Raw genomic sequence first — 121,896 nt, forward strand, 5'->3', positions numbered from 1 at the left:
CACACAAGAGATGTCACGTTAATGGTTAATAATAAACAGTAATGCTGTATCTCAAAAATGTGTAATCATTCTAACTAAACACAAGTTACAACATATTGGCGAAGAGGATACTTGGATGGACGAAAAAGGTGTCTGCTTGATGATGGATGGCGAGTCGGAGTTAAAAGTTCAAGGCTGCGGTAGGACTGTATCATGCTAAGTTGCTAACTAGCTAGCTAATGGACTAATACTGGACCGGGTAGAGGGAGGACAAGTACATAAATAAATAAAAAATGAGTACGATGATTGGCACCCTGTCAGCCTACGAGGCTAAGGAGCAAACGGGGGAAGAGTACTGTGAAATACTCGAGCAGTCTTTTGAAGCAAATGGCATAGATGACGGATATAAGCAGAGCTATCTGTCCTCATCAGCGTAGTGGGGCCAGCCACGTACAAGCTCATGAAAAACCCACTAAGTCCAGAGAAGCCCAGCTCGAAAACGTACGAACAGCTTAAAGAGCAGGGTAACCAAATTGACAGATCTGCTTCAAAATACTTTATAAATGTGGGAGATGTATTGCTGTTGACATGTTAAAATGTGTTGAACCATGTATAGACCTGATTTGCGGAGTTAGACCGTTTTTGGGTATTTTTCCCGTTTTCCTTTCTTGAGTTTATTGGCCGGCTTCCCTGGTGACGTCGCCGTCTTCCTTTCGGTGCCACGCCCCCAGAGTCTGAAACCAGTGGACGCTGCAGATTTTTACACGTTTTTGAAGCTTTGTTTTATATACTAAGCAACATTTTTAATCATACAGAATTGGCTGGGTGGTTACTGATATGTTTTCCTGGGGTATGGGTATCCCAAAACACAGGTTTGAGCTCAGTTACCCGCCACTTTAAGCTTTTGATGCACAATCACTTCAGTCCGAAGCCGAGTGAGATCGTTCAGAGATATACATTTGACTCTCGCTCTCGCCAGCCTACGGAGACCGTAAGCGACTACATGGTCGAGCTACGGCGATTAGCACATGATTACAACTACAGCACGACACTCGAACAGATGCTAAGGGACAGGCTTGTATGCGGGATAAACAACAATCGGATTCAAAGACGCTTGCTAGGTGAAACAGATCTGACGTTCGAGAAAGCATACAAGATGGCTGTGTCTGCAGAAACCGCTAGCAGGAACGCTAAAGACTTGCAAGCTAAAGTAGTAGCATGTAACCGAGTGAAGACTGAGAGCAACACAGTGAGACAGAGACGTACGGAAAACACTTACCAGACACAGAGGGAATGCTACCGATGTCACGAGAAACAGCACAGTACAGCCGAGTGCAAGTTTAAAATGAAAAGTGTCACTGTTGTGGTAAAATAGGGCATATCGCCAACGCGTGTAGCAATCGTGGCAGGGAGGGCGCGCGCGCCAGTGAAAATAAAGCACCCAGAGCGCAGCACAGACCAGAGCACAGAGGCCCGCACCCACACCGTTCACACAACGTGAGAGAGAGAGCAGATGATGGTGATGATGGCTCTGAATCAGAGGAGGCATTCACGTTAGCCTGCATTAAAACAGAAACGGTAATACAGAGTGAAGCCCTTTGAAGTGAATATTGAGGTGAATAAGAAAACCGTGCACTTTGAAATTGATATGGGCTACAGCGTGAGCATAATGAACAAGAGCAAGTTCGAGGAGACGTGGGAAGCAAAACTACGCCCACAAATAAAACAAACCAAACTCAGACTGAAGTCCTACACTGGGGAGAAAATTAGTGTTGTTGGTGTGGCAGAAGTGGAAGTGAACTATGCACGGCAAGTGAAGACATTACCCCTGGTGGTGGTGAAAGGTGCAGGACCTAGTTTACTAGGAAGAGGGTGGCTGGAGGCCATAAAGCTGAAGTGGGATGAAATTAAGCACATGAGAACAGAGCCGCTGACATTACAGGAGTTGCTCATTAAAAATGAGGATGTTTTCAAAACAGAATTGGGCATGCTGAAAGGCATGAAAGCAACTATTCGCGTGTCTGCTGAAGCCTGCCCCAAATTCTATTTTTTGCGCTCTTTCCCATATGCCATGAGGGCCAAGGTGGAAGAAGAGCTAGACAGACTGTTGAAGGAGGGCATAATATCACCAGTTAAGTTCGCTGACTGGGCAGCGCTCATCGTTCCTCTTCTCAAGCAGAATGTTTCGGTCAGGATATGCGGTGACTACAAATTAACAGTAAACAACGCCTCCTCACTAGAGCAATACCCGATTCCCCGTGTCGACGACCTTTTCAACACATTAGAGGGAGGAAAACAGTTCTCCAAACTTGACGTAAGCCATGCCTACAAACAAATTGGGTTGGATGAGGAATCAAAAAGGTACCTAACAGTGAATACACACAGAGGCCTTTTCTCCTACAATAGATTACCATTCGGAGTTTCATCAGCACCTGCAATCTTCCAAAGAATGATGGAGAGCCTGCTGCAGGGCCTCCCCCAGGTAGCTGTGTATTTGGATGACATTCTACTGACTGGGAGAGATGAAGCAGAGCACCTGAGAACGCTGGATGAAGTACTCTGACGACTGAAAGAAGCTGGCCTGCGACTCTACAGAAGTAAGTGTGTGTTCCTACAGGATGAAGTCGAGTACCTAGGTCACAAGGTAGATGCTGAAGGCTTACATCTGGTGGAGAGCAAGGTGAGAGCCATAGTGGAAGCCTCTCTCCAAACACAGTGACTGAGTTGAAAGCTTATTTGGGGTTGTTAAATTATTACAACAAATTCCTGCCTAACTTTGCTACACGCCTAGCCCCATTACACCAGCTGCTGAGAAAAGATGTGCCATGGGACTGGAACAGAGAACAAGAAGAAGTGTTTCAGAGGTCAAAGCTGTTGCTCCAATCAGCTAAAGTTCTAGGTCATTACTCAGCTGACAAAGAATTACTGCTGTCATGTGATGCCTCACTGTATGGAGTTGGAGCCGTGCTATCACACGTGATGGAAGACGGAAGTGAGAAGCCATTGGAGTTCATGTCACGTACGATGACACCTGCGGAGAAATGTTACTCGCAGCTCGACAAAGAAAGGTTGGCGATAATGTTTGGGATTAAGTGGTTTCATAAGTACATCTATGGATGGACATTCACAATCTGCACTGATCACAAGCCATTGATCTCGCTATTTCATGAGAAGAAACCAGTGCCACAGATGGGGTCCCCCAGAGTGCAGAGGTGGGCAGTCCTGCTCAGAGCATATGAGTACAAGATGGTTTATAAGCCAGGTAAAGATTACGCAAATGCAGACGTGTTGAGCAGGCTGCCGCTGCCCCAGACAGAGGAGGAGAATGACACAGATCAAGTGCTCATGCTAGAGGTGATGGACGAACCACCAATCACAATAGCACAAGTGAAGCAGTGGATGGCCAAGGACGAAACACTCTCTCAAGTACATGAATGGTGCCTGAAAGGATGGCCAAGAGAGGTGGACCCGTCATACAGACCATACAGTCAGAGAAGACTGGAATTGAGCGTGAAGGATGGATGTGTGCTGTGAGGCGCGAGAGTTGTCATCCCCACGAGAGGAAGGAAGTCCATACTGAAACAGCTACACTACACGCACCCAGGCATATCAAGAATGAAGGTCCTAGCATGCTCATACGTATGGTGGCTGGGTATGGATATGGAGATTGAACAGGAAGTGCAGTCCTGTCAGTCATGTCAAGAAAACAGGAAGTCTCCAGTTCGTGTGCCATTACACCCGTGGGAGTAGCCTGACACGCCATGGAGCCGACTTTACATCGATTATGCAGGCCCCTTCCAAGGGAAGATGTTCCTTGTCATCGTAGACTCACACTCTAAATGGATAGATGTGTGTCCTACCAGCACAGCAACGAGTCAAGCAACAATCGAAAAGCTCAGACAGTGCTTCAGCACACATGGCTTGCCCCAGATGCTCGTATCCGATAATGGAGCATGTTTCAAAAGTGCGGAGTTCGAGGTGTTCCTCCAACAGAATGGCACACAGCATGTAACATTCGCCCCATTCCACCCAGCATTGAATGGTCTGGCAGAAAGAGCGGTGCAAACCTTTAAAGTAGGAATGAAAAAGATGAAACGAGACACCGTGGAGACATGACTAGCTAGATTCCTGTTTAACTACAGAATCACACAAACAACAACAGGCTTGTCACCAGCTGAAATGCTCATGGCCAGGAGATTACGTTCCACACTGGATTTGCTGCTGCCAGACGTGAAGACGAAGATCTGTCAGAAGCAATTAAAGCAGAAAGAACGATATGACGCACACAGCAAGTGGCGGAGTTTTTCTCCTGGGGATGACGTGTATGTCCGAAACTACAGCCACGGACCAAAGTGGATACCCGCAGTCATTGAGGGAAGCACGGGACCCGTCTCATATACAGTACGGACAGGAAATGGACACACAATGAGACGACATGTCGACCAAATCAGGAAGCGTCACGCAATGACGATCAATGTCACAACCGCGTTTGAGTGGACTACAGAGCCAACCAGTTTACAAGATCCAGGACATGCATCAGAGGCCTTGCCTGAGGACTCTGTTGCCACCACTCCAGTCAGTGAGAGAGTGACCGCTCCTGAAGGAGTTCCTGAACAATCTCCCGCTGACATACTGCCGGATGTGAGAGCAGAGCCTCCATCTGAACTACACCGCTCCAGGAGGGCAAGAAAGGCTCCTGTTCATCTGAAAGACTGTGCCTTAGTAGTGAGATAAAAAACAGAGCAAAAATGTGCTGTGATCTCACTGGAAGGCTGGCAGTCTACCCACCTTCCCAACAGGAAAAAAAAAAGTGAATGTAAAAAAAAAAAGACGTGAATGTTTAATGTTGAAGTATAATATTGTAGAATGTTTGAATTTTGTTTTTGTGACAGTTAAGTGCCTAATAGAGTTAAAATGAATAGAAGTTATGCCATTGCAATATTCTTGAAGAATTGAAGGTTAAAATGGGGTGTCAAAGGTCACCTGGGGGTAGGTTCAGTTTAAGGGGGGGGGCTGTGATATCCTGAGATACTTACCTGCAGTACCACCCCCACTCCACAGGTGGGCGTATGACCCCAAGTGAGGAGCTATATACTTACCTGTTTCCGGTTCTCTTCTCTCTCTCCTGTGAAGACCTGGCACACAAGAGATGTCATGTTAATGGTTAATAATAAACAGTAATGCTGCATCCCAAAAATGTGTAATCATTCTAACTAAAGACAAGTTACAACAATATCTGCTGTAGTAGTGTAGTAGTCTACCACAACTAGAATTGAGTGTTTTGAAGGTAAAGGTCCGAGTAGGTCTACAGCTAAATCTTGCCATGGTCCATTTGGCAATGGCATAGGCCTTCATGGTTTCTGGTGTGTCCGGTCGTGATGTAATTTGACACCCATGACATGTTCTACAGTGTCTTTCTACGGCCCTATCCATGCCTGGCCACCATACTTTGCTTCTCAGATGTTGCTTGGTTCCTACAATCCCTAAATGTCCCTCATGTGCTAGTATAAGTGCTCTCGGCCGTAAGGCATTTGGTAGCACTATATATGTACCTCATAGGATAATATAGCCAATTACACACAGTTCATTAGTTGCATGTGCATATGCCATATATTTTTCAAAATGTGCAGTTTCTATAGCTTTTCTCAACTCAATCAACTCTGGATCAGTCTTTGATGCTTCCTCCACCTCCCTTGTAGTCAGAGCTTTGGGGGTGGCATTCACAGCAACAAATCGCACATATTCATCTGAGCCATGTGTATGCTGTTGTTTCATAGCCGTCTTCCCAACAGTCGTGACAATGAGTCAGCTATGTTTGCTTTTCCCGGCACATGGACAACTTTGAAGTCACAAGGCTGTTAACGCAAGACCCATCTTTTTATGCTGACACAGGGTTTGAATTGTGAGCTATATATTGACTCCAAAGGTTTGTGGTCAGTGACCAGATCGAACTGTCTGCCATACACGTATAGGTGAAGTCTTTCACGGGCCCACACCAGAGCTAGAGCCTCCCTCTCAGTATCTCCTTTCACAATCGCTCAAGCTTCTGCTCACATAGCAAACAGGAACCATCTCCCCCTGCTGGCGTTGTATGAGCACAGCACCTAGTCCCACTTAGCTTGCATCTGCAGTCACTTGTGTTGGAGCATCTTTATCAAAGTATGCTGGAGTTCCAGCTTTCACCAGTCCATCTTTGGGTGCATTGAACGCTCTTCTTTGCTCTGGAAAGAAGGTAAATTTAGTGTCTTTTCTGGTTAGGTGTCTTAACGGCTCTGCCAGAGTTGCAAATTGTGGAATGAATCTGGTGCTATAGAAAACAAGATCTAAAAGGCTTCTCACTTCTGAGGCATTTTCTGGCTCTCTGGCTTCCACTATTGCTCTAACTCTCTCTTCCGTAGGTCCAATGCCTTTGTTTGTCAGCAAAATTCCCATGAAGATCAAGCGATCCATATTTAATTTACATTTTGCGTGATTCAAGGTAAGTCCACTCCTGTAGACGTTTCATGACAGCGTGTAGCTGTTGGTCATGTGTCTTTTGGTCAGGTACATGAACGATGACATCGTCTGAAATGTTTTCAACTCCCTCTATTCCAGCTAGTGCAGAAGCTATTTTGCTCGCTGGCTGAATACACTCTGAAGATCAACCATTTGTATCTACAGAGTCCGTTGTGGACGGCAAATGTTGTAATCTGGCGTGATGATGGTGTCAACTCCAGTTGGTAGTAACCCCATTTAAGATCCAGTTTGCTGAACACCATGGACCCATTCATGCCCTGCAGGATTTCATCTACTGTAGGTATGGGGTATCGTTCTCTGACGATAGCACAGTTTGCTTGACTCATATCAAGACAAAGTCTAATTTCGGAGTTGCCTTTTGGCATGATTACTACTGGATTAACCCAAGGAGCAGGTCCATTACTGTTTCAATTATGTCCATGTCGAACAGTTCTTTTATTTTTTTCTCTACAGGTTCCCTCAGATTAAACGGTATCTGCCTTAAGGGCGGCACTACTGGCTGAATGTCAGGATTGATGTAAAGACTGATTTGCTTGGTTTTTAGTTTTCCCACACCCTGGAACACATCTGGGTACTGTGCCTGTAATGACTGTTTCAGATCTATAACTGCTGCAATATTAGTGCCAATTCTCAATACTCCCAGCTTTACTGCTGTATCCTTTCCCAATAGTGGCTCACCATCTCCTTTGATGACAATGAACTCAACCGTATTCAGTGGAATCTCTGATCTTGGTTTCACATTTGAAAGCTGCCTTTGTTGTTAACGGCTGCTGGTGACATGTATAAGCATAAAATGTTCTCTCTGCCTCTAGGACATAGGAATGGCATTTTATGTGTTCCGACTTCAGTTTCCCCCAGGTTTTCTTATCAATTATATTGCAGGTTGCACCAGAGTCTACAAGTATCTTTAAGGTTACTCCACCCAGGCAAACATCCAGTCTATTTTGCACTCAGTCTTCACTCACCACAAAAGCATAATCTGATTGATTACTGGATGGTTACACTCCATTTAACATTTTAGAATGGATTTCCTTTGCTTTGGGATTTATGTAGAATTTAAGATTTTAGTTTGTAAGATGTGAATGTTACTCACCATACGCATATGCCATATGCATATGGCATATGCCCCACAAGTTGGGTGTGAGATGGAAGAGAAAGGAGAATTCTGGAGTGAGCTGGATGACGTGGTGGACAGGGTACTCAAGAAGGAGAGAGTGGTGATTGGAGCGGACTTCAATGGACATGTTGGTGAAGGGAACAGAGGTGATGAGGAGGTGATGGGTAGGTATGGTGTCAAGGAGAGAAATGTGGAAGGACGGATGGTGGTGGATTTTGCGAATAGGATGGAAATGGCTGTGGTGAATACACATTTCAAGAAGAGGGAGGAACACAGGGTGACGTACAAGAGTGGAGGAAAGTGCACACAGGTGGACTATATCTTATGTAGAAGGCACGATCTGAAAGGGAGTGGAGACAGCAAGGTGGTGACAGGAGAACGTAGCTAGGCAGCATCAGATGGTAGTCTATAGGATGACTTTGGAGACCAAGAAGAGGAAGCGAGTAAAGGCAGAGCCGAAAATCAAAGGGTGGAAGTTAAAGAAGGAAGGCTGTTGTGTGGAGTTCAGGCAGGAGTTAAGACAGGCACTGAATGGTAGTGAAGAGTTGCCAGATGGCTGGGCAAGCACTGCAGAAATGGTGAGGGAGACAGCTAGGAAGGTACTTGATGTGTCATCAGGACAGAGGAAGGAAGACAAGGAGACTTGGTGGTGGAATGAGGAAGTACAGCAAATTACACAGAGGAAGAGGTTGGCAAAGAAGAAGTGGGATAGTCAGAGAGAAGAAGAAAGTAGACAGGAGTACAAGGAGACGCAGCATAAAGCAACGAGAGAGGTGGCAAAGGAAAAGGCGTATGGTGAGTTGTATGAGAGGTTAGACACCAAGGAAGGAGAAAAGGACTTGTACTGATTGGCTAGACAGAGGGACCGAGCTGCAAAGGATGTGCAGCAAGTTATATTATGGCGATAGAGATAGAAATGTATTGACAAGCAAGGAGAGTGTGCTGAGAAGGTGGAAGGAGCACTTTGAGGGGCTGATGAATGAAGAAAATGAGAGAGAGAAGGTTGGATGATGTAGGGATAATGAATCAGGAAGTGTAGTGGATTAGCAAGGAGGAAGTAAGGGCAGCTATGAAGAGAATGAAGAGTGGAAAGGCAGTTGGTCCAGATGACATACCCGTAGAGGCATGGAGGTGTTTAGGAGAGATGACAGTGGGGTTTTTAACTAGATTGTTTAACACAATCTTGGAAAGTGAGATGATGCCTGAGGAGTGGAGAAGAAGCATACTGGTACCGATTTTCAAGAACAAGGGCAATGTGCAGAACTGTAGCAACTACAGAGGTATAAAGTTGATCAGCCACAGCATGAAGATATGGGAAAGAGTAAGAGAAGCTAGGTTAAGAGGAGGGGTGACGACGAGCAGCAGTATGGCTTCATGCCACAAAAGAGCACCACAGATGCCATGTTTGCTTTGAGAATGTTGATGGAGAAGTACAGAGAAGGCCAGAAGGAGTTACATTGTGTCTTTGCGGATTTAGAGAACGCATACGACAGGGTACCGAGAGAGGTGTGGAATTGTATGAGGAACTCGGGAGTTGCAGAGAAGTATGTAGGAGTGGTGCAGGATATGTATGAGGGAAGTGTGACAATGGTGAAGTGTGCGGTGATTACATCAAGGATCGGCTCTGAGCCCTTTTTTGTTTGCAATGGTGATGGAAAGGTTGACGGACAAGATCAGGCAGGAGTCTCTGTGGACGATGATGTTCGCGGATGACACTATGATCTGTAGTGAGAGAAGGGTGCAGGTTGAGGAGAGCCTGGAGAGGTGGAGGTATGCACTGGAGAGAAGAGGAATGAAAGTCAGTAGGAGCACGACGGAATACCTATGTGTGAATGAGAGGGAGGACAGTGGAATGGTCAGGATGCAAGGAGTGGAGGTGATGAAGGCATATGAGTTTAAATACTTGGGATCAACTGTCCAAAGTAATGGTGAGTGCAGTAGAGAGGTGAAGAAGAGAGTGCAGGCAGGGTGGAGCGGGTGGAGAAGAGTGTCAGGAGTGATTTGCGACAGAAGGGTACCAGCAAGAGTTAAAGGGAAGGTTTACAAGATGGTTGTGAGACCAGCTATGTTATATGGTTTGGAGACAGTAGCACTGATGAAAAGACAGGAGGCAGAGCTGGAGGTGGCAGAGTTGAAGATACTAAGATTTTCACTGGGAGTGCCGAAGAAGGAAAGGATTAGGAATGATTATATTAGAGAGACCGCTCAAGTTGGACGGTTTGGAGACAAAGCAAGAGAGGCAAGATTGAGATGGCTTGGACATGTGTGGAGGAGAGATACTGGGTATATTGGGAGAAGGATGCTGAATATGGACCTGCCAGGGAAGAGGAAAAGAGGAAGGCCAAAGAAGAGGTTTATGGATGTGGTGAGGGAAGACATGCAGGTGGCTGGTGTGACAGAGGAAGATGCAGAAGACAGGAAGAAATGGAAACGGATGATCCGCTGTGGCGACCCATAACGGGTGCAGCCGAAAGTAGTAGTAGTAGTAGCAGTACTTCGTAACATGTGAATAGTTCTTTTCGAGTAGACTTGTGAAATTGAGTTAACGTAAGTAGAAAATTGCTCAACTTTTTTGTCACCAAGTTGCGGAGATTTGTCGCCAGGCTACTCCCAATGCCATGTCGCTCAGTGTAGCCCAGAGACCATTGGAAATGAATGATCTCATGCCGCTTTGCCTCTTGTTTTCACTGCCGGTGCATGCTGGGTAACAATGATAGGGGGGCCTCGGTCTGGGCGGGCTTTACACGTAGCACCTCTTTCATTCATTCTCCGTGTGTCAAAATTTTGGGATGACAGGTGTCGCGTTGTGAGATGGCAGAACGAAAGAAAAAGAACGATAAAACACACTTCACCTCTGACACTACACTACACTAAGGCATAATAACAGTGAAAACTATTGGCTTTGTTGCATGTTGCATCATTTGCAACAGTGAGTTTTCTGTTGCTCACGGTGGTTTAAATGATTGCAAAAGACACGTTGAAGTGAGTTAGCCTGCGTCATCAGTCCAGGCCCGCCCACAGAAATGGCCAGGCCCCTGAAAAGGTCTAATGAATGCCCCCCCCCAAAAAAAAATGTTTTACTCATATACGCATGCTCTCTCCTACTCAACAAATACTCAGTAACGGAGGCTACCTAGGCATTGGTGCGCGGGCCCCCCCCCCACACACACCATAGTAGAACTCTTTGACACACCAAGGTAAACACACCTAGGTCAACAAAGATCTGCTACACTTATACCAAAGATTTCTTAATAGAAAATGCAATTTCGTCTCTTACAGCAGCTGTCTGGTATTCACAGGCATTTTAACACCTCACATCACATGCCACATACCAGCCTGCTTCAAGACCTCCCCTATCATCCCTGTCCCCAAAAAAACCGAAGGCCCACAGGACTCTGTGACTACAGACCTTTTTTTTGGGGGGGGGGGTCCCTTTTTCTCCCCAATTGGACATTGTACTTGGCCAATTACCCCACTCTTACCCACATCTGACTTCCCGGCCAATTGTGTCTGTAAGGATGCCCAACCAAGCCGGATTCGGACCAGCGATCCCCATGTCGGTAGGCAACGGAATAGACTGCTATGCTATCCGGATGCTCCCAGTGACCACAGACCTATCGCCCTGACCTCTGTAGCAATGATGTCTTCTGCGCACCTTCTACTATCACACTTTACAACCATCATCAACCCACTCCTGGACCCCGTGCAGTTTGCTTACAGAGCCAGCAGCTCTGTGGACGATGCAGTAAACATGGCGCTCTAATTCGTCCTCCATCACCTGGACTCCCTATGCCAGGATCTTGTGGATTTCATCTCCAACTTCAACACCATCATCCCACAGGACAAGCTCTCCCAACTGCCTGACTCCACCTGCAGGTGGATCACCAACTTTCTATATGACAGGAAGTGACATGTGAAGCTGGGGAAACCCGTCTCTGACTCCCGGTTCATCAACACCAGTTCCCCTCAATGCTGTGTCCTTCCCCCTCTACTCTTCTCCCTGTGTACATGCAGCTGCATTTCCAGTCAAGTCAAGTCAATTTCATTTGTACAGCACAATATCACAAATTAGCCTCAAGGGGCTTTACAGCAATACAACATCCTGTCCTTAGACCCTTGCATCCCATAGGGAACAACCCCCCCCAATAAATAAAAAAAAAATTAATAGGGAGAAAAAATAGGAAGAAACCCCAGGAAGAGCAACAGAGGAGGAGTCTCTCTCCCAAGACGGACAGAAGTGCAATGTATGTGTGTACAGAATATAACACAATTTACAGAAAGAATACAACATTGAATGAGGATAACAGAATTATAATGGAATTGTAAGATGTATGAAGAATATGATGATGAGGATGCCAAGCAGAGTCCAGATGCCACCAGAACAGCCCTGGACATGAGCCACATGACCACCATCACCATGTAGACCTGGCAGGAAGACAGACAACACGTGCACACAGGGGAGACTCACATCACACCATTCACATACACGGGAGAACAGAAAAGAAAAGGCAGTCACACATCAGAGAGAGAGCAGGACATAACATTGAAACAGGATAACAAATTGATATGGCTTTATAAGATGTATAAACAATGTGATGAAGAGGATGCCAAGAATCGTCCAGGTGGCAACCACCATCACAAAGGACACCTGGGAGGAGGACAGACTACACGTGCACACGGGCTCACCAGTCAGTCAAGCTCCTGAAGTTTGCTGATGACACCACCCTCATTGGGCTTCTCTCTGGTGGGGGTGGGTCCGCCTACAGGTGGGAGATGGACCATCTAATGTCCTGGTGCCACCAAAACAACTTGGAGCTCAACGCTCTAAAGACAGTACTTGCCATATTCCCCGTGTTTCTACATGATTACACCTTATTTCACCGGTTCTTGTTTATTTTTATTTTGTCTTGTATATACATTTTGTTATTCTTTTAACTTTTACCTTACTGTTGCTGGTAATTTTTCAATCATGCATCAACATACCAAGTCAATTTACTTGTATGTTCTTAAACTTCTTTCAGCTTGTTCCCTGTTTCTCAGGGGCTGCCACAGCAGACTGTACAGTTTTCATCGGTACCCTGCGAGGGCACGGTACCAATGGCGGCCATTGTTACCCCGGGCCTCAGCCAATCCCGTATGGAGCGTCGATTGATCTGGTATGGTCTTGTCAGTCAGCATAATGATTTGACAAAATTTTACACCGGATACCCTTCCTGACACAACCACTAACCATGTGGAGCCTTGTAGTATGTTCTTAAACTACTTGGCAATAAATATGATCCTGATTCTGATGTTATGTTATGCTATGTTGTATGCTATATTATATTGTTATATGTTATGTTATGTTATGTTATTTTGTGTTGTGATTTGTTGTGTTGAGCTGTGCGGTGCTGTGTTGTGTTGTGCTGTGTTGTGTAGTGCTGTACTGTGCTGTGTTGTATGGTTCTGTGTTGTGCTGAGTTGTGTTGTATTGTGTTGTGCTGTACTGTGTTGTGCTGTGCTTTGCTGTGTTGTGTTGTGTTGTGTAGTGCTGTGCTATGCTGTACTGTACTGTGCTGTGTTGTGTTGTGCTATGTTGTGTTGTACTGTGCTATACTGTGCTGTGTTGTATTTTGTTATGTTATTTGTATTGTGCTGTGTTGTATGTTATGTTAATTGTGTTGTGCTGTTTTGTTGTATGTTATGTTGTGTTGTTCTGTGTTATGTTGTGCTGTTTTGTTGTATGTTATGTTATGTTATGTTATGTTATGTTACGTTATGTTAAGTTAAGTTATGTTATGCTGTTGTGTGTGGTGTTTTACCGTGTTTTGTTGTATGGTATGTTGTGTTGTTCTGTGTTGTGTTGTGTTGTCCTGTGCTGTGTTGCGTTGTGTCTATCTATAATTCAATCGATTGATAGATATTCTCTAACACACACACATCAAACACACACACACACACACACACACACACACACACACACACACACACACACACACGCACAAAGTATATATCAGATATGACCGTGAGTTGGGTTTAGCCATCTAGCCAATTGAATACCATTTTAGAGACATCATGCGAGGCATGTGTTCTTGTGCAGGATGAAAAGGCAGCCAGCTAGAGTTCCCCTCTCTATTTCTGGTCCTGGTACTCCCTGGATCATTGACACAGTTGTTGTTCCCCGCACCCCCCACCCCCACCCCTCCGCGAGGCTGGCCAACAGCACCTGGTCCACTCTAATGATTTATAATTCTGCCCAACTTGCCAAGGCATCAACAACGTGAGGGGCCGAAAGGCACATCTCAAAGGCAAGGAATATTTGTGTACGGGGTATTTTCAAATCAGTACTCTTTAAATTTGTAAGTACTATTTCATATTTATCCCGCCATACCTGCCAACATTAACCACTTACACACACACACATCCACCCCCTCGTTTACCCAAACAAGGGTTGGTATCCAGCTGAGGTGAATCCCAACTCCAAACCCTGTACCATGAACTTAATCATTATGGTTCTTGTTTCCATCATTTAGCTCACAGAGGCCATGGAAAGTGGTGCCGGTGGCATTAAAAGCAAATCCAACCCATGTCATCACTTAACAGTCGGGATTCATGTAAACATCTGACGTCAGGGGAAGAGAACTGTGTGGTGCAGAAGGACAGATCGAAAGAGAGATAGGAAGGGTAAGTATGTATGTATATGTGTGTGTGCGTGTGTGTGTGTGTGTGTTTGTGTGTTTTAGCATGTGTATGTGTGGTTTGGCAGATAGGCATGAGCAGGTGTAGGGGAAACTAGTCTTTATTATTGCTTTGGAGGTCGGCAAAAAAAAATGTTTATCTCAAGATGTTTGAGTTACAGCATGTTGATAGATGAGCACATGGCTACAGGTGACACCATACTGAGGCAGCTATTCCCATTCACTGATGTAAGGGCTCGTTTAAGTATGGTGTCAAGGTTTACAACAGCAAATAGCCAGGGCTGACCCTTAAATACACAAATGACTTGCGGTCCTTGCAATGTAAGGACACTAAGACACGCTCTCACACACACACACACACACACACACACACACACACACACACACACACACACACACACACACACACACACACACGTTTGGTTCTCTATACCTGTGGGGACCCCTCATTGACTACATTCATTCCCTAGCCCTTAACCCTAACCGTAACCATCATAACTACATGCCTAATCTTAACCCTTACCCTAACCTTAACCTAATCCTAATTCTAACCTTAACCTTAAACCCAAGTCCTAACCCTAACATAGACCCTTTTCCTCATGGGGACCCATCAAATGTCCCCACAAGGCAGGTGGCTCCTGGTTTTGCTATCCTAATGGGGCCATTCGGTCCCCGCTGGGATAGAAACACACACACACACACATGCACGGGCTAAAGTTAGCACACTGAGCTCCTCCCTCCAAGAATAAGTGACGAAAACTTGTAACTTAAAACGTGTTGAAGACATACTTCTTTACACAGACACACTAACACCAACTTAAACAGGCTATGACCATGAGCTGTCTTTCGCTATTTGAATAATTGTCCCCCTGCACAACACACACACACACACACACACACACACACACACACACACACACGCACACACACAGAGCTGTGTAGTGAGCTCATGGGGTGTAAATAGGGCAGTGGGAGGGCCAGCGAGGGACAGCTGGTGTATATAGAGCAGATAGCTGCCACTTCGTGCTATAAAGACGGACCACAGCGCAGAAATCAAATCAAGACCAAGAAGGACCGAAACAGTTGCGAGTAAACAAATAGACAAGGGGGCCAAATCACCGGAGAAGAAATTAGGCCTTTACACCAACTCAGTTCTGAGAGTGAAACACCTTACAGAGTTTACCAGAAGAGTTTTTTCATCTTTTCCTGAGATGTCCCAACCCCCAGCCATGACCAGCCTGTTCGGTGGCGACCCTTTCTTCCGCCGTGAGCGTCTGCTGTGGCCCCTGCACGGCGAGGCCCTGTCCGCCCTGCAGCAGGACTTCTTCAGCAGGAGGGCCAAGCTGGCCGACAGCCTGCTGAAAGAGCTCTGTGAAGGACCCCAGCTGTTTGACCTGTGCCAGAGATCACTCCGCTCCCCTTGTGCTAGGTAACTATACAAGGCTGTGCATGTCAGCACTTGGCCAATTGCTTTTTTGAAATGCGAAGAACCTCATGAACCTGGCTTCTGACTCGTAAACTGACATTCAGAGTCACGTTTAGCTGCACCGTCCGTGTAGCTCCAAAAAAAAAAAAAGGCAAAATGTGTGCTCTATCAGCTTCAGTATACTCAAACAAATCAATCTTGTGATGAACATTGTCAGTTGCTTCTGGTGTGTCAGCGTGCTCCTCCGGATTATTGGTTAGCTTAAAACATGATTCAGACAAGCTAAGTTTAGCTCTGCCAAACGGGTGCAAAAGCATCTATTTTACAATGTCAGTGTTGGGCGTCCAATCGGGATATGATGTGACTAATATGCTAGGTCTTTTCTGTCCACAACAAAGTCACACAACAGTTGTGTGTCACATCCCTTAAGCTATGTGCCCTTGTTTATTGTATTGTAAGCATTGTGCACGAAACACTTAAAAATACGTCAAAGGACCTTGAAAACAGGCATTTGTTTTGGATTTAAAAACCCTGGTTGGTCAGCATAATACTGATACCAGCACCACATAGACAGCAGGCCTTTTTGTTTCCGGGAGCGGGTTTCAATCATTGCTTTTGTTTTCACACCTCCAGGATGAGGTCTTTATTTATTATTTATACACACTGATAACAGCTTTGCAGGCTTTCTGTGACAGCCCTCCATCCCCCGTATGCAGGACGACTAAAAAAACGGATTTTGATCCATAATCCATCTGTCTCCTCAGGCTAAGAAGTGGCACAGAGCAACAGATCGAGGTTCCCAGCACGCAGCTGCATAAGGACACCCAGCAGGACCCAGGGAGCAGCGGTGACCTCTTGGTGACCCTGGACGCCCGTGGCTATGCCCCGGAGGATATCACCGTCAAACTGGAGGGTCGGAGACTAGCAGTGGTTGCCGTCAAACATGCCGGATCTGAAGCATCCCAGTCCTCCTCCTCCTCCTCTTGCTCGTCTTCCATGGCCGCCTCATCCTCCTCAAAGATCGGATTTGCCCAGAGGATTGATCTTCCTGCCCACCTGGACCTTTCTGGCCTATCCTGTTCCCTCATGGATGACGGACAGCTTCGTATTGATGTCCCTGCAGCCAAACAGCCAATTAGTGAAGAGCAGCAGGTGCCCATTCGGTTCAGGACCTCACTGGAGTTCCCCATTACCAAGGACAGTACAGAGGAGGCACACACAGACTAATTACACATGAACTATGATGCACGCACACACATACGCGCACACACACACGCACAAAATGCCATACTTAAAGTACCAAAACTGTCTGCCTTTAAATGTTCATGAAGTGTTTTAATAAAATATCCTGTTTTTAAAAACACTGGTGCATCTCAGTACAATTCTGTTTTGTAAATGTAATGACGGACACACATTAATGTGAAGGAATTGGAAAAAGAAAAGCAGCGTTTGCGGCCACATGCTGACTTGAAAATTTCTCAATAACACGTGATGTGCCAAGTGAGGTGTGATGTGCAGTCCTATTTACACACACAAGGTGGTGTTAAGTAGGACACACATGGCGATTTGGGCAGTATGCCTACACTTGTAGTGGCTTGTCTGACCACACGATAGCGCCAACAGGCAGCTTAGACAGCAGGAGATGGACAGGTGGGAGAAATGGGGGGGAGGGAGAGGAGGATGGAGAAGATTCCTAAATGCTAGTGTTACATTTAACTCCTCCCAGACGTCTAAATTAGTCACTCTGAAAGGTCCCACTGACATTTGGCTCCCCGGGGGGGAAGGTATTTACTGGCACAGGTAACAAACTGAATCAGGGGTTTAATGTTTTATGATTCCTACCCTGAGGACATCACCACCATGGAGAGCAGAGAGAAGGAGACAAGAAGAGGAGAGGGGAGAGGAGAAGTGTAGGCTGTTCTCCCAACACCAAGTGATCGTACACACTGTAAAGAGCATGATAACAATAAGAGCCATATGCCAAGGCTGCTGCTGCAGTGGACCAGCTCGGGATTAGCGGGACACAATAAAAACTGCAAGTAGCATGGCAATTTGTGCCATCATTAAGTCATCACACTCAAACAGTTGTTTATAACTAATCGTTCTTCATGCAAACGCACAACCGTACATGCAAACTTCAGTGTCACTGAAGTTTCCTGATAGGATCACTGATACCGTCACTCTATTATTTTATCAAGGGTGACTGATGTGTATATATATAACACTCGCATACATGTGTCTTGTTCTCAACGTCTAAGATTAGACCTTAAATCAACCAACGATTAAATGAATATATATATGTGTGTGTGTGTGTGTGTGTGTGTGTGTGTGTGTGTGTGTGTGTGTGTGTGTGTGTGTGTGGCGGTCAAAACAACAGCGTTCTGGAGACGGACAGAATCAATGTTCCTCAAAGAAAGTTGGAAGTGAATAAAAATGGTGCTAACAATTAGCATTAGAGTCAGACTATCAACAAATAAAAGACGATCTCAGTGCAGTTAGAGTGAATGGCCCTCCAGTCTCTACGTATTCAGCTTGCTACTATGCCATGATGAGATGTGAGACGGCAGTGTCAGCGTTCCTCATATATCTCATCACAACAAAACACTCACTCCGTCTCTCTGTATTTCTCTTTCTTTCTCTCTCTCTCTCCCCCTCAGAGTACTATCTGGGGAATATGTGACTTTACAAACACAAGCACACCAGAGATCTGTGGCCTGGAGGAACACTGAATAGTTGTGTGTTTCTTTGTGCGTAGAGGGGCAGTGGTTCTCAAAGCGGGGTCCATATCCAGGGGGTCCACGAAACAATTTGCTATGAATTTTAAAATTGTTACACATGCATATTTGCAGATGGGGACCATTGTGCAAAGCTCAACGACAAGTTGAGATTTGCACTTCAACAACAGCAACATATACAGTGCTGCTTGAAAGTATGTGAACCCCTTGAGCAGTTTAGATTTTTCTGTTGTTTTACCATGATTTTCTTATTCTATCATCACCAGTTTTTATGTATGAAATGTCAGATATATGTTTATCAGTTGCATGTACTTGTTTAGTGGGACTTGTTTAAGTAGCCCAAAAACTACATGAAACATGGAATTAGTTTATGTGCAAAAGTAAGTGAACCCCCAGCTGCATTGGTTAAGTCAAGCAGGTAACAGACTCGGGTGAAACACATTTGGGTGCTTAATTAATCATTTAAGCAGACCAATGAAATGAGACATCCTTGGGAAAGGGTTTGGCCTGCACTAATTAAAAGAGAGAGGAAACCAACCAAACCACTGTGGTCCCATACAAATCAACAATGCCGAGAGCAAAGGAGATATCCGAGGACATGAAGAAGAGGGTAGTGACAGCCCATCAGTCTGGGGAGGGATATAAGACCATCTCCAAAAGATTCCAGCTCCATCCATCCACTGTAAGACAAATAATTTACAAATGAAGGGCCTTCAACATGACAGCAACTCTGCCTAGAAGTGGACCCCCATCAAAACTATCACCCAGAAGCACCAGAAAAATAATAAATCAGGTAAAGGCCAACCCACACATCACCTCTAGAGAGTTGCACACCTCTCTGGTAGCATCTGGGACAAATGTGCACGCGTCTACAATCAGACGAAAATTGAATAGCCATGACATTCATGGGAGGGTTGCTAGAAGGAAGCCTCTGCTCTCAAAAAAGAACAAAGCTGCCCATTTCAACTTTGCCAGAGAGCACTTGGACAAACCAGAGACCTTCTGGAAGTCCATACTCTGAACAGACGAGTCCAAAATAGAATTATTTGGTCACAATCAAAACCAACATGTTTGGAGAAAAGCCAACACTGCATATGAAGAAAAGAACCTCCTCCCAACAGTGAAGCATGGTGGTGGAAATGTGAAGGTCTGGGGCTGCTTTTCTGCTTCTGGACCTGGACGACTCCATATTATCCAAGGAACCATGAATTCTCCGGCATATCAACACATTCTTGACCAGAATCTCCTGCCATCAGTCAGGGAGTTGAAGCTGGGACAAAAATGGATTATGCAACAAGACAATTACCCAAAGCATTCCAGCAAAACTACAAAGGAATGGGAGAGAGAAAGAGGATTCATACTCTGGATAGGCCCAGTCAAAGTCCGGATCTTAATCTAATTGAAATGTTGTGGCGAGACCTGAAGAAATTGGTACATACCAGATGTCCCTCCAACCTCTCTCAACTGGCTGAGTTCTGCAAGGAGGAGTGGGCAAAAAGCCCCATAAGCAGATGCGAGAGACTGGTTAGTGGTTACAGAAGACGTTTGATTGAAGTAATGGCTGCAAAAGGAGGACCCACAAGCTACTAATACAAAGGTTCACATTCTTTTGCACATGTTAAATTTTCAGTTTTTGTGAAATAAACTACTTTTGTTGAATTAAATAATGAAAATATATCTCTTTTTGTGTGTGTGTCCATTATTTGGAAGATGTGCTTTACAAATTGGGATTTGGATGTATGTGTAATAAGCTTATTTTAATGTTTTTTACAAAAACAGTGACCATGTCTCGAGGGTTCACAAACTTTCAAGCAGCACTGTATATAGGAAATCACAACGAAAAATAGGGAATCACAACGGCAAAACACAAAACACATTAACTCTCAAAACATAGCGCACTGTCCATCTCCTTAAGAAGAATTAAAGTAGTATTTGACTGCTCTGACTGTCGGCAGTTTTGCGCTGGCGGAGCGCAAAGGATTATGGGGATGGTAAACTGTTGTGATTTATGTTGCATTTTGTGTTCAAATGTTCTTTTCATGTTTTGATTATTGTGGTTGTGTTGTTTGTATGGGGGTTCGACTCCAACTAAAGTTGTAAGAGCCAAATTCAGGGTGTCCCTTTGGGTCTATGTTTTGCTCCTCCAATTGGTTAATTGGGTCAAGGTGTTTGCTCCTCCCACTTTATGGGGAACACATAGGTAGGACCTCACCTGTTGTTTGTTAGGTGTTGCTGCACGGAGGGCAAACAGTTTTTTACCACTACTCGCACACTTGTGTAGCGTTAACATGTTCAATGGATTATTGCTGGATTATTATATCATTGCGGTTTCGGATACAATAGAACGGGCAGTGGACGAGAAGGAGCCGGTGACCGGGTCATCATCATCAGGATCATCTTCATCATCGGGGAGGTATGTGTAGCGCGCTACCAACGTTTGGCCATCTGTAGTATGTGCGCACACAATATTGCGTAATTCCGATGCATCGGTCGCGAAGCGGATAAACAAACTTTCGCGGTGTTTGTTGCGAACTGTTGACTGTCACTGTGAGCGTGAGTGGAGGCACGGACAAGCCACTGCTCGCGGACGCAAATGATCGATGACGTTATCAGGCCCAAACGGGTGATTACACTTACCCCCAAAGCCTTGTGTAATAAATTGGACAGATTGCAAAAAGATAGAAAATCAAATCTAACTAAAGCTTGTAATCCTAGACACATGATACAAGGTTTACTGTCAAATGGCAATGTTTCACAGGTGCAACAAGCTTTTGATGAATTTATTGAATGTTGTGACGACATAAGGTGTACACATGATTCTTTAATGTCTTTATTGCCACCAGCAGAACATGAGAAACATGAAGTGTGGTTTCGAGTCAAAATGTTGTTCAATGATGCATTTTTCAGTAAAATAGAATTGTGGTTGAAAAACAAGATACAATATGGTTATGATAAAAATGATCACAATGTTGAAAATCAAGGTGAACTTAACTCTGACAAAGGTGAATTTCATGGTGATGAAAATGAAATTAATCCAGAGGACACTGCGTCCAATATTCGTCCCTCAAACAAAAGTGACACCAACAGGTCAAATACTTCATCAGTAACGAAAGCAGCAGCAGAAAAGGCTGCACTTCTTGCGCGCATGGCAGCCTTAAAGGAGCTGCACAAACTGGAGGAACAGGAGCAACAATTAAAGAGCAAAAAGCAACAGATGGAATTGGAAGCGGAGCTTGGAGTAACTACTGCTAAGCTGAGTGTCTTGGACGCAGGTCGTTCTCGAGTCTCCTCTAATGGCATGAACGCTTATTGTGAAAAGGAAAGGAGGAAAATGAAACCTGCTTACACCCTTGACCCTACGGTCAAGCCATATAGGCCTGTTGCGCAGACCTCGCAGCCACAGGATTGGTCACTGGCACGCCAACCACCAGCAACGGAATGTAGGCCAAAGACACGGGATTGGTCACTGCTACCACCAGCAGTGGATTGTAAGCCAAAGAAAAAAGTCTAGTTTCTAATGAAACAAGCAAGAGGAGCATGCACGTATGCTACTCCTAGTGTGACTGCATGGCCAAATCAAAGCAACAGTCAGTATGTAGATCAACAAACTCAAAATGCACCAGTAGGCCTACCACCTGACAATTCATCGCCATTATGCATAAACAAAATGAAATCACAGCCTCTCTTGTCTACCAGCAGAGGATGTTGTCGCTGCCCACACGAGACATTCCTGTATTTGAAGGAGACCCATTACAGTATCAAGCCTTCATTAGAGCATTTGAGCAACTTGTGGAGGACAAAGCTGGTGAAGCTGATTGTTTGTATTATCTGGAGCAGTTTACCAGAGGACAGCCAAAGGAATTGGTTCAAAGCTGTCAGCACATGGCTCCTGAGCGGGGCTACAGCCAGGCAAAGTGCCTTCTTGAGGAACACTTTCGAAACAAGTACAGAATTGCCACTGCTTATATAGCAAAGGCACTAGCTTGGCCAACAATAAAATCTGAGAATGCCAAAGCCTTGTAGGCTTATGCTTTGTTCTTACAGGGATGTTGCAATGTGATGGGAGAACTTGAGTACATGCAGGAGTTAGATTTGCCAACTAACATGAGGATGGTCATTTCAAAACTTCCATATAAGCTCAGAGAGAGGTGGAGAAATAAAGCTTATGACATAATGGAAAGTTCTCTTGAAAGAGCTCATTTTGAGCACCTGGTCAGGTTCCTGGAGAAGCATGTGAAAATGCTGTCTGACCCCATCTTTGGTGATATTGACGGTGTATCATCATCAAGTGCCGTTTCAAACAAGTTTATTGTACAGCCAACACAGTCAAAATACAAAGGCAGTAGCTTTGCTACTACTGTGACACAGAAGGATTCTGGTGAAGATGAGCCACCAACCAATAGCTCAATGAACCAAGACACGCCATCTTGCCACTGCTGTTCACGCGCTCATCCCCTTGAGAAATGCCAACAATTTAAAGGTAAAAGGCACAAAGATAAAATCAGCCTTTTAAAGCGTTTACTGCAGTCGTGGCTTTGGATGCTTAGGCACTGGACATATAAGCCGCGACTGCAGTAAACGCTTGGTCTGTGCTGTCTGTGAACAGCAACATCCCACTGTGCTTCACATCAACAAGACCAATACGGAGGAATCAGCAGTTGGTGCATCAGCCTCTCCACCATAACCTGCCTCCCCACGAGCAGGTGGAGCATCAGTCTTTCTACCATCAGCTGCAGTTGTGACATCTCCTTCTGGGACATGTGCTCAAACAGGGGACGGAAAATACCGTTGTATTCTTCTTCCATCGTTCAGGTCAAGGCCACAAGGGGAAGTAGAGTTATACGTATGCATTCTTGGATCCAGGAAGCTCGGCCACTTTCTGTTCAGAAGATCTCATGCAGAAATTGAACATGGCAGGAAAAAGAACTAATTTCCTTTTGACAATCATGGGACAGGAGAAGGTTGTTTCTGCTTACTCCTTAGCTGGCCTGGAGGTGTCTGCTTCGAATGAAAATAACTTCTATCCCCTCCCCGAAACACTAACACAGAGGAAGATGCCGGCAACTACGGACAATGGTGTTGTGGCTGCAGATGTGAAAAAGTGGCAAACTCTGTCAAAGATCCCAATTCCCACCGTAAAGGCTAACGTTGACATGTTAATTGGAAGTAACGCTCCCAGGTTATTGGAGCCTTGGGAAACTGTTAACAGCCAAGGAGATGGTCCTTACTCTATAAGGACAGTGTTGGGATGGGTCATCAATGGTCCTCTGAATGGAAGTGGGGATGTCAGCAACCGTAACATGGCACTGCCTTCTGTTGCGGTGAATAGAATTTCAGTTTCTAACTTGGAGGTTATGCTGAAGGATCAGTATGATAACTTCAATGAAGTACCGTCTGAGGAAGAGTGGCCAGCCAGCTATGGCATTGACATCAAGGTTACGTCAGATGATCCGGAGGTAAAGAAGGATGTCTTGGTGAATGTCATTGGTAGTGAGCCATCCAGCGCCACTGATCATCTTCTTACCTACTTCTCAGACTGGAGAAAGCTCAAGGCAGCTGTAGCCTGGTTCCTCATATTGAAAGCCATCTTGTTGGAATGCAGTCGTCGGAGGAAGGCCTTTTGGAGATGGAGTGGAAAGGCAAAAGGCCGTGAGCACACAGAGGACAAAATCCTTGGCACCAAGTGAGATGTCAGAGGCTGAGTTGGCCATTGTTCGTTATTGCCAGAAGCAAATGTTTCAAGACGAGTTTTCCTCTTTGCTGTCTAAGGGAACAGTAAGCCGACAGAGTTCCATCTACAAGCTGGATCCAGTCGTGGAGGATGGGCTCCTGAGAGTCGGGGGAAGATTAAGCAAGGGAGCTATGCCCTCGGAGATTAAACATCCGTTCATCCTCTCTAAGGATCAGTACATTTCCAAGCTCATCCTCAAAGATACTCACCAGTTATTGGATCACAGTGGACGAAGCCACACATTGTCGGCAGTGAGGAGGAAGTTCTGGATTACGTGTGCCAATTCAGCTGTGAGGAGTGTGATCTCAAAATGCGGTTTCTGCAGGCGACATCATGGAAGGTCTGTAGAGCAGAAGATGGCTGGTCTTCCTAAAGAACGAATCGTCCCAGATCTCCCCCCGTTTACTAACGTCGGGGTTGATTACTTTGGACCTCTGGAAGTGAAGAAGGGCAGAACCATCTCCAAGCGGTATGGAGTGATCTTTACTTGCTTGGTCAGTAGAGCAGTCCATTTGAAGGTGGCAAGCTCTTTGGAGACGGACGCTTGCATAAATGCATTGCGTAGGTTCATAAGTAGAAGAGGTCAAGTGGTCCTCATGAAGTCCGACAATGTAACCAACTTCCATGGTGCAGAAAGGGAGCTGAGGGAGGCTCTCTCTGCACTGGATAACGATCGCATCCAAGAAGCTCTTACTTCAGCTGGTATCGAGTGGCAGTTTAATCCACCAGGGGGCTCGCACCATGGCGGGGCATGGGAACGCCTGATTCGTTCAGTAAGACGCATCCTCAGCTCAGTCCTGCACCAGCAAGTGGTGGATGATGACAGGCTCCACACGATCATGTGTGAGGTGGAATCCATTCTTAATGATCGTCCACTCACCAAACTGTCTGATGATCCAAGCGACTTGGAGCCTTTGACACCGAACCATCTGCTCCTGCTGAAGGGCAAGCCAGCCATGCCACCTGGGCTGTTTGACTCATCCGACATGTATGCAAAACGACGTTGGAGGCAGGTGCAATACCTTTCAGATTTATTCTGGAAGCGATGGATCTGGGAATATTTGCCATTGCTACAGGAGAGACAGAAGTGGAATGGAAGGAAAATAAGTATGAAGATTGGGGACGTGGTGGTGATTATGGATCCTGCAGCCCCACGTGGATCCTGGCCTCTTGGCACAGTGCTGAAGGTTTTCCCAGATAAAGGTGGTCTGGTGCATTCTGTCACTCTACAAACCAAAACTAACATTGTAAACCTAAGAACTAAGAACTTATATAATACATCTTTGATTCAGAAATTGATATTTAAGTTAAATCTAAATCTTGGATATGTACTTTTTCAGATTTATTTAATTTAAATGTAGATTCCCATAGCAAATTGCTCAAAGAGGCAAACTGTAAAATGAATATTTAGATTTAACTTAAATATTTAATCTAAAGTCCCAGATTTAAGATTTAATTTTAAATATTTTTTTGAACTTAATATTTATTTTATCATTGAGGTTTAAGATTTAAAAGAAATATTTAAAACGTAATTAAAATTCATTTTAACAGTTAGTCATATAAATATAATTAAATTAATTTGTAACTAAATGTCTATTTTTTATAAAATATTAAGATATAATTTAAATATTCAATATTTGCTAAATATTCATTTCGTAAGACAGATTTAATACTTAAAACAAATATTTAAATGTCTTCTTTCAAGTGTAGCCGGGTGGTAAATCTGTTAAATATGTTAAATGATTTTCCACTTAAATTTAGTATAGTTTAACTGTTAATATATGTAATTGTTACACTGTCAAGCCATGTAAAATGTCATTTGATGTATTTAAATTGTGAAGCAGATTGTGAGTGTATTTTTATAGTTTTGGTTGTCATTGCATGTTTTGACCAGTAAGTGGCAGTGGCGGACTTTTATGTAACTCCGCGCAAGTTATCCAAGTGCATCTTGGGTATTCTTTCTTTTTTTTCTTGTGTGGAGCGCCTGAAGATTGCGGTGTGACGGTGCTCTGACTCCGTAGTAAGTAAGGGTAAATATCTTGTGAAATATACCTGTAACATTATTCCAAACAATATTGTATGTCGGTAACTTGACAAGATGGTTTGATTTAGACGCTACTGGAGTTGATGTTCGGTGATTTTGGGCGCGAGCCGTCGACCGCTGTTCGCCATTGCAGGCATGACAAGGTAATGTTGGCGTGAATAAAGCCACACCATGCCATTGTATTTGGGATGTAAAGGTTTTATATGCATTTTAATTCTGTTTAAAGGTAACTGACAGAGTGAGAAGTTGCGCGATCTTCAGGAAGTTCCACATGTCTTTGTTAAACCCTGTTTAACGTACATAGTCCACTGCCGTATTTTGCACCGTATTTTGTATTTATTATTTCCCTTTTTAAAATCTTTTCTGTTAAACTTGCCACATCTGTGAACATTTATGAGCTGTTTGCTCGAAAGACACAGGAATGTATGCACTCAGTAAAACGATCTGCATTCGAAGGCTCAAACAATAAAATTAAAGCTACAAGAACCCCGGAAGTAATTGTGTCCTGTGTGGTATCTAATTCCACGGGCTACATAAAGGTTAGATTTATAAATTAAATCTTTCCAAAGAAAGGATTCATTTATACTACCAGATTTCTAAATCTGCGAGAGAGAAAAAAGGCCTGTGAAAATGTTCCTTTTCAAGTTTACAAACGGCACCCCATAATAATGACGATCCATCCTTTTTCAGACACCTGTTCTTATCTCTAGCTGCTTTGCCTGGTAATTTTATCATAGATGGGGATTTTAATTTTGCACTCCAATCTGAGATAGACAGATCCACGGAGACAGATAGCTCTCATCGTCGGACAAGAAGAGAATATCTTGATCAGCTAACCTTTTCGTGTTATTCCGGTACTTGTCAGATGTTCTTCAGAACTGATTACTATTTAGTCTCTGCTATTTTAGTATCTACAATTACACGTTGTTGGTATGATACAACAATTTCGGACACTGGTTCGGTTTCACTTATTTTTAACATGCCTAACTCTTTACATTACTGCCCAAGATGGCGTCTTCAGTGATTCTGGCCCAGAATTCATGGAGTTTATTGGGGGGTACAAATTGGTTATTATTTTGCATATAATAAGGACCAGACATCTGCTGCTGTATGGTGGGAAACCTTTCAAGCCTTTTTAAGAGGCCAGATGATAAGCTTCACAAGCTTTAAACAGAAATCTTTGAGATTGGTAATGGAAAAACTTGAAAAAAGAATAAAGGAAACAAACAGATTCTTTCCAGAATCCTCCCCAACAGTTATCTGTAGAACTAAATGAGCTAAGAGCTAAATGTAATGTTCCATCTATGAATAAGGCGGCTAAAAGCTTGATGAAATTGAGGCAATCCGATTATGAGCAGGGTGAAAAAGCTAGCCTGGTGTATTAAACAGCTAGACGCTGAAAGGGCGATAAACTCAATTCAAGCCGATAAGGGTGTGGTGACCATGGATCCCAAAGAAATGAATGAGGCTTTCTTGAGTTCTATCATAATTTGTATAGTTCAGACTATTCAGCCTCAGCTCTGCAAAAACAAGACTACACACCCCTAAACGAAGACACCCTGGCCTCTTTAGAGAGCTCAACCTAAAGGCTGAAGAATTGTCTGTGGCTATACGTAGTATGAAGGGAGAGAAAACCGCTGGACTACATAGGATCCCAATTGAAATATATAAAACTTTACAGATAAAACTAATACCGCTTGTACTTGATGTGTTCCAAGAATCTTTTGATAACGGATCCCTTCCTCCCTCCTTTAATATGGCAGCAGTTACTCTACTGTTGAAAGCAGGAAAAACACCGACCCTTTGTTGATCTTATAGGCCGATCTCGCTTCTTAATAATGATACCAAAATTCTTTGCAAGGTACTAGCTAGAAGACTAGAGGTACTCTTACTAAAAATTGTTCATTCTGACAAGAACGGATTTGTCCAGGGAAGACAAGGCTTTCACAATTTCGAAAAGTGCTACATGAATATAATTATTATTATTTCTTTCATGTTTCCTGTTTTAATTATGGACTTGAATCACTATAGGGCAGATGTCACTTGATTGACAGTACTCGTCGTAATATGTGGACTGTTCCGAGTTGGGCGATCTTCTGGACTGCATGGATGTTCATGTTGCCTGGGATACGGTTGGTGAACTTTTCCATTCCCTTCTTCATGAGTCCTAGAGCTCTGATGACCACTGGTGTTTTTTCGGTCTTCATACCCCACATCCTGTTAATTTCAATCTCCAGGTCTTTGTACGTAGTCAGCTTCTCTGTGACTTTCACTGAGGTGTTACTTTTTCGGATGGTATTGCCATGTCGATGAGCATGCGCCTCTTTTCCTTCCTGTCCTTGATGACGATGTCGGGCTTGTTGGCTTTTATTTCTCTGTCAGTGTGGATGGGCCTGTCCCAAAGGATGATGACGTCATTGTTCTTGTTGACCGTTTTTGGCTGATGTTTGTACCACTTCTCAGTTGTCTGGATCTTGTAACTCCTGCAGATTTTCCAGTGCAGGTATGCTGCCTTGTTGTGCCTGTGTATGTACTCGGTCTTTGTCAGTTTCAGGCAGCCTGAGACAATGTGGTCGATTGTTTCTTCATACATTCCACAGATTCTGCATTTTGGGTCTGTTCCATCTTTTATGATGCAATGGTGATAGAATCTGGTTGCCAGCATCTGGTATGTACAGCGATTATCAGGCCCTGCGTCTCTGTTTTCAGTCCAGTGCTCCTCAGCCATTGGTGTGTCTTTTGTTGGTCCGCGTCTGTGTCTTTGTACTCCCAGGTTTTTTGCAGTTGCTGCTGGCCATGGTGTTTTGCCTTCTGCTTCACTCGTTTGGCGTAGATGGTAGTCGCTTCATTTTCTGTTGGTGGGGTTTCTGGGCCATCAAGCTCTTTCTTGAATTGTGTAGCTTCTTTATTGATAGCATAGATCTAATGTTTTACTACTACATCTGTTTTTGTCAGAAATGCATCCAGCCTGATAGTGGTAGTCTTGAAGGTCATTTCGAGTTGGACGAGGCCTCATCCTCCTGGAGCTCTTGGTAGGTACAGCCTGACGACATCTGCTTTTGGATGGTGCGTCTTCTCCATGGTCAGCATCTTTCTTGTCTTAGGGTCTAGTCTCTTGATGTCGTTCAGTTTCCAATTGATGATGTTGAAGTTGTATGTCAGTACAGGTATCACTAGGGTGATGATAGCTTCAATTCTGTTAGCCGCATTGAGTTCGTTCTTCAGTACCATACACACTCTCCTGTGGTAGTCTTTCTGGATCTTCTCCTTCATGGTTGAGTATTGTATGTCATTTGTATATGCTATCTTGGTCTAGCTCTTTGATTACGGTTTCAGTGTCAAGGTCTAAGTCTGCAGTCTTGGTAAGTCGTCCTTTCTTGAAAGTGGCTTTGACACACTTGTCGATTCCGAATTCCATCTTGATGTTGTCGCTGAAAGTCTTGACGATGGGGAGTAGACCCTTCTTCTGATTGTCATCCTTGGTAAATGTCTTGAGGTTGTCAATGTAGAACAGGTGGGTCAGTTTGCCATTCTGTGATTTGTACCCATAGCTGCTGCTGTTCAGAAGTTTGTTGAGTGGTGCTAGTGCAAGGCAGAAGAGCAGTGTTGATAGTGAGTCCCCTTGAAAGATTCCATTTCTGATATTGATCGGTCTCAATGTTAACAACCCCTCTACATGATGGAGATTCAAAGTGGTCTTCCAGGTTTTCATGCTCTCCGTGATGAATTTGACAGTTATTGGGCAGACTCTGTAGATCCTGAGGCTCTTCTCTGTTCAGGAGTGTGGCATGCTGTCAAATGCCTACCTGTAGTCAATCCATGCTGTCGACAAGTTGTTTTTCTTCGATTTGACCTCTTGCAATATGGCTTTATTGACGAGTAGCTGGTCTTTGCACCCGTAGCTACCTTTCTTACATCCTTTCTGTTCTGCTGATAACAAGTTGTTTTTGTCGAAGAAGGTATAGGTCCTCTCTGTGATGATGAAGGTGACGATCTTGTACAGTATTGGTTGGCAGGTGATGGGTCTGTAATTCTTTGGGTTCTGTGTCTCCTCTGTCTTCGGGAGCAAGTACGTGATTCCCCATCTGAGCCATTTGGGGCATTTCTTTGGATTCTTGATGATGTCATTGTAGGCCCATGCAAGGTCTTTGTGGATGCTGAGCAGGTTCTTGATCCAGAAGTTGGCAATTTTGTCTATCCCTGGTGACTTCCAGTTGTTGGTCTTATTGATGGCAGCAGTGGTCTCAGTGGTGTTGATGTTTGACCATTCTTGGGTCTCTATGTGTTTGTATTGATCACGTTGTTGCTGGATCCATGAATAAGCTTGACAAGTTTTGGGGCACTTGGAACATCTTCTGTAACTTCCTGGAGAATAATATTGAAGTAGATGGATGGAATGTTGAACTGTATTGAACCGATTGCCATTTAGGGCTGTACCCCCCCCCTTTTTCCCCTTTTTCTTCCTTTTTTCTTCCTTTTTTTAACAATGATAATTATTATTTGAATTTATTCATTATTGTTTATTCATCATCATCTATGCTGTATTTCTTTACACATCTACACCTTTTTCCGTGTTATTGTTTTTTCTAAAACAAAATAATTCAATGAAGAAATGTTTAAAAAAACTTGCTTCTGGGTCCTTGGTGGTGTAGCGGTCTAAGCATCGGCTTTGTGTCGATGCAGTTGCCCACTGGGGACTGGCATTCACGCCCCGGTCTCGTCAGATCCGACTATGGCCGGACTCGATGAAGCAGCAATAATTGGCAACGCTGATTTCGGGAGGGGGGTGGAGTCGGTTGTGTTTGTCACATGAACGCGTCTCTGTGTGTGTCGGAAAAAGCAGTGGTTCAGCCTGGATTTGCCTCGTCACGAAAGTGGCGAGGCATCTCCTTTGAGACTGCCGGCCAGAGAGATGCAGTTGGCGAACGCATGCAGCACGAGGGTGGGTGTTTGAACTAAAATAGGGATTGATTGGCCACTAAATTGGGAGAAAAAAGGGAAAAATCAGAAATAAATTTATAAAAAAAAACCCAAAAAACTTGCTTCTTTTAAACGTGTCTTCAGCGTGTGCATACTCATTGTGTTGTTGTGAAACATTGACAGCATATCAAGTATCACCTCATTTCAAAATAATCACAAATGTTGAATCCATGGCCGGATTAACCCACCAGGAGGCCCTGGGACACGCACGCGTCAGATAGGCTATGCAAACAATACTGAACATTGTTAAATGTAAAACTAATGCAAATACCCAACATGGTAGTCGACGCTATGCCAATCTGCATGGGATTTGGATGGCGACTACAAAGTACAACACAATTTTGAATCACAAAACAAACAGAGCAGCTCACAGCATCAATAGAGACTTTGTAGCTTGGGGCCCTGCATCAGTAGAGACTGTAGCTTGGGGACCCGCATCAATAGAAACTTTGTAGCTTGGGGCCCTGCATCAGTAGAGACTGTAGCTTGGGGCCCTGCATCAGTAGAGACTGTAGCTTGGGGCCCCCACATCAATAGAGACTAGTTTGGGCCCTGCATCGCGACGCAGGGTTGGAACAAACGTCTCTTGTAGGGTATGATTGGGGATCCCCAGTGATTAAAGTGGGCCGGAGCTACCCGGATCCCAACACCGGCACTTCCCCTCCTCCCCCAAGTCGAACGGAGCTGAGATCCGGCACTCTGTAGACAGGAGTCATTTCAACTTTTTTGTCACATTAAATTTAAAACAAAAAACATGATGCAGCCAATTCACAAGCATTACAAGATAAATTGCAAATAAAGTCGTTCTTCTATTTTTATACTACTTTACTTTTTCTAAAAGTTTGAATGATATCGCGTCCTCACGTGACCCACACCTGACCTCTGTCTGGCTTCACCAGACTTGACATCAAAAGAGACTGGCTTCACACTCACGGGTCAGGGTCAGTTCACCGCACCAGGCGGACAAGACTCGAGAGAGCGTCAACCTGCTACCTGCACTATTATCTTGGATTGGGGTGCATAAAGAGTGAGTATCTTCAGTGTATTTCCAATAGTATTTCCAATAGTTTTGTCTAGCTCTGCTGTGGTTTTCATTCAAGCAACTAACGTTAGCGAACATAACGTTAGCTAGCTAGCTAACTAGCTATCTTCCACCCGGTAACGTTGCTAGCTAGTTGCTGACGTTGCTGGCTAGTTGTGGCACTTTCAACTAATACAAAAGACTGATTAAAATGCATTTCAATTTTTAAATTGAACATGTAGCCAGTGATTTTTTTGAGCATGTAGTGTGTGTGTGTGTGTGTGTGTGTGTGTGTGTGTGCATGTGCTCGTAGGGTTAATTTCCTGATTTGAGACGCAGTATTGAGGCCGACTATCACTCCCGCACTTTTGCCCACCTCTCTAATACAGAGATCCCCCACTTACCAAATCCCATTTTAACCCCTGGGGATCCCTATTATATGCGAACACAATACCCCTGACCTTTTGGGGCCCCTCATGGTCCAGGGCCCTGGGGCACTCGCCCAGCATGCCCGGTCCATAATCCAGCCTTGGTTGAATCGTTGGTAGTGATCATGTATAGTGAGAGCAAAATGTGGCCTGTCAGATTATGTGACCCTGCCTTTAAAATGCGCTATTTCTGCTGCCCCCCCCCCCAGATGCTAATCCAAATCTTTATCATGCCAAACCCATGTCAAAAATTAACCGTCTCCAACAGAATGCCTAATTTTAACCATTCCTAATTTTATGCCAAAATTTAACCGTACCGATCTGACTGCCATTTTCCGTCTGAAATCATGTTTTAAAAGCATGGTTACATAATCTGACGGATCACAGAATCATTTCGCATTTTGAGCACGAAATATGTCCAAACAGCGACAATCCTTGTCGATATGCGCCAACCTCTTCGTTGTGTTTCCCGATTTGTGGGTTGTGTTTTCTGTTTTGTCGTTGTGGTTTCAGTTTTGCCGTTGCAATTTCAGATTTGTTGTGTTTTTGATTTGTCAATGTTTTTTCTTTTGTTAATTTGATTTGCAATTTGTCTTTGTGTTTTGTCATTGTGATTTCCTTTATGCCATTGTGTTTTTTCAGAACCAGTGTACAGTCCGAATTGTTGTACAGATGTCACAGTGTTGAAGAAATCACGCAGCCCTCAATTAGAGACCATTTTCATTGACTGTAAACCATTTTGTTCACTGTGGGAGATTTCATCATTTATTCTGGCTGGTGTCTATATCCCACCCCAGGCATGTGTTAGTGAGGCGTTACAACACCCGGCTGACCAGATAATGAACATGGAGCACAAATATCCAAACTCCCTTCTCATTATCCTAGGGGATTTTAACAGAGCAAACTTCAGCCATGAACTGCCAAAATACAGACAGCATGTTAAATGTCCTACCAGAGACAAAAACACTCTGGATCATTGCTACACAATATTAAAGGAAGCCTTCGCTTTGTCCCCCATGCAGCCCTTCGGCCTCTCTGGTAACTGTCTAGTTCATCTTCTCCCAACCTACAGGCAGAAACTAAAATCTGCAAAACCTGTGGTTAAAACTGAGGAGATTGACCAATGAATCAAAACTGGCGCTTCAGGCCTGCTTTGAGTGTTTTTGAGTCTGCATCTACAGACCTGGACGAACTTACTGACACTCTGACATCAGCTTCCATGAGGACATGTATGTGCCAACCAAATCTTTCCACACCTTCAATAACAATAAGCTCTGCTTTCCGAGATGGAAGCGGACGATCCACTGTGGCGACCCCTAACGGGAACAGCTGAAGTAGAAGTAGTAGAAGACTGTTTAATGTACATAGTATGTATAAACGTATATTCTTTCATTTCCATCCACCTCATGTAAGTAACCTGCTATATTTATTCCAGCATGTTTGTACTCTACACCATTACCTTCCTGTTTCACCTGTATATAGTCCATCCATCTATTATTCGAACTGCTTATTCTGCTCTCAGGGTCAAGGGGGTGCTGGAGCCTATCCCAGCAGTCACTGGGAGTCGCCCTGGACAGGCCGCCAGGCCATCACATAGGGCCCCCCCACACACACACACACGCACACGCACGCACACTCATACCTAGGGACAATTTCGTAATCTGTATATATCAATTCCTTGTATATATTCCTGAAGATTGTTGTGTTGCTATTCTATGTAAGTGCATTGTGCGCCACTAAACCGCAGACAAATGCCGTGTATGTGTACACATTCTTGGCCAAAATAAAGATTATTCTGATTTGTTGTTTTGATTTCCTATACGCAGTTGCGTTTTTTGATTTGTTGTTGTCTTTTCCTATTTGTCGTTGTGATTTGCACTTCAGGGCAAACGTAATATTGCACGCATTACTCCCACCCAGTGGCAGTAAGTGGTATGAACACAATTCAAATTGATTCTATTCATCACTTACGAAACCGATCTGAAATATTTAGGTTGAAAAGTTGTAGAATACTAATAGTTCTAATGGCATCCAAGAGTACAAATGGTAGTATGCATATGCTTAATTTGTGTTACGATTATGAGGGGGGAGGGGGGGGGGGGTCCTTGGAATATTTTCTCTCCTGTAAGGGGTCCCTGCCCCTAAAATGTTTGAAAACCCCTGGTGTAGGGAGTATAGTACAAAAGATGCCCATGGCATCAGTGTGACAATGTGGACCCCAACCACCGTCACAGCTTGAGGGAAATGACAACACATTTTCCATGGCAACAGGAGGATGTGGAACTCGTACGACAGAGAAGGTCTTAATGATGATGGATTCCACTCGCCTGCCGGGTGGCAAACTTTGTTTCTCCCGGAGTTGGAGCTCCTCCGGGGAAGCGTGCTGTTTACAAAGGGCGGCCCCTGAGCTTCAAACGTACCAAACAATCAGAAATACGCTGTGTGTCTCCGCTTGGTGTGCACTGGGAGATCCTCTGCACGATTACCCTCCATATGTATGTAGTATATCATACAAGCAGCAGGGAGCAAATCCAGGAGAATTCGCGTATAGACACTCACTGCTGTATTCTGCCTGTTTTGCAGAGTACCAAGTCCTTTATAAAGTCAGGAAATGAAACCTGCCATCATGTTCTCTGCTATAGATCATGCAAAGCTTTCTTATGACCATAAAGCTTCTACATTTTTGTTTTAAAAGCTGTTCAGACATAATAATGCCTGTTACAAATAAAAAAATGCATAAAAATTCAGTTAAGCTGCCACACACTTTCAGTCCTTGTGCTGTCAAAAACCTCTTTCAATCTGTTTGAAATGGGCTTAAAACACTATCACTGCCCATGTGCTTTTGTGCCAGTGGTCTCTGAGAACCGCCTGAATGAAGCTTTACCCTCCTGGGCATATACATATATAGCTATCTAACAGATTTATTTAAAGATTCTTCTATGAATAACAAAGATGGAAAATATAATTTGATGATATCTAGATTGTATTACCACTTTTGGTGCATTATGTATATTCTTAAAAAATGAATGATTAATAAAAAGCATTACATATGTTAGATAATTTCATGCTTATGCACAAGACATTATCGTTAAATAGTTATCCACCGTGAAACTTTTCTGGAGTGCTGAACTAATGCTATTGTCGAGGCAGGGATGAAATAAAACAGTATGGTGACCATGCCACCAGAGCGGGCAGTGATGAGGCAGCATGCTGCTTTGCTCAGCGCTGTTTGGTTTTAGTGCTCAGCCCAGACCTGCCTGAAGCTCTGTGACACCTGAAAACCTCATGTCACCACAGCATGCTCAGCACCAGTGAGTGTGTGTGTGTGTGTGTGTGTGTGTGTGTGTGTGTGTGTGTGTGTGTATACATGTATTGGTGTCCGTGTGTGTGTATGTGTGTGTCCGTCTGTTTGTGTACGTGTTTGTGTGTCTGTCTGTATTTGTATACATGTATTTGTGCCTGTGTATGTGTGCATGTGTGTTTCCATCGATGTTTGTGTACATGTATTTGTGTGTGTGCGTGTCCCTGTCTGTTTGTGTACGTGTGTGTGTGTGTGTCTGTCTGTATTTGTATACATGTATTTGTGCCTGTGCGTGTGTGTGCATGTGTGTGTCCATCGATGTTTGTGTACATGTATTTGTGTCCGTGTGTGTGCGTGTGTGTGTCTGTTCATCTGTGTTTGTGTCCGTGTGTGTGTGTGTGTGTGTGTGTGTGCATGTGTGTGTCTGTTCATCTGTGTTTGTGTCCGTGTGTTTGTGTCCGTCTGTTTGTGTACGTGTATTTGTGTCCGTGTGTGTCCGTCTGTGTGTGTGTGTGTGTTTGCATGTGTGTGTTTGTGTAAATATATCTGTGTCCGTGTGTGTGTGTGTACATGTATGAGCCTATGTTGTGTGTGGCTGTCTAGGCAACAACATGAGGAACACGGTCTCCTGCTGGTTGCTTTAAACAGACTGACTTGGAGAATGCAGTGAAAGCTGCGATGCCTCGTTGACTTTAGCTGCTAAATTCACCTCAGCCCGTGTAGGTGGAGGTGGAGGTGTAGGCGAAGGGGCGAATGCAGGTTAAAGAAGGAATGTTAAGGCTGAAACTTGTCTTTGTGAAGGAGATTAGATGATGTCAGGACAGCAGAGTCGCTGCCCATCTTTGGGCGCAGGTTGAAAACTCACCTCTTCAAGAACTACTACCCTGTTACTTGTTCTTAGCACTTATTGTAGTCACTCATTTAACAAAACAAAAAACCTTTCTTGCACTTTTACTTTAGCACTGGTTTTGCTCTTAGATGCTGGTTTGGATGCACTTATGACCTCTGATGACTAGTAGTTCTCCGGATTTCCTACGTTAAATGCACTTATTGTAAGTCGCTTTGGATAAAAGCGTGGGCTAAATGACTGTAATGTGATGTAATGTAAATATTTTCATGTGCCTTTGAGAAGGGTATGATAGTATGTCTGACGGGCACACTGACTAGCCTGTCAAGAACTGCAAAGCTGCTGCTTTCTACATATTCAGTAGTGTGCTGCATAAACCTGGTGGATAATCCACATTCTGTCAGCCGACAGATGTCAGATCAGGCTGTCAGCTGACATCGGTGCCAGAAGAATAAACGAATGCACATCTGGTCGCACCTTTATATGCATAGGATGTGGCAGCCAGCAACCTTACAGAATAGCACTGTTGCAACAAAACAAGGAAATCTGGTTTCTGTAAGTTCAGCAACAAAAACCTGGACGCTAGAGAGTTGGAAGATATATCTATATCGCCAGTGTCTGGTTCCATGCTGGGATGTGGAGAAAGCCCTATATAAGTCCCTGCCTTCATGTCTACCTCGCAGGCTGCTGGCATGACGGAGTAGGGCGTGCTGTGATGGCACACGTTGGGCCGCATGATAAAATTGGATTAGTTTTTTGTACACCCCAGGATATCTGAAAAATCATTACCGATGAGGTGAATCCTTTCACAGCCGCAGTGCATGCATCTGAGAATGGATTTTTTTCTCCCCAGTGGGATAATGGCCCATGCCACAAGGCTACGGTCGTCCAGAAATGGCTCCGAAAACATGACGTCCAGAGCAGTTCAATGCGGCGGCCTACCCAGTGACCAGAGCTCACCCTCACTGAGACGGCACAAGAACTGCCAGCCAACAAGTCACATTTGAGGAAAATATTGGTCATCTGTCTATCGATCTATCTATCTATCCATCCATCTATCTATCCATCTGTCTGTCTGTCCATCCACTGCATCACTCTCTTGATACACTAACACCTTCTCTTCATAATTCTTTGCCTCTCCCCCCCCTCTCTCTGTCTCTCTCTCTCGTCCTCTCTGTCTCTCTCTCTCTTGCCCTTTCTTCCAGGTAAAATGACAATGAGACCAGTCCGCCAGCCACCCTAACGTGTTGGCATCGGTGCCGCTCCACTACCAAATGTCATCGTGTGATTGATGGGCAAAATAAACACCTCATCTCTGGATCTCACCAGAGGGAAGGACTAAATGTTCCCCTACGAAAAAACAAAACAAAAAAACCCCAAAATCTAAATTTTTGCGGCAGAATGGTTGGAGCAGGGCACATGGTAAGATGATCCGTTCCTCATGTAGCTGAGGGGGTAAAATATTGTAACACCACCAGGATTAGGTATTTTTTCCACTTTGTCACATGGGGGGGGGGTCTGTATTTAAAGACACCAAACAGAAAATTGAGGAATACATTTTCTGAGGCAATGTTGGCACTTTGAGTATGATGACACATAGACTCGAACAGCACTCCAATTTGAACTTAAAAAGTTTGAATTGGAGTGCTGTCAGAAAACGTGTGAACAACTATGAAAAACTGTATTAGCTTAGGGCAGCACAGTGGCGCAGTGGTTAGCGCCAGCAAGAAGGTCCTGGGTTCGAGCCCCGAGGTAGTCCAACCATGGAGGTCGTCCCCATATCGTCCTGTGTGGAGTTCGCATGTTTTCCCCGTGTCTGAGTGGGTTTCCTCCAGGTGCTCCGGTTTCTACCCACAGTCCAAAGACATGTAGGTCAGGTGAATCAGCCGTATTAAATTGTCCCTAGGTGTGTGTGTGTGTGTTGGCCCTGTGGTGGCCTGGCGGCTGTCCAGGGTGTCTCCCCGCCTACCACCCAATGACTGCTGGGATAGGCTCCAGCATCCCCGAGAGCTGGATAAGTGGTTTGGATAACGAATGTAATAGCTTATCTTGACCCTGAACTTAACCCTCCACTAACACTAAACTCAATACCTTACGCTGACCCTAAACTCAACCACTGTGCGTCCTGTTTCTACTGCAAGAAAAAAAAAACATTGACTTTTGCGTATGCATTGCAAGACATTTTCAAGTTGTGTTATTTGTGTGCTCTCCCTGAGAAGGTAAATCAGCAGTTCTCACCAGTCACGCTGTTTGCAAGACAAATGTCAAAGAAGACAGACAAAAAAAAGCCATTTGTGGCTGATAATGGGGGTGGGACAGGTTGTCGGACAAGGTGTTTAACTTCAGCATAAAATGGCTTTACTGTGTGTTTGTGATTAATCGTTACCTCACATTTTAAATGCTATCACTGCCAGCAAGCTGTTTCTAGTGTCACTGAGGGACAAATTGAGATCTGCCCCTGATTTCACAAGTCTTATTATGGTAACACACCTTGTGTCCGAGGACAAGCCTTGCAGAAATACAATAGTTCATTCATATATATGTATACCTCCAAATTGAGTTTCAATCCAGCTGGATTTTTGCTGGGCTACGTTTAAAAAAAGCACCTGAACCTTGTATACCAGCCGTTCTCCAGCTTCTCTCTCTCTCTCTCTCTCTCTCTCTCTCTCTCTCTCTCTCTCTCTCTCTCTCTCTCTCTCTCTCTCTCTCTCTCTCTCTCTCTCTCTCTCTCTCTCTCTCTCTCTCTCTCTCCCCCCAGCATCCCGGGGGAGGCTTATACAAGTGTGTGCATTTCATGGCAAAATCAATGTTTTAAATGAGTTTTATTGATCTGAGGGGAGGCTGCCAATCGGGGCAGCCCTCGGCGCTCCTTCTGCCACCTCACGCTTTCCTCCCTCTCTCTCTCTCTCTCTCTCTCTCTCTCTCTCTTTCTTTGTCCTTTTTATTCTTCTGTAGTAACATCATTTTGAACTGCTGAACTTCGGTGGTCCCTTGTGCCTCATCCCTTTCACAAGCAGACCCACGTACGCACGCACATGCATGCACGCACATACAAACACGCGCGCACATGCATGTATTCACATGCACTTACACGCATGCACACACATGCATGTGTAACAGAGGTAAGAATTACATGTTATAAACTTGAAGTCGGCAAAATATATTAAGTTATTGTTCTTTATATATTGAGTTTCTCTTGTACTCCCCATATTCAAACCTGGCATCTTTCACTTAGCGCCCCCTCGTGGTGACGGTTGTGGTCCCGTGCATTACGTAATAACATCTATCCTTTCGTCACACGACGGTGACAGAGATAGTATGTTATTCTGTAGAGCTCACTCCAAATATGGCTGAAAAAAAGTGCTACGAAATTGCTAAAAGTGCACTCCAGTTACGGCAATCGATGTATAAATGTATGCACAACATTTTTCCATACTATTTTTTCTTTAGTGCTTCTTTTGTCAAACTTCACGAAACGTTCGCTCAAGCTAATGAGGTTTGTAATGGCCGCCATTGTTCTCCGCTAGCTAAAATTTAGTATTAACATTTGCTAACTAACATTTTACATTATCATTTACTAGCTAACCTTTAGCATTAACATTTGCTAACTAACATTTAGCATTAATATTTGCTAGCTAACATTTAGCATTAACATTTGCTAGCTAACATTTAACATTAACATTTGCTAGCTAACATTTGTTTACATTTCTTTATGAACAGGGCTGGAGTTGAGCTGACACTACGACCACAACATTGATGTGTTCATTTTGATTTTGCCAGGTATGTTGTTTTGCTGAATATAGATGTTCTACGGTGTACATATAGTTCTATTCATTTCATATTAATACAAAACTAGTTCAGGGAATGCTTTTATGTAAAATTTTTATACTAAGCTATACGACCAGGTTTTATTTTGGTTGAACCAATTGTTATTATTGTATTTCATTTGTGTTTATTACCCATGCAGACACGGGGTGAACATGCAAACTCCACACAGAGGATGACCAGGGACAACCCCCAAGATTGGACTACCCCAAAGACATGCAGGTCAGGTGAATCGGCTGTACTAAATTGTCCCTAGGTGTGTGTGTGTGTGTGTGTGTGTGTGTGTGTGTGTGTGTGTGTGTGGGCCCTGTTATGGCCTGGCGGTCTGTCCAGGGTGTCTCCCCACCTGCCGCCCAGTGACTGCTGGATAGGCTCCAGCATCCCTGTGACCCAGAGAGCAGGATAAGCGGTTTGGATAATGGATGGATGGATGGGTTGATGAATGGATGGATGGATGGATTTATATATCAGCAGTAGAAAAACCCCTTTGTCACACGATGGCAACAGAGTTGGACTGGAGTTGAGCTGACAATATATGACCACAACATCTATCTGCTCATTTTGACTTTGCCAGAATTGAGTTGTGCCAAAAATAAAGGGGCCTGCACCCTGAATTCTGCAGACTGGTGTGGTTTCTACACGGTATAGCCGGAAAAAGGGGGTTACACATGCACACACACATGCATTCACACACACATGCATGCACACAAATGCACGCGCGCGCACACACACATGCCCTCACATCTGGATTTTCTGGCCCCATCTCAGCAGCATTAGGAGACAAAACCCCGACTTAGGAGCACCGATAAAGAAGACGAGTCGCCTGTCTGAGGATGTAATATGTGGGTGGGGGGGGGGGGGTGCAGCCATCACCTTAACACAGGGGCCTTACTGTCCAATAGACCCATAACTCTATAAACACAACACGGGGCATGGAAACTCAAACAACAGGCTACTTTCGGTAATCTCCAGGTTGTAAGATCCCCTAACTCGGTTCACAAGTTCTCCTCTGCCATCACGATATACTCTGAGACCGCATGCAAAAAGTCTTGAACGTATAAATGTCTATCAGTTTCTGCAGGGCGTTATATGCCCCAGTTTCTTTGGTGGCTATCGCGTGATTGTTTTTCACTTTTGACTCTTATCTTTAAAACGCTTGATAATTAGATGTCGAACAATGAGGACCGTGAGTAGGTCATTTCAGAGATTAGCGCCAGGACGGTGATATCATCTCTTCATATCTCTAACAGAGGCGGATAATGGAATGAGCAGCTAAATTAAATTACACAGGAGTTTAATATTGTCACCGCCGAAATGAAGAAGGCCCAGTCATTTGTCTGTGTGACTCAAGCGTATTAATCTTATATTATCTGCAGTTAGATTTGATGAAGGAGTCAAGAAAAAAAACCAAAACAAAAAAAAAACTTCATTTAGCATGAGCTGTGTGTGTGTGTGTGTGTGTGTGTGTGTGTGTGTGTGTGTGTGTGTGTGTGTGTGTGTGTGTGTGTGTATATGTGTAGATGCAGATTCACACACAGGCCAAGACAAATCGATCAGAAGCAGAGATGGGAGTGAGAGAGGGAGAAAGTACAAACGTGTTACAAAACACACACCGGGGTCCATTAGTGTGATGGGTTGTTCTCTGCGCTGATAGGGTGGTTATCAGTGCAGTCGGCCTGTCATGCTGTGCGCTATCTGCAGGGAAATACAGATAGAGGAATCACTGTTAAATAAACACAGGAAGCCCTCTGAGCAGCGGAACAGGAGATGGGCTTTCAAGTTGTGCCTGTATCCAAGTGTGTGTGTGTGTGTGTGTGTGTGTGTGTGTGTGTGTGTGTGTGTGTGTGTGTGTGTGTGTGTGTGTGTGTGTAAATATGTGTAAACACAGAAAAAGACAGGCAGGCGGTTTTTGCATGTGTGCATGTGAGTAAAACCGTGAAACAGTGTGCAAATACTATGTGAAAGAAGAAGAAATTTGTTTGTTGAGCGTATTTGTGTACGAGAGTAAAGTACTATGATGTGTGTGTGTGTGTCTGCATATGTGTGTATGATAGATAGATCAATGGATGGATGGATAGATAGATAGATAGTCTTTATTCTCCTACTCGATGACATGTTTTCACAGCCTGTACATCAACGTTCACCTTCAAACATTAAAATGCAAGTTTATCACTTTGGTGTGTGTGTGTGTGTGTGTGTGTGATAGATTCGCAGCACACTTTAAGAGAAACAAGCAAGTTCAATACGGAACGTTTGACAGTGCAAAGATCCCATATTCAGGGAGAAGGAAGACAAGACCAAGACTAAACACAAGCTGCTGTGTCTGTGCGCATGTGTGTGCGTGCGTGAACGAAAGGGGCCATGCGGATGACACTGACACAGAATGACAGACGGTGACGGTGACAGCAGGGTACATTTTATCAGCCCAGGATAAATGTTTCCTGCCACTCACGCTCTCCGTTTCCATCAGCACTAACCTTTTCCAGGCTAGACTTTGACACAATCTCTCTCTCTCTCTCTCTCTCTCTCTCTCTCTCTCTCTCTCTCTCTCTCTCTCTCTCTCTCTCGCTCTCTGACTCTGTCGCTCTGTCACACACACACACAGGTAAGCACATTAAGAGGAAGAAAAAGCCTACATCTCTCCATCAGCTGGCTGATTGATCCTTTTTTTTTTGGACTGGAGAAGACAGGCAGAGACGGAGTAGGTGATGGAGGGATGGGATGAAAGAGGGAAGAAAGAGAGATGACGGGCGAGATGATGCGCTATCGCGGCTGAGCGAGGGCCGGTAGCTGAGATGTGTCAACGCATCCACGTGTCTGATGGAGAACAGCATCACGGCGCGGAGCTGCTCATCACTTGCGCGCTGCCAGTTGAGCGACACTTTCAACCACGCATCTGTTTTCCCATCCATCCGCAATGGCAGAAGAAGAAACCCAATCTGATGATAATGAGTCGGTTTTTCTTGTCCTAGCTAACCTCTCCTTCACATTTACAGCTTATAAACACGTCCAAGTTTATTTGAGGTGATAAGGAAGTAAAGCAACACCCTGTCTGTCCGTCACGGCGACAGCTTGACTAGCAAGGGCTCGACAGGGTTAATGGGTCAATGATTGCGTTAACAAGGTAACCTCGCTTTATTTAACCACGTGTCCACACGTCGCAAACAAACATTTACAACATTCAAGTGTATGTGTGTTGGTCTTAAACTCAAAAAACAATAACAAGTTCACGTAAAATTGAACCACGCTGCATTCTGTCGAGGGCGGCACGGTGGCGCAGTGGTTAGCGCGGTCGCCTCCCAGCGAAAAGGTCCTCGGTTCGAACCCCAGGGTTGTTCAACCTTGGGGGTCGTCCCGGGTCATCCTCTGTGTGGAGTTTGCATGTTCTCCCCGTGTCTGCGTGGGTTTCCCCCGGAAGCTCCGGTTTCTTCCCACAGTCCAAAGACATGAAGGTCAGGTGAATCAGCCATACTTTAAAAAAAAAAAATGTCCCTAGTTGTCAAGTCAGTGTTATTTGTGTCGGCCCTCTGATGGCCTAGCGGCCTGTCCAGGGTGTCTCCCCGCCTGCCGACCAATGGCTGCTGGGATAGGCTCCAGCATCCCGCGACCTCAATTAGGATAAGCGGCTTGGCTAATTGCTGGATGTTTTTATCTCTCTAATTTCCGGTGCTATACTACTATAAGAATACTGTTCTTTTCTTGTCCAGGGTAATGAACCAGTACCTGTCCACCAATGATGTCTCTACATTAGGGGCCGTTGGGGCCCCCTAACATATATATATTTTCATGTCTAACATTGTTGCCGGTTTATTACATATGACAAAGGTAGTGCATCTTCCTGTAGCTGTTGTGGAAAGGTCAGCACTTCTCCTAGCAGTCTTCATTTGGTGAGCATGGGGCCCATCAGCGTTCGTAGATGCATGAGTGGTAGGACCCTACGCTCTTCTATAAGTGAGTCAAAAATGACGCGTATTAGAATCGGTGTGTTTTTATGCCATTTTTGTCAAATTGGCTAAGAATATTAATTTGCATTATATTTTGGTCCACACAAGAACGATTTCATGTTTGAAATATTTTTATTTTTCAACATTTAGAAAATTTTTTAAAACATTCTGAAAGTTTTAATAATTGAAAAAGAGAATTACAGATAAATTACAGAGAATTAAAATAAATTACACAGAACAGCAATAGAAAAATGTCAACATCCATTTTGTGTGCGTGTGTGTGTGTAACTGTCCAGTCGTTGAAAGTTCCTCTCTGTTTTCTATTTTCTTGCAGGTAAGTGACCGTGTTCGCTGAAGCTTTTGATGCAGTAGTCCCTTTTTTGCCTTCTTGTTTCTTCACTATGCAGGTGTGACACACTACCTGTTTGTGGCTGTGATCATTGTACACAGCCACATCACATTACATTTCCCACACCTATTGTTGACTTTGCGATTTTTGTTACTTGAGCAGATCTGACATCTCTTTCTCATTGGTTGGCCCTGTCTGCTTCTTTCCTGTGGCTGGGTTGTGGCTTTTCTCATCCCCACACCTCTTGTATGATCTTATCAGTGATAAAGAGCTTGCATCTTTTGGTGAGACAGAGGTGGTGAGTCCTGGTGCAGACCCTGGCCGACTTCTCAGGATATTGTGGCTTGATGTTCTGCACTGGGTGGGCGGTAACTCGCTCCAGTAAGGGTCCTTATGACTCATCGTGATTTGGACTTCACTTTCTTCTTTAGAGGACTCACAAGAGGAATTTTCTGTGTCTGATTGATCCTGCTCAGTTAGTGGAGTTGGATTTCCATGTGGACGACCGATATCGCCACCTGGACAATAGTCTGGGTCCTCGTTATCTGAGATTTCAGATTCTGAGTCCAACCCCGTACCTGCCTCTCCATCATCCAGCATCTGTAGGACCATTTCGGCTGTATACCTGGCAGCCATGACACCTTGGATGAGGAAGCATAAAAGGAAGAGAATGTTTTGAATGACAAGCAAACCTATCGATCACCATTTAGCTAGCTAGTGTTAGCTAACTATGAAATAGGCTAATTTGTTGATACATGACACTCTTTCACACAATAGTAATGAATGACACGCACACACACACATATACAGAGAGATACAGTAATGTTAGCTAGCTTAGTTAGCTAGCTAGTGTTAGCTAACAATAAAATAGGCTAATTTGTTGATACATGATAATAGCACACTTTCACACAATAGTCATAAATGACACGCACACACATACACACACACAGTACATACAGTAGTTTGCTAGCTTAGTTAGCTAGCTAGTGTTAGCTAACTATCAAATTGGCTGATTTGTTGAGACATCATAATAACATACTCTTTCACACAATGGTCATGAATGACAAGGACACGCACATGAATGTGCAAGTATGTTGTTGAAATATATCAATTTGATGTGTGTGTGTGTGTGTGTGTTTGTATGCCCTCATGGAGCTTTAGACCTTGTAGACTTTTAAGACTCCAGCTGCCAGTTGAGGAGATGAACACCTGCGCTCATTCACTGATTTTCTTTTTTTTCCCACTCCTCTCTCTGTCTCTCTCGCTTTCTTTCTCCGTTATATACTTACATACACTTCACTTTTACATGAACATTTTCTCCTTTAGCAGCTATTTTATTCCAAAGCGGCTTACAAGACAGTAAGCAATTAGCATATGTTAACCCACATGTGTTAACCCACTGGCATCTTACAGCACTGACTGGTTTCTATCCTAGCCAGCGTGCATCTCATGACAAATGCACTTAGTCTAAGTATGCAATGGGAAGATCCCCGGCAGTGATGTAAAGAACAGGGGCTACAAATTTGCACAATGGCAAATCAGCATCACAGTCGTGCTTTTGGGATTAAGGAAGTCCTAGAAAAGAAACGTGTTTAGGCCTTTCTTGCATGAAGGAAGGAAGTCTGCAGCCCTGATGGAAGAAAGGAGTTTGTTCCAGCACTTTGGGGCAACGTGGGAGATACATCTGGTATAGCAGCCTACCAGAGGTAAAAAGAAGAGGATGCGCAATAGTGCACCCATTCATATGGGTTTGCAAGTAAATTGGGGCAGTTCCACGTATTGCCCAGAAAGCCAACAGCAAGGTTTTGAATTTCATGCGGGCAGAGTAAGTATTTTGCATGCATGATGTATTGTAGCGAATTAGGGGGGCAGCCCGGGAACCGCCACAAGTGGGACGCGAACCCGTATCTCCTGCACCGCGGGCGACAACGTTAACCAGTTGACTAAAGGGTCCGACCCGTTAGCCCTTGGCTAATGTGTCTACTTATTCATGTACGTTACACTATACTGAGTGTGTGTGTGTGTGTGTGTGTGTGTGTGTGTGTGTGTGTGTGTGTGTGTGTTACTCAGGTTACTCACGTCCATGGGGCTGAACAGTAGCATGTGCTGCGATAGGCAGACAGACAAAGAGCCTTCGGGGATATGAGAGATGAGGAGGAAAGGAAGAAGAGCAGAGTTATACAGATGATACTGAGAGAGAGAGCAAGACAGAGAGTAAGTAAGTGAGAGACAGAGTTGTCAACTTTAATCTTCACCCAGATCCACTTGGTCTCCCAAGCCACAGAAACAGACGCACACACACACACACACACAGCTGTGGGTGTGTGTAAATGTGACTTTACTTCTTAAAGAAGGTAAAATTAATCTCAGTACTGGACGAGGCAGGTGAGTATACTTTTCAAGACGGTAAAAAGATTGCCAAAAAAAGTTCCCCATAGAAATGAATGCCATAAATGCTGGTAACCAGCTAGATGTGTCTAGCATCTGCATACCAACTCGTAACCACCCAGCAACCCAGAATATGGGTTGAGCAAGAGCCCAAAAATATGCTGACCCAATTCAAGATTATGGAACAATTTTTTTAAACAAGATTTATTTTCAATTTTCAAACACAAACCAATCAAACAATGGACCCCCCCCCCACCATTCCCACAGACCCATACAACAAACAAGTAGCAACCATGACTTGAATGAACGAAAGAAGGGGAAACCTTAACTATAACAGTAAATAGATAAGCAAAAGGGGGCGGCGCGGTGGAACAGTGGTTAGCGCGGTCGCCTCACAGCAAGAAGGTTCTGGGTTCAAGCCCCGGGGTAGTCCAACCTTGGAGGTCGTCCCGGGTCATCCTCTGTGTGGTGTTTGCATGTTCTCCTTGTGTCTGCGTGGGTTTCCTCCGGGTGCTCCGGTTTCCTCCCACAGTCCACTAAATTGTCTGTGTGTGTGTGTGTGCGTGCATGCGCGCGCGTGCGTGCGCGTCCCCACCCTGTGATGGTGTAGCGGCCTGTCCGGGGTGTCTCCTCACCTGCCGCCCAATGACTGCTGGGCTAGGCTAGGATAATGGATGGATGGAATAAGCAAAAGGGAAAAGGAGAAGAGAAGAGAAAGGGTTGAGAACTAGACTGCAAGGCCACCAACCGAGCATCCAAGTCCTGCACAGTCTAAAAAGAGCTTCCATGTCGAGTGGAATTTGGATACAGATCCTCTGATGGAATATCTGATCTTTTCTCATGTCAGTAATCCATCGTGCGAAGGTAGGGAGGGAAGCCTCCTTCCATTTGAACAGCAAAGATTAGAGAACAATTAATCTGTGCAGGGCAGACGCATCGTCATGTGTCACGTATTGATTAGCTGCCATTTGTAATGGTCCAGTTGCGACTGCTCTGATTAACATGAGAGTTAATTAGACTCACTCAGCATCAAGCTTTCAGCCGATGTCCGCTTGCAGAGAAGGATCTCATTTCAAGCTGATTTAGACATTATGATAGGGATGTGGCAAACTGCTGCTAGTATATCTCCATGTGCATTGTGGTTGGCCACAGAAATGTGAACTTGGCAAACGCACACGCACGCAGGCATATACACAAGTACACACACGTGTACACTTCTTGTCACACATGGCCACGCAAAGACTCAGACATGCACAACCTCCTCGGTCAGTAATGACCACTTTAAAAGGCATTATTTCAGGTAAACGTATTTGAGGAAGGAACCATGGTATGTTGGCTTCCCCAAATAGCTTCTTTGCCCTGTGCCCAGTAGCCACCACGTCTCACCTATACAAACACCACCACCCCCCCCCCCACACACACACACCAACCATGTATGATGGGTTTCTTTGTTTGCTCAGAGAGTAGATGAGCGCCCAAACCAAACAGCAGATAGGCTGTTTGTGCTTGTGTGTGTGTGTGTGTGTGTGTGTGTGTGTGTGTGTGTGTGTGTGTGTGCGTGCGTGCGTGCGTGCGTGCGTGCGTGCGTGCGTGCACGCATGCACAATTGTGTGTATGTGTGTGTGTGTGTGTGTGTGTGTATGAGGCAGTGTACTGCAACGATAGTGGTGCAGAAAGGGGAGAAGTGTTTTTTTCTTGCTTTTAAGAAAAACAAGATAAAGAGGGAGAAATGGATGCATGGTATGAAGGTTAGGGAGGTAGAGAGGGATGGAAGCAATCCTAGATGGATGAATGGATGACTGGCCGGACAGATTGATGAGAGAGGATCCAGAGGTGGGATATACTGTAGCCCTCAGACTGAAGAATGACACGAAGGGCTTCAGGAAGTTTTTTTTTATTAAGAGATGCAGAGGGTAAAACCTCATTCATCAACCCAGAAACCCAACGAATGTTTCCAAGTGATGAAAGGAGGCGATGGATAGCTGCAGGGAGGGGGGGGAGAGGAGATGAGGAGGAGGCTTAACACAATCACTTCTACAGTATTCAGCTTTTTAAGGATAGGAGGTAGGTCAGAAGTTAGTCGGGCTATGACAACCATGTGTTTGCACATATATATGGACATTTGTGTCAGAGAGAGAGCGAGAGAGAGAGAGAGAGAGAGAGAGAGAGAGGGAACGATAGGAGAGTTGGGGTTGGGGGGGGCACATTCAGATGTGCCAATGAGTGACTGCAGGTTTCATAAAAAGCGTGAAAGTAACCACCCAAAGCACTCTGTCGTTCACACACGCGCACGTCGTTTCTAAGAGTGTGAACACTTAATAGCGAACAGTGAAGACCTTGTGACTGGCTGAACAATGGCACATAACTTCCCCCCCAAAGAACCCCCCCTCTCTCTCTGTGTCTGTCTCTGTCTGTCTGTCAAATTGAGACGTTCAAAAGGCTTTATTGGCATCTCTCTCTCTCTCTCTCTCTCTCTCTCTCTCTCTCTCTCTCTCTCTCTCTCTCTCTCTCTCTCTCTCTCTCTCTCTCTCTCTCAATTCAGTTCAAACCAATTCAATTCAAAGGGCTTTATTGGCATGAAAGTTTTAAAACAATGTTGCCAAAGCATCAAAATACAGTTTGGACTGTAGCGTCCCCAGAAGGCAGATGGTTGTACTCTTTTTTACTGATGTTTCATGTGTTTATTTAACAATCAACAACGTAAGAGCTGAGATGAGAAAACAGAAAATACTCTTAGATCTCGTATAAATAATAATATACAATCCAAACATCAACATAGAATTTTCTTTACATTAATGGCTTTTCGTGAACAGTGCAGTAAATTAGGTCAGTTACATAGAAAAATAGCCTACAGTAGAAAAAATACACAATCATATCCCACTGAAAACAAGACAATATGACATACCTTGTTCTCTCTCTCCAACTGGGGGCTAATCAAAATAAGATGCAACTTCTCTTTCCACAATCTACAGAAAAATAAACTTTCAATGAACATGCATGCTGCGCAGAGCAGTACCCAATGTACAGAATGACGTTACCTAGCCAGGCATTAGAAATCAGGTTTACTAGCAAAAAAATCACCACTCTCTAAAGAGTAACGTTTGAGTTATATCCAGCAAAATATAGAACAGGTACAAAACGAAATCAATACCATAAGATTACAGAAAAAAGGCACATTAAATACCTTGTAATCAATCCAGTAATAACGAGGGAAATTCTTCTTACAAGATTCAGAGAAACGTTCACATTTTCATTGAATGACAAAGGATTACTGACAGAATCCCGCCTGATGTCTCTACTTCCGTTTGCGGTTTTCAAAACAAAAGTCCCTCAAATCACAAACAACCAATGACACTAGAGGGTCATTTACATGGATGGTACACAATAACACTAATAATGAACACTAACACGACATTATACCGATCAATAAAGAACAACAACAACAATAATAAAGAAACAGAAGTAAATCAAAAGGTAGAGCATGAGTTGTGAGGAGACTACAGCTGTCATGTGTTGTGCTGCTTGTCTCTTAGGCTGTGACATGACCTGACATATATCTTGCTGCATCTATGGTGCTGACACTATTTTCTCCGAGTACATGTTGCATTTTAGTCTGGTCAGAGAGTGTGTCGAAGTCTTGGAATTTGCATTTAATTTTTGTAAAGAACTTTGTTCTTAAGTCTTCATATGCGCTACATTGTAGCAGGTAGTGTTGCTCTGTCTCCACCTGTCTCTCTGGGCAGAACTGATGCAACCCGTCTTCTCTAGGCAGCCAGGTCTGTCTGTGTCGGCCAGTCTCTATGGCCAAGATAAGCTGTGATCACTGAGTCTGTACATGGTCAAAGTCTTTCTCAGTTTCTGGTCAGTCATGGTGGTCAGATAGTCTGCCATCATGTACTGTCTGTTCAAAGCTAAATAGCATTGAAGTTTGCTTTGAGTTTTTGTGATATATATGTCCAATGGGTAATGTAATTGTGTTTTTCTTTAGCTATAATTTGGTTGGGCCAGATTGTGTGAGAGCTGTCCTGATATACCTTGTGCTGTTGGCTGAGCTCAGCCTCAGGACCAGCTGGTTGAGGGGACTCCTCTCTTTGTTTCCTCTTGGTAATAGAAAGCTTTGTAATGGTAAGAGATATGGGTCACTTGCTTTTAGGTGTTTGTAGAATTTGATTGCTCTTTTTTTGCATCATTGTCAACAGGGGAAATTGGCCTAGTTCTGCTCGGCATCCATTGTTGGGTCTGTTCCTGTGTACTCTGAGAATGCTCTTGCAAATCTCAGTGTGCAGGGTTTCGACTGGGTGTTTGTCCCATTTTTCAAGTCTTGATTTAAAAGAGGACCTCACACTTCACTACTATATAGTAACATTGGTTCAATTAGATTTGAATACTTTGAGCCATATTCTAACAGGTATGTATGTCTATGTTTGAAGACTTTTTTATATAGTAAAGAAACCCCTTGTCTCTGAGATCATTAATAGCGAGATTGAAATTTCCTGTAGGAATAATTATTAGCCCCAAATCTTTGTAGCTGTGTGTGTGTTCTATGTCAGTGGAGCCTAGTAAGAACCTATTTGGGTTTCCCTTACACCTGGGTCATTTCTGGAAGACCATAATTCTAGTCTTTTTCAGATTAACTGTCAGAGCCCAGGTCTGACAGAAGTTTTGCAGATGATCCAGTTGCTGTTGTAATGCCTCCTTAGATGGAGCTAATAATATTAGATCATCTGCAAAAAGTAGGCATTTAATTTCTGTGTCAGAGAGGGTGGGACCAGGGATATCTGATTGTTCTAGTGATTTTGCCAATTCATCAATATAAATGTTAAACAGGGTGGGGCTGAGAGGGCAGCCCTGTTTCACACCTCTACTTTGGGGGAAAATTTTGTTTCCATATTGGCAATTTTCACAGCACATTTATTATTTGTATACATTGTTTTAATTATATCATATATTTTTCCCCTACACCTTTTTCAATTAATTTCAGGAACAGACCATTATGCCAAATTGAGTCAAATGCTTCTCTCTCTCTCTCTCTATCTCTCTCTCTCTCCCCCTCTTCCGGCGTGGGAAGATGGCGGCACGGATTCACGTTTGCGGCGGCCTCACCCAGTACCGTCTGTGCAGTGTCTTTGTCCAAGTCTGCGTCTAATTTTGTCTTCGATTGATGGCTGGGAGAGCTGGCACTGGATTGGCTGGGAGAGCTTGGTCTGCTGAGTCGGGTGGGCCCAGGACCATGGCCCTGCCTGGAGCTGTGCCTGAAGAGTAAGCACCGAGGGCAGTCTGACAGGATGCGGAAGTGGGGCAGGCTAAGCTAACTGCTAGCCAATGCAGACCGGCAGTTCCGATAACACCGAGGGCGGTCTGGCGGCGGCCTCGCCTAGCGCTGACTGTGTTTTTGGTGTCGTCGTGTGGAGTGCAGGGAACTGTGTCGAAGATGTCTAGCTGGGAGAGCTGGCGTTGGATTGGCTGGGGGAGCCTGGTCTGCTCCGTCCGCTGGGCCAGGGACCACAGCCCTGCCTGGAGCTGCGCCCAAGGAGGAAACACCGAGGGCGGTCTGACAGGATGCGGAGGTTGGGGAGGGTAAGCTAACTGCTAGCCCATGCGGACCGGCAGTTCCGACAGTCATCCTGGCGTTCGCTCTTTTGGGCAGTGAATTTCTTTTTTTTTTATATATATGTTGGATATATGTGTTTTTGTAGTTTTTTTGTAATTTGGATGTGTGTGTTCTTGTAGTTTTTTGTGTTGCCCTGCTGTGGGCTGGGGGAAACGATATTTCGTTTCATGTGTGTGCAGGTGCATGGCATGAAATGACAAATAAATGATTCTGATGCTCTCTCTCACTCACTCTCTCTCTGCATCGATCTTGGTTCTATGGTGGGAGTTGAACTCTGTGCATGTTAATGTAAAGGAGTGGCTATGTTTGATGATGTCATTGTTCATTTTTAAAGTTTGTTTCCTCCAAACACGTTTCTGCAGGGCCAGTGCTTGCAGACATGCAGGTTTGGTCCTGGGTCTCTGCTCGGAGATGGTCTCTCTTGTTGCATTTTTGGTGTCAAAATACAATATCTGCGTTTGCAATCCCTTCACTTTATACTGTTAGTTGCTTTGAATCTTGGTGGCCTGGGAAAGTTCCCCCCCCCCTTCTCTCCTCAATTGTACCCGTCCAGTTACCCCACTCATCCTAACCGTCCCGATCTCTGCTCCACCCCCTCTGCCGATCCGGGGAGGGCTGCAGACTACCACATGCCTCCTCCCATACATGTGGAGTCGCCAGCCACTTCTTTTCACCTGACAGTGAGGAGTTTCGCCAGGGGGACATAGGGCGTGGGAGGATCACATTATTCCCCCCAGTTAACCCTCCCCCCTGAACAGGTGCCCCGACCGACCAGAGGAGGCACTGTGTAGCGACAAGGACACATACCCACATCCGGCTTCCCACAGCCAATTGTGTCTGTAGGGGCACAGGAACAATCCGAAGGCAACACTGGGATTCGAAGCAGGATCCCCGTGTTGGTAGGCAACGGAATAGACCACTACACCACCTGGATGCCCCTAGGAAATTAAAGTTTATTCTGCTGGGAGTGTCTCCATAGCCGAATGGTTACAGCTCATACCACGTGACCACATGGTCACAACTGTCGCCGGTTCGATACCAACCGGCGACCTATGTGGCATACCGCTCTCTTTTTCACAATTCCTATCTACCTGTTCACTGTCGCTGTCTAATAAAGGCAACAAAAAAAAAGACCAAAGAAAATAAGTTTGTTCCACCTTTGCATCCATTGAAGGTGTCAGCCTAGTCTAGACTGTAGATGTAAATGATATGGCTTCACTCCATCCGTGGCCAATTAGCCACTTATTATGTCCAAACAATATAGCAATCCTATCCTTTATGTCATTAACCAGATGTATAATTGCATTTAACTGTTTGGATTTCATGCATCAGGGTGGAAATTACGTACGCTGTGTAAGTCTCATAACAACATATCTGTTAATTCTCCTCCTCCTTTTACATTGATACTTGTTGTATCATGTTCAGTATGGTTCTACCCTCGCTAGAGGTGTGTGTGTGTGTGTGTGTGTGTGTGTGTGTGTGTGTGTGTGTGTGTGTGTGTGTGTGTGTGTGTGTGTGTGTGTGTGTGTGTGTGTGTGTGTGTGTGTGTGTGTGTGTGTGTGTGTGCGTGCGTGCGTGCGTGCGTGCGTGCGTGCGTGCGTGTATATGTGTTCCCAAACATATTAAATACTCGGTGCTCTGTCAAGAACTGTCTGACCACATACCTCCATTCCGCAGGATAGATTGGTGGAATGATAAAACGGAGTAAGAGTGTGTGTGTGTGTGTGTGTGTGTGTGCGCGCGTGCGTGTGTGTGTGGTTGGTCAGTTGGTTTGATAGATCTGTCGTTCTCCTTATTACAGAAAGAGTGGTTGACACACACACATGCACACATGTGCTCGTGCACCCACACGCACACATGCGTACAGACATACACACGCAGGATGAGTGATGGATGAGTGATTACTTTCTATATTATAATTTTGGTTTCATATTAAATTTGTCTGGAAAGCTCTCTGATGTATATGTGTGTGAGGGTAATTCATATTTGATGTTTGCTTACTTTTAATCTTTCACCATGCATGACCTTACATCGCTTAGATAGATGCTTAAAGTCCATGTGTAGTAGAACAAAGGTGGTCTTATAAAGTGTCTTCTCCAGGTGCACAAATAAGGGTCTATTGTTAATTGTTGGCTGTGTGGGAGACTCACTGAGTGTAGCAAGTCTGTAGACTCTAAATGGAGAAATGGCCTTGGTGGGATGAGAGCTGGAAGACACGAGATAAGGAAGGGAAGAACAGACAACTGCCCTATAAGAAAGACTGTACTGTATTAATCGGCGCGCATTCAAATGGCTAGGCTTGCATGCGTCTGTTCAGGAACATATATTAAAATCGTGTGACAATACTGTGAGATATTTTTGTCTCGTTCCTCATGTAATGTCAGAGTGGAATTAGATAATTGCCACGACAATGTGCTTTATTTTTAGACTTGTAAATGGGGAAGTTATCCACACTAGCCAAATGTGGAATGGGGGCTAATTCATATGGTGCAAAGAAAACGCTACACAGATAGCAGCAGGATTAATACTGTGTGGAGGGTTAGTGCATTTACAGCAGTATGACCACGGCCTTCTGCGATTGATCACTGAAAAGTTTATCAGTGCCTTGCTTAGTGGCACAACGATACATGGTGAAGTTTTACACTTGTCTCACCCAGGCTTCCACAACATTTTATATGAGTGGAACTGACAAGCTTGCCTCACTTTTTCACTAGTGAACTTAACATTTTGACTTGGGTCACATGCCACATATTGGATATGTATGTCATCTAGGACAGCGTATGAAATTTGCCGAGATCAGAATTTAAAAGATGCGTTTCTCTGTGTTTTATTGTGCTCACACTGTAAAAAAAACAAAAACATTCAGTTTGTGTCAAACAAAATTATGAGTCAGATTGGAGCTGCTTTTCTGAAGGTAGCCTTTGTTTCTTTCCTTTTTCTTTGACATCCCTCAACTCTTTAACTCTACTTTTATAAACTCGTGTCAGCTCCTGTGTGATCTGGGTGTGCAAGTCACCAAGTTAAACTTGACATCAGAAGATCAGGGCAGGGTGGAAAGTTTTATGTATATAGAGAGAGTTTTTTTTCCCTCCCGGAAACCATCAATGGTGTTGATAAAAGTGCTCAACAAATGAGGAGTGGAATATTAAGTTTGATGTAGGAGGGGGGAATAAACCCAGCTACTGAGGATGCACAAGCCAGTGCATTTTTAGTGCCGGTCCCAAGCCCAGATAAATGGGGAGGGTTACGTCAGGAAGGGCATCTGGTGTAAAATCTTTGCCAAATCAAATATGCGGATCATAAATAAGATTTCCATACCGGATCGGTTGAGGCCCGGGTTACCAACCACCGCCACCGGTACTGTTAGCCAGCAGGGTGCCGGTGGAAATTATGCAACTGTTGGGCAAAGGAGGAGAGGGGGAAGGCATGTCTAGAGGCAGCGAGAGAGGAGGAAGGGTAGGAGTGTGGAGGTGAGAGTCGGAACTTTGAATGTTGGCACTATGACTGGTAGAGGGAGAGAGCTGGCTGATATGATGGAAAGAAGAAAGGTAGGCATACTGTGTGTGCAAGAGACCGGGTGGAAGGGGATTAAAGCCAGGAGCATCAGAGGTGGGTTTGAACTCTTCTACCATGGTGCAAATGGGAGGAGAAATGGGGTTAGGGGTAATTCTGAAGAAAGAATATGTCAAGAGTGTGCTGGAGGTGAAGAGAGTGTCAGACAGTGATGAGTATGAAGCTGGAATTCGAAGGTGTATTGATGAGTGTTATCAGTGCATATGCCCCACAAGTTGGGTGTGAGATGTAAGAGAAAGAAGAATTCTGGAATGAGTTGGATGGTGTGGTGGAGAGTGTACCAAGGAGGAGAGAGTGGTGATTGGAGCGGACTTCAATGGGCATGTTGGTGAGGGGAACAGAGGTGATGGGGAGGTAATGGGTAGGTATGGTGTCAAGGAGAGAAATGTGGAAGGACAGATGGTGGTGGATTTGCAAAAAGGATGGAAATGGCTGTGGTGAATACATATTTCAAGAAGAGGAAGGACCACAGGGTGAAATACAAGAGTGGAGGAAAGTGCACACAGGTGGACTATATCTTATGTAGAAGGCGCGATCTGAAAGGGATTGGAGACTGCAAGGCGGTGACAGGGGAGAACGTAGGTAGGCGGCAGCAACGGCTGGTGGTCTGCAGGATGACTTTGGAGACTAAGAAGAGGAAGTGAGTGAAGGCAGAGCCGAAGATCAAATGGTGGAAGTTGGAGAGGGAAGACGGTTGTGTGGAGTTCAGGGAGGAGTTAAGACAGGCACTGGGTGGTAGTGAAGAGTTGCCAGATGGCTGGGCAATCACTGCATAAATGGTGAGGGAGACATCTATGATATCTGATCTAGGATATCTGTGGTTTATCATCAGGACAGAGGAAGGAAGACAAGGAGACTTGGTGGTGGAATGAGGAAGTACAGCAAAGTATACAGAAGAAGAGGTTGGCAAAGAAGAAGTGGGATAGTCAGAGAGATGAAGAAAGTAGACAGGAGTACAAGGAGATGCAGCGTAAAGCGAAGAGAGAGGTGGCAAAGGCAAAGGAAAAGGCGTATGGTGAGTTGTATGAGAGGTTAAACACCAAGGAAGGAGAAAAGGACTTGTACCGATTGGCTAGATGGACGTACCATGCTGGGAAGGATGTGCAGCAAGTTAGGGCGATCAAGGATAGAGATGGAAATGTGCTGACAAGTGAAGAAACTGTATTGAGAAGGTGGAAGGAGGACTTTGAGGAGCTGATAACTGAAGTTGAGAGAGACAGAGAAGGCTGGATGATGTGGGGATAGTGAATCAGGAAGTGCAGTGGATTAGCAAGGAGGAAGTCAGGGCAGCTATGAAGAGGATGAAGAGTGAAAAGGCAGTTGGTCCTGATGAAATATCTGTGGAGACATGGTGATGTTTAGGAGAGATGGCAGTGGAGTTTTTAACTAGATTGTTTAACACAATCTTGGAAAGTGGGGGGATGCCTGAGGAGTGGAGAAGAAGCATACTGGTACCTATTTTTCAAGAACAAGGGTGATGTGCAGAGCTGTAGGAACTACAGAGGTATAGAGTTGATCCGCTACAGCATGAAGCAGGCTGTTCTCATTCCCTGGTCGTAGTAAATCGTACGAAAATTAATGCACTAAAATTCGTATGTAACCCACATAATCGTGAGCCAGGCTGTGATTACGTGACCTAGGCGCTGGCTATCGTGGAAAAAATGGCGGACGTTTCTTTTATTCTCAGTGGAAAATGCATCATTTTAAGATAGTTTGGCCATTAAATTGCGGTTTGATAACATTTCTAGCGAGCAATATGCATTTTACACCATTCATCTTTTAAAACTAAGTAAAATAAAACAAAATTCTGGTCTTAGAACTCTTAATCAATGGGAACCCTAACCCTAATCCGAACCCTAACAAGCGAAGTTGGTAACAAGCTACTCTGCAAAACGTTGATCAGTCAGATTTGTCAAACACTGTTTTTGTTGTTGACAAAATCGACTGGTTTCATGGCAAACTAGCTATTTGAATTCGCAATTTCAACACGTAGCCTTACCTGTAGTGGAGGGAAGCTGTTCTGCCCTGCAGAGGATTGCGCAGGCGCTTTGAATCGCTCGTGTCGTGGGACATTCGTAGGATTTTCCACGAAGAATTGTGCATAACTTTTCGTGCGATATCACACGAACCGTTTCATGAGAATACGTTACATGAAGATATGGGAAAGAGTAATAGAAGCTAGGTTAAGAGGAGAGGTGACGATTAGCGAGCAGCAGTATGGTTTCATGCCACGAAAGAGCACCACAGATGCGATGTTTGCCTTGAGAATGTTGATTGAGAAGTATAGAGAAGGCCAGAAGGAGTTACATTGTTATTGTATTTAGAAATCACGTCAGGACACAGCGCTGTCGCTCGACACAACCTCTACGTTGCATTCTTTATTTAGATTAACACAGCACCACAGGCAGACCCGATCAAACAACCCAGAACCCGCAGGCATCACCAATCGATCCCAGCACAATAGAACAGCACCAAATCAAATGCAGCACTGTCGATGTGTGCAGACGTAACATTCCCCCCCCCCCCCGCCAGGATTTCAAACATGAAAGGTTGACACAAGGTCCTCCAGGTGGCCAGGGCGTAAACGTGTGCGAACAGGTCGCGGGGTGGCCTGAGGCTGGGTAGGCCGAGGTGGGGAGGGAGAAGGCAGGGGAAGCTGAGGCCCAGGAATGTCTGGGGCCCGTGTAGGAGCTGCATGAAGCCCTGGGGCGTCTCGCCATGCTGAGGGAATGGCTAAGGTTGTGTCACCAGCTGTGTGTGGCGGAGCTGACACCTTCCGTAGACGACTGGAGTGCCACTGAGTGCCATCGCTGAGGAGGTAGGTGGCTGGGCCCAGTTGACGGGTGACTTGGAGAGGAGAGGACCAGTATGAAGCCATTTTATTGTCCTGTGGGGCCTGCGGACCCTGACCCAGTCTGACACATTGATGTCTGGCACCCTGGTTCATTTTGACTGGTCAAACCGTTGCTTCATCCGCGTCTGCTGACGAGTGACTGAGGCTCTGACCCCAGAGGGAGGTGCCTGGGGTGTGGAGGGGCGGAGCCTGTCAAGGGGCATGCACAGTTCCCGGCCTAGCATGAGAGGCTGGGGAGATGCCTGTGGTCGAGTGCTGTGTGGTGCGATAGTGCAGCAGAGTGTGACGGATGGCCTGCGTGAAAGAGCACCCTTGGGCCATGTGTGCTCTGAGGCCGTTCTTCAGTGACTGGTGAAAACGTTCAACGCCGCCATTGGCCTGGAGGTGGTAGTACGCAGTGTGTATATGATGGATGCCCTTGCTGTCGAGATAAGCAGTGAACTCAGCAGAGACCAGCTGAGGGCCATTGTCAGTGGTGATGGTCTTTGGGAGGCCCCAGCGAGAGAAGAGAGAGTCCAGGAAGTCGATGATGATCTGTGAGGTCACAGTGCCGGAAGTGGTGAGTTCAGGCCATTTTGAGTGTAGATCGTAGGCGACCACCATGAACATTGGTGGTGGGGAACTCCATGGATCTCACCACAAATGTCCAACTGCAGGTGTTCCCAGGGCTGAGAGGGCCAGGCGAGAGGTTGCAGGTGTGGGGGAGCCTGGTGGCCATTCTTGCCACTCACAAGGCAGGCAGAACAGTCCTTCACCAGAACCTCAATATCTCTGTCTATCCCCGGCCACCACACCAGGTCTCGGCAGCGCTGTTTCAGTTTCACAATGCCCAGGTGGCCTTCATGCGCCATATTCAAAACACGCGCACGGAGGGCAGCAGGGACCACTGTGCTAAACCCACGTGCCACGCAGGTGTCGTTCCAGCAGGAGAGCTCCTGTCTGACTTGGGCGAACGCAGCCAGCCACTCTGGGACCTTGTGAGGCCAGCCGTTCTGGATGTAGGTGCGGAGCTGGGAGAGGACAGGGTCCTGTTCGGAGGCTGCCCTCAGCTTCTGCAGAGAGACAGTGGCCTGAAGGGGTGTGTGTAGCATTTGGACAATGTCCTTTTCCACACAGTCAGTGTCCGTCTGTGGAGCTGGGGTGGAGACAGAGCGAGAAAGCAGGTCGGCGACAATATTGTCTCTGCCTGGGGTGAACTGCAGGCTGAAGTTGTACTGGCGGAAGCGGTCAGACCAGCGGTGCAGCCTCAGGGGTTTGTGGCCTGTCCCAGATGTGGACATTAGCGCTGTCAGGGCCTGGCGATCTGTCCTGAGGGTGAAGGAGCAGCCATAGAGGTAGAGGTGCCACCTTTCACAAGCCTAGATACAGGTTAACGCCTCACGCTCACCCACGGAGTACCGCTGCTCGGTCAGGTTGAGGGCACGGGAGGCGAAGGCGATGGGCTTCTCCACACCGTTCTGGGTTTGAGACAGCACAGCCCCTATCGCTGTGGCTGACGCGTCACAGGTCACAAAGGTGGAGCTGGAGATGTCGAAGTGAGCCAACACTAGTGGTGAAGTCAGTTGAGTCTTGAGATCACGCACAGCGTCACTGCATGCCTATGACCACACCCATGGCTCGTCCTTACGCAGCAGCTGGCGCAGGGGGGCTGTGGTCGCAGAGTACTGGGGAAGAAACCTCAGGTAGTAACTTGTCTACCCAGGAAGGAGGCGACCTGGGCGGCCGAGCTGGGCTCAGGGATGGCCTGAATGGCGTCCACGTTGGATTGAAGTGGAGTTACACCGCTCGCTGACAGCCGGAACCCCACGAACTCGATGGCTGGCACAGAGAGGACACATTTCTCAGCTTTGAGAGTTAGTTTGTGCTTGGACAGGGCTGCGAAGACCATGTTGAGGTGCTTGTCGTGGATTTCACTGGTGGGCCCATGTACCACTATATCGTCCAGATAAATGGCCATGCCCAGTATGCCAGCCAGCACGGAGACCATGATTTTCTGGAAGCAGCTAGGGGCGGAGCTGAGACCGAAAGGCATCCTGGTGTAGCGAAACACTCCTGCATGTGTCACAAAGGCTGTGAGGTTTCGGCTGCTGGGATGGAGGGGCACCTGTAAGTACCCCTGTCTGAGGTCGAGCTTGGAGAACACCTCAGAGCCATAGAACTGAGCAGTGAGTTCTTCTGAGGTGGGCAGTGGATACTTATCAGGGACCACTGCCTTATTTACTGCACGTAGATCGACGCAGACACGCAGGCCCCCCGACTTCTTCTTAGCCACCACGAGGTTTGAGACCCAAGGTGACGCGTCCACCGGTTCAATGATGCCAGCTTCCAGAAGTTGTTGCAGCTCGGCGGAGACCCCATCACGGAGAACCAACGGGATGCGGCGCAGTGGTTGGATGACAGATTTCACAGCAGGGTTGAGGAGAGGTTCATGGGCAAAGGCGGAGAGGCAGCCCAGCCCCATAAACAGCGATGGCCACTTCTGCTGCCACGGCGTGGCAACAGTCAGGATTGCTGCCCCCCTTGTGTCTAAGAGGGAGAACCCCAGAGCGGAGAACAGGTCCAGGCCCATCAGGTTGGCCCCACGGCGTGCCACATGAAAAACTGCATTGGGCACCAGTTTGGTTCCATAGCGGACAGTCACTTTGAGAGAGAGCCAACCAGATCGATTTTGGAGTCACCATACCCACAGAGGACAGCTGAGGGTGCGGACAGTGGCAGTGAACCAAAAAATTGACTGTAGGTATCAACATTCAGGAGAGACACACCTGCACCGGTGTCCAACAGCAGGGCGATGCACACATCATTAATGTTGACTGTGCATGATTTGAATGACACTGGCCCAGAGCTCACCTTGTGAATGATGGCGGTTGAAGACTGGGGGGTGTGGCCCTCTGCCCCAGCCGGGGAAGATCGACAGACGTTGGCAAAGTGATTTTGCTTACCGCAGCTACGGCATGTCTGGCCACGGGCAGGGCAGTTCTGAGCCCTTGAAACATGAGACCGAGATCCACAGTTACCACAGGACTGTTGAGGGCGGGGCCGAGAACGCCGTCGTTGCAGTTGCAAGACGTCCTCAGTGGAGTCGGCGCCCGCCTCGCTCTGGCTGGGTTGCGTCCCGAGGGGCAGCCGTGAGTAGAGGGAGAAGTCGTTGGCAGCTTGACTGGGGGTGGCCACTTGCTGTGTATTTAGCATAGCAGCACACTCAGCTGCTCCCTCAACCTGTAGTGCGATGGTAATTGCTCTGGACAGCAGCAGATCGTCTTTTTCCAGCAGGAGAGTCTCACGCACCTTTGCGTTGTTGGTGTGTTCGATAAGCTGGTCGCGAACCATCTCGTCCTGAAGCGCGCCAAACTTGCATGAGCTAGCTAGCCCTCGCAAATTAGCTACATACTGCCGCACAGACTCACCTGGCAGCTGGTGTCGCTGACGGAATATAAATCGCCGAAGGAGGGCACTCTGTGGAGCAGCGAAATGGGTGCTCATAAGTCCCACAGCTTCGTCAAAGTTTGTGACGTTCCCCAGAGTCCCGAGCACACGATGACCCTCTGCTCCCAAGCAGTGTAGCAACAGAGCCGTCTTCCTAGCCTGGCTCACGCCGTCGAGCCCTGAGGCGATGATGTAATTTTCAAAACTATGTAGTCAGCGAGTCCATGGTACCGGAGGCCAGGTAATGCCAGGAAGGGGGCAGATGGTGGGAGAGAGATATCCGCCATCCTCGTCGCCAATATTGTATTTAGAAATCACGTCAGGACACAGCGCTGTCGCTCGACACAACCTCTACGTTGCATTCTTTATTTAGATTAACACAGCACCACAGGCAGACCCGATCAAACAACCCAGAGCCCGCAGGCATCACCAATCGATCCCAGCACAATAGAACAGCACCAAATCAAATGCAGCACTGTCGATGTGTGCATAAATAACAATTGTGTCTTTGTGGATTTAGAGAAAGCATATGACACATACAACAGGGTGCCGAGAGAGGAGGTGTGGTATTGTATGAGGAAGTCGGGAGTTGCAGAGAAATATGTAGGAGTGGTGCAGGATATGTGTGAGGGAAGTATGACAATGGTGAGGTGTGCGGTTGGAATGACAGATGGGTTCAAGGTGGAGGTGGGATTACATTAAGGATCGGCTCTGAGCCCTTTCTTTTTTGCAATGGTGATGGACAGGTTGACGGACGAGATCAGGCAGGAGTCTCCATGGACTATGATGTTTGCAGATGACATTGTGATCTGTAGCGAGAGTAGGGTGCAGGTTGATGAGAGCCTGGAGAGGTGGAGGACTGGAGGTATCCACTGGACAGAAGAGGAATGGAAGTCAGTAGGAGCAACATGGAATGCCTATGCGTGAATGAGAGCGAGGCTAGTGGAATGGTGAGGATGCAAGGAGTAGAGACGATGAAGGCGTATGAGTTTAAATACTTGGGGTTAACTGCCCAAAGTAACAGGGAGTGCAGAAGAGAAGTGAAGAAGAGAGTCCAGGCAGGGTGGAGTGGGTGGAGAAGAGTGTCAGGGGTGACTTGCGACTAAAGTGTACGAGCAAGTTAAAGGGAAGGTTTACAAAATGGTTGTGAGACCAACTATATGTTATATGGTTTGAAGACAGTGGCACTGACTAAAAGACAGCAGGTGTAGCTGGAGGTGACAGAGTTGAAGATGCTAAGCTTTTCATTGGGAGTGACGAAGAAGGACATGATTAGGAACGATTATATTCGAGAGACAGCTCAGGTTGGACTGTTTGGAGACAAAGCAAGAGGGGCAAGATCGAGATGGTTAGGACATGTGGGTAGGAGAGATGCTTTGTATATTGGGAGAAGGATACTGAATATGGAGCTGCCAGGGAAGAGGAAAAGAGGGAGGCCAAAGAAGTTTATGGATGTGGTGAGGGAGGACATGCAGGTGGCTGGTGTGACAGAGGAAGATGCAGAGGACAGGAAGAAATTGAAACGGATGATCCGCTGTGGCGACCCCTAACGGGAGCGGTCGAAAGTAGTAGTAGTAGTAGTAGTAGTAGTAGTAGTAGTAGTAGTAGTAGATGGAGGGGGGAAAAACTTAACTAAGCAAAAACAACAAAAAAACATCGAAAATATAAATAGGAAGATTCTGAAGGGGGTTCCCTTAAATCATTGGAAGAACACCGAAAGACTTCTACTACTACTACTACTACTACTACTAATACTAATACTAATACTACTAGGAGGATTAGTTCATTCCTCACCGACAAGATGGAACAGGTTCTCATCCAGGCTCTGGTCATCTCCCGGCTGGACTACGGCAACTGGCTCCCAGTAGCTACTCTCATCCAGTTTAAGACTGATGATAGCCTACAGGTCAGTGAAAGCAACAGCTCCTTCCTATCTACAGGCCATGGTCAAGCCCTACACCCCCGCCCGACCACTTCGCTCTGCTGCCTCGGGACGCCTGGTTGCCCCGTCGCTCAGAGGCCCCTGCTGCCGATCGACCCGGTCACGGCTCTTTTCTGTCCTGGTCCCACAGTGGTAGAATGAACTCCCCACTGATGTCAAGACAGCGGAGTCGCTGCCCATCTTTCGGCACAGGTGCAAAACTCACCTCTTCAAGAAGTACCACCCTGTTACTTGCTCTTAGCACTTATTGTATTCACTCATTTAAAAAAAAAACTTTCTTGCGCTTTTACTTTAGCACTGGTTTTGCTCTTATGCTTGTTTAGAGAGAAGATGCACTTATGGCCTCTGATGACTAGTAGTTCTCCTGATTTCCTACGTTAAATGCACTTATTGTAAGTCGCTTTGGCTAAAAGCGTCGGCTAAATGACTGTAATGTAATGTAATGTAATACTACGACGACTACTACTGCTACTACTACTACTACACTACTACTACTACAACTACAACTACTACTGATAATAATAACAATCGGATAATATTAAAAAAAGATAATAAAGTAAACATGTAATAAAAACAGCCTCCTTATCTAGCCATTGCTCATATTCATTAGAATTATTAAAAACCAATCTTCTCTCCCCCTCGCCGTCCGTCCTTTTCATCTTGTCGAGGAAAGCAACACGTTTTTAATACCTATGGGAAGAAAACAATTAAAACCTAATCACATTCTTAATAACAATCCAACGCTGAAGCGAAGAGAGTCCTTCTTTCTTTACTCTTCGCTCTCCAAGTTTAGACTCTATTCTTTACTTTTACTTTTTGGTTTTACACATGCTCTTATTTATTTTCTTCATTCATTTAGTTATTCTTTATTTATTTTCTCTCCTTTCTCTCCCTCGTTCACTGTCTGGTAGTGTCAGCGTCTCGTTCCGCTGGTTGCTTTTCCACCTCTTTTTTGTTTTTGTTTGTTTGTTTCCTCCCAGTTTTTGTTATTTCAATTTCTCTCTTTCATCCCTGCATGTGGCGGAAGAAGAGAGAGGGTGAAATAGTGAAGAAAGAAACGGCAGAAGAGATAATGGGTTATGGGGGGGGGGGTGAGGGGGATGATGTAGACGCTGGTGACGTGTTGGGTCTCGTGAATACATTGTGCGTTTACGGACGCACTAATGTCCCGGTATTTTTCCACGTTTTCATTCCCGGGCACTCCGCATATAGTCCAGCACGTGCAGGAGCGCACACGCACACATGCGCACACACGCTGAGGAGTCTTGCTGAGGTTACGGAAGATAAAGTCTTTTCAAGCGAAGTTGGAACGAGTATTGTGGGTGTATGTTATAGCCCGCAGCTTAGCGTCATCAGCTGAGTGCCACCCAGCCACGGACAGACAATTGGGTTTTTTTGGGGGGGGGGATTGTTTCCTTTTCCCCCCACAATACAGATCCTCAGCCCAGGGTTGGCCATAGACCTTGGTAAAGATTTGGTGCGGTGTTAACTTAGTTATTTATCACACCACACCAGCTTCTTATCATGGCAATAAATTAGGAAGTTCTATAATTCTCTTCTTAAAGTTGGTAATCATATTTCTAACCACACCAAAATAGGGATAGCCTTGCTCCAGAGCGCGGCTAGATAGAGCTGGACAAAAAACAAACAAACAAACAAACAAAAAACATTAATTAGCTCGCTTGGGTGTGAACTGTCGCTTAATAACGCTGCAACGAGCACGGTTATGCTTGCACTACGGCGGCCCTTCAAAGAAATATGTTTATAGACAAGCCCTTGACCTCATTCTTTGTCTGACGTTATGATGTTATAACGTTATAATTGGGAAGCTACTTTCTGCCCCTACTCCATTTCTGCGCGTAGTAACTCACTCAAGGTAATGGTCCTCTTGACGGGGCCAATAACGAGCCCACTCCCCGTGCCTGTGCAGCCGCAGAAAAGATCAATACCTGTGAATGATACCAATCAAGTGATGGTGTTGGTCTGAGCTGCTGAGCAGGCTCTCCAGCAGGCCGTCCAGCCAGTGTGGGAATTACGCTTGTGTGATGCTGTGGACAAACTCTGCGTACACTGTGAAAGCACCGTAGGCCCAGTGTACTAGATGAATACTCTAGGTCAGTTTCAGGGCCCTTCAGGAGCTGAATTCACCACGCAAGGTTAAGAAGTTACTGCTGAAGTCTTCTTCTCTGGGTGTCACAGACTCAACCAAACATCAGCAAATATCATTGGAGAGAGGCGCCCCGTGGGATGCTGCCTGCGACATACCTGCTTTCGATCACCCAGTCCCCAATTTCTACTGTCCTTGAGAGCCACCATGGCTAGAAAAAAAAGACACGCTTTTCTTCTCCTCCTTTGTTATTTCAAACACACCTCTGTAATATAGTTAAAAATGTCATCTGTAAAAAAAAAATCCATTAAATCACAATCAAGACGACTAAGAGCGCAGTGTGCGTCGCGTTGCTCATCATCCTCATCTGACGCATTCGGCATCTCCACCCACCATTGAGCTCACACACACGCACACGTACACACACACACGCACACACACTTACACACGAACGCGCGTACACTACGGACGCGCAATCAAACGCGTCCCCGCCCCTCCTTCCGTTGGAGCGGGCGGCGTCGGCGGACTATATAAAATCGGCAATGTCGGAGGTGAGCAGCAGACACGGAGGAAAGAGTTCTGCAGCAGAGAGCCGATACCCCCTGAAGTGGACCGAGAGGACGAGAGAAACCCTCCGCGAGTCACAAGAGAGAGAGAGAGAGAAAACATCCTCCTGTTGCTCCAACTGCTACTCCCAGCAGCTTTTAACCAAGTCTTCTCAAAGTAAGTACCTCTCACTAACTTCTTTTAACACTGCAAGTCTCTCTCTCTCTCTCTCTCTCTCTCTCTCTCTCTCTCTCTCTCTCTCTCTCTCTCTCTCTCTCTCTCTCTCTCTCTCTTTCTTAATGAAACTTGACTCAAGCCTGTTCGATTATTTTTTCAAGTTCAGCGTTTTGTTCAGTTTCACTGCCCATAGATTCATCATACTGTGGATTTTGAGGGTTTTCTTTGTGTGTGTGCAATAATATCCCGATGGAGAGATGTTCGTATAGTTTTAGGGCGCATGTTCGTCCACTAAGCTCCACCTGAGCCCACATCAGGTCCATGAAGAGACATAGGCTTGTGAAGTATAGGATGAAGCTGAAGAGAGAAGTAACCTGCTTTAAAGTTACGGCCTATGTAGTAAATCCGTTCACTTTTCATAATCTTTCCTCATCATTGTTGCTCATAATTTGATGATAAATGTAAATGCAATAATTGTTTGATCATATATGTACATGGCTGCTATTTGTATGGCCCTGAATCCCAATTCATCTGTCTGGGACTGAAACGGGATTTAGGGACGAATACAAATAAAATGTGACCTGGCCTGACTCGACTAGCCTACATCCTCTGCATCTTTATATTCATTTCTGCATACATAATGCTGGCGCTTTTATCCCGAGTCACAGGCGCATAAAAGTCAGCCCCTATATCACGCATATTAAAAGCTGCTTTCACATATACACGCACGCACACGCACAAGGGCCAAAGATCAGAGGGATGCTAGAAACGAAGAAAAGAATAGGAAAGAGAAAGGAAAAAGGTTTTTGAGCGCGTGTGATGTATAACGGGGTTAAAAGACACGTTGGGTGCTAGCGCAGCTTTAACGCCCTCCTCACTGCTGACCTCGTCCTAACGGGCTTGAGGTAGGATGGCATTTTTGTTTCCAATTTGTCTCGCGCGCCTTTGGTGATAACATGGACGAGAACGTTAAGGGACAAAAAGAGAAAAGAAAGAAGAAAAAAACATCTAAAGGTTGTAGGTTGGACTATTCCCAGATCATTGTTGTTCATTTTCATCAAACAAATAAAACGACCGTCATCTGGTCCAAAGTTTACTCTACTGAAGCGTCATCACTTAACCTGCCGACCAACGAGCTCTGTTCGCACCTCTGCAAGCACTGGAAGAGATACGCTGCAGGAAAAAAAAGTTACCTCGTCTACCAAAAAAATATCCAGCATTACCACTTTTCCCCTAAACTACAGAATAATCTTTTTGTGTGTGTGTATACATAGACAAGCTGGTAAGACAGCATATGTATTACTGCAGCGTATGACACAACCGTAAGGAGTCATTGTGGTCTGCATCATAAGATAATATTTCCACAGCCCCCCTGCGAACGAGGAAAAGTAGCGTCATACTGTATACTAGATGCTTCCTCCGCCGTCCTCGGGCACCAAACAATACGCTGCCAAGTGAGTTGTGACGATAGGTCAATGCACCGGAGCACAACACACACACCCCACGGCCTGACGCCTCAGCCTCCAGGATACATAGCGGCTTTATTAGTTCTTGCACGGCCCCCATATACTACTGACTTGTCAGCTAATTTAGACAGAGTGGACGGACAACAGGTATGTTTCTGGGGGAAATGATGCCGTCTCTCTTTCTCCTGCTGGGCCCCGAGGACAGGTCTGACACACACCAACCCATTTTCACATTGAGCACAGATTGAAAATGGCTCCCTCGTCCACTTCCAAATCTGTTTTTCTTAGTTTGCTTCGTCCCTCCCTTGGCTCACTGAGGTGTCCATTAGCAAACCTAACAGACAAGAACTTTGCCATTTTCTACAACCCGGTATGTTGTCGTCATGTTGAAAGTTTAGGAGAATGATGTTTTCTACCTAAACAGCACAAATCTGCCATTGCGTCATCGCTGAATAACACCAGTTATGTCAGCCTGGGTTCATGGCTGCGTCAGACTGGACCCTCACTGGCGACTCAGGGTCAACATCTCACTTTGTCATTGTAGATGGCCGTGATGCTGAAGCCATGGACGGTGCTGGTGGCGGTAGTGCTGTGCATCTTGGTGTGTTTGGGGACCCTGGCCGACGCGTACCCGCCCAAACCAGAGAACCCCGGTGAAGATGCCCCTCCCGAGGAACTGGCCAAGTACTACACTGCCCTGAGACACTATATCAACCTGATCACCCGGCAGAGGTACGCCTGTTCACACCCATCAGTCTGCTTAATGGATGCATAAAGGCCATGATGTGTGTGTGTGTGTGTGTGTGTGTGTGTGTGTGTGTGTGTGTGTGTGTGTGTGTGTGTGCACGCGTGTGTGTGTGTTTGTGCATTTGGAGGAAAAGAGTGTGCAAATGACCTCACCCACCTGCTTATCTCTCGAGACTACATATCTCTCCTCCCCTTCTTTGAAGACTATCCTCTACCAAATATCTGTCAACAGTTCTTCCTCATTTTTAATTCAAACATGATAAAATCTGCGGCAGCTGAAATTAAATGTTAGCATTTGCTCTTTCACCTCTACCTATTTGCTTTTTTTTTTTTTAGTCCTAGTTTTGTTCGATAGTAGCCTATACAGAGGTCATTGCCATCGGCGCGTTCTTCTTCTCTGGCTCATACTTCTGTCTCCAGATGTGTCTGGCCAAGCGACACGACGCGTGATGCATCCCTTTAGCCCCCGAGCACCAATGGCTCGGTAGATTAGATTACCGGCCACTCTCCTAAACCTGCAGGCCTCCAATTCAACAGGGCCAGAGTAATAAAAGCGGCCCAGATGGACCCATGAAAGAATCCCAAATTCAGTTAGCAGGGTCTGAGGCCTGCTCCCGGGTATGATAGAGTCTCTGATACGATTCAGCGGATGGCATATTTTTATGAGGGCCGCGTCTCATAGCCATGCTCACACAGCAGGGTTACTATTCATGATATTCAAATAGGTCGTTGATATTTAGATATTTGGTTAAAAGAGTCCTCCCGGGCGCTGTGGACAGTCGAGGAGCCCGAGGAGGAGACTTTTGATTTCTTCTGGTAAAGCGGTTATGCTGAGACTTCATGATGAGAAGGATGTCCTGTGTGAAATATAGATTGCGTTGCTTATGGAAATGTGCTGGCTGTGTTGAGTAACATCCACGATATAGCAGGGACACGTGATAAGGTGCGACCTGCACGGCCCTGCATATCTGCACAAAGAGGCAGAGATGGACAGAACTGCAAAGAGACTGATGAAAATGGACAAAGAGTCCAGGTAGCGTAGCGGTCTATTCTGTCGCCTACCAACACGGGGATCCCGGTTCGAATCCCCGTGTTACCTCCGGCTTGGTCGGGTGTCCCTACAGACACAATTGTCTGCGGCTGCGGGTGGGAAGCCGGACGTGGGTGTGTGTCCTGATCGCTGCACTAGCGCCTCCTCTGGTCGATTAGGGCGCCTGTTCGGGGGGGGGGGACTGGGGGGAATAGTGTGATCCTGCCAGGTGCTACGTCCCCCTGGTGAAACTCCTCACTGCTAGGTGAAAAGAAGCGGCTGGCGACTCCACATGTATGGGAGGAGGCATGTGGTAGTCCGCAGCCGTCCCCGGATCAGCAGAGGGGGGAGGGGGGTGGAGCAGCGACCAGGATGGCTCGGAAGAGTGGGGTAATTGGTCGGATACAACTGGGGAGAAAAAGGGAGGGGGGGGCAAAGAGACAAGGGAAGATTGAAGATGATAGACTGATAGAGAGGTGGAGACGAACAGGAAGACGGACTAATGGAGGGAGAGAAGACACGTTAATGTAAGGTAGCGGGAGACGTGGTGCTGAATAAAGAGAGGAAACGGGATACAGCAAGCGAGAGGGAGGTTAGACCGACTGTGTGCCGTTGGGTCAGAATTGTGAAACGTATCGATAAAGACACAGTTTGACGACTGGAGAGACGGTCTGACTGACAGACGGGGAGGGAGAGACAGACGGATACTGACAGAGAATAGACTGGTAAAGGACCAACCAGGGAGAGTGGAAGATAGATGGGTCGAGACAGATTATTACCACAGAGGAAACATTAGACACCCTGGTGCATCAGAGCGTGTGAAAGGTGCGACAAAGCCATTTGATTGCTTTCCTACAGGGCTACACACACACGCACACACGCATACAGACGCACACGCACACACACAGGGGTGTAATGAAGTATTAGATTGGGTATCAGGGTTGTAGTAAGAAATGGAGCAGGTGGCTGATGGGAAGAGGGAGGACCTACAGTTCACACTGTGGGGTTCTTGTAAAGAAGTGCTTCTCTCTCTCTCTCTCTCTCTCTCTCTCTCCCTCTCTCTCTCTCTCTCTCTCTCTCTCTCTCTCTCCCTCTTGCTCACATACCTATAAACTGCTGTTTTGGGGTTCTGTGATTTTACACTGCACTTGAATTCCTGATATCCGCATCAGCAGAATGATGAGACTCATTTTGAATAGGAAACTAACACCATGCAATGGGATGCACGCATGTGTGCGACACGCACGCACACACACACACACACACACACACACACACACACACACACACACACACACACACACACACACACACACACACACACACACACATGCCGTGCGCACACACACACAAACTCTCTCTTACTCATACCATCTGAGTCTATGAAAGAACAGCTTTAGGGGCAGGAGGGGAACAATTGAGTCAGATCATTAGAAACAACCGAGACAGATTAGAGATATTGTTATCTCTAATAACAGCCTACAGACAGAAGGGATACAGACACAGGGTCAATAGACAGACAGATTGGGTGTCCGGGTAGTGTAGCGCTCTGTTCCGTTGCCTACAACATGGGGATCGGCAGTTCGAATCCCCGTGTTACCCCCGGCTTGGTCGGGCGTCCCTACAGACACAATTGTCCGTGTCTGCGGGTGGGAAGCCGGGTGTGGGTATGTGTCCTGGATGCTGCACTACCGCCTCCTCTGGTTGGTCGGGGCGCCTGTTCAGGGGGGAGGGGGAACTGGGGGGAATAGTGTGATACTCCTACGCGCTACGTCCCCCTGGTGAAACTCCTCACTGTCGGGTGAAAAGAAGTGGCTGGCGACTCCACATGTATCAGAGGAGGCATGTGGTAGTCTGCAGCCCTCCCCGGATCAGCAGAGGGGGTGGAGCAGCGACAGGGACGGCTCGGGAGAGTGGGGGTAATTGGCCAAGTACAACTGAGGAGAAAAAATGGGGGGGGGGAGACAGGCTGTTAGACAACAGTCAATTTAACTGAGGATGGACTATAACAGGGGTCCCCAATTACTTTTCATAGCGGGCCACTTTTAGGGTCACTTTTAAAACCACGGGCCACTCAACCTCCAGCAGCATGTTGTTCGTTAGTTTGTTTTGGTGTCGATACGTTGCACGTATTATAATTTAAACAGAGATTTTTCATCTATTTTTCGATATATTACTAGTCTTACTTTTACTAAGAAATTAATTATTTCACATACAGTAGTGGCCAAAAGTTTAGTCCGGGTGCCGAATTTGTAGGTTTTCAATAGAACGATGATTCGTAAGATCCCGATGTTTATTATATTTAATGAAAAGAAACTATCTGAAGCATTTTCGGTAATGCTGATAAGGTCATGTGATGCGCAAGTGAGGGGGGGCTGGACTAGCCCACAAGGGGAAATGCGGGGTGGAATTGATAGTTACAAGGCAGCATTTCTTGTTGGATTGATTGCTGAAATTATGTTTGGAATAGTGTTCCCAAACAAAATGTGTCGAAATACCAGAAGGAAGAAACAATTTTTTATTTCCAAAAAAAAAATTAAAAGGTTTTTTTTTTTGGGTAGGGAAATAAAACAAAAATCTTCCTTCTGGCATTTCTCCAAAAATTCTCGCAGACCATAAATCAACCCGTCACGGGCCGGACATGGCCCGCGGGCCGCCTATTGGGGACCCCTGGACTATAACACACACACACACACACACACACACACACACACACACACACACACGGAAGGGAGACACACGATTGCTTATGGCATGAAACAGGCTTGTACTGTCTCACAGAGAATTTACTTGACTAACTGGATTTTATATATATATATATATATATATATATATATATATATATCCTCCTTATTGAAAATATGATGGGGTAGGTCATTGAATGTGACGATTGATGTGTGGTGTAATAGTGGAATTTCAGAGCTAAGGATCGTCTTTCCCACCTCTTCCTCGCCTCTGCAGGTATGGAAAGCGTTCAGCCCATGAGGATATCATGGCGGAGCTGCTCTTTGGCGGAGACAGCAACAGAGACCAGAGATCAAGGTGGCACACGCAGAAACACACACATACACACACTCACACACACACACACTCACACACACACACACACACACACACACACACACACACACACACACACACACACACACACACACACACACACACACACACGCACACGCAGGAAGAAATCACGTAACTCAGTAAGTGTGACTGAAGGTTTAGCGCCGACATGTCCCCGGCCTGGGAGCAGTCCAATGACCCGCCTGATCCTCAGGATCCGCACAGCTTCGTCATAATTCTCACTTAGCGGCGCTCCCGACCGACAAGTCACTGCAGAGGATGAGTCAGGTGGTAACAGAAACACATGAAAATCAACAATTCCCTGATGCTCACACTTAATAATTCTCCATTGTTTGTTTGATGCCATAGATATGATGACTCCTACGTGTGGTGAATTCATCAAGTCTCCCTTCCGCCACATTTTCTCCGGGTGTCTCCCACAATGCACCTGGAGGGGCCGGCATGTGCCTCTCACCTCTAACCCCGAAGAGCCTGACCACAATCATGACCAGTAACCATGCCTGAACCTGCACACAACCTCTCTCTCTCTCTCTCTCTCTCTCTCTCTCTCTCTCTCTCTGGTTCTCCTTGTAGGCCTTCCTTCTCCCTCATCTGTACCTTCCTTCGTCTCTGTTTTCTGTGGCTCCAGCTCACATCTTCCTCATGACAAGAAAATTGTATATAATTTATTACTGAAATGCAGGTGAATAGTGAATCAGAGCTATTAATCAAGAGGTGGAATCCTGTCTACATGTGTGGGTGTACGTCAGCGTCCTGTCTCAGAATTACACATAATGTTTTAATGTCGGTACTGTAAAGATGAATGTCCCAATACATTAATAAATACTTTTTCTCCGTGATTCAGACGTGTGTTGGATGTCTCAAGCTGCTGTGTGTTGCGTTCTGTTATAAACACTTACGAGCCGCTATGACAGCCATGGTTTGTTTCCTTGTCCAAGATGCCTGACTAGCGCACACACCCAAGCTAATCATGACCACCCCCCCCCCACTTTTGTATAAATGACACGCATGAGTTTGCAATGTTAATATAGGGAGCAAGCAAATAAAACAGTATTGCATTTCCCCCCCCTTTACCACTGGTTATGGAGAGAAATCGAAAAAAAAACTCAACTCTTCATATACCGAGGAAGAGATGTTGCGTTGTTGCCCTATTATCTAATATAAATACCTAACAAGGGACTCATACAGTAGCTGGAAGTACACTAAATACAGGCCAAATAAAGAACTGTGCACACGCCATACATTCATATATCGCGTCCACTTCTCACTGAGCTTGCTAAAGTACTGCAGAAAGTACTACCAGTATGTGTGCCTCTGTGCCTTGTGGATACACCTGCATGACAGGGTAAATGCAGCCACTTAGACATCGATGGCTTGCACCACAGCCCGTTGGACATTTCTGTGTTGGAAGATGAAGTCTCTCTGGGTTGTTGACAAAGCTGATATTTCACTTAGATATGATAATCGTGAAAACAAGTAATTAATAAAGCGGACACATTTCCGAGTATGTGCTTGTGATTGCCATTAAGCACGTCACATTATACAGCAGTTGGCCTCATGCTTACGTTAACAACTGTAGGACTCCCCTTTACCCAGAAGATGTCGCTGTCGTACCAAAGCGGTAGGCGCAGGTGACCGGGTACCTTCCCATAACGATACTGAGCAGTCTTTGAGCTTACCCAACCCAAAATGGAGCCCACCTAAATCCTACGGAGAAGGCCAAAGCCGCAGTTGGCGATGGCTTCGAGTGAAGATGAATGAAGCCTACCAATGAGGCACATATTCATTCTGTCTTTATTCTCTTTTTCTAATTCAGCTCTAATCTTCAATGTATGTTTCTGGCTGGGGTTGGGGTGTGTGTGGGTGGGCAGGTGTTTATTGCATCAAGCATTGGTTGTATGGCAGGGGGACACTCTGGCCAGGTTATCAGGCCTCCATAGGGATCACACACAACACGATCACACACGCCATTCATACCTATGGGCCATGTAGAATCTCCAGTTCCCCCATCATGCATGCTTTTGGACTATCTATCTATCTATCTATCTATCTGTCTATCAATCTATCTATCTATCTATCTATCTATCTATCTATCTATCTATCTATCTATCTATCTATCTGTCTGCCTGTCTGCCTGTCTGTCGAACGGAAGCAGGTTGGTTGCTCCTATTTTAAAGGGTTTTTAATTAAAGTAACGTCACCGCTGTGGCGGTCGGCTGCAGCCTGCACGCTGGGCTCTGCTCCCCTGACTGGCGGGGGTGGTTTTGAAAAGAGGGCATTGGCCCTTTAATTCTGCTCAGCCATTCAGCCCAGCTCGCCGTTGTTTCGATGACGGCGAGCGACGACGACAAGGCGAGCGCGAGACACAACACCGAGAGCGTTTCAGTTGGCAGAAGCCTGACTTACTGTAGAGGTAGGCGAGCGGATACCGATCTTTAATTAACGTGGCCAGAGAATATCTTGTGAAGAAAATATCTTGCGTGGCTTGTTTATTCCCTTCCCATTGACGCTGGTTCATTGTGTAAGGTACAGCGCGCCTCTTTCCACCATGCGTAGGTTGTTGTTATGATGATGGTGCGTGCGTGTGCGCGCGTGTCTGTCTGTCTGCGTGCGTGCGTGCGTGCGTGCGTGTGTTTGTGTGTATTACCTGACATTTTCCACATTGCTATTGTTTTAAATGAACTAAGATTACGCCCATATTCGGTGTAAATTCCACTCTAGGTGTAGCTGCGTTTGGGGTGGTTGTTGGGGGGGGGGGTCATGATTCGTAATTTATTTATTTATAGCCTAACCATTGTGTCTGATTTTGAATACCGCCTGTGTGTGTGTGTGTGTGTGTGTGTGTGTGTGTGTGTGTGTGTGTGTGTGTGTGTGTGTGTGTGTGTGTGTGTGTGTGTGTGTGTGTGTGCGTGTCTAATTGGTGGGAAGGGGGAGAAACGAAGGCATACCCCACCCCCTTTTCATCATTTACTATGAGATTCACTGAAATGTATGATTGGATGGGTGTTAAATGGATTCACTGCATGATCTGTCCCACTAATGCGCTCCCTTGCTAATCGAACATGCGTGCCAAGTGGAGTTTGGCTTGGAAAGTTTCTCTGAATTACGACTTGGGACTTCATTTCACCCCAAGTGTTTCAAGTTCACTCCAAATGACCTGCAACTCCCCAGATTTTAACACAGGTGAACAACACCTACATAGGATGACGGGAAAGGGGATGTCAGCAATAGCAAAAATAATGACGGTAGATATAGTGTATTTTATTTTGTAATATGTCATCAGATGAAAACGTAAAAATTAGCCATGCGTGCTGTTGGGGGGAGGGGGTTGTGTTATCTGTTGTTAGATTTTGGTTATGTTGGATATGGTTCACACTGCACACTGAACACTGTCCCAGGACAGCATCATGTACCCTTGCATATCAACACACAGCAGCAGATGGACGGTAGAGAGAGACGGGGTTGTAGTTATGGGGGTGTGACAGGGCAGGTGCAAGGGGTGGAGGTGGGTCATAAGGGAGAGGGTGGGTCGTGAGGGAGGCAGAGAGGGGAGGGGACGACAGCATGACAGTAGACTTGTGCGAGCCTGGAGGAAGAGGAGGGGTTAGAAATGGAGGGGAAGACTGGGTTAAGGATACGTAGACTTAGGAAGCAGAGGAGGAGGAGAGAAAAAAGGAGTGATATAATGAGAGAAATAGCAAGAGGTAAGTTGTAGCAAAGAGGTGGGCAGAAAGGGGGGAGAGATGGCTGGCTGGGACAGACTGGAGAATAGGAGAGATGAGGAGACAGATGAGGAGGTGGGAAAAGGAGGAGGAGGAGTAGGAGAAGGAGGTAGAGGGTAGCAGATGGAGTTCATTGTGGTGTGTGATTTAATTAAGGGCCGTGTGTATATATGTTGTGTGGTTTGGGTGGAGGTTTTATCACTTCAGGTGCAGCTGAGCTCATACTGATTTTTGAAGAGAGGGAGATAGACAGAGAGGGGGCGTGGAATGAAGAGGGGAAGAGAGAGAGAGAAAGAGAGAGGGAGAGGGAGTGCATGTTCAGATACTTTATACCAGTGGTCACCGACCCTGCTCCTGGAGAACTACGGTCCTGCTGTTTTCACTCCAACCCTAATTTAATGCATCTGATCTTACTGAGTACCTACTGACCAAGACCTTCATTACTGGAATCAGATGTGTTAAATAAGGGTTGGAGTGAAAACAGGCAGTATGGTAGCTCTCCAGGAGCAGGGCTGGTGATCACTGCTTTATATTGATATGATCCTTTTCCCACCCGCCCCCCCTCTCTCTCCCCCTTTCTCTCTCAATTTCAATTCAATTCAATTCAACAGGGCTTAATTGGCATGACCATATTCTGTGACACAGTATTACCAAAGCACAAGGTGATACAAAACAGTACAGTACAGTGTATAACATACAAACTAGAATAGAAAAAAGGAAAAAGTTGCTATATTGTTGAAAACAAACTATCAACCGACCAATTTAACAATACATTTACTAGTGCAACGGTAATTGAACTTGAAGGACAAAGAAGAGAAGAACAAAAAATAAAAAAGGACGAAACCTGTGTGTGTGTGTGTGTGTGTGTGTGTGTGTGTAGGTGGGTGTAGGTGGGTGTAGATGGATGTGTGTGTGCCCGTGTGTGTGTCAGTGTGTGGACTGGGAACTCACTCACTGTCCCTCAGATTGTGACATGCAGCAATATACTACAGTGTTGAAGTAAATGGAAATTGTGTGAAAAGACACGTGAACCAGATGTTGGGTGTCAAGGGAAATCCAGATCAGACTCAAATGGACTCTTGTGATGGAGCTTCTTGGGAGATTGATGATTTCAATGCAGACACTGATGTGTCAGAACATCCTGAACCACAGGTTGTGGAAGAACGACCTGTAGAACCACCACCGCCAGTTGTGGAAAGGAACACTCGTCCTGTGAGAGACAGACGTCCTCCTGATAGACTGAACTTGTGACTGACATGCAGATTGGTTATGAAAAAAAAAGAAAAAAAGAAAAGAAATATGTAATGTAATGTATGGTTACTGTTGAAGAAATACTGTACATGGTTATGAGTTTAAGAGCAAAAAGGATATGTTAGAATCCTAGAAAAAAAAAGAAGTTTGAATTTACAGGGGAGTAGCTGTGGTGTTCCCAACACAGAATATTAACCAGTGTGGGTTGGTTGGTTTTGAATGTGCACATTCAAATGTGATTGGTGCTGAATGAGGTGGAGGTCAGCTATTGGTTGCTCCTGAAGAGTATATAAAGCAGAATCGCCACCAGGGCGCCCTCTTGGTACTCCGCTCTACTCGGGATAGCTAGGTTGTTACAGCGTAATAATAAATATACTACGTTACTGTCATAAGTCTGCCGTGTGCACTTTCCAGTTATCTACTTAAACAGTTTTAGAACAGTATTAGTGTTTCATACACGACAGTGTGTCCCAATAAGTAATGTAATTTAGTTTTTGTTGAGTTATAATTTGATGGATTCTGATGTTCTGGTCCTGAGGCTGTGAAGTGTTAGTGTTTGTTAGTGAACTGAGTCTACAAAAAATTTTTTGTTTTATGGCATAGAAAGCCCTGCGTGCTTTTTCTTTCAGTTCATTCACTGCTAGGTTGCAATTTCATGTGTTGCTGATTTTTAGTCCTACATGATTATAGCTCTGGGAATGTTCAATGTGGTTTCCTCCTAATGTGAATGTATATTTCATTCTCTGAGATCTGGATCTTTTTTGAAAAATCATGATTTTGGTCTTTTCCATGTTTACTGCCAGGACCCAGGTCTGGCAGTACTGCTCCAGCAGGTCCAGGTTCTGCTGTAAGCCCTGTGCAGTAGGAGACAGCAGAACCAGGTCGTCTGCATAGAACAGGAATTTGATCTCTGAGTCATGTAGAGTTAGGCCGGGTGCTGCTGATTGGCCTAGAGTTTTTGAGTTTTTTCACTGATGTAAATGTTGAACAAAGTTGGACTCGAGCAGCATCTCTGTCTCACTCCACACTCCTGAGAGAGGAAATTTGTTCTTTTATCACCAATGTTTATTCCACACTTATTTTCTGTATACATTGATTTAATGATGTCATAGGTTTTACCCCCTACACCACTTTCAATAACTTTGTAAAGTCGATAGCTTTTCTGAAATCAAAGAAGCATGCAAAAATTTTGTTTTTATTTTGGACTACGTGTTTATCAATTAGGGTGTGCAGGGTGTAAATATGATCAGATGTGTGGTAATTTGGTAAAAATCCAGTTTGGCTTCTACTCAAGACATTGTGCTTCGTAAGGAAGTCTAGCAGTCTAGAATTTATAATATTACACAAAATCGACCCCAGATTACTGTTCACACAAATGCCTCGGTAGTTATTACGGTCAAATTTGTCTCCATTGTTAAAAATTGGGGTTATTAGTCCTAGAGTCCAGATGTCAGGGAAATAACCTATGCTCAGAACCAAATTAAACTATTTTGAGATGGCCAATTGAAATTTTGAGCTCAGGCATTTTAGCATCTCATTTAGGATGCTGTCAGGTCCAGGTGCTTTCTTAGTTTTTACTTTTTTGATTTTGTTCTCAAGTTCCTGCTCAGTAATAGGGAAGTCTAGTGGGTTCTGGTTATCTTTAATAGCCTATTCTAATTCTTCAAGTCTTTTGTTTATATGGCACTAATTAGGGTTTGCATTTGATTCAACTTTTTTTAAAGAGCATTTGGAAATGGTTGGTCCATATTTTTTCAACTTGTATTGCCAATTCTTCTTGTTTGGGTTTTTTCATGTTTCACGGTAAAGAAGGCGAATGTCTGTATTATTTGGGTCTCTATGTTTCTGATTGGCTAAAGCTCAAAGTTCTTTTCTGATGTTTTTGCAATCTTGGTCAAATCAACTGTCTTCTTTTTTAAATTTGGTTTTTGGTTTATTCTCTTTCAGTTGTGATTTCTGTGCTGTTTTGAGTATATGTGGTATCCAGAAAGGTTTCCAAAAGTGTTTGAATTTCATGGCTGCCAATTGCTTGATGGAAATCTTCAGTACTGTTTTGGGCCCGTCTGTATGATTTGTTGATATGGAACAGCTTACTGGGCTTTGTGTGTGTAGTGTTGTTATCTGTCTTTTTTATGTATACAGTGATGTGACTGTGATCAGACATAGGGGTTAGTGGTTTAACAGTGACTGCTCTGAGAGAAAAAGTATCTGTATCTGTTATCATATAATCTACTGTACTATTCCCAAGAGGTGAGTGAAATGTGTATCGCCCTAGAGAGTTCCCTCGTACCATACCCCCTCCCTCCCTCCCTCTCTCGCTACCACTCTTGCTCTCTTTCTCTCTCTCTTCCCTCTTCACCTTTTCCCCCTCCTCATTCCACCCTCTGACTGCCTTCTGAACCCTCCTCCCTCTCCATGATTTGTTTAATTTTAGCCCAACTTCCTATTCCCCGTATCACTCCTTTTCCTTGAATGGTAATCGTTCCCTTCATTTTGTGAAAAAAAAGGAGCTTATTTTAGCACATGACTTCATTTAGCATTTTACGCCTCAGTAAAACAGCTGAACTGGAAGGGTTCATACTGTAGATACAACGTGGACTCGGACTAGTGTTTCACAAAGCACCGATGCTGAAAAAGCAGTATGATGCCGAATAGGAAGGACACGTTTAGGACAAAGGTTAGGGCGCCTATGACAAAACAGAACTTCTCTACTTCACCATTTCTCATCTCATATTTATTAAAACTTGATTATATGGGGCGTCCTGGTGGCGTGGCGGTCTATTCCGTTGCCTACCAACACGGGGATCACCTGTTCAAATCCCCCGTGGTACCTCCGGCTTGGTCGGGCGTCCCTACAGACACAATTGGCCGTGTCTGCAGGTGGTAAGCCAGATGTGGGCATGTGTCCTGCACTAGCACCTCCTCTGGTCGGTCGGGGCGCCTTTTTAGGGAGGAACTGTGGGGAATAGGGTGATCCTCCCACGCGCTACGTACATCCCCCTGGCGAAACTCCTCACTGTCAGGTGAAAAGAATAAAAACTTGAGAAAATAAACTCCTGTTCATTCTCCAAAGGAATTGAATCAAGTGCAACTGGACTTGGTATATATCTGTGAAGACGTTTCGCCTCTCATCCAAGAGGCTTCACCAGTTTGTGCCTTTCTGACTAGACCAAGCTAGTCAGGTATATATACGGTATACACTCACTGGCCACTTTATTAGGTGCACCTTGCTAGTACCGGGTTGGACCCCCTTTTGCCTTCAGAACTGCCTTAATCCTTCGTGGCATAGATTCAACAAGGTACTGGAAACATTCCTCCGAGAGTTTGGTCCATATTGACATGATAGCATCACGCAGTTGCTGCAGATTTGTCGGCTGCACATCCATGATGCGAATCTCCCGGTCCACCACATTCCAAAGGTGCTCTATTGGATTGAGATCTGGTGACTGTGGAGGCCATTTGAGTACAGTGAACTAATTGTCATGTTCAAGAAACCAGTCTGAGATGATTCGAGCTTTTATGACATGGCGCGTGATCCTGCTGGAAGTAGCCATCAGAAGATGGGAACACTGTGGTCATAAAGGGATGGACATGGTCAGCCACAATACTCAGGTAGGCTGTGGCGTTGACACGATGCTCAATTGGTACTAAGGGGCCCAAAGTGTGCCAAGAAAATATCCCCCACACCATTACACCACCACCACCAGCCTGAATCGTTGATACAAGGCAGGATGGATCCATGCTTTCATGTTGTTGACGCCAAATTCTGACCCTACCATCCGAATGTCGCAGCAGAAATCGAGACTCATCAGACCAGGCAACGTTTTTCCAATCTTCTATTGTCAAATTTTGGTGAGCCTGTGCGAATTGTAGCCTCAGTTTCCTGTTCTTAGCTGACAGGAGTGGCACCCGGTGTGGTCTTCTGCTGCTGTAGCCCATCTGCCTCAAGGTTCGACGTGTTGTGCGTTCAGAGATGCTCTTCTGCATACCTCGGTTGTAATGAGTGGTTATTTGAGTTACTGTTGCCTTTCTGTCAGCTCGAACCAGTCTGGCCATTCTCCTCTGACCTCTGGCATCAACAAGGCATTTTCGCCCACAGAACTGCCGCTCACTGGATATTTTCTCTTTTTCGGACCATTCTCTGTAAACCCTAGAGATGGTTGTGTGTGAAAATCCCAGTAGATCAGCAGTTTCTGAAATATTCAGACCAGCCCGTCTGGCACCAACAACCATGCCACGTTCAAAGTCACTTAAATCACCTTTCTTCCCCATTCTGATGCTCGGTTTGAACTGCAGCAGATCGTCTTGACCATGTCTACATGCCTAAATGCATTGAGTTGCTGCCATGTGATTGGCTGATTAGACATTTGCGTTAACGAGCAGTTGGACAGGTGTGCCTAATAAAGTGGCCGGTGAGTGTATATCCGTCTTCACGGATATATACCAAGTCCAGTTGCACTTGATTCAATTCCTTTGGATAACCATGACCTGGATGAATGAGAACATTCACAGGCATCCTGTTCATTCTTTTTTATCACGCACATCATCACCCTTACATTTCACAACAAAATCAGACATCTTCCTCCACTTTGTGTGTGTGTGTGTGTGTGTGTGTGTGTGTGTGTGTGTGTGTGTGTGTGTGTGTGTGTGTGTGTGTGTGTGTGTGTGTGTGTGTGTGAGAGAGAGAGTCAAGTTGTGATGCAGAGTTGAACTGGAAACATGGACCACTGAGCAAAGGTTTCCATGGCACCCATTCACTGTGGCTGCAGCTCGGGGAAGCAACACACATCTCAGGGGGTTAACAGAGAGATAGTTTCACCCTTTTCTTAAAGGAGAGAGGGGAAAAAATCGCTAGATAAGTGGATGTATGAACAAATGATGCCACCAAATGATTGTCAAAGTCCTTGTAAAGGAGAGCATCGTCACACATCTAACATGTCTTTTCCATACTAGCTGTGCACACACTTACATAATTTGTTATCACGTGGGATCGGAATGGCTGTTGATGGCTCAGCGTGGAGAGATGCTGCATCACCGCCATGCAATCTGAAGTCGTGTGTGTAGGACACGCTACAGCATCCAACACTTAAGATGAAATCAATCCAATCTCACATTCTAGCAAGAGTCCCAAACTAGTTCTAAGACTGCATCATAGGAGTCTCTGATGAACTCGCATTGAAAAACCGTCAGTGACGGGTGTGCACAGATATTACATTACATTACATTACATTACAGTCATTAAGCCCACGCTTTTATCCAAAGCGACTTACAATAAGTGCATTTAATGTAGGAAATCAGGAGGATCCCGACCAATCATCGTATGCTGCCTCTCACCATCTTATGAGAGTTAATAGGTCGGAGGGGAGGAGGGTCAAGAAATTGCCAATCATGGCTACAGAAACACATGTGCAAGAGAGAGAGAGAGAGTGAGAGAGAGAATGAGGAAAATAGTTTACGATGAAAGGAGAAAGAGGGCCAAAGTGGGCAGGTCAGGCATTGTGTATCTTTAACAATAAGTACTTCATACTTGGACATTGTCCAGCAGAGGAGGATAAGGACATGGGCAAACATGTGAAACACAACAAACTGAACTTAGGAAGTGTAGCGGAGAACTGTGTGTAATGTCCCTCTTTCAGCATGCAGCCACAACCGAAGTCTATGAGCTTGAGATGTGGGGTGTCTGTGCCAGTTTCCACCAGGAGGTTCTCCATTTTGAGGTCCTGATGCAGAACTGCTCTGGGGTGGACTTCTTCCATCATACCCACTAGCTGCTTCATTAAGCTATTTGCCTCATCCTCCAGTTTCAAGATCATATTCTTATGATCTTGAAAATATTGTCTGAGACTCGAAAATCCAGGCTGATTTTTTTGTTTTTGTTTTGTTTTTTTGTTTGCCTTGTGCTTGGCGTTAGTACGCAGGTACATATATGTAAGCGATGCGTGGTAGTGGAGCGAGAGAGAGGGATGTAGATAGAAAGAAAGCGTTAGCTTTCAGATTTGTCAGTCTATCAATCCAAGATTCGACTGAGTACATATGCTTGCTTCAGTAAGGGGGTGGGGGTGGGGAATGGTCTGCCCCCCCCCCCGTCTTTTTGTCTGGCCTTCTCGCTCTCTGCTCTGGCTGCATTGTGTTTTTTGTCATAGTGATGTGTAGATTAGATACGCCCACCCTCCCTTCTCTGTTTTCTATCACTTCATCCATTTTTTTCTCGTTCTCTGTGTCTCTGCCTCGTTTTCCCTTTCTGTCGATGTTCCCTTCTCTGTATTTCTCTCTCTCTCTCTCTCTCTCTCTCTCTCTCTCTCTCTCTCTCTCTCTCTCTCTCTCTCTCTCTCTCTCTCTCTCTCTCTCTCTCTCTCTCACTCATTCATTCATTCATTCCTGGTACTCCAACGCCCCGATTGTTTCTCTCTCTGTAGTGAATCTGGTAGGGATGCTCGCTTCCAGAACACTCTCCACAGTTTCCAACAGCCCGCGTAACGCCTTGACCGGGGGGGGGGGGGTTGCGGTGTGTCTGCAGTCTACGCTTTAAACGCACCATGAAACGCCGTTCTAAAGCTCTATGAACTTCTGCAGTTTCGCCTGTAACTGGATGAAACTGAGCGGTCGGATGGGATTTGTGAGGGCGTGTGATTTGACTAACATCCCGTAATGGCCGGACACTTTTAGAGGAGTTGCAGACACTGACATGCTATTTGCCTAGGTTTTTTTTTCCTTCAGTTTTCCCCCTTTTTCTCCCCAATTGTATCTGGCCAATTACCCCCGCTCTTTTTGAGCCGTCCCGGTCGCTGCTCCACCCCCTCTGCCAATCCGGGGGACTCCCACACCGACCAGAGGAGGCGCTAGTGCAGCGACCAGGACACATACCCACATCCGACTTCCCACACGCAGACACGGGCCAATTGTGTCTGTAGGGATGCCCGCCCAAGCCGGAGGTAACAAGGGGATTCGACCTGGCGATCCCTTGTTGGTAGGCAATGGAATAGCCCACTACGCCACCAGGACGCCCTTGCCTAGCTTTTTTTAGTGTACGCCCGCGAGTACATGGTGACGTCACTAAAATATTATTGTATCTGTCAGGAAAAGAAAACACTCTTAAAAACACAAAAATAAAACGTCTTGATGCATGCTCCAGGTAAGGAAATCCCAGAAAGTTGAATCAGCTCATTTGGACACAACGTTTAGTGGGAGAAACGAAAACAAAACCGTTTTTTGGTGACCTTCTAGAATATAATACTTAGATAGACGTGAATAAAGTGTTGGTAAAAAAGGTAACAAGAATGCAAATGTATTTTTATTTCATGGGACATTTAAAGGGACAATATGTATGTTTATCTGCTTAAACAAACAATTAGATAAAAAGAACACGTCCACGGGAGCTGTATGAATATGCTAATTATAGTATTATTCCTCCACCCCCCACCCCCCCGCAAAAAAAACTATTTATTTTCATGTTTTATAAAAAAAAAATTGATGGTCCTACAATCTGTTATGTGGTGGTCTGAATTCGAACACAACAGCAGGTCCCAAGTGGGAATGTATGCCCGAGCAGCCAATTAAACTGTGATCCATCCAAAGTAAGAAATTTCCTGATTTGGTGCATAGGGCCATACATTTAATTGGCTGCTAAGGCGTACATTCCCACTTGGGACCTGCTGCTGTGTTCGATTTCAGACCACCACACAACAGATTTTGTGGCCATCTAGAGGTCAAAGCGGCATTGGCGAAGAAGTTAGCAGCACAGGCTTGCAACAGAAAGGTTGTCGGCTTGAGTCTGGAGAATAATGAGTGAACGAGTGAATGTCCTTGAGCAAGATGCCTGACCTGCAAACTGGTCCAGTGGAGCCGCAGCAGGGATGTGTTTTGTGTTGATTCAAAGTGTTTGTTGCATTGAGAGATGGGCTGGAATGATATGTACCTTTTGCTTTGTCATACCTCTGTTTTAATATTCAGAGTCACTAGATAAGAAAATGGTTAAACTATACTACTATATTGTTAAAGTTCACCATTCTTCCTCCTCTTTCTCTCTGGGTCTGTCTGTCCCCCTCTGTCCCTCTTCAGGTACAGCAGATTGACAGAAGCCCCACCATGCCTGTGGCTTCCACCAGAACAGATCCTGGTGAGCCTGTTTGGCCTTCGTTGTTCAACTCTAACCATTGTTATGTTTCTTCTATATTACCTTTTCACTCACAAATGCTATGATGAAACTTGCAATGATCACTGTTTTGTTATTATTATTTCATCCCCCTTTCACCTCATACACTAACATACCAAATCAAATTCCTTGTATGTTCTCGAACTGCTTGGCAATAAATATGATTATGATCCTGATTCTGATTCTGATGTGACACATCCACATTGGGATGAAACGATTCTCATAAAGCCCCACCACCACTGGGGAAGATTTAGATTTCCACATGCATCTTCTGATACACATGGAGTCTTTTCACCTGTCAGCTTCAGGTTTCTCTGGGGGAGCTTAACATGGCTATTGTCCCCAGATCCACCCCCGCTGCTGCACAGGCACCCAACCAACTGTAGAAGTCACTGGGTGCAATGGTGGGACACATTGTGCTCCCTGTTTAAATGCAAAACTTCAGTGTTGGGACGCTAGTATATCAGTCCACTTCGTTTAGTCACTTCTTTTTTAGCAGAAGTTTCTATAATGGTAAGGTACTTGATTAGAACATCATGTTTTTGCTCATAAATTCAACCATTTGTAGCAATGATGCGATTTGTAGAGTAGCTGAAGCGATTTTGTAGACCAGCTCTAGGTCAATCACAATATTTTATATACCTCAGCTACTCTGGAATACAATTTCAGAGATATGAATGTAGACAGTTTTTTTTTAATTATATCTCTGTTTTTTTTTTAAGTTCACTTGACGCAGCTGTTGCTGCTGCAAAAAAAAAAAGTTAGGCAGAAATCCAAAAACCTCAGCTGTCATCCGGTAGGATTCATGATCATGAAGCTCAAGTTCAGACACACACGACCTCCCCTGACAATTAACCAGTTCTGCCTACTCAGGACCATTTCCCATAAAGATGAGCTGCTTCAAAGCTGCTGAAACTCTTTTACCAGAATCTGACAATGTTTCTGGAAGACACCGGTGCCTAAAACACACTTGACTTAGTCCTGTTTCTTCGATGGCATGCTTTGTTGCTATGAATGTTAGTTTTGGTTTTTTTAATTTATGTAACCCCTTTTTCACTGGCGGGCAACGCCAAGCACATTTAAATAAGACAAAAGCCTAATGCTACCAGTTACTAAAGTGTTACAATACAAATCAATAGCGCAACAGGAGCCTGAGTTCTCAGCGGTGGAATGGTGAGCTGGATGAACCTCCTGTGTACTAGTAGGCTAGTGCCACTAATGACAATATTAGTGATAATTGATAATAGAAATAATTAACCAAGCTAATAATCAATTTAGTAGTGCGGTGCCTCCACTGTGAAAATACTACACTTACCTAAGGCTAGTGAATGGTGTATCTTCCCAGAATTAAACAAACATGTGGTTAATGCAGATCTTATAACCCTGCTGTGTACTGAATTACTGTACAAGCTTATTACCAGCACTCTAAAAGTAACCTAGGCTTTGCGTAAGCGGAAAATGAGTTGTCAATACACCCGAAATATAATTAATAATAATAGGATTTATTTGATAATAATGAGAGAGAGAGAGAGAGAGAGAGAGAGAGAGAGAGAGAGAGAGAGAGAGAGAGAGAGAGAGAGAGAGAGAGAGAGAGAGAGAGTACCACACGAGTGTAGTATTGTTGATTAAATAAACATTAATTGAAATTACACAGGGTGTGACAACCGGTCACAATAAACAGGAAGAAAGTATCAAAAGAACACAAAAATACCCAGCGCTTTCCGTTGGGGCCCGTTGGTGCACATAAAGCAGCTCTCTGAGCGGAGGGCAAGGCAGCCACCGCTACGATGCCCAGGCGACGAGATAAAAGTGTGTGTGTGTGTCAGTATAAATGAAATTTTTGAGTTACTCACAACCCATCGCTCCCTCCACCGGGAGGCTGTGTGCAGCTCAGACGATGGAAGGCGTAGTGCTAGCCTTGCAGCTGGCAGGTGTCGGCTCCCCGGTAGCAGCCTCCACCCGCAAGATGGCCACAGGTTGCAATGTTCAAACAACCCTGGCGAAGATAGTGGTCCTCCGGTGGGCCCAGCGCCAGAGAGCAGATGAAGCGAGTCCTCTTTGGACAGCAAACAGGTCCCAGGAATGGAGCAGAGCGGCTCCCCTAGTTAGATCACTGTCCAGCGCAGCCCGATGACTTCTGGCTAGCCTCCACAACTCTAGTCGGCTAACACACTAGCACTGGATGCTAAATCCACTTAGCTAGCTAGCAGCGACACTGGCTATGGGGCATAAACAAAATAATCGGCATACTAAAACAAACCCCACCAGCAAGCGTACGACCGTGGGCCAATCGCAACACTCCTGGCTTCAAATGTGGGCCTAGTACACGGGCTGTGTATAAAGTCTCCGCGAAACGGGTACTTAGATGGAGCAGCAGAAAAATGGCCCTCTCTCCTCGTCGTACTCGCTCGGACTGCCTAACTCCTCCCTTTCCGTGAGGAGATCGACCGTTGCGAACCTCATGATTTCGCGGGCATAACAACTCCACACCACATCATTGGCTAATAACAACATTCAAATAAAAATACAAAGAGCAAATACATTCCATTGGTTTACATGTTTAGAAACTTATAAGAACATAGGAAATGTTTAAGACACAAAGCATACTGGTAAATGAAGTACCACAAAGTATGTACAGTAGATTTTAGAGGTCCTTACATTTAACTTTTATTTAGACAGGTAAATTCATTTAGACATGTGGTCTCATTCTCAAGAAAGACCTGGTCAAGATGACAATAGCAATACAACACAAAGTTACAGACAGACAGGACATTCAATACAGAGACAAAATAGAACACAGATCTTAAAAGTGATAACTGTAAAAGGGCCAAAATGGTAGTCAGATTTTAAATAAAAAGAGAGCCACTTTATTTTGTCATTGTAGGTTACAACGAAGTTGTAGGTTACTATGAATATGTTCTCTGCATTTAGGATGGGTTAAATAGGAGCCTTGGTCAGGGACACAGACAGGAGTATTAATCCTCAGATGCATGTCTTTTTGAAATACTATGTACAAGAGCAAATCCCCACAGACACTTTCTCTAGATTTCATAAAAGTAGTTTAAAATCCCCCAGGGGAATCATGCTGGACACATTCAGTTCCCGCTGTAGCGTGTTCCAGGTTGAGGGGGCAGAGTAGGAGAAGGCCTTTTACCAAGTTCTGTACAGACTGAGGGGATGGAGAGATTGAGGTAGCCCTGGGAGCATAGACAATAGCAGCACTGTTTACGTGACGTGCACGTGGATAAATAAGTGGGCAGCAGTCCAAGGATGGATTTAGAAATGAAGTTATACAAGTGCAAAGTTCTGTGCATGGATAATGATTACCAGTTAACTAAAGAATACAGGGTACAATAGTGTGTGAGGGGTTTACAACCGGCTGTGAATCTCAGAGCTTCGTGATAGACAGTGTCCAGCAGATGAAGAGAGTGAGCTGAGGCGTTCATGTACAAAGTGTACCCATAGTCTAGTAGAGGCAAGAAAGTGGCAGCAGCCGTTTCCTAGTATTAAAGGAAAAACAGGATTTGTTCCTAAAAAAGAAGCCCAATTTTAATTTCAATATCCTTAAAAGATTATCGATATGAAATTTAAAAGAAAGGCTATCATAGATTGTGATACCTAAATATTTGTAGGTGGTCAAAATCTCAATAGGGGTACCTTGTATAGACATGATGCAAGGAAGAACAGCTGTTACAATCTTTTTTTATTTCATTTTATTTTTTTAGAAAAGAACATGGCCTTGGTTTTTGTCTGTATTTAACCCTAGTCTGAGATGGAACAGGTGCGACTGAATAGCATCAAATGCAGACTGCAGATGTTCAAATGCCAGAGCAACAGGGCTAGTACAACAATATACAATAGTGTCATTGGCATAAAGATGTACAGAAGCATCAATATTTTGACTCACATAACTTACATAAATAGTGAAAGGGTGGGTCCTAAAACTGAACCTTGTCGCACACCGTTGGTGACATTAAGAAAGCTAGAGGAAAGACTATTGACCTGTACACATTGCTTATGGTTAGAGAGGTTATTTGAGAACCAACCAACAGCTTTGTCTGACAGGCCTATATATAGCTGATAATCTCTGGCACAAAATGCCATGATCAACGCTTTCAAATGCCTTGTACAAATCAATAAAAAGGGCAGTACAATAATTCTTGGCATCCAAGGCTCCCACAATATCATTTACTACTTTCATGGCAGTGGTTACTGTACTATGCTGCTTCCTGAAACCAGACTGGTGAGGAGATATAATGCTGTTCAAGCACATGTATTCCTTGATCTGGTCATTCACCAGCCTTTCAATGATCTTAGCTAAAATAGAGAGCTTGGAAATGGGTCTATTCAACACCATGGGATACAAGGGGAGAACATAGGTAGTTTTCCAAACATCAGGAATGAAATTGTTTTGTATAGATGGATAAAACAACATGCAGCACTAGTTCAGCTATAATATCTGCAACCAGGTGTAGGAAGTAAGGGGGGAGATTGTAAAGGCCTGCTGATTTTCTAGGGTCTAGGGCTAGGTCCTTTAAGCCATTACAAACCTCCCATACAGCGAAGTAGGTGAAGGAGAAAGTGTGGATATTGGAGGCATGACTGGCAGGGCAGAGGGAAGTGGATGATTTGCCATCAAATAATGGGCCAAATGAAGAGCTGGAGACTATAAAATGTTTGTTGAAACAATCAAGCATCTCAGATTTATTTGACACAGGGATGGGGTCAACAGTAATATTGGGAGGCAACTCTGAAGAGCGAGAGTCGGCAAAGAGAGATTTTATAGTTTGCCAAAATCTGTCTGTGGTCTATGACAAGTAGTAATCTCTTTTGGCTTTTTTGATGGAAGCAGTGCAGCGACTATGTAGTTGGCAGAAATGTAGCCAGTCATCCTCAGAGCCAGACTTCCTCACATCAGCCCAAAGCTGATTCCTCTTGTGTAAGAGGCCTGCCAGTTCAGAGGTGAACCAGGGGCTATCACGACCCTTAACCCTGAACCAGCGAATAGGGGCATGTTTTTTCATAAAATAACTGAAGCTGTCATGAAAATATTTCCAAGCAAGGTCAACATCACCAATCTATAATATATACCAGGATGATTTCCTTAAAATGTAATTGAGATAAGAGCTGCATTGAAGAGGATAATGTGTCAATGGTAGCTGTCGTGTATGAAACACTAATAATGTTCTAAGCTGTTTAAGCAGATAACTGGAAAGTGCACACGGCAGACTTATGACAGTAACATAGTATATTTATTATTACACTGTAACAACCTAGCTATCCAGAGTAGAGCGGAGTACCAAGAGGACGCCCTGGTGGCGATTCTGCCTTATATACTATTCAGGAACAACCAATAGATTACCTCCACCTTATTCAGTACCAATCACATTAATCTGTGTATATTCAAAACTAATAAAACCACACTGGTTAATATTCTGTGTTGGGAACACCACAGTAGCAGAATGGGGCCTATAGTAACCAACAACAGTTAAATACAGACCACCAGACAAATCAATACTTAGAACTAAGATTTCAAACTGCTTAGCAGATTTGGAGAACATGACCTGTGCAGCAAGACTGGATGCAACATATATTACCATGCCAATGCCTTTCCTGGGATGCTCATAAATATTGAAGCCATCAATTGCTACATCTTTATCCAGTATATGTTGGAGAGCCATGTCTCAGAAGCAACAATTAAATCAGCCCATGTCGACTCAACCCAAATTCACAGCATATCCATTTTAGAGAGCAAACTGCAACTGTATGATATGCAACCCTGACATATTCCTAAAATCTGCCGGCAAGTTACATATAGTGGAGGAACCAGGATTAGGCTGAATACCAGACAGCAGTAAAGCCTAACAATTAAGTATTTCTGCTTAATTTTACTGTAATCCGGTCACTTCAAGGGTTAGTATTTTGGTATAAGGCACCAAAGAAAAAGCACCAGGAAAGCAATAGATCTCCAGAACCCAAAGGCAGTAATGCGAGGCAATTCGAACAATATTCTAGTGCGACAACCATCCATTATGTCCATGGGTCAGTGAGGATGTCACACCACTTGTGGTGACCAGCCGCAGTCGTAAGGAGTCTGGGTTTCTGATAGCATAGCCACTAAGACTCCATGCCACAACAAGGCAGAGAATCAGGGGAAAAACATCATGGCAGTAGCCAGAGGGAAAGATCCACTTAGCAGGTCCAGTTAGCAGTTAGCCTCCGTGCTAACTAACTCGTGGCAAAGGCCACAGTGGCAGGAGCTAACTTAAATGATCCAATCTGTCAGTGTAGTAACTTATTAGTTTAGTAACTTCCCCTTGTCTTTGGGTCAAACATGACTCTAAGACAATCTTAGTACCCTAGTGGTGTACAGCTTTTATGGAAATATGAACTTAAACAATGTTTCACTTGTTCTAATGTTGGGGTCACTCTAGGAAAAGTCATCACATTTCAGATTGAAAAAAGATCATGTAGAGTCTTTTCTCTGCTGTTAAACACTATTATGGCGCATTTTGAGCCGGAAGACAACAGAAGGGCTAAATCTACAAAGACACAATGTAACTCCTTCTGGCCTTCTCTATACTTTTCGATCAACATTCTCAAAGCAAACATCACACCTGTAGTGCTCTTTCGTGGCATGAAACCATACTGCTGCTCACTAATCGTCACCTCTCCTCTTAACCCAGCTTCTATTACTCGTTCCCATATCTTCATGCTGTGGCTGATCAACTTTATACCTTTGTAGTTGCTACAGTTCTGCACATCGCCCTTATTCTTGAAAATCGGTACCAGTATGCTTCTTCTAAACTCCTCAGGCATCATCTTACTTTCCAAGGTTGTGTTAAACAATCTTAGACAACTGTGTTAAACAATGTTAGAGAAGATACCAATTACTGCATATAAGAAATGAATGAGCAACCTGGTGCAGGAGGAGTTCGACAGACGTGCTGTCTTAGATGTACACCCAACGTATTGAATCAGAAGAGAAAAAGTTCAACCTCCCAGGTCGTGTCTCCATTCATATGAGCCCTCACCCTTGCAAACATGGACTCCTTAGGTGATGCAAAATTACTCAAATTACTCTGCTGAAATGGCTACAAGCTTCAAACGCTTCATGATTCCCATAGTGAGAGACGATTGGTATTACTCTGGCTGGATATGCTGCACAGAAACTGATATGCTGCCCCCGTCAGTACTAAATCTCAGCCCTTTCCCCTTATAAATGGCACATTCCCATTTTATTTCTCATATTAGTGTTATGGGGTAATGATGAGAAGATGCTTGATGATGCTTTCTATTGTGACCAAACTGTCAGTGTTTGTACTCACCTCCACTTTTGTTGGGTTTTCCTGCTATGACGGCTTCCATTACATAGAATGCGGAGATGTGAAAAGAGAGTTAACAGGACAAATATTAACTTTTCCTCATGGAAAAAAAAATTAACACTGAAGACATTTTCTTTTATCTATTTAATTATTGTTTTAAAATCAGCTTCAGCAAAGATGCCATGGAATTTCTTCATAAGACAAGCGTCTGGCAATGGTCACCTTTAGATCTTTGGTCTGGATGGTCTTTTTGTGTGTGTGTGTGTGTGTGTGTGTGTGTGTGTGTGTGTGTGTGTGTGTGTGTGTGTGTGTGTGTGTGTGTGTGTGTGTGTGTGTGTGTGTGTGTGTGTGTATAGCTGTTCCCCAGGTGCTGGACACAATGAGTGACAGCACAACCAGTTCTACTACGGCCAATGACCTGGATCTCATCTACCTTAAAGGAATCATGGAGAGCCCTGTGGTAAGACACACACACACACACACACACACACACACACACACACACACACACACACACACACACACACACACACACACACACACACACACACACATACACACACACACACACAGTCACCGGCTTTGCTGATGTACACAGGACAGCTGAAAGCAAAGTCTGTATCTTGTAAACAACGACCTGTCTGTCTCTGCTTAACACGCAGACAGCCATAATTATGAAACATAAACACACAGACACAAAGTTGCCGGTACAAACACATATTTAATGAGACTAGGGAACCTCCTCTCCCCCAGAGGACACCAGAGCCTTGCTGTAAGAGGGATTAACAGGTATACATAGATACATACATAGACAGATCTGCTGTCAGTCTCTGTCAGTCTAGCACACAGCTGCAGAGAAACATGCATTACAGAGAAGTTTACAATCCTCACACCTGCTTTAGCTGAAAGATCAGACGCACAAACACACTTACACAAATGCACTTTTTCACCCTCTCCGTTCTATCTATCTCAATATCTGCACAGTAGACGTAGTTTTCTCCCATCCTTGCGTAGTTTTCTGTGGACTGCGAGTGTAAGCCAAGACTTTTTGTGTATGTATGTGTGTCTGTGTGTGTGTGTGTGTCTGTGTGTGTGTGTGTGTGTGTGTGTGTGTGTGAGAGAGAGAGAGAGAGAGAGAGAGAGAGAGAGAGAGAGAGAGAGAGAGAGAGAGAGAGAGAGAGAGAGAGAGAGAGAGAGAGAGAGAGAGAGAGAGAGAGAGAGAGAGAGAGAGAGAGAAATATGGGTCAATGCATGACAGATGAGGTGGAGACAGAGGTGCACTTTGTCCTTAAATGTGAAAATTTTGAAAAACAGCGACGGGCTTTTGTCCAGGAGCTGGAACGTGTGATTCCAGAGTAGCAGGAAATGGATGACGCAGGTAAGCTGCGGGTGGTCCTGGGAGGGGGGCCAGCGGTGAGCATTGCAGCAAGATTTATATTTTCCTGCCACAACCTGAGAGACAGTGGGTGACGGCACCTATTGCTATTGTTGTTTTTTGATATCATAATCATTGTTGTTGTTGCTGTTATTATAATCATTGTTGTGTTGTGCTGTTTTTTTACATGCTTTGTGTGTACAAAAACGTATGTCATGCCAATAAAGCAAATATTGAATTGAATTGAATTGAATTGAGAGAGTGTAGAGAGTTTGTGTGTGAGAGAGCTAGAGAGAGTAGTGTGTGTGTGTGTGTGTGTGTGTGTGTGTGTGTGTGTGTGTGTGTGTGTGTGTGTGTGTGTGTGTGTGAGAGCGCAAGAGAGTAGGGTGTGTGTGAGCGAGAGAAAGGGCGAGACAGAGTGTAGAGAGAGTGTTTATGTGTGTGTAGAGAGAGAGCGAGTGTGTGTTTGTGAGAGAGTGTGTGTGTGTTTGTGTGAGAGAGAGAGAGTGTGAGTGTGTGTGTGTGTGCGTGTGTGTGTCAGAAAGAGAGAGAGAGAGCGAGAGAGAGAGAGAGAGCGAGGGTGTAAGCAAAAAGGATTTAAAGAGGTGGTAGTTTCCCCTTTTTATCATACTACTCTATCATTATGCTTCGACACATGTGCATGTCTGTGTATGTTTGACAACTGTGTATATTTTGTGTTTGTTTGTGTGGTCATATGTGTGTTGTGTGCGTCAGGAGCCGGAGCAGAGCCCGGTAGAGCCTCGTTTGTCGGCGGTGAGGGACAACAACATGGAGCTCCTGCAGGAGATCCTCAGAGACCTGGACCCCTTCACACACCGCTCCGACACCGCAGCCGAGCTTGCCCGCATACTCACACAGCCTCACTTCCAGGTGCTCAAAATGCAATACACATACACACCCAGTGCACAGCCACAGTTTCTGCACAAATGTTGGGCGAATATTAAGCACATTTTTTTCCAAAAAGGCAAAAAAACAAAAACAAAGGTTACAATATCCCCATGCGCATGAGAGACACGTGACAAGACATTTGGCAAAAAAGATTCAGGAGAAAAAAGCGCTGAACATTTTTATGAGCATCAGGCTAATGGTCCCATCAGCCTAGTTTCATGCAAATTATGAACTTACCTTGAACGACTGTTGTCATTTGAAATATTTCCTAATAAACATAAATTAAGTCTTGAATCAACGATCAAAAATAATTTTTCCACGTTGTCTAATTAATACAAATGAATGCAGATGTGCACATGCACATAATGCTGCAGAACAACATTTGCACCCACACGTGGAGACGGCAAGAGCCTCACTTTTTCACATGCCTATGCACACATGCATTCAAGCACCCACGTGAAATTTAGGCCACAGTCAAATTTGAAGTTATGTTTAATCCCACATTATTCTGCTCATATTAGAACGACCGGGATTTCACTCCTACCAAAAATGACCATGGGCGGTCAAAATGACCGCCGGTTTTTAAACTCTATATTCTGTCAAGATAAATACTCAACTGAAATATTAATGCATTGCATATGTTAATATGTCTGTTAGGAAACGACTGACACCAAAACTAATATTTTAACAACTATAATACTATTTTTAAACAATTTAAACTTCAGAGAGACATGGCCGAACTTGAATAGCAAAATTCAAAAAGTGAAAATATTACCTGAAAAACAAAACGGAAAACACATATTGCTAATCTAACAAACGTAACAAGGCCTATAAAACGTGAAATGTAAAAAAAAAATAACTGAAAATAAATATTGAAAGAGTCCCAAACAACGACCGGAAGGTAAAAACTAGACCACCCATGGCCTTTTCAAACAATTTAAAATGGCCGCTGTCCAACGCCTGTAAATACAGCAACGCCTCGGTGGTAGTCGTGGTGCGTCTGAAACGGCGTCTGTAACCGGACATGTTGGCCATGATCAAAAATCAAGTTTAGACTATTACTCGGCACTGGAGGGCGCTAGTGTGTTTCTAGGACAGATCGATGAACTTCGCGCAGGAAATGACGCGACTAATGTCATAAATAGTGACGTGACGCGCAAATTACGCGCGGTCATTTTGACCGCTCATGGTCGTTTTAGGTAGATCTTAACCTAACTTTTTTTGTGTGCAGTTGATCTAAAACTCATTTTAATGCAAATATATGCACGTTTAGGAGCATTCGGGGAGTGGTAGGTCTGTATTTTTTTTTTCGCACAAAGTTATTAAACTTTAATAATCCAAAACCGTCAAAATGACGGCCTTGGTCGTTCTACTGTTAAATCATCACAAAATATATCTGGCTTGGTGTGAATTTACAAAAGATAAGTGCCTAGTAAGCTTTGTTGAACAAAACAGAAATATCTGATAGTTTTTTTCTTCACACACCGTAAAAAAAAAATCATTTGGGGGAGGGGGGGTGGAGATTTCTTTTTATTTCAGCTGTTCATTCAATCGTCTGCATTTCTTCTGATTGGTTCCTCAGTCTCTACTGGAGACGCATGATTCGGTAGCGTCCCAGGCGTGCGACAGTCCGCCTGCCAGCCCATGTGACTTTGTGGATCATGACCAGTGTGACAGCCACACGCTTAGCCTGCCCCCTCCACCTGAAGCTATACGCATGGTGGGTGTACGCAAGGTGGCAGGGGAGCATCTGGTAAGAACCACTCACACACAAACACACGCACACACGCGTGAGATGACGTTCTGTTATCTGCAAAGCCTCTGTGGAACAGCAGCTTCCTTTAAAACCAGACGTAACGTCTTCTTTCTCTTGGAAGGTTGAATGAGTTTTACCTTTGTGTGCCTGCATGCTTGGGTTTATGTGTGTCCGTGCAGTAACATGAATGCATGTGTGGCTTTGGGCGTATGAGTGCATGTTTCAGGGACTTTCAGGGAGGTGTTGTTTCTCTGTAACGTGTTCAAGTCTATTTCACCTGTGTTAAATGTGATAGGTATCTTTATTTTATGGCATACTTTTATTTTTTGTACGCCTTTTGCAAGGTTTAAAACTATATTTAGCTTGCTTGTGAAAAAACAGGCTGCATGTTAAAAAAAATTCTTGACTTAAATTAAAGTTCTTTGTAAAAGTGCATATTTTTGCACATTAAAATTTGCCCCCCCCCCCCTCCCACTAAGAAAATGTGGAGCGTTGGTCTAGTTTGCCCCTATCCCTAGCAGGTCGTGTAGGTCTGGTAAAGATGGTCATCTTACCTAAGTTCTTGTATCTCTTCTACCACATTCCAGTTCTCCTCAAGAAAAAGTTTTTTGCTGGATAAACTCATTTCTTCTTTCATTTGGAGTAATGGGCCCAGCCGTATTAGGAAGGCTGTATTACAGCTCCCAAAAAATATGGGGGGTCTTCACTCCTCAGCTTCACACGATACAACTGGACTTGTCTACTGCTACTTTCGGCTGCTCCCGTTGGGGGTCACCACAGTGGATCATCCATTTCCATTTCCACTGGGGTTGTAATTTTCAGAAAATTCTGTACTGGCTGCATAATCCAGATGATGAATCTCCTATTTGCACCCGTATATGGGACCCCTTTTCATAGTGCTCTGTTAATTGCTCCCAATTGCTACTACTCATTGCCTTCAGTAGAAATTCAGTAGTTACACAGTCAGTAAAATCTGGGCCCAGTTCAGCAAACATTTTGGTTTGCACAGGCCCTCTACTCACGCTCCAGTTTTTAATAATTGCACATTGGACCTTCACTGACAGACTATACATTCCATATTTGGTTTAACAGTGGCATTAAGACTATTGATGATGTTTATAGTAATGGTATATTCATGTCTTCTGCTGAACTCTCCACTCGGGTTCGCCTACCCAACTCCTACATGTTTCGTTTTTTGTTTGTTTTTTTTCTTCCAAATCAGGCATTTTGTACAAAGACAGTTCCCTCACTTCCCCAATCGCCCCCCTGAGTCACCAATGGATACCTTTTTAACTCTGGATCCACAGCAGAAACACATCATCTCTACTATTTACAGCCTTATTGACTCACTAAACTCAGGCCTTCTGGACCAGACCAAAAACTCCTGGGAGATAGACCTACATAGGTATTGGGCTACCAGAAGATAGGTGGAATCACATTCTTAATCTTGTCCACTCATCCTCAATTTGTGCCAGGCATGGCCTGCTACAATTAAAGATTCTGCTTAGAATCCATTACACCAATGCTAGGTTAGCAAAGATGTATACCCCAACATCAGTGATGCTTGTAATGGGTGTAAACACTCACCCACTAACCTTATACATATGTTTTGGTCCTGTCCCAGGCTACTAGACTACTGGACAAAAAATATCTGAAACTCTGCGGGGTGCTTACAGCATGATCATTGATCCTAACCCACTTAGATCAATTTGGCATTCCACCCCAAGTAAACATTCCTGTACCATTGCAAAAGGTCCTGGCTTTCACAACTTTACTGGCCCGCCGTCTCACTCTTTTAAAGTGAAAACATATTTCACCTCCCTCCCACTCATGAGGTTCTACAATGTATCGAGATTGTAAAAACCAGATTCTCCCTTAAAGGCTCCTTGAGATCCTTTAATAAAACATGGAGACCCTTCTTGGACAATATAAATAATTTGACAGTTCTGACCCTGAGGATAGCTGAGCTCCCTGTTTTCCTCTCCCCTTCCCTCATCCCCTCCTTTCTTCATTTTTTATTCCATTTTCTATTTGATTTATTTATTTATTTTACATGTATTTATGTATGTATGTATGTATGTATGTATGTATGTATGTATGTATGTATGTATGTATGTATGTATGTATGTGTGTGTGTGTGTGTGTGTGTGTGTGTGTGTGTGTGTGTATATATATCTTTGTTAAAAGAAACACTCAACTGTGAGAAAAGTGCTCAACAAATAAGGAACAAAACATGGCTGATTGCTTATGGCATGAAACAGGCTTGTACTGTCTCATAAAGAATTTACTTGACTCACTGGATTTTATATATATATACACATACACTACCGTTCAAAAGTTTGGGATCACCCAAACATTTCGTGTTTTCCATGAAAAGTCACACTTATTCACCACCATATGTTGTGAAATGAATAGAAAATAGAGTCAAGACATTGACAAGGTTAGAAATAATGATTTGTATTTGAAATAAGATTTTTTTTACATCAAACTTTGCTTTCGTCAAAGAATCCTCCATTTGCAGCAATTACAGCATTGCAGACCTTTGGCATTCTAGCTGTTAATTTGTTGAGGTAATCTGGAGAAATTGCACCCCACGCTTCCAGAAGCAGCTCCCACAAGTTGGATTGGTTGGATGGGCACTTCTTTGAGCAGATTGAGTTTCTGGAGCATCACATTTGTGGGGTCAATTAAACACTCAAAATGGCCAGAAAAAGAGAACTTTCATCTGAAACTCGACAGTCTATTCTTGTTCTTAGAAATGAAGGCTATTCCATGCGAGAAATTGCTAAGAAATTGAAGATTTCCTACACCGGTGTGTACTACTCCCTTCAGAGGACAGCACAAACAGGCTCTAACAGGTACTATTTAATGAAGATGCCAGTTGGGGACCTGTGAGGCGTCTGTTTCTCAAACTAGAGACTCTAATGTACTTATCTTCTTGCTCAGTTGTGCAACGCGGCCTCCCACTTCTTTTTCTACTCTGGTTAGAGCCTGTTTGTGCTGTCCTCTGAAGGGAGTAGTACACACCGGTGTAGGTAATCTTCAATTTCTTAGCAATTTCTCGCATGGAATAGCCGTCATTTCTAAGAACAAGAATAGACTGTCGAGTTTCAGATGAAAGTTCTCTTTTTCTGGCCATTTTGAGCGTTTAATTGACCCCACAAATGTGATGCTCCAGAAACTCAATCTGCTCAAAGAAGTGCCCATCCAACCAATCCAACTTGTGGGAGCTGCTTCTGGAAGCGTGGGGTGCAATTTCTCCAGATTACCTCAACAAATTAACAGCTAGAATGCCAAAGGTCTGCAATGCTGTAATTGCTGCAAATGGAGGATTCTTTGACGAAAGCAAAGTTTGATGTAAAAAAAATCTTATTTCAAATACAAATCATTATTTCTAACCTTGTCAATGTCTTGACTCTATTTTCTATTCATTTCACAACATATGGTGGTGAATAAGTGTGACTTTTCATGGAAAACACAAAATTGTTTGGGTGATCCCAAACTTTTGAACGGTAGTGTACATACATACTTTTTCTTTCTTGTTTTTCATCTGCCTGTTTTGCTTCTCCAATTTAGGGTGCAGTTGGGTGAGATGAGGGTGGGTTATTGGTTGATGGGTTCGGTTTTCATAGGGTAAAACTCACAGGCACATTTACATTTTGTGCTGTTTGTCTTACACACGTGCAAAAATGCAATAAAAGATAATAAAAAAATGCATATTTTGTGATATCATTATGTATTTGAAATCCATGCGTGGTTATTTTAGTCTTTGTTGTTGCACAATAAAATCCTTGTGTAGAGTTCTGCAGAAGGTTAGCATAAACATCAAGGCACTGCAGATTATGATGGTTTTGCAAGCAAAACCTGCGTCGGTGGAGAAGCTAACCACTACGGTGGCAAAATGTATTTCACCTTTTGGAAAGGCAGCAGAATTACATTTTGAATGTTAACGGTATTTAATGGTAAAAACCGAATCCCACACCATTTCTGAGCTAGAGACGTGTGTCCCACCTACGTACGGTGTAAATTAGGCTAACCTTTGATGCTCCATGACACTCGCAACATCACGAGAGACAGTAATGTAGTTTTTGTGATGAATGTGTTATTACGTGTGTGGGTGTGCGTCTCAGGGTGTCACGTTCCGAGTGGAGGGCGGCGAGCTCGTTGTGGCCCGGATCCTCCACGGAGGGATGGTTGATCAGCAGGGTCTGCTGCACGTTGGAGACATTATCAAAGAGGTGAGGCAATTCACTGCTGCATGAACGTTTTGGGCAGATGCACTTCCACAATGTGCAAAACGGCAGTGGTGCAGGAATATATTATTAAATTGGTGTGCCGTTCTTCTTTTTTTTTTATATTCACTTTAAGGATCCAGACAAGAACCATACACGTGTGTATAGCGCCTTGATTCTTTACTACTGTAGTGTAACCTAAGGTAAAACCATAAAAATCACTATAGTACGAGTGTATTTTTTCACCCCTTTCTCTCCCCAATTGTATCCGGCCAATTACCCTACCCTTGCGAGCCGTCCCGGTCGCTGCTCCACCCCCTCTGCCGATCCGGGGAGGGCTGCAGACTACCACATGCCTCCTCCGATACATGTGGAGTTGCCAGCCGCTTCTTTTCACCTGACAGTGAGGAGTTTCACCAGGGGGATGTAGCGCGTGGGAGGATCACGCTATTACCCCCCAGTTCCCCCTCCTCCACTGAACAGGCGCCCCGACCGATCAGAGGAGTAGCTAGTACAGTGGCCACCTGCAGACACGGCCAGTTGTGTCTGTACGGACCAAGCCGGAGGTAACATGGGGATTCGAACTGGCAATCCCTGTGTTGGTAGGCAGCGGAATAGACCGCTATGCTAACCAGATGCGCAGTACTAGTGTTTTTTCATCACATTACAATACAGACGCCATAGCTATTATAATACAAATACTGTGGTATTTTTATAGTGCAAAGTTCTCCTAAAGAACTTTCATTATAAAATATCTTGCTGTGAGGTGACAGCGCTAACCACTGAGCTGTCGCCTCACAGCAAGAAGGTCCTGGGTTCAAACCCCGGGGTTGTCCAACCTTGGGGGGGGGGGGGGTCATCCCAGATCCTTTCTGTGTGGAGTTTGCATGTTCTCCCCATGTCTGCGGTGGGTTTTCTCCGGGTGCTCCGGTTTCCCCCACCATCAAAAAGACGTGCATGTTAGAGTTAATACTCCTGTCTGTGCCCCTGACCGAGGCAGGGCAAGACGAACTGGAGTTGGTCCCCGGGCGCTGCACGATGGCTGCCCACTGCTCCTAGCTACACAGCTAGGATGGGTTAAATGCAGAGGAAGAATTTCTCCACGGGGATCAATAAAAGTAATAAAATAAAATAAAGATAAAATAGAAAATAAAGTGGTCAAATAGTATTATTATAGAAATGCTGTAATACGTGGCTATAGTGTTTGTTGGGTAATGCGATAGAAAAAAAAACCCAAACAAATACAGGAAATACTATTGTAATTTGTCATGGCTTTTCTGTCGTGCATTCTTGTATCGGTAATAGTTAACAGGGAGGTTGAATGCTGACTTAAAAGCTGCCTTTTTCCACTGTGGTACAAGGTGAATGGTCGAGAGGTAGGCCAGGATCCCAGGGTGGTGCAGGAGGAGCTGCAGGCGGCCAGCGGTAGTGTGGTCCTGAAGATCCTGCCCAGCTACCATGAAACCATCCCACCCAGACAGGTGAGACGTACAAACACACATATTAGTGTTCATACATTCACCCGCACTCTCCATCACACTCTACACCGTAAACTCTAGCTGTCTTTCAAATGCTCATTAAGACTAGTATGTATTCCACATATACTATAAACCATATTAAGGTGCCTTCTTATGTAAAGCACCAATATAGGGAGTGTCATGGATGCTATTTTAAGCATGGGCGGAGAAATCAGAATTTGCCATAACCCTGATAGATTCACTGGGAAACCTTTAGCAGTCCCCCCCCCCCACACTTTTGTCCCTTATTTTACTTGGCCAGTTACCCTATTTTCCGAGCTGACTCGGTCGCTGCTCCACCCCCTCTGCCGATCCGGGAGGGCTGCAGACTACCACATGCCTCCTCCGATACATGTGGAGTCGCCAGCCGCTTCTTTTCACCTAACAGTGAGGAGTTTCATCAGGGGGGCGTAGCACATGGAAGGATCACACTACTCCCCCAGTTCCCCCTCCCCCAAACAGGCGCCCTGGCCGCCCAGAGGAGGCGCTAGTGCAGCAACCAGGACACATAACCACATCCGGCTTCCCACCCGCAGACACGGCCAATTGTGTCTGTAGGGATGCCCGACTAAGCCGGAGGTAACACGCGGATTCAAACCGGCGATCCCCGTGTTGGTCGGCAACGGAATAGACCGCTACGCTACCCGGATGCCCCTTTAGCAGTTTTGTTGCCATACACTGCCCATCCAGCTATATACAAAGGGATGCAAAGATGTATTTCTTTCCTCCACTGCATGTTGAAATTGAAATACTGAAAGTATGAAATATAAATACATATCTACATATGAATATATATAAAAATGCTCTGTGTGGAAAATGTAGATATTCTCATGCTTCAGCATTTCTTTCATTTGTTTATTTCTCCGTTCTTAGTAATTTTGGTAATAATTGTGGAAATGTAACCTCAATGCTTACAACTCAGGCCCTCCATCCAAGTGACACCTTTTCATTTTATTTTATGTATTTATTGGTATTTTGTGCATTGAGTGTAAAGCACTTTGTAACTGTATATTTTAAAAAGTGCTATATAAATAAAATGTTGCTTGCTTGCATTGCATTGCCCTCTGCAGCGTGGTGCAGCAGGGATTCTGCCAAGGCTCAGTGCCCAAGTGCAATGGAAAAGTTCCTCCTAAAGAAAAATAAAACAAGCTGAATTTACACTGAATCTGTCTAATCTATCAGTTCACTCACAGCATGCATTAAGATCATTCTCCCTCTATTTGTGTTGGTCAGTGTGCGTGTTTGGCCATATAGCTTGTTAAGGCTGACTCGACCTAAATGTTGTTTTGATGTGATTAGCATGTCTGTGCTATCGTTTGTATTGTGTTGTGTCATGTCATGTCATGTCATGTCATGTTATGTCATGTCATGTCAGGTCATGTCATGTGCAACAGTGAGATCTGCAGCCTGGTACCTGTGCGGTTAACATAGGTGCCTGAATGTTTGCTGTGATGATTCACTGTGTTGGTTGTTACCTTGTGGTCATGTTTCATAACGCACAATGTGAAACTTTTACACCTGTAACTGTCCATTTGACTTGCATATAGATTAATAGTATGAGAACTTTGTTATTTTTTTTACATTAATAAATAGTGTGACGTCATTTGTTCATTTAACATCCCCCTTGCCATAATCCTTGTAACATGCCCACCCCGTGTTTGCAAAGCCTCATATTAACCTATGGACACGAACACACAAACTCAATGGCACATTTCCATCTTCTTTGACTCACTTAACCATCTTTTGTTCTATATTTGTGGTTCTCTCCACAGGTGTTCTTTAAGTGTCATTATGACTACACCCCGGCTAATGACAACCTGATCCCCTGTAAGGAGGCAGGGTTAAGGTTTGAGACTGGAGACATCCTGCAGATAGTCAACCAAGATGACCTCAACTGGTGGCAGGTAGGCTGGGAGATGTTTTAGTAGAACTCTGTTTAACTTGGTAGAGATTGTCAATGTTAGTTTTCCCTGTCAGCATCAGATATAGGACATTTCACAATTTCAGTTTTCCTCTGTAAATGTGTGTGTGTGTGTGTGTGTGTGTGTGTGTGTGTGTGTGTGTGTGTGTGTGTGTGTGTGTGTGTGTGTGTGTGTGTGTGTGTGTGTGTGTGTTCTCCAGGCACGTCATGTGGAGGGTGGGAGTGCTGGGCTGATCCCTAGTCAGATGCTGGAGGAAAAGAGGAAAGCTTTCGTCAAGAGAGATGTGGAACTGCCTCCTGCTGGTAGGAAGAGAAGAAAGAAAGAAGTAGAGAAAGAGAATAAGAGAGAGAGAGAGAGAGAGAGAGAGAGAGAATAAGAGAGAGAGAGAGAGAGAGAGAGAGAGAGAGAGAGAGAGAGAGAGAGAGAGAGAGAGAGAGAGAGAGAGAGAGAGAGAGAGAGGACCATAATGAATGAAAGGGAGAAAAGTACCAAGTAAAGGAACATTTTTGAAAAAGGAAAAAGACTGAATAAACAAGAACATGATGGTGATGGGTTAGATATGGAAATGAAAAAAGAAAGAATCAATGATAGAATCAAAGAAGGAAAGAAGACTTGGGAGGGTGGTGTCTAAATGGTTTTTGACGTTGTATGCATTGTGCGTCTCCTGAGCTTCATACGGTGTTATACTCCCACCTGGTGGTGAAAAACAACAAAACGTTGCAAAATCCTTCACACGACGCGCCCAATTGAAAAGCACACCTGGGCAAAATAAAAACGGAAGCAAGGGGGCGCTACAATACATAAGGTCACAGACCAAAGTTGGAAAATTTACATTGCCTCGTCAGGTAAATATAAATTACAAATTGCAATTAAAAACAGTGTCGTGTTTAGGATTTGAAAATGATGTGCCATTTAATATTAGAATTACATTTCAACACAACGCCGTGTTAAACTCGAGTGTTGCGATAAAAAAAGAAAAGCGAGCACTTTCAGATGTCACATATTTGACACATATTTGTGTGTATGGGACAGGAAATCTGTGCACTGGCATTGGAGGGAAGAAAAAGAAGAAAATGATGTACCTGACCACTAAAAACGCAGGTATAACAGTCACAGGACACAGTCCTATGTAGCGGTCCTTTGCTTTGGTGGACTGGTGTTACTCATTCCATTCATCTGCTTTAATTTTCTGTTTTTTTCATTCTACCTTCTTTTCCTCATTCCTGCTATTTATCCTTCATTGTGCCCTTCCTTCCTCTCCTTCTTCCTTCCATCCTGCCTTTCCTCTTGCCTCCACTGTCTTAGAGTTTGACAGACATGAGCTGCTGATCTATGAGGAGGTGGCCAAAGTGCCGCCTTTCAAGAGGAAGACTCTGGTTCTGATCGGGGCCCAGGGCGTGGGGAGGCGGAGGCTTAAGAACAAGCTCCTGCTGAAGGATCCACAGCAATTTGGCACCACCGTTCCATGTATGTACTACATATTCATCCATCCATCCATTATCCAAACCGCTTATCCCAGTCAGGGCCGCGGGATGCTGGAGCCTATCCCAGCAGTCATTGGGCGGCAGGTGGGGAGACACCCTGGACAGGCTGCCGGTCCATCACAGGGCCACACTTACACATCTACTGATTTAATTGGCTTGCCCATCAACAAACGCTATAAATGACTGAACTTCTACCACCCCTCATGGCACCGTGATACTGTGAAAGTTACAAAAATAACAGAAACCACTACTTTATTGATTTCCACAAATGACAATAGATGAAGTAAAAACATAATTGAATGTAACATACTACTACTACTACTACTACTACTTTCGGCTGCTCCTGATAGGGGTTGCCACAGCGACCCACAGTGGATCATCTGTTTCCATCTCTTCCTGTCCTCCACATCTTCCTCTGTCACACCAGCCACCTGCATGTCCTCTCTCACCACATCCATAAACCTCCTCTTTGGCCTTCTTCTTTTCCTCTTCCCTGGCAGCTCCAAATTCAGCATCCTTCCCCCAATATACCCAGCATCTCTGCTCCACACATCTCCAAGCCATCTCAGTCTTGCCTCTCTTGCTTTGTCTCCAAACCATCCAACCTGAGCGGTCCCTCTAATACAGTGTTTCTCGACCGGGGGTCCGCGGACCCCTAGTGGTCCGTGGTGTAATTGTAAGGGGTCCGTGAAAATAAAATATCTTTAAAAAAAAGATCCTATGACATTTATAGAAATAGGATTATTTTACTCAAATGTGACTGAGACCTTTATCTACCTAAACTATAAAGGGTAACAGGACTTTTTTCTCTAATTACATCTGTTTCACAAATGTAATTTATTGTATTTTAATAAGAGATCTCGCTGCCGTTTGCTTTGTTAAAAGTTACTGCATAAAAATTCTGTTGTTACATATATCTGAAAGTTACTGAATACATATTCTGTTTTGTTACATATATCTGAAAGTTACTGCATAAGAATTCTGTTTTGTTAACTATATCTAAGTTACAACTGAAAGCTCTTATTTTTGCCCCAAAGAGTGAATAAATGCTATAATGCAATTTACAATGCAGTTTCTACTGTTTCTATCAAATTGCAACCCCCCTCCCCCAAGATCAGGTGGAGGGGTCCTCAGGGTAGATCAAAAATACGCAGGGGGTCCAGGACCCCAAAAAGGTTGAGAATCACTGCTCTAATATACTCATTCCTAATCCTGTCCTTCTTCGTCAGTCCCAATGAAAAGCTTAGCATCTTCAGCTCTGTCACCTCCAGCTCTGCCTCCTGTCTTTTCATCAGTGCCACCGTCTCCAAGCCATACAACATAGTTGGTCTCACAACCATTTTGTTAACGTTCCTTTTAACTCTTGCTGGTACACTTCTGTCGCAAATCACTCCTGACACACTTCTCCACCCACTCCACTCTGCCTGCACTCTCTTCTTCACCTCTCTTCTGCACTCCCCGTTACTTTGGACAGTTGACCCCTAGTATTTAAACTCATACGCCTTTGTTACTTCTACTCCTTGCATCTTCACCATTCCACTGTCCTCCCTCTCATTCACGCATACGTATTCCATCTTGCTCGTTCTTTCCTCTTCTCTCCAGTGCATACCTCCACCTCTCCAGGCTCTCCTCCACCTGCAACCTACTCTTGCTACCGATCACAATGTCATCTGCTAACATCATCGTCTACGGAGACTCCTGCCTGATCTCGTCCGTCAACCTGTCCATCACCATTGCAAACAAGAAAGGGCTCAGAGCCGATCCTTGATGTAATCCCACCTCCACCTTGAACCCATCTGTCATTCCAGCTGCACACCTCACCATTGTCACAATTCCCTCATACATATCCTGCACCACTCCTACATACTTCTCTGCAACTCCCGACTTCCTCATACAATACCACACCTCCTCTCTTGGCACCCTGTCATAAGCTTTCTCTAAATCTACAAAGACACAATGTAACTCCTTCTGGCCTTCTCTATACTTCTCGATCAACATTCTCAAAGCAAACATGGCATCTGTGGTGCTCTTTCGTGGCATGAAACCATACTGCTGCTCGCTAATCGTCACCTCTCCTCTTAACCTAGCTTCTATTACTCTTTCCCAAATCTTCATGTTGTGGCTCAACTTTATACCTCTGTAGTTGCTACAGTTCTGCACATCACCCTTATTCTTGAAAATCGGTACCAGTATGCTTCTTCTCCACTCCTCAGGCATCCTCTCACTTTCCAAGAATGTGTTAAACAATCTAGTTAAAAACCCCACTGCCATCTCTCCTAAACACCTCCATGCCTCTACGGGTATGTCATCTGGACCAGTCGCCTTTCCACTCTTCATCCACTTCAGAGCTGCCCTCACTTCCTCCTTGCTAATCTACTGCACTTCCTGGTTCACTATCCCCACATCACCTACCTTCTCTCATTTCTCAACCTCTCATTTTCTTCATTCATCAGCTCCTCGAAGTACTCCTTCCACCTTCTAAACAGCCTCTCTTCACTTGTCAGCACATTTCCATCTCTATCCTTGATCGCCCTAACTTGCTGCACATCCTTCGCAGCCCGATCCCTCTGTCTAGCCAATCGGTACAAGTCCTTTTCTACTTCCTTAGTGTCTAACCTGTCATACAACTCACCACACGCCATTTCCTTTGCCTTTGCCTTCTTCATCTCTCTGACTAGCCCACTTCTTCTTGCCAACCTCGTCCTCTGTATATTTTGCTGTACTTCCTCATTCCACCACCAAGTCTCCTTGTCTTCCTTCCTCTGTCCTGATGACACACCAAGTACCTTCCTAGCTGTCTCCCTCACTATTTCTGCAGTGGTTGCCCAGCCATCCGGCAACTCTTCACTACCACCCAGTGTCTGTCTTAACTCCTACCTGAACTCCACACAACAGTCTCCCTTCTTCAACTTCCACCATCTGATCCTTGGTTCTGCCCTCACTTGCTTCCTCTTCTTGGTCTCCAAAGTCATCCTACAGACTACCATCCAATGCTGCCTAGCTACGTTGTCCCCTGTCGCCACCTTGCAGTCTCCAATCCCTTTCAGATCACGCCTTCTACATAAGATATAGTCCACCTATGTGCACTTTCCTCCATTCTTATACGTCACCCTGTGTTCCTCCCTCTTCTTGAAATATGTGTTCACCACAGCCATTTCCATCCTTTTTGCAAAATCCACCACCATCTGTCCTTCCACATTTCTCTCCTTGACACCATACCTACCCATCACGTCCTCATCAATTGACTGTAACATATTACAAACACAATAACATTACACACCTTGCAATCTTGTGTATTTGTGTATTTGTGTGTGTGAATCTTTTTACTGGTTATTTTATGTGTGCGCATGCGCGTGTGTGTGTGCATCTTTTCCTGCTCAATGTGTGTGTGTCTGTGTGTGCGCGCGCATCTTTTTCCTGCTTATTTTGTGTGTGCACATGTGTGTGTGTGCATCTCTTTTTCTTGCTTATTGTGTGTGTGTGTGTGTGTGTGTGTGTGTGTGTGTGTGTGTGTGTGTGTGTGTGTGTGTGTGTGTGTGTGTGTGTGTGTGTGTGTGTGTGTGTGTGTGTGTCTGTGTCTTCCAGACACCTCCAGAAAGCCCAAGGCAGGGGAGCGGGAGCGTAGGATGTATGGCTTCACCACTCGCAGTAAGATGGAGGCAGACATTAAGAACGGCCGCTATCTGGAACACGGCGAGTACGACGGCAACCTGTATGGCACCAAGATCGACTCCATACACGAGGTGGTGGAGGCCGGACGCATCTGCATACTGGATGCTAACCCTCAGGTACACATGTGTAGATAGACAGGTAGTGTGTTGCAGAGGCAAGGACACACACAGAACTGATGAAATCGGCCGGCGCAGAGTTTAGTTGGAACATAAACTTGCACACCTCAATGGCGTCAAACTGAGATCTGTGCTAGCACATGGCTGAAATCCAGTGGACAACTGCGTGCTATTGATAAGTTGGTACACACACATGATGGTGTAAATTGCCTTGAAAAAAAGGTGTCCATCAAATGCATAAACTGTGTTTGGATTGTGTTGAATTGTCTTTAGCGAGGTCAGGCTAGGTCATGTCATTACTACATACTACCTACCACACCACATACACATAATCTATATATTGTAGTCAATTCAGGGGGCAGCCCGGTCGGACCGTCATAGCCGGGACGCGAATTCGTGTATTCCGCACCGCGGGCGACAACGTTAACCGGTCGACTAAAGGGTCCGACCCATTAGCCAAGGGCTACTGAGCCTATTCATCTGTAATCGTTACATTGCGGTCCGGCTGGGGACACCCTATCCCGAAGGAGGGGGGTATTGTAAGGTGCATGGATAAGTAGACACGTTAGCCCTCGGCTAACTGGTCCGACCCTTTAGTCGACTGGTTAACGTTGTCGCCTGCGGTGCAGGAGCTACGGGTTCGCGTCCCGGCTGTGGCGGTCCCGGGATGCCCCCTGAGTTCGCTACAATGTTTTACGAGTTGCAAAATACGCGGGGTGTTCCGTTTGCGAGTTATAAACTGTCTTAACTTTTATCATCCTAATCTAAGAAACTATGTTGTAAACTGTTATGTGAGTTTGTGCTGATACCAAGGACAGCAAATGGAAATAAGTCTGTGGCTTTTTGTGCTATCCTTGATCATTTTACAATGCATGTCTCTTTTCGCTGAGAATTGTTGAATAAACTAAACTAAAGTAAACCAAACCTTGTTGGCTCAAGTGAAAGTGAGTCCTAAGGCACTTGCATGGACAGACAGACAGACATACTATACACACATACACAGAAAGACTCTCACAGAGACACTGCCCCGTTTATACCTGGAGTTAAAATGCGACCTGTATCACGTTATAAGGAAAAACGCCTGTCAATACAAGGTGTAAACACGATGTGATCAGATCTGCCGGCCCACGTCTGGCTCGCACTGTGTTCAGATCTTAGGAAGGTGTAAACACAATCTGTACAACCCGCTGGCGTCCGGACCTACGCAGCGTCATCATCCCCTCTGACCGCTGAGCACTCCTCGCATCAGAAGTTAATGACCTAATGACATTGTTTTTCTTTTTTTTTTCTTTTCCCCCCTTTTTCTCCCCAATTGTATCTGGCCAATTACCCCACTCTTCCGAGCCATCCCGGTCGCTGCTCCACCCCCTCTGCCGATCCGCGGAGGGCTGCAGACTACCACATGCCTCCTCAAATACATGTGGAGTCGCCAGCCGCTTCTTTTCACCTGACGTTGAGGAGTTTCACCAGGGGGACGTAGCACGTGGGAGGATCACACTATTCCCCCCAGTTCCCCCTCCCCGCCGAACAGGCGCCCCAACCGATCAGGCGAGGCACTAGTGCAGTGACCAGGACACACACCCACATCCGGCTTCCCACCCGCAGACACGGCCAGTTGTGTCTGTAGGGACACCCGACCAAGCCGGAAGCAACACGGGGATTCGATCCAGCGATCCCTGTGTTGACAAGCAACTACTATGCTACCCGGACGCCCACCCAATGACAATTTAAAGAAAGTAGACTACAGTGACTGGTAGAGATTCACGTCCCTAGAGGCATCAGGAAACGAGATGCTTATCAGCTTCATGGTGGGACAGCGCTGTCCAAGCAAAACCGGACACTTCCTTCAGCTGATTTGCCGCCATGGGCGGCACGGTGGCCCAGTGGTTAGCACTGTTACCTCACAGCAAGAAGGTCCTGGCTTCGAACCCCCGGCCGTCCCAGATCCTTTCTGTGTGGAGTTTGTTTTCCCCGTGTCTGCGTGGGTTTCCTCCGGGTGGTCTGGGTTCCTCCCACCATCAGAGTTATGTTAGGGTTAGTCCTCCTGTCTGTGTCCCTGAGCAAGGCAATGGAAAGAACAACTGGAGTTGGTCCCCGGGCGCTGCAGCTGCCCACTGCTCCTATACAATAGGAGGGGTTAAATTTATTTTCATTTTATTTATTTAATTACTTTATTGATCCCCGTGGGGAAATCTTCCTCTGCATTTAACCCATCCTAGCTGTGTAGCTAGGAGCAGTGGGCAGCCGCCGTGCAGCGCCAGGGGACCAACTCCTGTTTGTCTTGCCATGCCTCGGTCAGGGGCACAGACCCTAACATGGTGGGGGGTCTTTTTGATGGGGGGAAACCGGAGCATGTGGAGAAACCCACACAGACACAGGGAGAACATGCAAACTCCACACAGAAAGGACCTGGGATGACCCCCCCAAGGTTGGACAAGCCCGGGGTTCGAACCTAGGACCTTCTTGCTGTGAAGCAACAGCGCTAACCACTGCGCCACCGTGCCGCCCATAAATGCAGAAAACAAATTCATTGTATGTACAAATGACAACTAAAAGTGTATTGTATTCTATCTAAAATACTCACACACAGGTTTTGCTCTGGAGGACAAAGATCCGATCTCAATGAGGATAACGAGAATGCATTAAAAACACCAGGTGTAAACGCAAAGGCGAGATCAGATCGTTTATTATCCAGATAACATATACGGATACAGATCGCATTTTAATACCAGATGTAAATGGGGTGATAGAGTCTACAGCATGAGCCAAAATCAAACCTGTTTTTTTAATGTGTGTGTGTGTGTGTGTGTGTGTGTGTGTGTTTATCGTTCCAGTCCCTAAAGTTGCTCAGGACCTCAGAGTTCCTGCCCTTTGTGGTGTTTCTCCAGGCTCCAGACTTTGAGGTGCTCAGAGTAATGAACCACTCAGCTGTCGAGGCTGACGTGGTGACCAAAACACTGACGGTAAGAAACACATGTTCATGGTCCATGTTTCCAGTTCAGCTCTGCATCGCAACTTGACTCACACAGAGAGAGAGAGAGAGAGAGAGAGAGAGAGAGAGAGAGAGAGAGAGAGAGAGAGAGAGAGAGAGAGAGAGAGAGAGAGAGAGAGAGAGAGAGATATGTAATTAATGTTAAACACTCTGGTCCAAAGTCTCATGGCCTCCAGGCTAAGTAATACAAGAAACACCTTAGCTTGTCACGGCAGTAACATTCAGTTGAATTCAAAATAAGTTGAAATCAGTTTTAATATCAATAGAAAGTGCTCCTTTCTTTCTTTCCTCTCTCTCTCTCTCTCTCTCTCTCTCTCTCTCTCTCTCTCTCTCTCTCTCTCTAAACAGAATGGAGGAAGCGGGGGATGATGATGTGGTTTTTGTGTATATAAAAATGTTAAGAGCTCGTTTAAAAGTAGATTTTTGCTACTTCAAAATGATGGAAGATCTTGAACGTTTTCGCAGGGTGTGGTGTTACAAAAATGTGCTTTGCTGTGTTGTTGATGGTGAGCTGATGTTGGGGAGTGTGCTGAGATGATTTAGGTTCATGTTGGTTTTTATCCTGCTTGTTGTGTTGTAACTTTTTTTTTTTTGTAATTTTTATTAGAGTATTGTTGAAAATCTCTCTCTCTCTCTCTCTCTCTCTCTCTCTCTCTCTCTCTCTCTCTCTCTCTCTCTCTCTCTCTCTCTCTCTCTCTCTCTCTCGCTCTCTGCCAGGATGGAGAGCTGCAGCGAACCTGTGATGAGAGCGGCCGTATCCAAGCAGCGTACGGCCACTACTTCGACCTCACCATTGTCAATGACAACTTGGACGAGACCTACCGCGTTCTCAAGGCCGCCCTGGAAACAGTCGCCAAGAACCCCCAGTGGGTTCCTGTAACCTGGGTGTTCTAGAGAAGACGGGGTGAGGAGAGTTGGGCGGGGGGGTGGCAGACAGCATAGAGTAGCATAGGATGTGAAAAGATGAAGAGGAGGGCGTCCGGGTAGCGTAGCGGTCTATTCTGTTGCCTACCAACACGGGGATCACTGGATCTAATCCCCGTGTTACCTCCGGCTTGGTCGGGCATCCCTACAGACACAATTGGCCATGTCTGCGGGTGGGAAGCCGGATGTGGGTATGTGTCCTGGTCACTGCACCACCACCTCCTCTGGTCGGTCGGGGCGCCTGTTCGGAGGGGAGGGGGAACTGGGGAGAATAGTGTGATCCTCCCACGCGCTACGTCCCCCTGGTGAAACTCCTCACTGTCAGGTGAAAAGAAGCAGCTGGCGACCCCACATGTATCAGAAGAGGCATGTGGTAGTCTGCAGCCCTCCCCGGATCAGCAGAGGGGATGGAGCAGTGACCAGGACGGCTCGGAAGAGTGGGGTAATTGGCCGGATACAATTTGGGAGGAAAGGGGTGGGGGGAATCCGAAAAAAGATAGGATAAAGGAGGAGGCAGGGAGGAAGCATCACACGGGTTATCTGGAGGAGGAATGGAGGGAAGGGCAGAAATCATCACAAAGGATACTGCTGTTTGAAGGATTCATGTATCATTATATGGACCATGTATGCAAACTTTGGTGAGCCTTCATAGAGCTGTGTTTCAGTATGAGAGATGGTTCGTGGCAGTTGTACCCAAGAGGGTATGCTATGGGTAAGACAAGCATACTGTGCAACAGGTGTGACGCACTGCCAAGCACTGTCAGAGGGCCCTTAAATCCCCATAAACACAGCAGAGAATCCGCCGTTGAATGTAAAAGCTTTTATATAACAAATACCAGCACATACTTTGACAAAGATCAAAATACAAATGTTCTCTTAGGCACAATGACACTGGCCGTTTCAGAAATCACCATTAACAAGCATTACACCGACCCCAAATTCAGGTTCAGAATAAAATGATTGAGTCTTGTCGGGACTTATGCGCTTGAAATTCAAAATGAATTCGGGTTCGTTGATTGGACGTGATGTCAAAGTGTGAAGATGTATCTTTATTTATGAAGTGGAAAATAAAACAGTGATAGGAGTGAGGATGGAGTAGATTGGCTGGGAAAGAGGAAAGCAATGCAGAAAAGGAAAAGAGGAAAGCAGAATTGAATATCTTTTGAGTCTGATACATCCAGGACTCTGTGTGTGTGTGTGTGTGTGTGTGTGTGTGTGTGTGTGTGTGTGTGTGTGTGTGTGTGTGTGTGTGTGTGTGTGCGCGTGCACCGCGCGCGCGCGCGCACTGCACTGCATGTGTTGTTTCTTATTTACAACACTAATTTCCATTTAATCTCGCATTTACTGATGATACATCACAGAGCCAGAAAAACAGATTTGCAAAGTATTTGGTTTTGTTCTAAATGTGTGCAAGAAATACTTGGAATCAGCCTAAGACACACAGCAACTTGACAAAACGACCGCATTGGTAAAGGAGTTTCTTCTATGAAATGACTTAGGCAGCATCACCGTAGCACCCGGTCAACAACGGACCAGCAACGGGGCAGCATGTGAGTGGAAGGGGAAAAGAATGTTTGGTGGGTATTTATAGGAATGCCGAAATTAGCATGGTTGAGATGTGGTCCTGCTCCCAAAACTCACTAGATTAGCTTCAATTCACTGGCAAGGACCACACCTTCAACAAGATGCATTTAAATGATTTATTTTTAAAAAAAAAAGATTGGTGTTCGTAGTTTTCATTCTTCCATTTGCTGGCTGCATTGGGGGGAGCTTCCTAGGGAATCCGCCAAAGCACCCGGACAACGACGGATCCCCAAAACCTCCAGTTACTTGAGATTGAGCGGATCTTAGATCTTTGAGATCTGAATGGATGTAGCAGTGATAAGTTTGGGAGGACCAGTGGCCCATGAGTTGTATGAGGTGTTCTGGGATGCCACTGCAGGAGGCTGAAGTGCCGGCTCCAATCCTGAAGGGGTGTCTGAATGGGAGAAATGCCAGTCAAGGAGAGTGTTTGGCGTAAGTGATGGTGGAACCAGAAGTGGGTATCCACTTTTCCAGATTTTGAGACAAAAAAAAGGATCTGTTGACATTATACTCTGAGATTTCCCGAATAGCAAGTAGTTTGCAGGGGTCTCGAACAGATTCAGTGGTGATTAGACTTTGAAGTAAAAAGTGGGTGTATGTTGACTGGATTGTTTGGTTTTTGTTCACTTTAAGTAGAATACCATGGTGTCATCTGAGAAATAGAATATGTCTGATATGCAAGCGTAATGGCATACATCGAAATGAATGGTTGAGGCGGTGAATTCAGAGCATCTGAGGGAACCGAAAAAAGTTGGCAATAACATGGCTTTTAGAATTCGAGTAATGTGATGAGTGCTGTATCCGGAGTGGATGGTGTGGATGCACACTGACAGCAAGTCGGCAGTAAGGGGGGGGTGAGGAGTTATAGCTGGATCTTGATGGAGTCTTTTGAGGGGTGAAGTTTTCTGAGGATGGCTGGAGGCTATGCTTGGACCGCCGGTTATGAGTTTAGAGAAGAAGCTGATGAAGCTGAGATAAACTGTAATGGTATGGGTTTTAATAGCCATTATGGAATGGACATAGGTAATGAAACTAGTCAAGGTGACGAAATTGAACGACAGGAAGGTTATGTTATACTGGTCATGAAAGTGGAAACTTTTTCAGTCTGTCCAGTAGGATGAGAGGGTTGAGGGTGATAGGCTGTTGATGACTGAGTCCTGGGAGTTGATTATCAGGGCTATTAGGGCGGGATTTACAAGTTGAATATCAGTGTTGAATAAGGAGGAACCGGTGTTGGGAGGGTGTCTGCATGAGGAGCCAAGCTTCTGAACTTCTGAAACGAGAAACAAGAAAGAGAGTCAGCAATGGCGTTAGAGTGACCAGGAACATGAGCTGTGCAGAGAACGTATTGGTGTGTGACAGAGTGCCAGATTAGGCCGCACAAGAACGACATGATTGATGGAGAGTTGGAGTCTCCTTTGTTGATTATGTCTATGACTGCTAGGTTGTCTGAGTATATAAGGATTACTTGCGGGACCATTCATGGCTCCACAGAATAGTTGCAGCTATTGTGGGGTCAAAGAGAACAGAGGAAGCAACTTGGCATTCATTTGCGAGCTCTGGGGGCTATTCTGCTGCTAACCATCTTCCGTTTTTAGAAACTCCCTAAACCGGCAGAATAAGCAGCATCATTGTACAGATGGATGTCATGTGGGTGAGTCAGTTGGTCATCGTAGAAGAAGGTGATTCCATTCCAGTTTGCAAGAACGTTTGAACCACTGATGGAGTTCGGCACAGCTTGAACTGCCCAGGGAGACAGAAGTCAAGAGTGATGGAATGGAAGAAGCGATAGATAGTAAGTGAGAGATATAGGCTTGCCCTTGGGGAATGATGAATAGGGAGAAGTTGAGGTGGCCTAGGAGGGAAAGAACTAGGCGTTTTGGGCAGCTCAGGGCAAGGAGGAAATTGGAGATCAGAAGGCTGATTCGGTTGAGCTTTTCAACTGGGAATGAAGCCAGAAACAGATTTGTGTCAAGAGTGATTCTGAGGAACTTGAGGGATTTGGAGGGGCCCTCTGTTTTCTCTGCAGACAGTGGAACCCCGAGATCGGAGAAAACTGAAGTCAGAGTGACCAGACCTGAAGCGGATGGCAATGAGGGAGGGGAAATCATGAGGAAAACCTGCAAGAGATGGACAAAGAATAGAATCTTTTTGTTGTTAGACAGGATCCAGCAGAAGGCTTCTGATTGGTTTTTGAAGCGTTTAGGACCAAAAGTGACCCTAACAGTGAAGTAATATGCCTCTCGCTAGCGGATGCCAAAGTATCACCAGAAGTCCGCTTTGAAAGTACTGGTGATGTCCACTTTTGAGAGCCACAACCCTTTCCCAGCAAGTTTGATGAGGACGATGGCATGGTTAATGGTGGCGTAGAGAAGGGAGAAGTCTTTGCTCGGAATCAAGCTGTTAATGCTGGGGATGGTACTGCCATGGGGTGCTGAAAGATCGATAATAATGCATTTCTTCCGGAAAATTTCCTGGTTGCGATGCCAAGGGGGCTGAAGAGTGGCTGCAGTCCAGTTGGAAATCTTTGGAGAAGACTGGTTGTGGGGTGACCTCGTTGGAGCATGGTGATGCTGCAACCAGCTACGGGTAGTGAGGCCGGTGTAGTCAGAATGATGGTGGGAGGCTGGAGTTAACTTGGTGGATGAAGGAGTCGGGAGATCTGTAACGACAGCGATAGACTGATCTTGAATTGCCCCGTCCTTTCCTTGCTGGTGTGGTAGGTGGACTGGGAGATGTGGAGGACTCGTCAGGTGAGCTGTGGTAATATTAAATGTTGCAGAGAGATGAACCAGGTGGGATACTAACGATGAAAGAGACTGAATTGGAGCTGGGTGTACTCACTCACTTCCTGGACTGCTTTTGGACTACGGAAGGCGGGGTCTCAGGCACGGAGGTGACAGGAAAGTTCTCGGTTTTAGTTGCTGGGTCCGTTGGCGTGGGCTGGTGGAAACTTTGGAAATGATTGTCCTGATTTTGTCTGAATAAATCATCATCCGATGGGGATGATGAGATGAAATTCATACTCAAGAAAAGGTGAGTGGATGGATATGTTGCTCATGTGGTAGTAGCTCGCTTGCTTGAGGCGATGTTGTGTGATCTTGATTCTGGCACAGAATACGAGAGTGGAAGGGGACGAGAGGGTTCAGTGGGTATTTATAGGAATGCCGGACATGGCGAGGTTGAGGTGTGGTCCGGCTCCTGAAACTCACTAGATAAGCTTCAATAATTACACATGGAAAAAAAAAGTAGAACAAACAAAAGGCTATTTGAAAAATTCAGAAACTACGTGCAATTGTTAGACGGCAGTGACACATTGAATTCAGAGGTCTTGTAAGGCAAAAGCTCTGCAATATATTGGATAGCTTACTTTGCCATCTCAAATTTAAGAAAATAAAATACTTAAGTGGACCATGATGATTCACGAGAAATTCTGTCATGGTGACATAGGAAGACATACAGTGGAGACATAGGGTCAAAGTAATAGGATGTCTTTATTTATTAGCGTAATCATGTTGAAGCAAAGTGGAATTTGTTCCCCATCAGGGTTGCCCACACAGTTGTCCTGTGTACCGAGCAGATGCAGGAGAAACTGTTTACTGTATAAACACCAACAAAGGCACACCACACAGTTTGAATGGGACGGTTTCCTGTTTCCAGAGGTTCTATTTTATTACCACATTCTATTTTATAAGGAAGGGACATTCCATTACAGATAGTTGCTTTATTACCGACGTTTGCAGTCTCTTATTTCGTGTTATTTATAATTAAAAGACTGTTGTATTTATCAACACAAAGGTTTGTAGAGCATGTAGATACATATTGATACATGATATTGATATAGTAGATATGAGATGTTGTTGCTTGGTAATTATGTGACACTTTAGTGATGACACGAAATAATGTAACTTTGTCCATGGTGCCAAAAGCAAAAAGCTCTTTGAGCAATTTGGTTTTGCTGTGAAATATTGCACGTAAACAGAGCAAAACCTGGACTTTTTTGGTGGCAGCTACTGAAAAATTATTTGGGGTGTACAATTATTTACCAACGTATTGTAACAAAGGAAAATTTTGTTTTTGTAAAATATTATGTGCTGCCATGGAACTGTGGTTCTCAGCCATATCAGTTTATAACCATTTGTGACTTTTAATAGTTGGTTCAGCCTTCATGCAATGAATTTTTTAAACTGTGGTTTGTAAAGCAGTACTTAAATATTGTTAGGCAGCTATACTAGAGGTTCAGGGGGCTTAGTGTTACAAACACATATGAATTGTAATACCTCCCACTCTAGTCACTGTTATTCGGGCATACCAAACCCTCACAAATGTCTTTTCGGTGAAATAATACAATTGCATTAAGATCCAATTTGTCATTTAATTGATGGGACAAGTTAAGAACAACACAAGCATGTGTTTTCAGTGTTGACTCATTTGTTGAGAAGCAGACATTCATGCAGACTCCTATTGGAGGCAGACTTTCATGCATATTTCCATGCAAATCTTGCATGGAAGGTAAAAGATTTCTGCAAGCACCATCGGTTTCTTTTTCACATTAAATAAACATGGACTCAGTGGGTTCCCAGGGGTAGGGTCAAGTCACTGAAGTCAGGTTTTATGTCGAAATACTGGAAAATGTAATGATCTTGGGTACTTTGTGAGGGGACTTCGGCTATTGCCACATAAAACCAATAGTCAGATTCTGGAAATGTGGATTAAGATTCTACCCCCCAAACCAGATTTGAGTTCTATCTTTGAAACATTACTGTTTTGGAGGCACCTGAAGATGACTTCACAATAAGTCAGTAACTGTCATGGTTGTCAGTATTGTTTTGAAATGAAGCATTATTTTTTCTAACAGTGGCTATATCATTTTGAAACAACTTTTGAACAAGCATGCAATCAATTGATCAAATGATAGCCTTGCAGCCAATTGATCAAAAACTAAAGTTACAGGGGCATCCGGGTGGCATGGCGGTCTATTCCGTTGCCTACCAACATGGGGATCGCTGGTTCGAATCCCCGTGTTACCTCCAGCTTGGTCGGGCGTCCCTACAGACACAATTGGTCGTGTCTGTGGGTGGGAAGCTGGATGTGG

General features: G+C 45.0%; 3 protein-coding genes across 3 annotated transcripts; all 3 read left to right on the forward strand.

Moving 5' to 3' along the window:
* Positions 1-15,269: 15,269 nt before the first annotated feature.
* hspb9 (heat shock protein, alpha-crystallin-related, 9) lies at positions 15,270-17,076 on the forward strand. The gene is made up of 2 exons (XM_056288656.1): positions 15,270-15,718; positions 16,480-17,076. Exons 1-2 carry the CDS (start codon positions 15,501-15,503, stop codon positions 16,940-16,942), a joined length of 681 nt encoding a protein of 226 aa, XP_056144631.1. The 5' UTR covers positions 15,270-15,500; the 3' UTR covers positions 16,943-17,076.
* Positions 17,077-67,406: 50,330 nt separating this feature from the next.
* On the forward strand, positions 67,407-74,701 carry pyya (peptide YYa). Its single transcript, XM_056287774.1, has 4 exons — positions 67,407-67,544; positions 69,555-69,742; positions 73,749-73,829; positions 74,217-74,701. Exons 2-4 carry the CDS (start codon positions 69,555-69,557, stop codon positions 74,239-74,241), a joined length of 294 nt encoding a protein of 97 aa, XP_056143749.1. The 5' UTR covers positions 67,407-67,544; the 3' UTR covers positions 74,242-74,701.
* A 1,499-nt stretch (positions 74,702-76,200) lies between these two features.
* On the forward strand, positions 76,201-115,187 carry mpp2a (MAGUK p55 scaffold protein 2a). The gene is made up of 14 exons (XM_056287947.1): positions 76,201-76,281; positions 86,900-86,957; positions 94,675-94,778; positions 96,429-96,584; positions 98,185-98,355; positions 102,489-102,596; positions 103,952-104,071; positions 105,880-106,011; positions 106,229-106,331; positions 107,062-107,130; positions 107,335-107,496; positions 111,099-111,301; positions 114,136-114,264; positions 115,011-115,187. Exons 2-14 carry the CDS (start codon positions 86,927-86,929, stop codon positions 115,185-115,187), a joined length of 1,665 nt encoding a protein of 554 aa, XP_056143922.1. The 5' UTR covers positions 76,201-76,281; positions 86,900-86,926.
* Positions 115,188-121,896: the final 6,709 nt, after the last annotated feature.

The sequence above is a fragment of the Lampris incognitus genome, chromosome 10, assembly GCF_029633865.1.
Source record: "Lampris incognitus isolate fLamInc1 chromosome 10, fLamInc1.hap2, whole genome shotgun sequence".
Classification (NCBI taxonomy): domain Eukaryota; kingdom Metazoa; phylum Chordata; class Actinopteri; order Lampriformes; family Lampridae; genus Lampris; species Lampris incognitus.

Coding starts and splice junctions, on each gene's coding strand:
- hspb9 (XM_056288656.1), top strand. CDS start 15,501: ATGTCCCAACCCCCAGCCATGACCAGCCTGTTCGGTGGCGACCCTTTC. Junction 15,719..16,479: donor CTCCGCTCCCCTTGTGCTAG/GTAACTATACAA, acceptor CTGTCTCCTCAG/GCTAAGAAGTGGCACAGAGC.
- pyya (XM_056287774.1), top strand. CDS start 69,555: ATGGCCGTGATGCTGAAGCCATGGACGGTGCTGGTGGCGGTAGTGCTG. Junction 69,743..73,748: donor AACCTGATCACCCGGCAGAG/GTACGCCTGTTC, acceptor TCGCCTCTGCAG/GTATGGAAAGCGTTCAGCCC. Junction 73,830..74,216: donor AACAGAGACCAGAGATCAAG/GTGGCACACGCA, acceptor TTGATGCCATAG/ATATGATGACTCCTACGTGT.
- mpp2a (XM_056287947.1), top strand. CDS start 86,927: ATGCCTGTGGCTTCCACCAGAACAGATCCTG. Junction 98,356..102,488: donor AGGTGGCAGGGGAGCATCTG/GTAAGAACCACT, acceptor TGTGCGTCTCAG/GGTGTCACGTTCCGAGTGGA. Junction 114,265..115,010: donor TGGTGACCAAAACACTGACG/GTAAGAAACACA, acceptor GCTCTCTGCCAG/GATGGAGAGCTGCAGCGAAC.